Source organism: Nyctereutes procyonoides, unplaced genomic scaffold (assembly GCF_905146905.1).
Source record: "Nyctereutes procyonoides isolate TBG_1078 unplaced genomic scaffold, NYPRO_anot_genome, whole genome shotgun sequence".
Taxonomy (NCBI): Eukaryota; Metazoa; Chordata; class Mammalia; order Carnivora; family Canidae; genus Nyctereutes; species Nyctereutes procyonoides.
The window spans coordinates 33,618,924-33,757,074 of record NW_026575122.1 but is presented as its reverse complement, the minus strand read 5'-3'; the positions used below and the strand labels follow the sequence as shown (position 1 = coordinate 33,757,074).

The window sequence follows — 138,151 nt, the reverse complement described above, 5'->3', positions numbered from 1 at the left end:
GATGGAACTCCCAATTCGGTGACTATGGCCAATGGAAAGTTCATGACCTTGGTATTAGTACCACCAAGTAAAAGTACCACCAAACCCAGGCTCTTGGAGATACAGGTATGCCATGAACTTTTGTAAATTCCCTATAAAAATCTGGCCTTGCACAAGATTTCCAATATCAACTATCAGAATTTGTGCTACCAATGAGCCTTGGTTTTGTGGGCCAGGCCTGCCTGCACGGATGAGCATCCTGTGGCGTGGATTAGTTTCCTTGACATTGCTCAGGGGATTAGGACACCAGTCATAATGCTACCAGCCACAACTTTTAAAAAACAAACTTGGGAATAAAAGTCACAAGAGGAAATGAGGACCATTTGGAAATTTGAGAACCCACACGTCCTCTGGGGTTTTTTTTGTTTTCTTCTTCTTTTTTGTTTTTTTTTTTTTCCAGGAAAAAATTCAAAGTTTCAACCTGTTCTAATGCTAGCCCATCTGGCTGCTTTATTAGTGACAACAGCAGCATCTTCTAAGGCTCTCGTCTGAGGCAGTACTTTCCAAAAAAATTACAGAAAGAACTTTCGGATTTGATGTACCATATTTTGTATTTTTTTTCTTTGAAAAAAAAAATAAATCCCAACTGGAGAGCATTCTAGAGAGATGCTCTAAATTTCTATGTGCATAGAAATATTCAGTGAGTCATGCCTAGTGTTGTAGGTCTATTCCGGTGCGTGGGGTTTCCAGAACAATTACATAAGTGTTAGCATAGCCAGGAACTTTTGACATTTGTGGCAGCTTAATGGAGTTCTTTTCATCATTGAAAATATCCTAATTGTTGTTTCCTTAAATTTGAAATGCATAAAACTGGTGAAGCAGTATAAATTGATTTTGAGGCATTTCTATGAAATGTGCTTTGTTGGCAAAGAGACTGAAGAAAATTTATTTGGAATGAAATACAGGTGATCAAGCTGTAACAAATACAATAATCTTATCATCCAGCAGAAATTGCTGTAGAGCATAAATTGTACCTGAGACATTGTTCTTTCCTTTCTCCCATCCATCAAGATTTCCTTTATAATCTGACTGTCCACAGCATTTTCTTTACTTAGACAGCATTAAATATGAGATTTGAAAATGCTGGATTTCCGAAGGCTACTAGAACACACCAATACCTTGCTTTTATTTTTTCAGAAGATTGCCCAGGAAATAATGGGATATTTCAAGTACCACTTAGGTTTGTGAAAACGTTAGTTGCCTTTTTTTTGTTTGTTTGTTTGAAGACACTCAAGTTCCAAGGTATCTTCCAAAAAGAGGAACTAGAGAAAGATCCAACTAGAGCTATGATCGACTCATCTTTTCCATCTCAAAAGTGTGCCTCCCCAAATCCAGGGCTTGGGCTTTCTAGAGAGGGGAAAGTCCTTAGTTCTTGCAGATGTTGTGTGTCTTGCACAACTTCCCTACTGGCTTATTTTCATGCAGATAAGAGGTTGTAGTTATGGGTGTCACTATTTATTGATTCAAAAGACTGGTACAAAGGACAGGCAGGCAGAGAGGGCACTGACTCACAAAGGTTGCCCTCTCCTTGTCCCTTTGGAAGGGACAGGACAGTCCATCGGGTCCAACTCTGCACACCCAACTGCTGTTGGATTCTTCCCACACGACCACAAGCACTTGAAAACCCTTCCTCTGTAGCAAAGCCTGTAAGCGCAGAGCAGCCTGGGAATCCCCATAGGTGAGGCCGTGTGAACTGCGTGGGCTGTGGTTGCATAGGTGAGAATGTAAATGGGACCACAAATGTAGTAAGTATGCCTGTGACATATAGTCATCAGTAGAGCTTGCTTGTTGGTGTTGGACTACTATGTGCCACCCAGGATTGTTTCTAAGAATCTACTGAACATGTGCCCCTGGGGCTCAAGAGATAAGATGGAAAGAGGAATTTGGTGTCCTTGCTAAGATTTCTAGATAATGGGGAGGATTTTTTTTTTTAGGAGAAAATTATATTCAGCCCAGGGCTGGGAGGGTATAGTGGGAAGAAGACAGCCTTCTTGAGTAAGAAAATGCTGCCAAAACCAAGGCCAGCTCAGATTATACCCTCTAGACCTACAGAAAAGAGGTGAGGGGAGCTGTCCTACTCTGTTTCACTGAAAAACTCCTCATCCTACTCTTCATATTCCTGGCTTTCCACATCCGGTAGTCACCAAGCCCAAGGAGCCTGATCTCCTCTGAGTCAGGAATCCATCTTCCCCTTCTCCATTTCTCCAGCCACTGAGCTCAATCTCTTACCATCTTTAACCTGAATTACTGCAGTAGCCTCCTAACTGGTCCTCCTGATTTCCATCTCCTCCTAACAACCCGTATCTCATCAAGGGAATCTTTCATTGTTTAATAATGGGAATTTATTGAGAGTGTTTCTGTCAACCCTCAGGATTGACCAGAAGGCTCAGAAATTGATAGAATCTGGTGGGAGGTGGGGTGGGGGGTGGTGGTGACGCGATAGGTTTAATTGCTCTTCAACAGTGTTGTAGTGCCCTGCCCCCAAATGAATGATCTTCCATCATTTCTGGGGAATTATTTTCTAGCTTTCTATCCTCTTTTCAAGATTTTGATTCTAAAACATGAACATTTGTTCCAAGTTGGTCAGGTGGCTACTTGTTGGTGAGTAGAGGGTTCAGGGCACGTAGATTTAACAGTCTCATTGCACTCTCCAGTGGGGGGTTAGGGGAAGAGGCAATCCTTCAAAAGGAAATAAAAATGGAGTAGATAATGGATGTTCAAAAATCAGCATGTGTCCACAATATGCCGACTATCGAAGCGGCACCCAAGTGCAATGGAAATACATCTATTATCCTTTTGTTACCTTATAAGTTAACATGATATAAGCTTGTTAACTTATATCTCTCTTCCCTGATAGACACTGAAGTCATTGAAGGAAGAGCCATGTCTTATTCATCTTTGTGTGCCTGGCCTTTCACAGATGCACACAATAAATATTGATTGTATGAACGAATGAATCAATGTCCACTTAAATGAAAGCTTTGTTTGGTCTATTCTACAAGCTTCTGGAGTTACTCCATGGTCCCCCAGCTTTCAGTGATCCTTCTTCCTGACCTAACCTGCTCAGCTCAGAACTCGGGAGTACTCAGTCCATTCACCCCCTGGGTGCTCCCAAAGGGGGAGAGAAAGAACCAAGAGACTCTATGTCAAATATGTCAAAAATAGGATTCTTTCTAACTCCTATTCATCCATCTTTTTTGTCACTATGTGGTCTTCAAGAACTCCTAGTATACATTTGTTTCTGAGCTGCTTAGTAATTCTTGATGAGCTGATATCTAACTATCTTATTTGACATAATAAAATGAACGGAAAGAATTTATTTATGTATTTACTTATTTTTAAGAATGTGTTTTAAAATCAAACATATGTAGGTTCCAATATGAACCTACTAATCACTAGCTTTGTGATCCTGGATACTTTTTTTTTTTTAACTGCTCTGGATCTTGGGTTACACATATGTTCACCGAAGATACTACAAGTGTAAATGAAATGATATATGCAAAAACACTTGTCAAAATGCTTGTCGCGTGACAGGTGTTCACTGAACATCAGCTCCATTCTGCCCTGGTGGCTTACAGTGACAGAGGCATGAGAGAAATTTGCAGTGCTACAGTAGGTAATTTGAACTGAAAGGAAAAAGACAAGCAGAGTGAACATAATGATTTGCTCTAACATGAATCAAACTCGATCAGCTTTTCACTGAACTATATAAAACATACCAAAGTTTTTAAAAATGTTAAGGGCGCCTGGGTGGCTCAGTCCGTTGAGTGTCTGGCTCTTGGTTTTGGCTCAAGGAACGATTTCATGGGTTGTGGGGTTGAGTCCCATGTTGGGCTCTCTCTGTGCTCAGCGTGGAGCCTGCTTCAGATTCTCTCTACTTCTCCCTCCCACTCACTCTCACTCTCTCTCTCAAATAAACAAATTAAATATATATATTTTTTAATGTTAAGTGCATTTAAGGGAGAAACAAGCCCATCTATATGTCTAAAACAGCAATGGAATTAGCTATTCCCCAACTAGAACTTGCACAGGCATAAATAACATTGGAAGAGATTTCTGCTCTAGTGTGTGTGTGTGGGGGGGTGTTTTGTTCCACTCCAGGATGTATGTGATGAAGCCCTGGGTGCCTTATGAGTTGCTAGCTACTATCAGCAGAGAAATCACCTATATGGAAACCCCAAGACAGAAGAGATCAAAGATTGGAGAGCCAGCAAACATTCAAATGAACACATTGTCTGGGGAGTGGGGGCAGGGGGACTCTGCTCAATAACTTTCCCACTCCTCTGGCACTTTTGGTTTATCTCATTTTGGGGGTTTATCTCAACAACAAAAGAACAAGTTAAATTATGTGTGGACTAATTAATTATATGATGTAATAAAAATTATAGTGAGGTCAGTGCTGGAAAAAGGAACTAAACGTTGACCATGACTGTATTTTTGTTTTCTCTTCTCATTTAAGAAATCACAAAAAGCTCAAGGTACGGCAGTAGGAATACAAGTTGAATTTCTCTCAAATTAAATTAAAAAAAAAAGTGTTGACCTGAGGAGAAATAAAATCAACTCGGCAGCTCAAAAGGAGGGCATGATATACCCACTTCTGTTTCCAATTTCACTCCTCTTGCCACTTGTCTTTTTCTCCAAAATTCTAAGCTGCTCACACATCGCAGATTATTCCTGAGGAGGAGCGTATGCTATCCTGGTGTGGCAATGCCTAGTGTGCTAATTCATGGTTTGGAGGAGAGAGAAGATAGGAGGTAGAGCTGGAAGACAGTGAGCTAAAAATAGCATGAGCCACCTCCACACCTCTCCCTGTAGAACTGCACCACTTCTTCCCCCACCAGAGGGGAGCCATGGGTGCCACAGTGCCCGAAGACCAAGAGGCTTGATTTTTCTTTGGAGAACTACTTTTCCCTGATAGGAGAAATGACTGTCAATCTTGGGGCCTCCCCTTGACCGACCTTGCCAAGAGGAGGATGAATACATGATTGAAAGTAGGTCTATCAAGATGCTCTTGATCTGGAATTTTGATGTCAAGAGAAATGACACACAAACTCACAATGGTCCCAAATCATTTACTCTGGTCGCAACGGTCAAAGAAAACGGCATTATTCCTAACACCTCAATTCCTAGAGCTTCTCTTACACTTTTAGGAAGCAGATCCTCAGCTTCTCCTGTTCTGTGAGCTACTCTATATCCTTCTTAAAAGTTCATTTGTTTGTTTAGGATATCAAGCCTTAGCTTCTGTTATTTCTATCACAGAATTCAGACTAACATAGCTTCTCGGATGCTCTAGGCTCCAATATGCAATGCTAAAGGTCAAAATTCGGGAGGTGGGGTGAGGGGAGTCACTTGGGGTCAACCATTTACTAAGGCACCAAGTTCAATTTTTCTCAAGCCATTCAAATCCCAAATGTTGGCTTTCGGACAATCCTCACAGGCCTGGGAAGGCTAAGGAGCCCCATTCCCAGGATTAATCTGGTTGAAGTCACCAGATTCTCTAATTCTGCCAATGTAATTCCAATAAGCCCCACAGATTCTAGAAAAAAGGTCAGTGGTTCTGGTCTAGCTGGGTGCGTTTAAATCAGTCTTGTGAGAGGCAGAGCCAAAGTTGCATGGTAATTATATAACCGATTATGATGGAAAAGCAGCCACTGCAGTTAGGTCAATGGGCATTTTAAAAAAAATCACTGCGTGGGAACCTTTTCAAACCACAGCCCTCCATTAGGAGCCGACTTTTCCCAGCAGATCCTCACTCCTTCATTCAGGCAGCAATTTTAGTCAGCTGGAACCACGGTTTCTGCGCGACGGCAACTGGAAAAGAGACCGTGCTTCACTTTGCTACAAGCAACATCTCCTGGCAATGGCATTTAGTGTCCCTAAGACGTGACATTCTTTTGAAGTTATTTTCAGTTTTGGTTTGCAAAGTATCCTAAATTAGCAATAAGCAGCCTTCTCCTCCGTGGAGTCTAGGGAGGGAGGGGGAAGAGGTGCAAAGGAGAGGAGTCTTCCGAAATATTTCCCAGAGGCCTCCTCAATCTGTTGAAATTTCTGCCTTTTAAATTTTGTTTGGGATGCCTGGGGGGCTCAGTGGTTGAGTGGTTTCGGCTGCGGGTGTGATCCCAGTCCCAGGATCGAGTCCCACATCGGGCTCCCTGCAGGGAGCCTGCTTCTCCCTTGGCCTGTGTCTCTGCCTCTCTCTCTCTCTCTCTCTCTCTCTCTCTCTCTCTCATGAATAAATAAATAAAATCTTGAAAAACGAACAAACAAGATTTAAAATTTGCTTATGTCTGTTGCAGGTGCCACTCCAGCATCCAGCGTCTCGATGCATCCTTTCAGTCAACATTTGTGGAGTATTTATTAAGTGCCAAGCACTCTAGTCTGTGCCAGGCCCTGGTAAACGAGGCCAGCAGGGGGCTCACCCTTGAGGAGCTTCTAATTCGAGGGTGGGAGAGTGAAACAAATGCAATTTCAGATCTGCTTGGGGCCTGGGCAGCCCTGGGTCTAAGCAGGGGGTTAAGGGGAGTCTGACATCCTGACTGTCCCGGTAGAAATGGTCAAATGTGGAGGAGCCATGAGGTAGACAAACACTTCAGACCAGAAAAGATCAAACCAGGAAACTGTTGACTTCAAATCAGTCCAGAGGAAGGAAATCTTTCAGGGGGGGTCTTACTCCCAATGACATATTTCTGTATTTCTTTGCTTTGCCCATTTGGAATCTTTTAGCAAGTGCCTTGCATTTGTGGAATGCCCTGTGATTTTGCAGAGCCCTTGCATTTGGTCCTGAGAGGTGCACATATTACCCTGATTTCACAGATGAGAAGACTCACACGGCTTTCCCAGTGTTCCCAGCTAGCTTAAGTGTGACTGCAGCTGAGCTTTCCCCCTTCCTGGCCCGCATCACTTCCACCCCCTTCCTGGTCCTCACTTCTCTTCCACCTGTCTTGTCGCCATCTGTTTCATCTGGCACAAAGTCCTCTGCTACTGTGGGTTTGGTCGGGATCAGCCGTGATATTTTGATTGGGACCCAGAACATTTCCCCCAATGGGCACACACTCCTGGAAAGTACATACCCCCATAATTAGCCACCACCATTGGCCGCAGATTATTATTTCTAAACCTTTCTCTTCCTGGCTCAGAGACAATCGAGGAGAAGAACCACATTGCCAGGGGGGGATTGGCTTTTCCAGCAGGGATGGTCATGCCAAGCCATCCAGAGTGGACACTACAAACTTAATTTCTGTTTTGCACCAAACACTGGGAGCTGCACACTGATGCCATATTAATCATAGCAACCTTTCCTCGGAATTTATAACAGTAAGAGTCTTGGCCTTCCTCCGTGACCCATTTGCCTGATTCATCCATCCCCATAAAAATTGATGACTTTAATGAGAGTAGGATAGAAACCACACACGGATCAACCTTTGTTATAGCAACACGGCCACTACCGTGTTCGCTTCGGCAGCACATATAATGATAGTTTGACCTCTACTAATGAAAGGTAACGTTCATCTGACACATATTGTAAGTCAGGGCCTAGGCTGAGTGTCTCAGGTAATTCTCTCCTCTAATCGTTCTCCCAACCTGTTCGAGTAGGAATTATTATCAAAATCAACTCAAAATAATTTGATAATCAATTATTATCAAAACAATTTTACAGATGAGGAAATTGAGGCTTCGAAGGTTAACTGTGCACTCAACAACACAAAGCCATGTCAGGGTGGAGCCGGTGTCTGAAGCCAGGGCTCTCTGATGGTGGAACCCTCTTTCCTAATCACTGTTCTAATTAGAGGCACAGATTATTAGAGTCGGAGCATCAGCCAATTCCCTATTTGAGGCACAAGGCAACAGAGGCCCCAGTGGATGAAGGGTCCGCTAAAAGTCAAACAATCGGCCTTCCCCAACTGGACGAGACTTTGCTTCCACCTGGTCTCCCCCAACTAACAGAAAAGCCAGAATGAGGCTTCGGTATTTACCTCTCCACTTACAGAGGAATATCTTTTGAGAGTGTGAGTTGAGTCCATGCCATGTAGAGTCCTGACAAACTTATACTCAAGAATCTAATGATGAGGTTACTTACTCAACTATAAGACACATTTCTAAACAATTGTGACCTAGCCATTTTCCTACAGGAGGCTCTGACCCCACCTGGATGTGTTCTGAGAAGAGCAAGCCTGAAGAATGATTAGCTGTTTCATAAGAGTATATTTTTCTAGCTGTCAAGGGGAGTCATCTTTGAAAAACTCATAAGCAGAAAGTTAATAAGCTGGTGGTGATAATGCAGATTTTATTACTTTTGTTGTTTGGGCTCTCTTTTTTCTTTTCTTTTCTTTCTTTTTTTATTTTAAGAGCTCAGTAACCACACTGTGATGTTCACAATCCATTAGCTCTAAAAGGAACATTTTTAGTTCCCAGAAAACTCATTTTACCTCCCAAATCTGAACCTGTAAACACAAAAGCTCTTTGTCTTATAAAAAGGCTTAGTATTAGCGGTTTCCACAAGATTAGCCCCATTGATCTGAAGCAACTGCACTTCTACAAAAATGTAGGACATTATCAATTTTAACCATTTGTCCAGGAAGCTCCACGTAGACTAATGTTATTTATCCAGCTGGCTATCCTGACGAGGACGGAGAAGATCAAAGCAGCTGGCGATTGTGTAACATCTAAGATCTGTCCTGATCATCAGTCAAGCCCAGAGCACATGGGCCCGATTACAGACGCCCTCTTACACATCCGTTTAGGATGCTGATAAGGGGAAGGCGGGGCTCTCTGCAATGGCCATGGTCCACTTCAGGGAGGCCTAGGATCTCTTTTCAGGTCATTCTGCACTTCTGCTTAGTTTCCACATGCTGAGCACACAGAAAGCACGAGAGGAAAACACTGACATGCAATTTGCAGCAACGGGCCCCTTGGGATTGTTTTTAAAAAAGCACATAAAAAGAGGTGTGGAAGGAGGCCTGCGGAACTGTGTGTGCCCCCGCTGGCTGGGCCTGCCTCAGCCCTCTCTGGGGAGGGAGCATGAGCTACCACAGTCCCCCTCCTCACTCTCTCCCTAATGGCAGGAAGGCAGCCAAGAGCCCAGGAAGAGGCACTCATGGAGCTGGGGGGCGGGTAACAGGGGGTCACCCACAGTCCCTGTGCTTTCGGTGAAAGCATGAGGCTGGGGATGGGAGGACCCAAGCAGAAGGAGGGAAAGCACAAGATGGCTCGGCAAGAGGGGAGAAATGGAAAGGGTGGAAGACTAAATCACTGAAAATAAGCATGACATCCATGCAAAAGCCACAGGAGGCATTTTACCTGAGAAGCAAGCAAAGGAGAAAACCGTAAGGAGGACAGTGTCAAAGTGACAGGCAGGGCCGGGAGCCCCCAGGCTTTGTCCCCAGGGCTGCTGGCTGGGAGGGCCCATTCCAGCCAGGCCCCAACCGCTCCCCGAAGGACACTGGCCTCACCTGGAAAGGAGCTTGCTTGCAGGAAGGGAAGTGGGAAGGGACTGCAGAGCACCTGCTGGGTCACCCCTTCCATTTCCAAGTTTGAAAGCTTCTCAGAGACCTTTAAAGGTTGTACCGAATCAGGGCTAAATCCCTAAAAAGATGATCACGTCCTTATGCAACACGAATGACAAGTGAATCCGCCAGCACCATCCCTCCAAGGTAGTGGCCCTGGGCTCCTCGGGGCAGCCCCACCATCTGGAAATGTTTCCAAGGATGAGGAGGCAGGAAACGTGGAAGTGCGGTTGGTTGCTAACGTCCTCTAGGGAGTGGGGTCCTGGAGGCTAAGCAGCCCGGGGCCCCAGCAGGTGTTCTTTATGGACAGTGCTCACTCGCTCTCAGTTCAGCAAAACTCTTCGTACGTGGCATCCTGACTACAATCTATATTTAGGACAGCTGTTTTTCCTTAGGAACTCCAAATGTCTGCAAAAGGAGCTTGCATAAGCCGTGCCACCAGGGACTGGGACTGAATGAAACATGGGTTCATTTGGAGAGAGATGGGCAATCTGATTTTGCACCGGTTTGGTCGTTTTAGAAAACATCCAAGTCCAGTTTCGGTTCAGGCTGGCTAGCCACATGACTTATTTTCCTTAGATGTCAATGTTCATAGCGAGAAGTCATGCACCCTTGATATGACGAGAAGGCCACTCTACCTCTGGAGGCGTCCTCCCCCAAACCCATAACCCTTGTCAAACCACGACAAAGACATCAGATAAACCCCATGAAAAGCATCCTTTAAATCACCGAAGCAGTAATCCTCAAACTGTCAAGGTCATCAAAAACAAAGTCTGAGAGACTGTTACGGTCTGGGGAAGCCAAAAGACACACAACAACTGAGGCAATGCGGTGTCCTGGATGGAATCCCGGAACAGAAAAGGACATTAGGTAGAAACTGAGGTCATCTGAATAAACTATGGGTTTTAGTAAATAATGGTGTATCATTTTCGGTTCCACAGCTATGACAAATGCGCGATGCTGATGCAAGATATTAACGGTAGGGGAAACCAGGTATGGAGTATATGGGAACTCGCTGTACCATCTTCACAGTGTTTCTATAATTCTAAAATTAAATGTGCATTGAAAATAAATGTTAATGGGATGCCCAGGTAGCTCAGCGGTTGGGTGTCTGCCTTCGGCCCAGGGTGTGATCCTGGGGTTCCAGGATTGCGTCCTGCATGGAGCCTGCTTCTCCCTCTGCCTGTCTCTGTCTCTCTCTCTGTGTCTCTCATGAATTAAATAAATAAATAAATAAATAAATGTTAAAAGTTAGTTTAGCTCATAGTCCTGCAAAACCCATCATGTGAGTCCATTTCAGGTTTCCACTTATGGTTGGCTTCCACTCCTATTCTCAGTGTCCCGTTATTAATGATATTTGACCAAGAGGGAAGTTGAAATAAAAAGACTGAATGCAAGGTGAGGGTTCATGTGGTTAAGGAGAAATTTCTCTTCTAGAACTCCTCTCTTTGCTTGTCCACTCAAGCACTTGGCGTATGGGCCTCACCAATACTTCCTGCAAGGATGCTGGGTTATCAAGGAGTGTCAGGTGATCCCATTTTAAGGGTCTGTGTCTTTTATCTGGATATTTGGGCATCCTAAGGAATGATTTTATAATGGGAGAATTTCCAAAACAAGAAGCCCTTGGTTTGTTTTCTCCTTGGTTAAGGAGAAAGAATGGCTCCATTGGCCGTCAAGCCCTTTCTACTCATCGGGCAGCCACTGCTCAAATGACACGATGTCAGCCATTCAGAATTAAGGCAGTGGCCATAAATCCTGATACCTAAGGTCATGATCTCCTGGAGTCTCTCAGGGATAACGTGACTTCTCATCTTGCTCTGTGCCCTACAGTCAGTGTGGGAGTGAGTCTGAGTCCTGGAGTCCGTGACAGCAGGGGACTGGGGTCAGCCCTGCAGAGACAACCTGTACCTTGCTTTTTGGTCTTTAATAGCCAGAGATGTTGCCGCCAGCCAATGAACCAATTTCTGCAACCGCTAACCGTGAGGCTATGACAGACTTTGGACTCATAACATCCTGAGTTCAAGTCCCCATTTTCCACTTCCTTCATGGGCTGTGTGGCCCAGGTCAGGCTACTTCACCTCACCAACCTTCTGGTTTCTCATCAGGACCCAGACTGGTCATTATCCTGCTTTGGAGGATTGCTGTGAGGAATTAGCCACATGGAGTGTTCGAGAACCCCTTGCCCAAAGGTTGGGACACAAAAGGTGCTGAACAAATGTGCTTTTCCCTCCCCTTTGGCTTCCTTTCTCCTCAGCCAGGACAGTGGGGACAGACACAGCCTGGACAGCTCAGCCCCTTCCGCAAATGGTGCTCTCTGTTCTCACCAGATTAGCATTTCTAATAGGATCAGGAATTTTGCTAATTCGTTGATCATTAATCCTAAGGTGTGCCAATAATCTCTTCTGATTTGTGCAGAGCCAAGCAAATGCTTGCTTAAGGGTGTACATTTCTTTATTATTATTTTGTTGTTCTTCAGTTGGGAATGTTCCATTTTGTCCCACCAGAGATTGTCTGGGAGGCTCTCTTGTTGGACAACGAACGTCACTTGAATCCGGGAGCTATGCAAAGTACACACACACAAAAAGAGTTGTTCAAACCAAGACAGGGGCTGCCTGCTAACCGGACGTTTGACGTGGCTGCAAACAATGTCACTGTTTTCTGTAGAACTGTGGGAACAGATAAGCAAGAAGCGTGGTGGCTAGAAGGGTGAGTGTGGTGGGGAAAAAGAAGCAAAACAATATATATATATTTAAGGTAAGTTAACACAATCCAATATAATAAAACAAGGTGAAATAATAAAATAAAATACAAGTGGCCAGGCGGGGTGAACGAGAATCGAACCCTGAATGCAGAGACAATCCAAAGGTGCAAAGGCTGGAGAGAGCCCTGATCTGAAACCCTGACTGGGGCTCAGAAGGGGGAAGCTCTCCCAACACACAGGCCACTTGTATTTCTGAATGAGTCTGAGTCTATTAGGCTGGATCTGTACTCTACTCTCCCGTCTTGCCCTTGACCCTGTACCATGAATTCCCCTCCTTTTAGCAGAAAGGGCGAGAGGAATCACGAGCTTCCCCAGGGTGGCAGCAGTCTGCTTGGCAACCAATCAATGTTGGGCCTCATATGGGGTACCTCATTGTAGAATAACAGGTTCGTTGAAGAAGGTGAGCAAAACATAGGATTAATGAATGAGAATCCTGCTTTGGATGGTGACTTGGATAAAGAGTTTTAAATTTTAACTTTGTTTTTAAGTCTGTCTGTCATAATTTCAAATAAGAAAATTATGTAATTGCAAGTAGGTTCGCTTCTATTCAACACAGAGGTTTAAAGCCACGTGTCCAAACCTGTCTCAGTAAAGAGAGGATGTTTACTAAAGTCTCTCTTGTAAACATACCAAGTAACTGGGTACAGAGCCAGGCACTGTTTGTATTATACATTAACCTTAAGGCAACGTATCTTTTGTAATTTACTCAAAGGCCATGGATTTGGGTCAGGTGCATATTCCATATATAAATAATAACCTTGGTAGGGTTTGCCCTGCCTCCACATTCTTCACAGTACACACAGTAAAACTGCGTTTCTCTCAGGAAAGTTTATCCCTGCCTAACCTGTACTCCAATTCAGTGGTTCTCAAGTGTGGTCATTGGATCAGAAGCATCGGCATGACCTGGGGAATTGTTAGAGACACAACACTCAAGATCTGAATGAAACTATGGGTGTGGGACCTAGAAATCTGTTTTAATAAGTCCTTCAGAGGATTCCCATGTACATGAAGTTTGAGAACCACTGCCCTAACTACCATAGCCTGTGACAGTTCCAGGCCTTGAGAATCTCCAGTATCTCAAAACGACCTGCTATATCAGAGTACCTAACCTTAACCATCTGGTGCCTATTCTCCAATGTAAATATTCCAAAAAGTATTTTATTTTGCCATTAAGTATTAATTTCAGTGTTCTATACCTATCGATTATAAGCCTATATAGATCTATAGGTATCTATACTTAGAGATATTAATTTCAATATTCTATATCTAGAAACCACTAGGCTAAAACTTTGAACCGTTCAAAAGGAAACCATCTGCAAAGCAAGACTCTGAACATACTTGGTTTTCCCCTTTTAGTGCCTTTGAATACTTCTTTAAAAAATAATTTGTCTGGAGGTGCCTGAGTCGCTCTGTTGGTTAAGCATCTGACTCGATTTCAACACAGGCCTTGGTCTCAGGGTCGTAAGTTCAAGCCCCATACTGGGTGTGGATCTTACTTAAAAAAAAAAAAAGGCCTATTCCTTAAGCTTTACTTTATAAGGACAGAGAGAAAGTCTTCCTTATCTTTGTATACCTTGTACAGGAACCAATACATAATTGGTGTTCAATAAGTGTTTGCCAACTGAATGAATTAAATGCTAGATGACTACTTTATGGGGGAAAAAAAAAAGGTCCCCTTCACCGTAAATGTGTTTCTGACAAGCCGGGTGTATCAGTGTATGGTTCCACTGGGGCCTTGTCTTTTCTGTAGCGTGGTCCACTGCACCCTACAGTGTACATCTAGCTGATAAAGGAAGCGCCTGTCTCCCTGTAAGCCCAACCAGCGTCAAACAACCAGACTCTCATTGTTGCTATTTTTCACAGTTTGCGTTGTAACAGGACAGTGACAGCTACCAGGTAAGCCATCATGTAGACCAAACATGATTTTGAGGGATTCTACAGAGACATTGATAAATTTGACCCAAGTGGGTCTTCTGAACCCCGGGAGAGGGGGTGACATGGATGTTAATGGTTTTACTTCCAAGTGCCCTTGCTGTAATATTTTATTTTTTTTAAGATTTTATTTATTCATGAGAGACACAGAGAGAGAAGCAGAGACACAGGCAGAGGGAGAAGCAGGCTCCTCGGAGGGAGCCCAATGTGGGACTCAATCCCCAGACCCGGATCACGCCCTGAGCTAAAGGCAGATGCTCAACCACTGAGCCACCCACGTGTCTCCCTTGCTGTATATTTTAGAAAACTTTTTTAATCAAACAGGTATAGATGTTTATGGTGAAAGATTTTGGCAGTGAGGACCAGCTAAATAAACAAGCATCACCCATTATCTCATTAACCGATGACAAGGTTGCTGTTTTCTTTTAAAACTATACTTACAAAAAATAAAAACAAAAAAAATAAAGCTATGTTGACGTGCTTAATATAAAACTTTAATTTGAAAAATGTGAAAAGGTAGAAAAAAATGTCGATAATCATTCAACCTTAACTACTATCAGAATTTTGGGATTTTTTTGGGGGTACTTTTTCCATCTCTACGAATAATATTCCTTCTTTAACAGGGTTGCATAGATACCCCCTGTATACAAACTGAATGTACAGTTGAGTACCGGGACGTTTTACCTGACATTGTCACAAGTTTTTCAGGGTTACAAGGTTTCTCTCCAGCAATCTTTATTTCTAAAGTCACCCTGATATCACAGACTAGTTGTACTGTTGCTTATATATTTAACAATTCCCCTATAGCTTGAAGATAGTTTCCAGATTTTGTTGTTAAAAATATCATTATATATATATATATCATTATATATATATATATATATATATATATATAAAGTTAACATCCTGCAAACACTATGATTTTGTTACCTCAGTTGTTTCTCTTTACATAACAGACATTTCCTGGGTGCCCCGTATGTGCAGGGTGCTGAGATACCAGAATGAAGAAGATACAGGCTCTGAATTCGGGAGCTTGTAGTGGAGGCAGGATAGAGTAGAGACAGATGCTTGTAGGACATATTTTATTTAGTTCACCTTGAGAAGTACAATAACAGAAGGAAGCACCAAGTTCTATGAACTAATGCATAAAAGTCATTCGCATGGTACCCAGTACATAGCAGCAAATGTTCAACAACAAAATGACAACAAGGATGATGATTACACCATCACGTTGCTCGTAGAACCATTTAAAGCTGGTTTCCATGATTCACATTCATAGAAAAATGAATAAAAATCAAGACAGCAGGGGATACCTGGGTGGCTCAGCGGTTGAGCATCTGCCTTTAGCCCAGGGTCCCGGGATCGAGTCCCAAGTCGGGCTCCCTGCATAGAGCCTGCTTCTCCCTCTGCCTGTGTCTCTGCCTCTCTGTGTCTCTCATGAGTAAATAAATACAATCTTAAAAAAGAAAAAAACTTAAAAAAGAAAAATCAAGACAGCAGCAACAAGTGCTCCTGGAATTCTAAAAATCAATGCTAACTCATATATGCCCAGGCTATGCTGGTAAATAGCAAAAGCTATCAAATTCCTTCTTCTTTATTATTTTTTTTAAGATTGTATTTATTTATTCATGAGAGACACGCAGAGAGAGACAGAGACACAGGCAGAGGAAGAAGCAGGCTCCCTGCGGGGAGCCTGACGCTGGACTGGATCCTAGGTCTCCAGGATCACGCCCTGGGCCAAAGGCAGGTGCTCAACCGCTGAGCCACCCAGGTGCCCCCATCAAATCCCTTCTAGGGAATTCCAGGGTGGCTCAGCGGTTGAGCGCCTGCCTTCAGCCCAGGGTGTGATCCTGGGGTCCAGGGATCGAGTCCCACGTCGGGCTCCTGGCATGGAGCCTGCTTCTCCCTCTGCCTGTGTCTCTGCCTCTATCTCTCTGTGTGTGTGTGTGTGTGTGTGTGTGTGTCTTTCATGAATAAATAAATAAAATCTTTAAAAAAAATTCCTCCTAGTTGCTAAAACAAAGGTCCTCATGGAACAGAAGCTCCTTCCTTAGTAATGTTCTAATACTATGATGTCATCCTAGCTTGAATGCTGTCACGTGGGATGACTTTGCTCTTCCGAACATGACACGGGTCAGACAGAGCTATTTGCAGAGACGAGGTCAATTTAGCTGTACTTTTCTTTCTTTAATACAAATATTATGTATGTTATACATTCTACATATAATATATACCTATAAATTTAACATATGCAATATATATATATTACACATAATACACATAAAATAAAACTTGAGCGAATCGGGGCGGATATGAGAACTCTAAAATTTTCCATAGGTAAGAGCTTTTGCACTTCACTCCCGATTCCCGTCATTTCCTCTAGCAGCCAGGTCTGCAGACCTGAACAATGGTTAATGTTTAAAAAGGTACAGCATGTTCTGCTTCACAGCCCTGCTCATTTCCTCTTCCTGAGGGTGCCGTTGTGATCGCAGGACGCCAGCCAGGCTTTCGTGACACGACTGCACGAGACGTGATGCTCGAGCCGTGGTGAATGTGAGATCAAGGTTGCCTGGAGATAGAGGCCGAGTAGCCTTCGTGAAAAACTTGGATGGGCTCGACCTCTGCGGGGCGGGCAGAGGCTTAGGGTAGGACAGGGAAGCAGGCCGCAGCCCCCCTGAATTATGCATCAGGATTTCCGACAGGAAATGAAGGAAATGCTGCATTAGACTGGAAGCACAGTGGGATTTAAAGAAGCCGAATACAGACTGTCGGTGGGCATCTGATCGGGGCGATGCTGGCAGGGCCCAGCCCCTCTTCTGTGGCAGCAGAGCGGATTACACGGGGTGCGCCTCAAATCCAGGCTGCACAGTGCTTTCAGGTCCTCCCACCATCCTCCTCTGTCGTGCATTGATCCTCTTCTCCCTAACGCCCCGGCCAAGGTTCCCTGAGAGGAGCAGGTGCAGCTACGGACGTTTCCCATTAATGATCCGCTCTCTTCCTACCCATCCAGTTAGTTCCACCCCCTTACTCAACACCCAACTCCTCTGAGAGGCGTTCCCTGATGACCCCGACCCTCTTCCCTGTCATCGCTAACCCTTGGCAGGGGTTTGTCCCCTGATTTGCTCTCTCGTGATTGCGGGGTGTTTAATATGCTGGGCAGGCAGGAGCCTCTCTGCCCAGCAAGGCCCTGGAGGAGGTCACAGCTCAAACGCCGAGGGTGCAAAGGGCAGAGGTGGGGACAGGCACGAGGAATACAAGGACATGCATCTCTGGGGTGTCAGGAGGTTTCCCGGAAGGGCTGGGGTGAGTGGAAATCTTGCAGATGCAGGGAGATGAGCCGAGGCACAGCGGTTTGTGCGGGGGTAGCAGGTCCGGGGCAGGCATGGCAGGAGGGCCCGAGTGCCGCCTTGTGCTTGGCTGTATTTGGAATCTTCCACTTGCTGATGAGAAGTTCTCTGAATTTGGGTTCTTTTCATGCAATTGAATGATGAGCTCTCCTAGGGACCATAGTGTCTACTTATTTCACCTTCTTCCCCAGTGGGGCTGCTCTTGGGCCTGGGGTTCACCGAAACTCCAAAGAGTGTTTCTGAAGAGTGTGTTCCAGTGTCGTGGGCCACACCGCTGGGTCACCGGTCACCCTCTGCACACCCACCAGCTCTAACAAGACCGTGTGGCCATGGGAAGGTGCACCGTGCTCTCCCCTGCACCCCGAGACTTGACTCAAAGCAAGTACTGTGCTGCGTAAAAGGAGGAACCATCCAAACCCCTCACCCCACGGTCCTCATTCAATACCGGCTTCCTGCTATTTCATGTTCTTAGCCTTTGTGATGATGGTTTGCATTTTATATTCCAAACCTCTGCCTCAGTAATTCTATCACCATCTCATGCATGGGGTAATCAAAAAAAAAAAAAAAAATCCACTGAGCAAGTAGGGAAAAGAAGTTTTAATCATCTACAGAAACAAAGTAATCATTTTTGTTTGCTTGTTCCAAAGATTTTATTTATTTCTTTGACAGTGAGACAGAAAGCACAAGCAGGGGGAACAGCAGAGGGAGAAGGAAAAGCAGGCTCCCCACAGGGAGGGGACCCCGGGACCATGACCTGAGCCAAAGGCAGATGCTTAACCGACTGAGCCACCCGGGCACCCCAAAGTAATCATTTTTTAAAAAGTAAGATCCTGGGGATCCCTGGGTGGCTCAGCAGTTTGACGCCTGCCTTTGGCCCAGGGCGTGATCCTGGGGTCCTGGGATCGATTCCCACTTCGGGTTCCCTGCATGGAGCCTGCTTCTCCCTCTGCCTGTGTCTCTGCCTCTCTAGCTCTGTGTCTCTCATGAGTAAATAAATAACATCTTTTAAAAAATAATAAAATAAAATAAAAGTAGGATCCTAGGGACTCTCTGCTCAGTGGGGAGTCTGCTTCTCCTGCCCTTCACTCTACTCATTCTCTTTCTTTCTCAAATAAATAAATAAAATCTTAAAAACAAAAAAAAGCACAATCTCAAAAGCCCCCCTTTTATTGATAGGGTTGCTAGCTACCTCAAAAATTGCAAATGTTGGGTGATCACTGTTGTCTCTTGATCCATGTGATTTTTTTTTAAGATTTTATATATTTATTCATGAGAGACACACACACAGAGATAGAGAGAGGCAGAGACACAGGCAGAGGGAGGAGCAGGCTCCATGCAGGGAGCCCGACGTGGGACTCGATTCCGGGTCCACCCGGGCTGCCCGAATCCATGTGATTTTATTTAAAGTGAGAAACACTTAGCAGGCGAACAGGCCAGTATCTGACAGACCTTCGCGGGCTCCGTGGAGTCCCTCTGCTTCCCAGTGGCCGGCTGGATGGCGCACGCTGGGGTCGAGGCCTGAGCTGGGCCTGTTGCCTCTGCCTCCCATTCGCCCTCTGGGGAGAATGACCTCCACATTCCAAGACTGCAAAAATTGCCTTTGTTCATGGATGGTTAAATCCTAACGCCTTTCCCACTGCCTGGGGTCAAGGGTGGAGGAGGGGGAGAAGTAGAATTAACAACAACAGGGCAGAGTCATTAAAAAAAAAAAAAAAAAAGGGAATGGGGGTGGAGTGGAGAGGGCAAGAGAGAGAAAGCACCAAACAAGTTTTACAGGCTCTGCGGCTCCAAAGCTGTCATTTCAAGGTTAGGGCTTGAGGATGGCAGAGGAGGCCGCTTTCCAGCCCAGCACTCCTTAGTGGAAACAGCCAGGCGCTAGCTTGGCCCTGGAAGGAAGAAAGAAAAACCCTGCATCTTGTAGCCAGGTGGGGAATTTTAGCCACAGAATCGAGAACTTTTGAGATGACCTAATAATACTTGGAAACCTTTGTTTCTGATGGCTGGCTGGCAAGGCCCAAGTCCTCTTTGGTGCGAAAATCACCCTAATGGCCTGTTTTACATTCCCCAGCCAGCCTTTCCGACCACAGGTGACCTTCTAACAAGAAGACACTTGGCCAGTGAGATGGTTTCAGCAAAGCCACGTGCCCACCCAAGGCCTGGTCGTGAGGGGAGAAAGGTATTTCTTTATCTGGGGAAACTTCTCCATTCCCAGGTCAAGGAATTCCTTTCAAACGAATCCGAACTTGTCTGTGAACACTCCTGGCGAGCAAATGATGCCTCCTGAACAGCTTTTGCTCTCCCCGCAGCGTCCTGATTAGAATTTGAGAGATGTTAGCTCCCAACTCAGCGCGAGAGAGTCCTGAAGACCACAGGAGATGAGATTTTCAAGTACTCCCCAGGACAAGATGATTGGCTTCTTCCTTTTCTCCTACCTTTCTGACTCCCAATGCTCCTACGTCTTGGCAGTGGATGACATAACAGACTCGGGGCACTTCTTTGCTCAGGTCTTCTCTTCTAGAAGGCTCTGAACACTCACTGGGGGCCTGCATGGTAAAGAGCCAGGGGTGCTGGCGGCCGTGCGGTTCTGCACCCCCTATGAGCTGCTTCACTCTTGGGTGACGTTTCCTCCCTCTCAAGGACCTATCAAGGTTGGTGGTGATGAGGAAAACCAAGGCAAGTGAAATGTAGATAACATTAGATGTCCTTACAGCTTGCAGGCTGCTGCTGAGTCCCCGAGATGGGCAGAGTGGGAATTCCTCAAGGGACTCACAGCTGCCTCAGTGTCCTTGCTTCGCTAGGGACTAAAGGTAACCTTAGCCTGCTGCTAGCCAGACCACCAGGATCCGGGAAGTCTTCTTGAACGTATAAAAATCCCTTTAGAGGGACACCTGGGTGGCTCAGTGATTGAGCATCTGCCTGTGGCTCAGGTTATGAATCTGGGGCCCTGAGATAGAGTTCCACATGGGCTCCCCACATGAGAAGCCTGTGTCTCCCTCTGTCTATATCTCTGCCTCTCTCTCTCTCTCTCATGAATAAATAAAAATAAAATATTAAAAAAATCCCTTTAGAGACTTTCTTCATCCGCACCCCCCCCCATCCCCAAATATATAATCAGTCCCTCGGCACTATCACAGCGCAGGGCTTTCTGCCCACGAGTCCTAGTCCCATGCTATAATAAAAGCCCTTTTTGCACCTTAAAACGTCTTAAGAATTCTTTCTTGATTGTGGTGCTCAACGGCCCTGCATCAGTGGCAAGGCAATAAAATGCTTTTCTATACTTCTTCCCCACACTTAAAGGCAACAGGCCAACAGGAATGGAACAAAAAGGAGAAAAGTATTTCTTACCATAGGTTGATTTATTCAGATGGCAATGCCTCTATTTCCCAACCGGGACAACATAGCCAGAGAAATTAGCCTCTCAATGGCTCTCTAAGTCCACTCCCAGTAAAACTGTAAGTTCAAAGCAATCATCAGGCCAAAAGGGCATTTTACAGATAACTCTGAAGATTTGCTCTCTAATCTTTTGCAAAAGACCAGCACCCTTGCAGCTGCCCTCTTGATACTGTCAACCAGGCAGGAGGGACTGTCTGGGGACACTTGGACTTCTCCAGACGGGTGACTCCTAGAGGCAGATAGACAAGGACATTCGAGATTGTCACATCTTTCATTTCACAGATGAGTAAGCTGAAGCCAGAGTTGTTTCACCCAAGATCATAGGGCTTGTTAGATGTTGAGTTAGGTGGAAAAAAAAATAAAATCAAACAAAAACCCAAACCCATGGCCAGTAGTTTCTGGCCCGATTCATTTTATTCAAAAAAGGTTGATTATATGCTTACCATGTGCTTAATAGGTTGGGGATACAGAGGAGCATGATGCGATCCTTCTACTCAGGGAGCATGCAGTGTAAGAGGGGCTGAGGGACAAGAGGAACAAGTTATACAGCAACGGATGGAGGGATGGATGTAAAGGGGAGCCAGGCGAGACGAGTGAGGCACTCCACTGGCACTCAAAATTGGCAGGACACCAAAACATCAGTAACTGAGACAAAGAATATTTTCTTCCTAAAGACAACATCATTCCGACTAACTCTTCCCCTTGGTTCGGCAAGGCACCCTTGCTGCTCCTCTCTTTATTTAACACGTGAATATTTTGTTCATTATGCATTGTTTTTGCATTCATTTTGGTTGTTTAAAATATTACATTAAAATATTCTTTATTTTGGGATCCCTGGGTGGCGCAGCGGTTTGGCGCCTGCTTTTGGCCCAGGGCGCGATCCTGGAGACCCGGGATCGAATCCTACGTCGGGCTCCTGGTGCATGGAGCCTGCTTCTCCCTCTGCCTGTGTCTCTGCTCTCTCTCTCTCTCTCTCTCTCTCTCTCTCTCTCTGTGACTATCATAAAAAAAAGAAATTAAAAAAAATAAAATAAAATATTCTTTATTTTGATGACCAAGTTGCTCTGGTGTTCTGCTCTAAACTTTTGCAACTTGGGCAAGAACCTCACTCTAGCCTCCAAGGGGATCTAACAGAGCCCAAGTGAGGATGGGAGGAAGAGGAGGATCCTTTATGGGAGTTTCAATAGAGGTACAAGGTTTTCACATTCTGCTTCCTGGAGACCTACAGGTTCAAGAAGAGCCGCATCAGGGGAGAGGTAGGACATTGTCAGCCAGAGCGGCTCAGCCTTGACCTGTTGTGTTTGCTAACATTTGGTGTAAGGGCTTGTCGAATTCCTAATTTGGTAGAAAGGGATGCTCAGGTCTAAAACACTGAAAGGTTCTTATAGCAATGAGAAGGATTAGGTTCAAATCTATAAGACCATTACATACATCACAGGGCCCGAGTTAGAGGCAAACGGATGGAGTAAACAGGTGGAGCAGGGAAGGCATGGGGCCCCAGGGAGAGACTGAACGGGTGCCGCTGACTGAGCCACCCGAGATGATGGTTTCAGAGCGCAACTCTTTGCTCTCTCCCAACTCCTCCCACAGTGCCCTGGTAGCTGACTCATTTGACAGACGTGTCTGCTCATTTCACTGGATCACGTAGTTTGCATCCCCTTAGCGGCCCACCAAAGAGAGGGTCGAAAAGAATAATTTTTCAAAGTTGGTGATCACAAAAGAAAGTCCGCTTTCCTTAGACAAATGCTGAGTAGATGATGGGGAGTAGGGGAAGGGTAGAGCCAGAGAAAGACAACATCTTAGAAACAGTTCCTAAAACTGAATTAAGTAAGTGCAATCCGGGCAGATTTGGTGGGGGGGGGGGGGCGGACCACATTATCCAACTCCGGGGGGCGACTTCTCAGTGTAGTCCATGTAAATGGCACCCTCTGGAGTCATGCGATGTACAATCACTTGACCGCATGGGGAAGCTATCGTTTATGACGGTTGCCTAAATATCCACTAGGAAATAATAGGTTTTGTCCACATTTGGCTAATTCACGCATCCTAATCCAATCATCCTACTTTAAACCATCAGGCTCTTTCAATTTTAGATTCTCAAATTCTGAAATTTTCTCTAGCCAGACTGCTCGACTTCCATTCTCTTGGATCCCTATAATTATTAGGGAAGAAGGAAGTGTGTGTGTACAGCAACAAGTGATTAAGGTGACAGGGGAATCTGAGAAGCCACAGAAAGTTGTCAGCTAAGAAAGTTTTCAAGATGAGAGTCAAACCAATTATATTGGTTGGATTATATACACACCGAATCTGATAATATCAAGTTTTGAAGGAGGAGATGTAAAAATGGACCCTCATAAACTCCCAGCAAGACTGGGATTTCTTAAAGGTTATGTGGGGCTATGTGTTTAAAATCTAAATTATATGCATGCCAATAATTTTAAAGCAGGTTTTAAAACTATGTCCACAGTGATCCCACCAAAAATACATATGAATATAGGAAAAAAGAATGAGAATTTACATGAATTTAAATGATGGATAGTGTGGTTATGGGTGATTTTTTTCTTCACCAGCTTTATTGAGATATACTTGATCTAAAGCATTATATAAATTTAAGGTGTACAACCTGTTGATTTGCAAAATGATACATATGTATAATGAGATATATATATTGCAAAATGATTACCTCTAGAACTTGAACTAACACTATCATATTATATAATTACCATTTTTGGGGGGCAGTGAGAGCATTCAAGATCTATCCTCTTAGCAACTTTCAAGTATATACTATAGTATTATTAGCTATAATCACCATACTGTCCCTCAGATCCCCAGAACTTATAACTGGAAGCTTGTACCCTTTTATTTTAAAAAAGGATTTTATTCATCTATTCATGAGGCACAGAAAGAAGCAGAGACACAGGCAGAGGGAGAAGCAGGCTCTCTGCAGGGAGTCCCATATGGGACTCGATCCCAGGACCCTGGGATCACGACCTGAGCCAAAGACAGATGTTCAACCACTGAGCCACCCAGGTGCCCAGGAAGCTTGCACCCTTTGACCAACATCTCCCCATTTCTCCCACCCACTAGCTCCTGGTAACTACCCTCTACTCCCTCTTCAATCAGCATTCTTATTTTTTTATCATTATTTTTTAAAGATTTTATTTATTTGAGAGAGAAAGAGAGAGCACGAGCAGGGGGAGAGACAGAGAGAGAGGAAGAAGCAGGCTCCCCGCTGAGCTGGGAGCCCAACACGGGCTTGATTCCAGGACCCTGAGATCATGACCTGAGCGGAAGGCAGACACTTACCAGCCTGAGCCACCCAGGTGCCCCTGTCGGCATGTTTAGATTCCTCTTATAACTGACCTCATAGTATCTGTCTTTCTCCGTCTTATTTCGCTTAACATAATATCCTCAAGATCTATACCTGTTGTGAAAAATGGCAGGATTTTCTTCCTTCTCATAGCTGAATAATATACTATTTTGAATTTATGGATGTTTCCCCCTCTCCCAATTCTCTTATTTTACTTTTTTATCTCCTTTCTGAAAAACATACTCACTCAACAAACATTTCTTGAGCACCTGTCACATGCTGGGGGTTGTTCCAAGGACCAGAGATACAGCGACCAATCTCCTGGTGCTTAGATTCTAATGGGGGGTGGGGTGGAGATCTAGGCAACAAAGGAAATACATAGAATATGTAGTGATATGAAGAAAAATAGAGAAGCCTATCAGGAGTACGAGGGAGGGGGTGACTTATGAATAATAAGTGTCAAGAAAAGGGCAGCCCAGGTGGCTCAGTGGTTTAGCACCACCTTCAACCCAGGGCCTGATCCTGGCGACCTGGGGTCGAGTCCCACATCAGGCTCCCTGCATGGAGCTTGCTTCTCCCTCTGCCTGTGTCTCTGCCTCTCTCTTTCTGTGTCTCTCAAGAATAAATAAACAAAATCTTAAAAAAAAAATGTGTCAAGAAAAGCCACAGAGAAAGGCGATCTTTATGTAAAGACGGAAAGCAAGTGATAGAGGAAGGCCTCCAGTGTCCTTGGAGAATGGTTTTGTGCAGAAGGAAGGACACTGCAGAGGCCCGAGTGGGAGGAGAGTGAGCAAGAGGGGCAAGGGGACTGATTATGTGAGATTCAAAGGTCTTTCCAAAAAGTTTGCTTCCACTCTGAGCTTGGAAAGCCATTGTCTGATTCTGAGCAGAAGACTTCTAGAGCCTGGCACATTCCTCCTCAGTGGTCCCACTCTGGCGACATAGGGCATCAGGGGCAGGAACAAGAAGACCGGTTGGGAGGCTATTTCAATAATCCCAGCAAGACGTCCTGGTGGCTCGGATCAGAGTGATGGTGACACGGGACTGGATGTATTGTGACAGCGTGCCTGACAGGATGTGTTGCACGTTTGGAAGGGTGGCATGAGGGATAAAGAGAGGCCAAAGAAGCCTCTGAGTTTTCCGGCCTAGTCAGAGTGGCCGTTGACTGAGGTATAGGGACATCTGTGGTGGAAGGAGCAGATTGGGAAGACTGGAGCTTCAGCTTTGGACATGTTCTATTTGCAATGTTAAGGGGTGGTGGGATTTGGAGTTCAGGGGGGGAGGTAGGAGGAGGAGCCTGGGACTGGAGCTACATTTGTTTGTGAGTTTGTCAACATGTCTACATCAAGGCCACGAGCCTGGAGATCCCCAAAGGGCTGAGTTTAAACAGTGAAAAGGTACCCAAACCCTGCCTCCTGGGAGGCCAGTTCTTCTGCAAGAGAAGGGAGGGCAGGGCTTACAGCCTTATTGCAAAGTGGGTAGATACTGTGGTGAGAGGAGTCGAGATGGTCTAGTTGCATCTATTTGTCACTGAAATAGGAAGCAAGTTATTGAGAAGATAAACAGATATTAGTTAAGGACAAGGAATTCAAGAAAAAGAGAAAACTGAAATATGCATGAACTTTCATTTGACGGCATCACTTCCAGGAATTTTTGTTAAGAAAACCATCAAGTAGGGCGTCTGGCTGGCTCGGTCAGCGGAGTATGCAACTCTCGATCTTGGGGATGTGAGTTCAAGCCCTGGGTTGGGTGTAGAGATTTCTTTAAAAAAACAAAAAAGGAAGAAAGAAAATGATCAAGGAACTTTGCCATAATACTCTTTGGCAGGGCTATTTGCAGTAGTAAGAAGTTAGAAACCCTCTAAGAGACTCACAATAGCAGATTGGTCATGTTTAACCAATTAATTAATTAGCGCAGCCTTTCAAAGGTGTACATTCCTATCAAAAGCTATTGACCATTTATTTAGAGGAAAAGGAAAGTTTCCATGTTTGTAAAAAAATACTAATTCGCATCTATATAATCTGTTTAAAATTGATGATCCTTGCCAGATTGGATTATGGATTGCTGATTCCTTTTTGTTGACTGTATTTTCTGATTTTTCTATAATAAACAGAGTGAAAAATTTGTAATGAGAAAGCAAAGTGCTCCGTATTTCCGTGCTATGTGGCACCATTATTTTATTTTTTTAAAGATTTTATTTATTTATTTATTCATGAGAGACACACAGAGAGAGAGGCAGAGACAAGGCAGGAGGAGAAGCAGGCTCCACGCAGGGAGCCTGATGTGGGACTCGATCCCAGGTCTCCAGGATCAGGCCCTGGGCTGAAGGCAACGCTAAACCACTGAGCCACCCGGGCTGCCCTATGTGGCACTTTTAGTTTGTGACTCTCATGATGTCCTGCAGCCTAAGCCTCCTATGAGCTTTCATAAAGGTAAAGCAAACCCTGGTAATGCCACCAGCTGGTGACATTCTTACCTACAATCCCCATTAGCTATCCATTACCACTAAAACTACTGAAACTAAAAATAATGTGATATTTTTATCTATATGATAATTTATTTTTAAATCTTTAGGGGCACCTGGGTGGCTGAGCGTCTCCCTTGGGCTCAGGTTGTGATCCCAGGGTCCTGGGATCGAGTCCCACATCGGGCTCCCTACAGGCAGCCTGCTTCTCCCTCTGCCTATGTCTCTGCCTCTCTCTGTGTGTCTCTCATGAATAAATACATAAAATCTTAAAAAAAAAAACTTTTGTCTAAATCATTTGTGTGTGGGGGCATTAACTCAAGTCAATGCAAGGGACCATTAATTAGATGTGAAGAATCTGAATCTAAATCAACATCTTATGGTTGGTTACTTAGCATAGAGAGTATACTTACGTGAATCAACACTCAAGGGTAGTTAATGAACATAAGAATGTTAAAAACAATGTTTATAGTGAAATTGTGAGTCAGGAGCGTTGAGACAGGACCCAAAGGCCTTGCACGAGCCACCACTCATGGACTCTGCAGCCCATGCCCATTCAAATCTGGGTCTCTTAGCCCTGGGTCCCTCCACTCCTTGGAGGACCCTCTTGCCTGATCTAACCCAAATGTCACCTGTGCAGTCCTCCTGTGGGTACCAGCAAGTCGACCTCAGGTAAGATGCTTCTCTGGGAAGATGCTGGTGGACATATAGAGCCACAGTGCGGGAGCTGCCCAAGCCACGAGTGCGCGTGCCTGCCTGGTAGTTACCTAAAACATGTGCATATGTTGCTTTTTTGTTTTTTAAATAAACTCAGTGCCCAACATGGGGCTTACACGCATGACCCCGAGATCAAGAGTCGCACGCTTTACCAACTGAGCTATGTATCATGACACACCAACTGGGTTGGATCAAATCATGCCTACTGGCCTGTTAGAAGAAACTGCAATTTACCAGGAAGAACCTTGTAAGCTCTGGTGACCAGATTGATTGGAGTCATTTGCTACAAATAAAAACAATTACATAAATATATAAATATTTATAAATATTTATAAATATAAAAATATTTATATATATACACACACATATATATGCCATTTTCTCAGTAGTATATAAGGTGGATATAAAAGCATATTTAGAGAATTTTCCTACTTTTGTGATCTGTTTACATAATTTAAGTTTCAAAAGGGCGCTGCCAGTGACACAGCTTCAAGACAACCCTCGCCATCCCTCTTTTAACCAGCTTGCTGCCCCAGACTCCTGCTCCATAGGGATTCTGGTGCTGCCCCCGCCCCCACAGGGGAGGCTGGGTGCTCTTTAGAAGGCCATCTGCCTTCTTTCCACAATGTGCCACTTACCTTTGAAACAGCTGCTCCAGAATTCAAATTTCCAGCCCCGAGTTGGCATTACTCTCATCCATTTGTAACTTATGTACTATTAATGTTTGGATTATACTGGATAAATTTGCAGGTTAAAATTGATTCATGCAAATGGATGACTGAGTAAGCAATAAAAACATGACCTAGAATAATCTCATGGTTTGATATGGCAAAAACATGTTTTATAATCTGTTTAACAGCAAACTTGATACTTCCTGAATGTGTCAACCATAACACACCCTTTTTTGTTAGCAGGGAGAAAAAGGAAAACTATATTTCTCTTTTCATTCACCATCAAGGAAATTATTAAACAAGAAAAGCTGGTTGTCCTCAGTAGGGCACTTTCTTATGCTTTTCTTTTCTTCCTGTTTTCTTTTTTCATCTTCTTGTGCAGGGCTGGAGCAAAGACAACTCTCATACCTAGAATGGTGCTTTTCCCCAAAAAAGATTGTATTTTATTTATTTATTCGAGAGAGAGAGAGCATGAGCAGGGGGAGGGGGAGAAGGAAACTGGGAAACAGACTCCCCACTGAGCCTGACATGGTCCCAGGACCTGAGCCCAAGGCAGACACTTCACCAACTGAGCCACCCAGGTGCCCCTGGAATAGTGGCATTTAACCTCGCTTATTATTTTAAATATACCTGCCTAATTCTGACCAGAGATCAAAATGAGCATTGTCAATAATGGGACAGGTTGACATGATGTGTCCTTCGGTATGACACACGCAGGGGAACAGCACCACTTCCATGATATTCCTGGCAAAATGCCTATGTCATCAGAAAGAAATCCATCATATGAACCCAAACAAAGGGAGAGTCTACAAAAAAAAAAAAAGTGGTGTGAAATCTTGAAGAACATTGAAGTCATGAAAGATAAAGACTAAAGAATACTAGAGAGACATCAAAGGTAAATATGACACATAATCCTGGATCAGATCCAGAAACAGAAGGAAAAAAATTTTTTTCCATACTTATCAGAATAATAGGTGAAATTTGAATGGGGTAGGTGATTACATGGTGATACTGTATGTCAACTTCCTTCTTTTGATTGCTGAACTGTGGTTATGCAGGGAAATGTCCTTGTCTTCTAGTAAATACACATTGACATTTCTAATGGGACTGAGGCATCGTGTCTGCAACTTTTGTTTTGGGAAAATAGATGGTGGGGAGATGATAGATGGTAGATAGAAGATGGATGGATAGATATAGAAAGAATGATGGATACATCAATGATAATTAAGCAAAAATGGCAAAACGTTAGCACTTGGAAAACCTGGATTAAAAAAGTATATGGCTTCGGGGGGCCTGGCTGGCTCGGCTGGTGGAGCATGTGACTCTTGATCTTAGGGTTGTGCATTTGAGCCCTACGTTGGGTGTAGAAATTCCTCAAAAATAAAATCTCTCCCCCCCCCAAAAAAAAAGTATATGGCTTCATAGTCTTCTTTCAACTTTTGAAATGATTTCAAATTAAAAAGTAAAAAGAAAAAGAAATACTAAGGAGTATTAGAAAGCAAGAGTCATTAGGTTACTTCCCATTATTACTCTTAAAATGAGAATGTTCACTGTCCCCATAAAACAAATGGCAAATATCTCTATGCTATTGTATATAAGATATAGAGACAATGTATCCCTGTCTACCGTCTACCTTGTGCAGGTGTGTGTGTGTATAATTTGCCTGGGCTCCTGCAGACCCGCTGAATCGGAGCTCGGGGTGCTCCCAGAAGGCCCAGGGGTGATGGCGGCTCACAGCCAGCATGGCACATCAGCACCCCTTCAGCAAGTCTTGTCAGTTCCAGGAACCCTGAGGTAGGTGTGGGAAGGAGGAGATCCTGCTTCCTGTCTTCTCTTGCTCCCCCTTTCACTCAGTAAGGTGCAAACCCCCCGAGTGGATGACTCAGCACAGCTTCCCAACCTGTGTTCCTCAAAATCCTAACGTGTTCTATGAAAACAAAACCCCCCAAGAAATCCATCTGGTCTTTGGCTTAAAGAAGTCTATGTGATGCTTCCTGTACTAGCTCCTTCCTGGGCATATACTTATTATAAATAGGTGTGGTGTCTTTTAAGTCACAGTTGACAAACTTCCTAGACATTTATAGTATGTATTCGTTTTTTTTTTTGTTTTTTTTTGTTTTTTTTGTTTTTTTAATTCATGAAAGACAGAGAGAGACACACAGAGAGAGGCAGAGACCCAGGCAGAGGGAGAAGCAGGCTCCATGCAGGGAGCCCAAGGCGGGACTCGATTCCGGGTTTCCAGGGTCACGCCCCGGGCCAAAGGCAGGCGCCCAACCGCTGAGCCCCCCGGGGATCCCCAATATGCATTAGTTCATCAGTGTTTGACAAGTGATTGCATTTTGTATAATTTGATATTTTGCAAACATTTCTTGGCCACGGAGGGCTTCTCCCTCCCATGTGACATGGGTCACATAACGTCCGGGGACACTTGGGCTTCTCCCGGGTCACCCCTTCCCCAAGGGTGTGCGAACCATTCCGGAGGCTGAAGGGAACCACCTCAAGGTAGCCACAGGCTGTGGCCCTGCTCGGGCTGCCCCTGGCCCACCCCCAGGTCCCGGGCCATCAGCCGGGGCTCACCTTGGGGCTGGCAGGGTCCCCCTCCTGCCCGGGGCCACACAGAGGGGCGGCGGATCGGAATATGCTTGGGGGGTGGGGGGCCTCAGAATGCTCTGCACCAGGTGGGATTTAAGCCGCAGAGAACGGCGGGCGCTGTGCCTGTGACTCGGGTAAACCTCCCGGGCTCCCCGCTTCTCGGGCAGCCCTGAACCCCAGCTTAGGCTGTCTCGGGGCGGCCAGGGTCAGGAGACCCAGGCCCAAGGCGACGCCCAGGGCGCTGTCGTCCCCCCACTTCCTTCCTCCTGCCTCCCCCCTGACCCAGAAACGCTGTCCCCAAGGAAGGGGCCAAGAAACCACTGGCAATCCCTGGGGCAAGGGCCTCCCACAGCTGCCCCCCTTGCCCTTCATCATCAGCCCCTCCTGGGATACATTACTATGGGATGAGCTCTGTGTGTGTGTGTGTGTGTGTGTGTGTCTGATACACACACACACACACACACACTTTTATTTTATTGTATTTTTAAAGATTTTTATTTATGAGAGAGCGAGTGAGAGCAGAAGCAGGTGGAGGGGCAGAGCGAGAGGGAGACTCCCGTCCAGGACCCTGGGATCATGACCTGAGCCCAAGGCAGACTCAACCCCCTGAGCCACCCAGGCGCCCCCGCCCCCCCACTTTCGATGTGAGATCTTCCACACCTCACTTCAAACTAGTGACAAGAGGGGAGGATCCCAGGCTTCCTCCTCACCGTCAAATGCTTGCTCCTCTCCTAAACCAACCCTAGCGGTGAACTGAGCAGGATGTTTTTAGGGTCACTCTGGGGGACAAGCGACCCTGTGCAGCCTGCAGTCTGTCAAACATCTGCCTCAGGGAAGAGTCAGAGCCGGATCCTCAGAGTCGCTTGAGGCTCAAAATTCTTGAAGGCCGCCTCAGATCTGTGAGACCCCCCCAGAGTTCCTTCCGCATTCACCAGGTCAGCAGAGGTAAACCACAGGATCAGGAAATCTCAGGGTAGGAGACGATCCTCAAGGTGCTCTTCTTTATTTCTAAGGCACAAATCCCCCGCCAAGTGGTAATCTAGCTTTCTCTAAGACGTCGCCAGGAAGGAGCTCCTCTCTATTTCTCGAGGAAGTGCATTTTGCTTTCAGATAGCACTGACAGTGTTCCTCAGGTCTGGTTTAGCTCTACCTTTCTGTAGTTTCTAGCTCCTTCTACCTTCTGAAATACTTTTTTAAATGCCCAGTGTTGGGGCACCCGGGCGACTCAGTGGTTGGGTGTCGGCCTTTGGCTCAGGTCGTGATCCCGGGGTCCTGGGATCAGGTCCCGCATCAGGCTCCCCACAGGGGCCTGCTTCTCCTTCTTCCCTATGTCTCTGCCTGTCTGTGTCTCTCATGAATAAATAAATTCTTTTTTTTTTAAAATAAATTCTTAAAATATAAAATCTTTTATATTTTAATCGATCAGCAACATGAAGCCTAAGGATTGTTAGAACCAAACCTGTTCTTAAATAAAATCTTAAAAAATAATAATAAATGCCCAGTGTTCCTATGTGGCAAGCTTATACCTGGAGCCTGCCATTTCCTATAACGGAGTCTCACGCTTGGGCAGGTGGGCCTGCCGTGTCCACCACTCCCAGCCAAGGGAAGCAACACGCTTCCTTGTACCTAAGTGGCCATGTTCCGTGTGGGCGATCATCCTGAGCGACCTATGGGCCGATCCCTGGCCTATGGGAAGCCCCAAGTAAGTGGCTCCCTAGGGATGGTGATGATTTAATTCATCAATGGAGTTGTTTCTCTCAAGCATTTGGACTAGAAAAACGGGGAGAGATCAATCAAATGGTAACATCAGCAAAGCAGCGACAAAACAAAAATAGCCAGGACATGTTAGTGACGAAGCCCCAGAATCGGAGTTCTGTTGCTGGGGGTCTGGTATGACAGGTTACCTGGAACTGTGATGGGCTCTATCAGCACGGCTCGTATCCTGCACCGGATCTAAGGTCTAGGCTCAGTTAGGCCTGGCCAGACCACAATTCCTCTCTTTCCCGACAAACGTGACTGTGACTCTTCCCGGGTTGCCATAATGCCCGCATTGTAATTGAGATTCTTCATTTTCACATAGTGTTTTCTAAAATTTCTGCATAACCTAAAATAAACTAAATGAATCTCTAAGCCTTGAACCCACAGAATTTAAGAGTTCTCACATCTTCTAAGTCTTCTCTGCTTCAAGATAAAAATCTCCAGACATTTAAGCCATTGTTATGAAATGGCTTCCAATTTCTCCTGGTTCTTGGCCTCTCTCTATCCCATCTCTCCTCCCTAAATTTCTTAGACGCCACCCCCCCTCACCTCTAATAGCCAGCATCATAAATGAAGCAGATCAAATGGTAACCCATCCTAAGCGGCCCTGTGTGTCTCTAGCATGAGCAGAATGTTTGTATGGAATCAAATGTGCGCTTCTTTCCATTTTGGGGATGATCAGTGGAAAGACTTCCCTATGTGATCGATCAGCAACATGAAACCTAAGGATTATTAGAACCAAACCTGTGAACTGAATTAAAATGGATGATTATGGGCATGCTTTTAAAGGGAATATGGTGTGGAGCCTTCTAGTCATCTCCTGACTAGGCCCTCTCATTGGATGAGATGATCAAAAGTATCGGCTCTCATTTCAATTTACTTAGGTAGTATTAGGAAAGGATGTGAAAAAGAATCTGAACTCCAGATAATGTGTTTAAATTGATTATCTGAAAGAAAATGTAAAGGTTCTTATGTGTACCTGCTTTTTTGGCTGCCCGTAATAGAAAACCTAATGATTACATACACCATAGACCATTGTTTACTGGGGTATCTAAAACTGAGTCTGGGGTTCTGTTCCTAATACCCCACCCCTGAGGTTAGAATCTATAATTCTGCCTCCAGAATTTTGCTTAACATTTTTTTTAAGATTTTATTTATTCATGAGAGACAGAGAGAGGCAGAGACACAGGCAGAGGGAGAAGCAGGGTCCCTGCGGGGAGCCCCATGGGGGATTTGATTCCAGGACCTCAGGATCACGCCCTGAGCTGAAGGCAGATGCTCAACTGCTGAGCCACCCAGGTGCCTCTTGCTTAACATTTTCACATAATTATGTTAAAGACTGAAAGTCCTGAAAGTCTTGATCCACTTGAAGACGTCCCCTTCCATCTCATTAGTCAGGGCAGAGGCACTTGGCCAATCTGAGCTGTAATGGAAGCAAGGAAGTGAGTATTTGGCAAAGGGAAGTGGGCTTGTCATGACCAGGCCATGCATCTTCTTCAATGTGCTTAGGATGCTTTAAAATAGAATTTTGAAAATAAATAAATAAATAAATAATAAATAAAAAAAATAGAATTTTGTTTTGTTATAGAAGCTAATATATAATTATTAAAGAAAGTCTGGAAAATAGAAGAAATTTCCTAAGGCCCCTTTGATTCTGCTCTCATCCTATTGTACAGAGTATGATTTTCCTTTTTTTTTTCCACATAACATACGATTATTTTAGAGTTTGATGGTTTTTGAAATATATTGACTGTCTTGAAATAAAATATAAAGTGAAGGAGGCAGCACAGAACGTGGCAAAAGGGCTGACTCAGGAGTGGAGGGGCTGGGCTGTGGCCTGGGTCCCCGCACCCATTTAGCACCGCTGCATGCCCATTTCCTCAGGATGAAGAGCTCTGCTTCCTTAGTTCTATCATTTCCGAGTCTGCAAGCTCGTGAGAGCTGGGCCTTTAGACACACAAGCCGCCCTGTTCAGACACTGACTCCACGGGGCAGCAGAAAACCGGCAGACAGGTGAGCTCGAAGGTGCTGCCAGGGGACACTGGATGCCCCGTATTTATAATAACATAACACACAGCACAGAATAAAGGACACGAATACAGTGCCAGGTCTTCCTGTTTCCGATCAGAACCCAGAAACCTGGATTTTCACGAGCCATTGTTTCATCTTTAAGTGTCAGCACCTACTTGGAAATACCACAGACGAGGAACAAAACGCGTGTGCCCAGCGCCAGTTGGGACTCCAGCTGACCCGGCAGCCAACTTGAGCAACACCAGGGAAAAGGGTGTATTTGGGGGTTGTGAGGAGCTGCGTTTAAACACTTGGCTCTACAGCAACTGGATTATTACATAAGCCTAAAACATCAAATGCTTGTGCTGCCGGTGAATAAATACAGTCTGGCCCATAGGATGTTATGGGCCCCGGTTTCTTACATTGGCCCCATAGGACTTCCCACTGCTGATTCCCAGCCCCCTGAGCTTACAGATGCTCTCTTGAATATCCACTGCATTGGGAACAAAGAGTCAGGACCCTCTTTGGCCACAACTCCTTTTATGTGTATTTTTCACGATCCCACCTGGTCCAAAACCACATCCTGCGTCTCTGGCCTGACTCACGCAGTTTCGGGAGAAATTAGAAAGGAGGACGCTGAAAGTCTCAGACAGGTGTTCCCTGGTGTAAAAACTGCCACCTCAAGCAGCCTGTTCTCCTTTCGCCCCTCACATTGGGCCTTTAATCTCTCCCTTTCAGAGGAAGAAGGAATGAGCAACATCACAGGGACCGGGAGGCCCGGCACTTGTCAATTCTGGCTCTCACTCCCTGAAAGCAGTGCAGAAAGAGGATTTAACGACTTTGAACTTTTTATGTGATTTTTTTTTTTTTTTTGCCTTTGACACAGTTATTAAGTGAGTTCTGAAAAAGCAACAAACCTACAAGAACGTCGGGTTTCTAAATGATTCATCTTCTCAGAGACCTTGATATTCAATCCAGGTGTAGGAATAAACAGTACAGCCCTTGGGGTCTATCCGTGGGGCCTGGAAAGGCTTCAGTGAAATTCTATAGCAAAAAGCCCAGGCGCTTCCCCTGACTTTCTCTTTGTTCTACTACTAACTTTTTATCTCTGAAAAGCAAAGGGATTTCCTTCGGGGATTAAGCAGAGGAAACAACCTAAGGTGGCGATAGTGTTTCATTAGAATTATGAGACGCAAAGGTATCCTGGAGTCGACCTACCAGCCAAGAAGCCCTTTACCCTAGTCTTGGACCTCCTCCCTCTGACCCAGCAGAGAGCTCTTGGTTCCTGCCATGGGAGTTTCTCGCTGTCCTTTCTCTGGGCCACAGGAAGATCTTGGGCACACACAGAGGTGTCTCATTCCAAAGTGATGACCTGCTGCTTTTTTTTTCCCTTTGTATTTTTTGAAAGTTTATTTTTTGTTGTTGTTTTCACAGGTATTCTTTCGTTAACACAAAAATCATTTTGTGATAGATATTTAAAAATCATCAGGGCCATTCTCCTCCTGTCAGGCCATGGTTTTGAGTCACTAAAAGGAAGAAAGGTTAGAACGAAGCAGATGATTAATTTTCTTGATACATCTGTACAAAGAATGTGAGGAAAGAGAAATCCTTGTAAAAATACTCTTCGGCTCACAGAAGGCCAGTCTCCTGCTCTTCAAGTTTGTCCTAGCCACTCTTTTTATGCCAAACCAGGGGTCTAGAAGGATTAGAGTACGACAGTGGAGAAAAGGATCTGTGTCAAAGCAGCTACACTAATGCCAGCCTGACATCCCCACCTCCCGCCAATGCGAGGCTACATAAAAAGTACACACATACTGCCACTCCAGAGCCATGAAAAAAATCTTGAAATCAACAATTACATAACTCACGTATCTATTACATTTGTTTCCCCCAATTTCCCCACTCCGATTAGTTGCTGACATTTACTTTACAAATGTTCATGGTAACCCAAATGGCCACATTCTAAGTTAGCCATCGTTTTATTAATTACTTTTGAACTAAAACAAGTTTTCTTCTCCTTTAGGTTAATGGGTAGCTTTAAAATTTTCAAAGAGCCAACTATTTTCCACATTTTTTATTTGAACTTTGTTATGTTTTCCTTTCAACTGTTATGACCACTTCGTACATTTTTAGGAAGATACTTGACTCATACTTTCATTGTTTCGGTGGTATCCCATCAAATCTGATAGATTGCATTTCTAGTTGCATTTAAAAATATGCTTCACTACATTTTGGGGTTTCTTCACTTGGCCCAAATATTAGTGAGGAGTGTAAGTTTTCATTTTCATTTTCGTATTTTACTGCGTGATTGGGCATTTTATCTTGTTAGTTTTAATTTTACGATTTGCTCTCTGGATATACGGAATATAGTATGGCAACTTACCATGTAATCCAGAACATGAAAAAATACACTTAGACAAAAAAGAAAATTTGCTTATATCTCCATGTAGTTCTTTGTAGCTATGCTAAGTCTGCTTTATTCGTTTTGTGTAATACTATATCATGGATTAATACAATTCTGCTTCTGAGCTGTTGATATTCTCAATTATTTGTGTTGCATTTCTGCCAATTTTTTCCCCTCATGTACTTTTTGCTTTAGAGGTTTAGAAATTTTAGATGAGTGAGCTAGTTCTCCTACTGCTTTCTTTTGTTGTGAAATCTACTTTATTTATGAGAAGAATCTCAAAGCAGAGCCTTTATTTTTATTAGGAACATGTTTGAGATTTGGCCCAAATCACACCCTCTTCACCCCCCATTAACCTCTGCCTTTTGGCAAGCTGCTGATCTATTTCCTAGTAAGCCCACGCTGCCATTGTGTTACCTGACCGAGAGTCACAGTTGGGGCTTAGGGAGGACAACCCGGCAATCACACCGTGTTCCTAGATTCGATGTACATTCATAAATCCTCTGGTGCATGAAGTCTAAAACCACATGACTTGCTACGGCAAAAATACTGAATAAGCCACAGTGGAATATGAATGTATTGAAGATATAATTCCACTCACATATCTATTACAGACCCATCCACACACGTCTTAGTGAATTTGCCCATGAGTTGAACATGACTGTCAATGACCTCCAAATGCTGGAATCATTTCTTTCTCTCGGCAGCCAAGTATTTCTACCCAGGGACAGAGGGCTTATCTTTCAATCCTCTTAGATGCACAGAATTCATCTTGGGAACAACAGACCACGTTTGCCCCTCATGTGAATGAAATGCTAAGTGAGGATCTGGATCGCTTTGTCTTTAAAGAAAAGGCAGCAAGCAAATGATGCTTGTTCTCCAAATGTCAAAGGGCGAGCGAGGATAGTATGAGTTCCGGGTAAGTCTTTGTCTGACTGGCACTTAACTCGGTTCACATGTTCACATTCCAGGCCCGTCTCCCACTTCTCATTTCTGCTCAGCCTCTATTTAGGATAATTATGGCATTTGTATTCTCAGGCTGAATTCCTCTGAAGTTGCTCAGAGGATGGCTTTTGGCCTGAACCTTGAGGTTTCCTGTGTATGGAACGCTAGTTTCTTTTCCTTATTTATTCTTTGTGTTGTGCTTTTAATTAAAAAAAAATACTAATTTTGGATTAAATATCGTGCATTCATTCATGGCCACTTACTACCTGTATCCTTCCCACAGTTATAGTTGAAATCATATTATTTGGAAATGCAGGCCAGGGAAACAAAATGATTAATAAATAGCAGTAATATCTACCATTTGTTGCGCATTTAGCTCTGTGACAGCTCCTGTGCTAATCATTTCACAAACATAATTCAATTATTATTTTCACTTTTTAGAGGTAAGGCAACTAAGCTTTGGGAGGATCTTTCCTAAAGGTCACAATGCTAAAAAGAACAAAGCCGGAATGTGCACCCAGGTCTTTCCAGCTTCAAAGACTGCATGTGGGACGCCTGGGGGGTGGGGAGCTCAGGCGGTTCAGTGTCTGCCTTCAGCTCAGGTCATGATCCTGGGGTTCTGAGATCAAACCCCATATCAGGCTCCCTGCTCAGGGGGGAGTCTGCTTCTCCCTCTCCCTCTGACTCCTCACCACCACCACCCCCAACTCCACCACTCATATTCTTTCTAAATCTCTTTCTCTCTCTCTCAAATCTTTTTTTTTTAAAGTCTTAAAAAAGAAGAAAAAAAAAAGACTGTGCATGTAACTAGTGAGTTTACAACAAACAGCAAGTCAGAGCAATGCCCACTCTGCCCCGAACATCGAGCCTCTAAATTTTTACCTATGCTATTTCTTCCAGTCCGCTTGGCCTCCTTTTAACTGACAGCTGGCAGTGGATTGAAAACCAAATGTTTTTAAGACACTTGAATAAATGAAAATGCTCATTTGCTCAACAAGTAGCTGCTGAGCTCCTATGAATAAGGCGATGTGTTTGGCGGGGAAATCGAAAGATGACAGCACTGGCCTTTTGAGAAGGTAGAGCCACAGGGGAAGAAGTAGAATTGCAACTGTGTCGCGTTGGACCAGAGACATGCAGGGAATGAATCAAAGTGAGGGATTTCATCCTGGCAGTCAGGGAGGGCACCTCTGAAAAGGCAACCTGCAGGGGTGCCGGGCTGGCTCAGTCTGTGACTCTTGATCGTGGAGTCATGGGTTCAAGCCCCGTGTTGGGTGTAGAGATTGCTTAAGAATAAAATCTTAAAAAAAAAAAGAGTCTTTGAGAGGCAACCTGTGAGCAGGGCTGGAATGTTATGAGGACTGGGGAGAGAGAGTTGCAGGCGGAGGGAATGGCAAACACAAAAGCCCTCAGGCGGGAGCTGTTTTGCTTTTTCAAAGGAAGGCAAAGAGTCCAGTATGGCCAGGGGGCCGTGAGGGAGGGTGACCCAAGGCGGAGGGGAGAGGAGGCCCACAGGAGGGGTAGGGTTCACATTACTACTGTCAAGGCTTGAGCTTTTATGCTGCTGAGAAGGATGGGAAGCCCTGGAAAGTTCTGAGCAGAAGACGCACACGTGTAAGCTTGCTTTTCAGTGACCGCTCTGGCCAACGATGCAAGGCCAGCAGGCAGGCCAGCTAGCTGGGGGGGCACTTGTGGTCATCCGGATAAGGACAATGGTGGCCTGGGCCCAGGGAGGTAGGTGGCAGAGGCAGTGAGAGGGGATAGGCGTTTCCTCCGTCCGGACCACCTCTGCTGAAGGAATGGAGGGATGGGAGGCGTGGGAGAAAGGTCTTCAGCCTGGGCACCTGCCAGGACACCATACAGTCTGTGATGCCTGTAAAAATACGGGGGACACCATGTTGTAAGGAGTGGCTTAGCCCTGGCACCGGTTTCCAGAGTGTAGGCCGTGGGCCAACAAGCACCTACAGCACCTGCGACCTTGCTAGAGACGCAGATGATGGGGCCCCGCCTGCCTGGGGGGCCCGCGGTCAGGGAATAGGGCCCAGGAAACTCTGACAAATGCTCCAGGACAAGGCTAGTGCGCAGGGGACTGCGCTGGAGAAGAGGTTTAGTGTTTCAAGGTTTTAACCACTTAAAAAGAACAACTTTCTTAAAGGTAAAATTTTGCCTTTATTGTTTGAAGCTTGAGACATTGTAAACAAAAATCAGTATGACATTTCATTTCTTAGTCTTTTGAATGAGGCTATAAAAATACAATGCCACTTAGTCTTTATAAACTCTTGAAAACGTCTAGAAGTTCACACCTAGTAGGATACAAAAAGGCACTTAAAACACACAATGAGGTGATTTTTAAAAAAACACAAGACCACTGTATAGATATGATTGAAATTGCTTGGGAAAAATTTATAAATACAGACTCCCACATAAATAGGACTTGACTTTTTCTTCTTTTTTCAAAACATGGATGGCATTTCCCCATTTTACCTACAGACAGCATAAATGTGAACTGCCCTCTCCCACCTTCTTTGTTCTTGATTTAGGTTAACAGAAAAACAAGCTAACATTAATTTGTTTTTCTTCAATTTAATCTCTTATTTATTTATTATTATTATTTTTTAGGTAAAACAAAATTCTTAAGTTGTAACCAACCATCCTTATCATTTTTTGGAATGCTAGACTCATTTCCATTTTTGTTTCAAATCACAATTCATTTTCATTTTAAAAAAACAGGAAGACAATGATGTGACTATTATAGGTACTTATTACTCAGCCACCAAAATCACCCTAAGCAACAACATTTCCGAAGCACGTGGACATACGTGTATGTGTGTGTGTGTAAATATCATGGTTGCGTCATTCAAGCATCAGAGCATACTGAAATCCCACTAGCGCCCTTTTGTAACCTGGGGTCATAAGTCTGGACACAACCCAAATCAGTAAGTGCACTCATCCACGAGAGGAAAGACGTGCACTCTACGCATCTCTAGCTCTTCATTTTCTTTCAGGCTGGGCAAAGGATAAGCCATGTACACCATAAATTAAGTAAAAACCCACTGCCCTGTGTCACATATGTGTGTTGTTAATTAAAATAAGTGTATTCTTGCTGTGGAAATTCTGTGCTTTGGGAATTTTATAAGATCATCATAACAGGGCATTGTTAAGAAAGAATAAAAAAAAAATTTTTTTTGAGCTGACATTAACATGAGTCAGGCTACTAACTTGGTCCCTGCATACAGGATGCTGTTTTAGGGGTAACAGCATTACTTCACCCCAAGGGCGTTTTTCATGAAAGAAATACATCCATTGCTTTAAGGAATTGCCTGAATGTGATCAGTTGAAAATAATTTAACAATGAAATTCAGAGATTTGCTTCCTTTCCTGGCAGGATTTGGTCTATAAACAAAAACTGGCATTTACAATAATATGGGAGAAAATATAGAGCCAGGTGAATACTTACCACTTTATTACTGCAATTGTAAACGGTAATGATTTGAATTCTCCTTGACATTGATTTGTGTGTTTAAATTAGTCATTAATCATGCCTTTTCTGTCTTTTGTTCTGTTGCTCACCCTTTTAAGAAATGCCATGATAATGAGTACATGGTTGTGTTGCATGAAGCATCGTGTCCTACCTTCCTGAGCATATGTGCGTGTGTTCATTTAACATGCCTCTGCTCACACTTTTCTGGTTAACTTTTCTGTTGGATAATGTTGAATAGCCTTTGCTGATTTTCAAGGCAGTCTTTCAGCTTATCCTCTGTCAATGTCAGTCGCTGCTCCAAGATTGAAACAGTCTGCAAAAGGAGGACAAAATAATCAATGCCTGGTGACCTGATGGTGAGGACAATGATGGTCATCTCTGCATAGGAGATCCTTTTAGGAATGGGAACGTCCACCCCTCTGCCAGGAAGGGACTCAAAAATTAGCCCCAGAACTTGTCCTGCTTCTGGGCCCTACAATTGGCCAAAGGTACTATCAGGAAATGTGGGGAGAAGATAAAAACTGATGCCTTTGGTGAGAAAACAGTAAAAAACGAGGCCTCTGTAGACAATTCTTGTCTGATCTCCTGAAGCACCAACATCAGGGAAGAGGCCACAGGAAGCATTCAATGAGTCCTGCACGCTACACAGCAGTGTGGGGAGTGGGGAGGGTTGGAATGCCACATGGCCAGCCCAGGTATTACTTATATGTCATCATTGATCACTGTCACAATCAATCCATGGTGCACCCTATCTATACCAGCTGGACACCTAGTTTACTTCAAAAATATAATGACCGGCATCGGTTCTCAAACCTTGAAGATAATCACAGCACCTCACAGGGATGTTAGAAAGACTGAATGAAGTAATGCACGTAAAACACTTTATATGAGTGCCCAGCACACAGGACTTGATGAATCTTAGCTCTTCTAACTCCTTTGGCTAATAAATGAGCATGTAATCACACACACACACACACACACACACACACACACACACACGAGTACTACTTTAAATCTGACAAATCTGATTTTTTTGTGATGTTGACCACTTCATCTTTGATCTCTTAGATTTCTTTTAAACTTTTTATTATAGAATAAAATGGATTCAGGAAGCTGCACAAAACACATGTCCCTGAATGAATCCTGAAGAGAAAAATCCCTTTATAACTGGCATCCAAGGTCAAGAACTAGAACTGTGCCAGCACCCCTAGACTTCTTTCCAAGGGCCTCTCAGAATCCCTACTCCTGCCCTCCCCTGACAATCGCCACTATCCCACCATTAGAGTAATCGCTCTCTTGAATTTCTTTATGGTTTTATCTTCCAAGTGTACATTCTTAGAGACCATAATTTTGTCTCGTCCATTTTCAAAGTTTGATATGTCATTTAAAGTTCCTTTTACTTTATAGCTTCTTATCCTCTCTTTCTTAGCAGTTTGTTGACAGGCTCAGGCCATTTAGAGTAGAGTTTGTCTGTATTGCTTTCACTAGACTGAATTGTAAGAACAGCATGCTAAGGGGGCAGGTCAGTCTGTTCTGGTCTCTTCTTTTCTATAAATTGGCAGCTGGATTCAAAGGCTTGATATGACTCAGATTAGATCTGTAAGACTATAACTCTACTAAGACCTATAGTTAAGACTACAGGTAGTGGTCTATTTCACTAGAAGGCATGTTAATAACGTTTGATCATTTCTTTTCTCTTGACGTTGGATAACCAAGCAGTTGAGGAAAGTGTCTCTTATTTATAAATTATCCCAACTAATAAGTTTTTTAAATGATGGAATTAGAATACCATCATTTATAGTCCTCAAGAATGAGTAGATAAGCTTGGTTATCCAGGGGTGGAATTCATAGAGGAAAGGCAAGATAAATGCTTCGTTATTTTAGTCCACAAGTTTCAAGATAATAAACTGATTCCCTATGGCCCTCTGAAGGTAAACAATTTTTAAAATACTATTATTTAATTGCTTTTGCTTTCATATTCCATACTATAGATTTTGACTAATTAAAAATTATGTTGATAATATTTTCTACTATTTCTCAGTTAGCTTTATGGGCGAAGCATTTTGCCATATACATGTATTATCACAATTCCACATGCTAAGGCTGTTGGTATGTATATTATCAACACCTTTAAGACTGGGTAACTCAATTTATCTACCATATAAAATGTAATTTTATTTCTGATTATAGTTCAGTGCAAATAAGTTATAAACACTGCAACTGAGTCAAGAGATGTTCAGTCATCTGGAATTAAAGTGAATCAGAACATGTTTTACTTGCTATTTGCCCACAGAGGCACTGTTTCTATTTTGCAAGTGTGTTGTGCTTGCTTTAACCTCTTCAATTATAAAAGAAAGCCAGTTTTTAAAAATTAAAAATAAAAAATCTTAGAGACATTTAGTAAATCTTAAACTACTCATTCAACCTTGAATCAGGTAAGAAGGAAATATGGGTCATGAGGCTGAATAGAGAATGGAAAGATTCACTCGGGAGAGGCTCTAAGAAGGACCTGACATTGAATTTGATAGTGTATGTGAAGAAGTCATGGCGCTATGGGAAATAAGTCAACCAAAGCCAACTTTGGCATGAGGCCAAAAGGGAAGCTGCCTTTAAAGGGAAGGCACATCTGATAAATACAGAGACGGTCACCCCTAGCACAATACTGCAAAGTGAAAGTTAGTGATTTTACTATGATTTTAATTAAATAAATCCTGTGATGACTCTAAGTTCTCACATGACTCTTTTCCACAATCTGTCAGGACCCCAAACCCATATACATCCCCTTGCTTTGAAAGGCCCTGAGATGTCATCTATGGTTTTAGTATTCATTTAATTAGTGGCTCTAAACCTTGGCTGTAAAACAGAATCATATGGGGTGCTTAAAAAGACAAATGACCGGGCCTTACCCCAGACCAATGGCAATGGATCTTCTGGAGATGAGAATTGGCCATCTGTGTCTGTATGTTTTATAACCAGGTGATTATAATGTACAGCCAGTCTTGAGAACAGAATGAGATGATTTCTATATAAGAGCTATTTCAACTTGAAATAAGTACTCTAGAAAAGTAACTAACATCTCTCTAGCTCACATTATAGCCTCTCTGTATAACTTGTAACAGGGTCTGCTCTGGCAAATATTGGCAACCTCATTCTATAGATCAGAGGAACAATAAGACTTCTTCAGGGAAAACACTGAATCAGCAGAGCTGGAGGAGAAACCTTTGATGTATCCATTTCAATGCAACACTTCCCTTAAATGACATCTATATCTACTGACCAACAGTTGGAAGACCTTTGGTATATAAAAATCCACAGTATGCCTTCTTTGCGAAGGTAAAATGGTATCAAAGGACGAGGTAACATTCTAAAACAGGTATGCAAAACCATCACCTCCAGAAGAGCACGACATCCACATAACACAGCTTTAGAAAGAGGAAGGTATATCCTGGATGGTGAGAATATTTTCATTGTGAAGAACTATACACATTGTCAAAATTTTATACTAACCAAATGTGTTAATCATTTCTCTCATGGCCCTAAAGATTTCTTTGATAGTGTCCTAATCTGAACACGAGACATCAAAAATCTTCGGGTAAAACATTACTGAGCAGAATCAGAGACATCTATAGCATGGAGTACCACTGCTATCATTCTTAGTCTCCACTGTTCCTTCTGGCCTCCAGATGGCAGGTAGGGCACAATGGCAGGTGCGCACGTGTGCATGAGTGCGTGTCAATGCACACATGCATATGTACACATGGGCTCTGACCTTACCTGTGCGAGATCTTCTGATGGCAGCTCAGCTGAGCATGCCCTGCTGTACTGATTGCCACCCTGAGCTCTGCTAGTTCTGCAACCTGCTGTAGCCAGGACTATTCTGTATAACTTACCCCTAAGTACAAAGCATGCTAGCCCACCTGTGTCAAAACATTGAGTTGTTCCATAATGTGCTCTAAAGCGTCAGTCACAGCGAGTGGGATGCTTCTTTGGCTCTCAGAAGGGAGGTCACTCATGTCTTCTGTTTTCTTTTTCAAGGCCGCTGGTGAACAATCCGGTGACAATAAAGAAGGGTTCAAGAAATATCTGCTGATCTCTTCACCCTTGTCTGGTAAGGTCCTAACAGTGGTATCCGTTGTCTTTGACATCATGGAAAAGATAGGAAGAGTTATATTTTCTAAGATTTAACATGATATATATATATATATATATATATATATATATATATATATATATTTTTTTTTTTTTAAATATTCTTCTTCTAAATACCCAGCTTTTATTTAATTGTTTATCTTCAACTCCAGTATTATAGAAATTACAATTACAGGGAGAAAACAAAACTAATAATGAACAGAGAAAATACACCATTTTCCTTGATTTTTAAAATGAAATACGCTCTGTATGTATCTGAGAGATGAGGCATCCTACCACTAAAAGAACTGGTAGAGGTAGTATAATTTTAATTAAAAACAAATACCACATCAAGATGACCATTATTTTTTTTTAAAATGGTAAATAACAAGTGTTGGTGAGGATGCAGAAAAACTGGAACTCTCATGCATTGCTGGTAGGAATATAAAATGGTGCAGCTGCTGTAGAAAACAGTTTGGCTGTTCCACAAAAAGTTAAATGCAGAATTACCGTATGATCTAGCAATTCCACTGCCAAGTACATGCCCAAAAGAACTGAGAGCAGGGACTTGAACAGATACTGTTATCAGCAGCTTTATTGCCAATAGCCAAAGGTGGAAACAACACAAATATCCACAAACAGATAAATGTAGAAACAAAACGTGGTACGTACATACAATTGAGTATTGTATATACAAAAATGACTGGAATTTTGATGCTACAACATGATGAACTCTGAAAATACTATGCTAAGTAAAATAAGCCAGACTCAAAGGAAAATAGCATATGAGCCTACTAATATAAGGTATGTTGAACAGGCAAATTCACAGAGACAGACACAGTAGAGGTCACTATGGGCTGGAGGGAAGGGGAAGGTGGAGTTATTGTCTGAAGGGTACAGAGTTTCTGTTTGGAATGATGAAAAAAGTTCTCAAAATAGATAGTGGTGATCATTACACAACACTTGGACTACTTCTTGCCAGTAAACTGTACACTTAAGAGTGGTTAAAATGGCTAACTTTTATGTTGTGTAAGCTTTATCACAAAAAAATAAAAATCAAAAAACCCCTCCAAACATATGGCAATGGACAATCTGAAAATAAAATTTAAAAAACAACTCCATTTATAATAGCACCAAAAAGAATGAAATACTTAGGATAAATTTAACAAAAGTGCAAGGCTTGTGCATTGAAAACTGTAGACATCACTAAAAGAAATTAAAGAAGATCTAAATAAATGACAAGGCATCCATGCCCATGTTCATGGACCAGAAGAGCTAATACTTTTAAGATGGTAATACTCCCCAAACTGATAATGTACAGATTCAATACGATTCCTATCAATATCCTAGCTACCTTGTTTGCAAAAATTGACAAACTTAAAATTCATAAGGAAATGCAAGGAACCCAGAACAACCAAAATAACACTGAAGAATAAACTTAGAGGATTCGTACTTCCCAATTTCAAAATTCAGTACAAAAGTACAGTAGTCAAGACAGTATGGCAATGGGTATAAAGACAAACATGGCTCAATGTAACAGAACTGAGAGTCTAGAAATAAGCCCTTTGACTTCTGCCCAACTGGTTTTTGACAAGGTTGCCAAGATAATTTAATGGGGGAAAGAACAGTGTTTTCCACAACTGGTGCTGGAAAAACTAGATGTCTAAACCCAAAAGTATGGATTTGAATCCTTACCTCTCACACCATATACAAAATTACTTCAATATGGATCATAGACTTGAATATAAGAACTACAATTATAAAATTCTTAAAATACACAAGTAAATTTCCCTGGCTTTCAATTAGACAGAGGATTCTTAGATACAACACCAAAAGCACAAATGACTAAATGAATAAATAAATTGGACTTTATCAAAATTAAAAACTTTTGTGCTTAAAATGATACCAACAAGAAACTGAAAGAAAAAAAAACCCCACAGAATGGAAGAAAACATCTGCAAATCATATATTTGATGAGAGTTGTTGAAGAATGTATAAAGAACATGTAACTCCTATAATTCAAATATAAAAAGAAAAATACCTCAAAAAATGGTCAAAGGATCTATCTGAATGAATGTGTCTCCAAAGATACACAAAATGAACAATAAGCTCATAACAAGATGCTCAACATCATTAGCCATCTGGGAAATGCAAATCAAAGCCACAATGAGATATCACTTCATACCTACTAGGATGAATAAAATAAAAAAGACAGAATATAACAAATGTTGGAGAAGATACAAAGAAATCAGAACCCTCATATATTTGCTACTGAGATCGTTTAATGGTGCAGACACTTTGAAAGAGTTTTGGTAGTTCCTTAAAAATGTTAAAACACAGAATTACCAAAAGACCTAGCAATTCCACTCCTTGCTATATGCCAAAGAAAAATGAAAACATATATCCACACAGACTTGTACATGAATGTCGTGGAAGTATTATCCATAATAACCAAGACAATGATAACAATCCATATGCATCCAAATGTGGTGATAATGAATGGATTAACAAAATGTGTATCTCTACAGTGAATATTATTTACTCACCAAAGGAATGGAGTACAGAACATGCTAGCATGTGGATGAGTCTTGAAAACATTAGGTTAAATTAAAGAAGCTGTAGGATACATTGTATGTACAATCATACATTATATGATTCCATGTATATGAAATGGTCAGAATAAATAAATACATGAAGACAGACTGAGATGAGTGGGTTGCCAGGAGGAGACAAGAAGAGGGGAGAGATTGGTAATGGTATGAGGGTGATGAAAATGTTCTAAAATTCTGGGGTGCCTGGCTGGCTCAGTTGGTACAGCATGTGACTCTTGATCTCAGGGTCATGAGTTTAAGCCCCATATTGGGCAGACGTGGAGACTATGGGGAAGAAAGGAAGAGAGGGAGGGAAGGAGGGAGAGAGGAAAGAAATGGAGGAAGAAAGTGTTCTAAAATTCTTTTTGGAGTGGTGAAATACTTTAAAATTAGATAGTGGTGATGGTTATACAACTTTGTGAATATACTGAAAACAATTACATTATAAACTTTAAAAGGGTGAATTTTATAGTATGTGAATTGTATCTTAATAAACCTATTATGAAAACAAAAATACAAATATACACATCAGAAAGTTAAAATATTTTTTTTAAAGATTTTATTTATTCATTCATGAGAAACACACAGAAGGAGGCAGAGAGAGAAACAGATTATCCTCGGGGAGTCCAACATGGAACTCAATCCTGGGACCCCAGGATCATGCCCTGAGCCAAAGGCAGATGCTCAACCACTGAGCCACCTGGGAGTCCCAGTTTTTAAAAAATTTTAATCAATTTTACATTGCTGATTATCATGTGAGAGTTCCTGAGAGAGGTTACCTCAAACGTGGGAAGTATACTGATGATGATGATGGTGGTGGTGGTGGTGGTGGTGATGACAATTAGCATACAGAGCTTACTATGTACTTGGCACTATTCCAAGTACTTTACACTTATTAACTGATTTAATCTTCATAATAATTTCATCAGGTAGGTTCTGCTAATATTCCCATTTTACAAATGACGAAACAGAGACTCAGGGAGATTGAATAACTTGAGCAGACCACAGGAAAGATGTATGAACCACACCCACAACCAATCATACATCTTAGAGATGCTGAAGTATTCCAGGTACTGTAACTTTGGGATCAAGGCCACTTTCTTTATGAGGCTCCCAACCATTTTTGTTTTTTTTTTCCGCTCCCAACCATTTTTGTAGGAAGATGAAAACTTCCAAGTTTCCCTCTGTCCTAATCTTACAAATTCACCATTTGTTGAAAATAATAAAAACGAACTCAAAATCCACCAATCACAATTCGTTTGTTTTGAAAGGATGTATAATGCACATTTTCATACTCCTACCCAGCTAAGTGTATCTGCTCAAAGTCTCTCTGTTCACTCAGCACATACTCAGGGGGCCTTGCTCCGTGCTAGGCACCCTTCCAGGCCGTGAGAACCCAGCAGTGGGCAGCGCTCTCCTGAAGCTTTCATTCTGGACCCTTCAGAATGAAAAGTTTGGTAACTTTTCTACTTTTCATCCTCAGAAATTTATGAACTTATATTTTGCTTGATTGTCTAGCAGGCTACATTTATCTTCAAAACCCATCCTGGTCACTGAGTTTTGTTTAGGGCCAGCAACAAATAAATTACTATGATATGACATGTGGAGGTAATGGAAAAAAGCAAAGGGTAATGGCAGAGAAAGGGGGAAGTATGAAGTCTCCATCCCACATCCCACAACATAAGCCAACAGATGTATCTCTCTGTTTCTCAGAGGTATTGGAACCTAGAAATTAGATTATTTCTCACCAACCAACCCTGACTTTGCATCCTGTTTGGGGAAGTTTTAACACACTCACTCATTAAATTTAAAAAAAAAAATTGAAAAGGGAAAAAATACATTTGAGATTCTGGGCTATCCGAAGTCCCTCAAACGAGGCTGCTGTCCATGCTGCTCCCAATCACCTAGGCCCTCTACTACCTCAAAGCTGTTACTACTCATTTCCTGGGTAAATGCTTACTGAGCACCTATATCATACCAAGTATTTACTGATGTTAAATGGGAGTATGGTGCAAGTCTTGCTCTTGAAGATTCTGTTGTGGTGAGAGAATTAAGACAGAGCAAGGCCTAGAACCCCCGCAGCACCTGGCACATCACTGGCATTGAAGAATGACAAAGAAACACGAGCAGACAAGTGACTGTAAGACTGCAAACAAGAACAAATGCTTTGGTGCTCCATAAAAGGAAGAAATCACACCATGTTCCCTTAGTGTCTACTTTTATTGCTGACAGTTGAAGTACAGTGAGGTAAAGGATTCATTCATTGATTGAGTCAGCAAACGAAGGCCTCCTATGCTGGGCATTAAAGCTATGGCAAAGAGCAAGAGGGATGCGGTCCTTTCCTTCATGGAGCTTATAGTTCTCTGAAAAACCATTCATCCAAAAAGATGGCAGGACAATCGTTACCCCTAAGTTTTCCTCGGATAGGTCCACAGTTGCCACCTCTAAGATGAGAAGTGGATCCTCACCAAGTGCGTGAATAAATCTGAGCGGCTGAGAAACCCTTACCTCTGCAGATTAAAAGGCTTGACTCTTCCTTTGAATGTACAAAATAAGAGAGAGTAGATTGATGCAGACAACTCTGATATGTCCTGAGAACTAGATACAAAGCCTCTGACATTCTGCGGGCCACTGACTCTTAACAGACTGTTCAGATGCCATGGTAAAATTAATGCATAATTTTTCATTTGTCACTTACATTAGAGAATGAATTTCTTAGATACATTAATAGAAAATGAAAATCGTGGCATTTGCAAGCAAATTTTTATCAGGAAGTGAACCATTCAAAAATGTAATCAAGGTTCACACATTTAAACTATTACTATTTATATCATTAACAATGGAACATTCAAGATACTGTGCTGCTCTGTTACACACTGAAGTTCATGCATTATATTTATTTCCTTCCTCCTTTCCTTCTTTCCTCTTCCTTCTCCCCTCTCACCGTCTCCCAATCCGGGCGAGGCAGCCAGAACTAATCACTGGGCCCCTTCACTCTTGTAAGCCATCAGGTCTGCCATCAGTAGAGCACTGTCACCATCATTTCTTGTTATATCTGTGTTTACAGGGATCCCTGGGTGGCGCAGCAGTTTAGCGCCTGCCTTTGGCCCGGGGCGCGATCCTGGAGACCAGGGATCGAGTCCCACGTCGGGCTCCCGGTGCATGGAGCCTGCTTCTCCCTCTGCCTGTGTCTCTGCCTCTCTCTCTCTCTCTCTCTCTCTCTCTCTCTCTCTCTGTGTGTGTGACTATCATAAAAAAAAATTTAAAAATATCTGTGTTTACATGTCTATATCCCAAGTAGTTAATGAGAGAGAGTATCTTGAGGGCAGAAGCCATAACTTCAACATCTTTTTTTCTCAGGTGTCTAGCATAGTGCATGCGATACTGATAAGGTTCGCCAGTTGTTGAGTTGAATTCATGGATCTGATTACTGAATTCACTGTCCTGTATCAGTTGAGCCATCAACAAAATATAAATGTTAATAATTTGATAGTATTTAGAGAGAAGTAAAAAAACCAAAGTTAAGCCAATACCATTCTCTACTGAAAATTACTATCTGAAATGCCCCCTCAGAGTCACAATGAGGGAGCAATTGAAGTATTTATGACATAACTGCAAATTTGCAAATCACTTTTTGATTTTCACTCCCCCACCCCAGCATATCTGATGGTTTCTGATGGCCTAGCATAAAGACCTTCTCAAAAGTAGGCATTTCACGTGTAAAGATAATCAATGATTTGGACTCCAGATATATCTTTAATAAATGGGTTAAAATAAATCAGTTTTGGCTTATAACTAATATTTTTAGTTTTGGTTTAATTCTGTAAGTAGAAAACCGAACAGACAAAAGGCAGAAAGTCTATCCAGAAGTGGTTTTGGCCTCTCCAGCTAAAAGGTGAGTTTCCCATCGCTGAAAATTCTAAAATAGATTTGGGATGGTCACTTGTTGGGGATCTTATGAAAAATATACAAACATGAGGTCAGGAAATTCAACTGAATGCCCTTCAAAGTCCTTTCCATTCCAGATATTCTGAGATTTTTAAATCGCAACACACACACACAGTCACTTATAAAATGCCTGCTTGAAATAGACTAAGATAACAAAAAGTATCTTTTGCCTGTATAAAAATAAAGGTAAATATTATTTTTCAAATAATATTTGAAATTAGTGAATTATTTATTTCCAAAAATCTCTATATGAGATCTAAAATAATGAAGACATAACACTCATACATTTTTTTTTTCATACGGCATTTTTTTATTTAGCATTTACATGTCAGAAAACTTCTAAATGGCACTTACAGAAGTGTCTTAGTTTCCCACTGTTGCTGTAACAAATTGTAAGTTTAGTCGCTTAAACAACACAGTCATTATCTTAAAGCTCAGGAGGTCAGAAGTCCAAGATAGGTTTTACAGGGCTAAAACCAAGGTGCCGGCAGGGCTCTAAGGGAGGGTCTCTGGTTCCTTGCCTTTTACAGCATCTAGTGGCGCCTGCCTTCCTTGGCTCATGACCCCATCACTTTAATCTCTGCTTCCATTGCCCTATCTCCTTCTCTAATTCCCACGTCTCCCTCCTTCCCTTACAGGGACTCTAGTGATTATATTGCGCCCACGCCGATAATCCAGAATAATCTCCCTGACACAAGAACCTTAACTTTATCACATTTGCAAAGTCCTTTTTGCCATGTAAGAAAACACATTCACACAGTCTGGGAATGGGGACATGGACATCTTTAAAGGACCCGCATGCTGCCTACTGTAAGCAATGAATAAACAAAAGAGATTCTGTTGACACAAAGTTATACTCAAGTGGGTGAAACAGGAAAATAAATATACAGATAGGTGATGTAATAATGTCAGGTAATGACAAATAAAGCTGGGTAACGTGCTATATTATAATACAGTTTCATTGATGATGTATTTTTTTTTTAATGGGAAAGGTAGATAACTTCCAAAGGGAAAAGTCATGAATGCCATTGGAAGTATATGATTCTAGATTTCTGTGGATAAGTTGTGGAGAGTTATTTAAAAAAGAAAAAAAATATATATATATATTTACCAGTTTTTACGAAGGATATGAAGGGACAGTCAGATGAAGAGATACACAGAGCAAGGTCTGGAAAAGTCCCAAGTACAGGAACTTCTGTTACCTTGAAGTTGGGGCCCTCGGCATGTAAATATTATACACATGGGTCTATGATCACTCAAGGAGAATCAAACAAAAAAAGGGAGAATTGCAAAGACTTCAAAAAGCAGGAAGAGAAGGAGCAGGAAAAATGACTAGTGGCCCATGAGGTGGGGAAAGGGTAGTGGCCCAGAAGCGAAGTGACAGAAGAGTTTCAAGGAGGAGGAAGGAGGTGAGGACCAGGACCAAGTGCTGTAGAAAGGCTGATTTAGACGAATCACTGGGGTTTTGACATCAGTGGAATGGTGGGGCCAAAAATTTAATTGGAAGTGGACTCAGAAGAGTGGAAAATGAAGAAATGGAGATCGAAGAGAGCCAACTCCTTTGGGGAGTTCTGCTTTAAAGCGGAGCAGAGCAATGAGACAGGAGCTGGACAGGGATGAGGGGTCAGATGGTTTTCCTTTTTAAAAATGCTAAATACATTGTAAATGTATGCTGATGGAAAAGATCTAGTAGGAAGAGAGCACGGATGCCCTAAGACAGTGAGGTGATGACTATTCAGTAAATGGGTTGGCTAGGCAGTACTGAGTGCCCTGGAACTCTGCATAAAGACATTTCAAGTGCAATCAGTCAGCATGGTTGTTGGCATATAGGAGGCAAAGAAATGGATTTAACCAGGTTGAAATCTCGTGGGAGATACAACAGAGGGGAGGAAGGCACGTGGGCATGGCGGTAATAATGGACTACAGAATCTAAGGTAAAACAGAGGGACTGAGACACAGGAGGCAGGCAGTGAATAGGCAGGAGGCTCAGCAGATTGGAGACCCTTCTGGGGTTGATGAATTATCAAAAGTGGAGGACTGGAGGAAGTGGTGGCCCAAGAGCAGGAGGCTTTACACTGGGCTTACCATCAGCATAAATGATTCAGTCACTGACTTCATCTGAGAATCCCGACACAGAGTATGGCTGCCTTTGAGAAGTGACTCAGAGTGCTGCTCTATCTTTAGCTCTTTCCTTGAGATCAAAATCCTGTGTTAACCAAGGAGTGGATGTACCAATCAGGAAAACACAAAAGGAGCTATAGGCTCACCCATGCAGGGTTGTCACAGGACCACACCAAAAGGTTCATTCTCAATTTCTAAAGTGATTAGGAAGAAAATCCTGAAGAAGAAAAACACACTTATTTTGTACATCTGCCCAGTGTCTTGTGTATCTTTGTGCAAATATACCCCACCTGCTCAAGTCTTACTGATTTAAAAGTATCTCTTGGATAAAACCAGAGAATGCCATGTGAAATTTGCATCTCCCAAACTACACTGGCTGAGCTGAGAAAGACTTCTGGTTTGTCCCTTGGGAGAAATCATACATCTTTTCTCAAAGAAAGAACCTTCGGGCTTTAGGGGTAAGGTTTTACGGAGGGCTTTGATTTTTGTTCTTCAAACCAAATTGGAAATTTCATTTTTGTCAGAAGATTTGAAAAACATACCCCTATGCAGTTATCAGCTCTAACATCTGAATGCTTAATTCAGTCCCTTGGAAAAGGCAGCTGCTGCAACAAATCGACTGTCTTTGTCTTTAATCTTTATTCTCATCTCTAGAGAAGCTTATTAATTTTGAAGGCACGAACATGTAGGATACAAGTAGGACAAATAAAATCTGTACAAAAATTTCCTTCTGTGTTTCACTTCTCACATGATTAGGCAAACACAAACTATGACACTTTGCTCTTTTTTCAAAAAAGCTGCATGCGTGTGTGTATCTAAATTTTGACGCAGGTAATAGCTTATATTATACAATGATGTATTTCTTAAAGATCTTTTATATGCAAGTAAGTATTACATCTTGGAAAAAATGGAAGTTTGACGTGGAAAGCCATATTTGGTTTAGTTTCACCCACATGTCTCAAAAGAGCCATCTGTTCACCTTTCAGAAAGCTGCCCCCTTCTCTGTGTGCACAACAGCAAGCAAGGGAAATGAATACGTGAGTGAATAAGAAATGCAACCTCACTGCAATACTAATGTTTTTCAATGAATCAGTGATCCTTCTTTTTTTTTAATCTAATAACTGTTTAAGTTGCAACTATGCTTTAAACCTTTCAATCAAAAAGTATAAAGAATAAAGCAACCCTTTCTCCTACCTTAAGATATAAAATATACCCTTTTCTGATCTTCTTTCCTTTCCCTCTTAAAAGATACCATCATCCTGAATATGGTATATGGTATCTATCATTCCAATTCACATCGCCTCGCTCTTATCACATCTGTATCATATCACATTTTTTGCATGTATTAGAACTGCACATAAAATGGTATTGTACTGTATCCTTGCAGTACTTTTTGCTAATCAACATTTTTAGATTTGTCTATGGTGACGCAGCTAAGTCTAGTTCACTTCTTTGCACTGCCAAATAGTATTCCATTGACCATTCTACAATTTATATATTCTCTCTACTATTAACTTGCTTTAAATACTACAATGAGCAGTCTTATAAATGTCTCCTGCATACAGATGTGAGAGTTTCTCCAGAACGGAAAAGTTAAGTCAAAGTTTTACCAGATATTATCCAAAATATTGTTCAGATATTGTCCAAACTTACTCTTAAATGAGAAGGCAATCTCCCCTTTTTCTACAAAATCAAAAATACTTTATTGTACATTTCCATGATTACTGGTAACTTAAACATATTTTATGTGTTTTTTATCATTCTTCTGTAAATTGCCTGTTTAAATCCTTTATCCATTTTTTAATTGGTCTACCTCTTTTTTTTCTAATTTATATTTAACAGTTCTTTATATATTCTGGATACCAATATTTTGATATATATATATATATATATATATATATATATATATATATATTTACTACGTCTCCTACTCTGTGGTTTGTCTTCATTTCTACTTTATGGGATTTCCTTTATTCATACAAGCTTTTGTTTTTATTTTATGTTTAAGTTTTTGTTTTAAATGTAGTCAAATTGATCAAAGTTTCCGTTGTCATTTGTGCATTTCGTATTTTGTTTCAGCAATCCTTCCCCTACCTGGAGTGTATAAATATATTGTTTTCTTTTAGAGGTTCTGAAGTATTTTCACATTTAAGCCTTTAACTCTCCTGGTATTGATTTTGTTTATAGCTAAAAGTAAGAAAATAATTATATATTTTTTTCAATTAGCTGGTTGTCCCAGCAACGTTTATCGAACAGTCTATTCAGGGACTAATCCATTTTCAAGGGTCTGCAAAGCCAGGCCTTTCATATACCAACCATCTAATCTGTGTGGGTCTGGGTATGCACTCCCCATCGTGGACTCTGTCTCTCCCTGTAACAAACACCACATTTAGAGCTTAATGAATCTCTAAACCTTATATTTCTTCAAAAGTGTCCTGTTCCAAAAATAGGCTATTTTTGGCCCTTTCTTTTCCATATGAGCTTTAAAATCACCTTTTTTTAGGTTTCATTAAAAATCTTACTGGGATGTTTATTGGAATTTCCTAGAATTTGTAGATTTAGTCAGGAAAAAAACTAGCATCCTTATGACATTGAGCCAGCCTGCCCACAAACATGGAATATTTTATCAATTTCACATTATCCTTACATGAAGACCTTATACTCTGTATTTTCTGTATCATTTCGATTTTATTATATGTGCCTCAAAAGCAAACACATTGCCACCATGTTAGTATCATGATCATTATTCAGACAGAGCCCAACTTATGATGTTTCAAGTTACATTTTTTTCAACTTTATGATGGTGCAAAAGCAATACACATTCAGTAGAAATCATACTTCCAATATTAAATTTTGATCTTTTCCTGAGCTAGCAATATGCATGGGGGATGATACTCTCTGGTGATTCTGAGCAGTGGCAGTGAGCCGCAGCTCCCAGTCAGCCACATGATCTCAAGGGTAAAGAACTGATATACTTTCAATCATTCTATCTTACTTTTAGCGCAGTATTCCATAATTCACATGAGATACTCAACAGTCTGTAATAAAATCGGATTTGTATTTGATGATTTTGCCTGACTGTAGGCTTAAATGTGCTAAGGGCAGGCAAGGTAGACAGGGCTAAGCCATGATGTTTGATAGGTTAGATGTATTAAATGCAGTTTATTGGGAGGTAACCTTGTTGTATGTCGAGGAAGTGCTGTACATAGAAAGCCAACCATATAAACAGGTCAAAGTATAACCTCAAATAACTCTCCTCAGTATTTTTGTAAAACATAAAGTTTTCCTAGAATCAGGGACATTACTTAGAATATATTTTTGAAAAATTATTTTCTGAGGTTGCTTATTCTCGCAGATAACTAATGCCATTTCTTAGCCTTTCCTACAGGCCTTGTTTTCTGTTCCTAAAAACTCTTCAAATGCCAGATTCAAAAGAAGTGAGCTGTGTGTTAAAAATCATAAGATAATTCTTTTAAATTGTACACACAAAGTAAATCATGCTTTACTCAATTGAATGCGACTTTAGCTCCCTGAGTGTACTTGTTTCAGTGCTATGAAGACGCAATTTTAAAAGAAGGATTTGTCTAATCATTCAACAAAGCTACATTCAGAAAACTGGCAAGCTTTACAGAACATCTTTCAAAGAGCAAATATTGTATTTATTTATTGTTCTATTCATCATGTAGTATAATGTGAATATTATAGTACAATTAATAACTGTGATTGTAACAGTAATATATATTCACAGCTGTGTATGAGAACCAACCCTTCTATTTATTATTCATTAAATCATTCAAAAAACAGAGAATGAAAGCTTTCTATGAGAATTCAGTATACACAGTGTACATTGTATTAGTTGACTTTAATTTGCATTTGCTAAATAATACAGTCTTTCCTTATATTCCCCAAATAGATGAAATTTGCCCCTCACCTAAATCTCTATAAAAATTCAATTTTGCTTCTTAAGGCAATTATCAATGTTTTCTTGCATTTTTGCTATTTCTGACATCATATAATTTTCTGTGCTCTCATATAATACGGTGGCTATATGAATGGGACATCAAGTCACATAGATCCTTAACCTTCTGTCTTTTGTGTATTAACCTTGTGACAAATTACTTGACCTGCCTAGGCCTTAGTTTCTTCATTTATAAAATGAAAATAATATTGAGCTACATTATAAGGTCATTGTTAGAATGTATAGAGTCTATACTTTGTATTCACTTATCTATCCTCAATAACATATTATGTTCTCCCCTAACTCTTCTAAAATCTAATTTTGCAAGTTTCTAGAAGGGCAGAAGCCACAGCTTCCTTTCCTTCACACAGTTGACAACTTGCTGAGTAACTCCTATGTGTAAGGCATATGGTTCAAAATAATCCCTTTATAATTACATAAAGTAATTAATAAAATTTGTTGAATTAAAGATATATCTCTATGCAATATACTCCAAGTTTTCCTTTTTCTTTTTTTTTTCACCTCTTTATATGTCTGTTTTCTCAAATTAGATAACAAACCATATAAGGGCAGGTGGCAGTTCACCAAATAAAAGAATTAACTATAATAAATAAATGCTAACTGATAGTAAATAAATAAGTATATACTGAATATACATTTAAAATGAAAATCACTGACAAATGTAAAATAAAACATAATTTTAATGTAATTAATTAAAATTTAATGTAACTTAAATTTAATGTAATTAAAACGTAATATTAATTTACATTTGAGATGTAATTAAACACACACACATACACACACAAGGTTTCCATTTTCAGGCAGCTGCTTGAAAAATCTATATAATATTTTTAAAAGACATTTAGTAGATAAAGAATCCAACATCCACTAAAAAATACTGGTCTCATCATTTTTAGGGATACAAAATTGTTTCCTAATAATAATGCAGGAAGTCAGTCTAACATCAAGAATTTAAATCTATGAATCTCATCTAAAATATTTCATCTCTTGATGAAGATTATATAACTGGACATAGTAGAAAATTACGGCATAAAGCTTCCAGGAAGAATAGCTTATAAGTAGAATATCAATAACAGATATTTCATTATAAATAGCTGAAAATAAGACACTCTGATTAACAATTTACTATTTGACAGAGATCCAATATTTTCCTTTCCTACATTTTTATGTATAAAAAGCTGTGGGTGTTTCTCCCTTTCTTCTTTAGCTGGTGGAAGAAACCCAGAAACTAAAGACAATAAAAACAATGACTGCATTTATAGAGAGATTTTTCTTTTATTTTTAACCAATTACCATGGGGAAAAATGGTTCAGGAGAAATAACTTACAAATATTGCCATAAAACTCATTTTCTACCCAGGGATGCCACTGAGCAAGCGTTGTTAAGGTCTCCCCTCCCACCACCATCAGGTCTAAGTCAGAGTTCCCCAGGGTTCCAACAGTTGTAGAAGCTCTTCATCGGAGATTTGAGCTTTGAAACAACCAATGAGAGTGAGGAACCATTCTGAACAACCTGGGGAATGCTCTCAGACTTTCTAGTAACGAGAGATCCAAACACCAAGCAATGCTGAGACTTTGGGTTTGTCACATATGCAACTGTAGACAAGGTGGATGCAGCCATGACGCCAAGGCCACAAAAGGTGGATGGAAGAGTTGAGGAACCAAAGACAGCTGTCTCAAGAGAAGATTCTCAAAAACATGGTGCCCACCTAACTGTGAAAAGGATTTTTGTTGGTGGCATTAAGGAAGACACTGAAGAATATCGCCTAAGGGATTATTTTGAACCATATGGGAAAACTGAAGTGAATGACATCATGACCGACAAAGGCAGTAGCAAGAAGACAGGCTTTGCATTAACATTTGATGACCATGACTCCGTACACAAGACTGGCATTCAGAAATCCCACACTGTGAATGGTCAAAACTGCAAAGTAAGAAAAGCCCTAGCTAGGAAGAGATGGCCAGTGCTTCATCCAGCCAAAGAGGCCGAAGTGGTTCTGAAAACTTTGGTGGTGGTCATGGAGGTGGTTTTGGTGGGAATGACAACTCTGGTCATGTAGGAAACTTCTCTGGGTCAGGTGGTTTTTGGGGCAGTCAAGGTGGTGGTGGAGGTGATGGTGGCAGTGGGGACGGCTATAAGGGTTTGTTTGGTATCTCACCAAAATGTTCTATGTTGCAGACCAAACTCTCCTTATGTCAGGGGGATGGGAGCATTGCATCCTTAGCCATTGTCACAAAATACATGGAATAGTAATTTAAAATGTAAAGTTGTAACATACATATGTTTAAACAAACGCAAAGCGAAAAGCTGTGAAATGTCTCGTGTCTTTTGTTCTCCGTATTTATGCAGCTGATTTATCAGTCTGTTACTGAGGTGTGGGTTCAATGATTTGTCTCCAGCCACTTTGCATCTGTAATCCACCAAGATTCTGGGAGCTGCCACCTCAGTCTCTTTTCTGTATTATCAGTTTGGTTTCAATAAACTATCTAGTAACAACAAAAAAAAAAGTAATGATGGAAGCAATTTTGGAGGTGGCAGGAGCTACAGGGATTTAGGCATCTACAACAATCAATCTTTAAAATCTGGACCCATGAAAGGAGGAAATTCTGGAGGCAGAAGCTCTGGCTCCTAGGGTGGTGGAGGTCAATACTTTGCCAAACCACGAAACTAAGGTGGTTATGGTGGTTCCAGGAGCAGCCGTAGCTATGGGCAGTGGCAGGAGGTTTAAATTACTGCCAGGAAACAAAGCTCAGTAGGATAGGAGAGCCAGAGAAGTGACAGGGAAGCCACCAGCTACAACAGACTTGTGAACTCAGCCAAGCACAGTGGTGTCAGGGCCTTCCTACTACAGGGAAACGTCTTCGACAATACTCATGTGAATGGGCAAAATTTCATGATTAATTAATTGTATAATAGGTTATTTCAGTTTCTGTTCTGTGGAAGATGGAAAGCATCCCAAGAAAGGGTTTTAATGTAGTTTATTTTTTGCATTCATGCTGCCAATTGCTAAATGTAATAGTCTGATCACAGAGTTGAAAAAAAATGTGTCTTTTTAAAAATGTGCTGTGTAAAGTTAGTCTACTCTGAAGCCATCTTGGAAAAGTACCTGGACAGTGTGAAGTTAGAATTCCTTCAAGGTGATACCAGGTTCCATCTGAAAATGTATTTACAACTTGCCTGGGCACAGAAGCCACAGTCTCCAGAAACCCTCGTGTAGTTGGAACTGACAGTTAATGTGCTGCGGTCTGGAGTTCGTGGTTAAAAGAACTTTATTTGGTTATCTGGCTATTAATATGATTGCTGGCACATCCTATGCAATATATCTAAACGGAATTACAGTATCAGATAAAATTAGAGATGGGACTGAAGCTTGTGCATCATCCGCTACTACTGTGTGCAATTAATAAATAATTTAATATCCTCTTGGGGAAAAAAACAAACAAACACTATCACAAAATTCAAACATACTTTTCACAGATGGCATGAGTCAAAGAGAATACGAACTAGATTCTCTAACTTTGTCCAAGAGTGGTTAGCGATCATGATAATTTATGTGCACACATGGGTGCGCGCGCGCGCACACACACAGAGGGAGGGGAAGGCAGTTCTTAAAAGGGAAGCTGTGCCACCACTAAAATGTGTCCAATATTTCCTGCCATCAAACATAACCAGTTTCATGTGCTTCATATTTCAGTTCCGGTATTTACCAGATATGCAGCATTTCTCAAACAATCTAACGATCCGTCCTGATGAATGGGACAGGATCATGCTGATCCTCGGTTCATCGTGATGGCTATAGTACTTACTACGGAGGCAGCCAGGGAACATGTGTGCAACCTGACAGCTGGATCCATCAGGTAAAGATGCTCCAGCCTCCATCTGCTCTACCCAAGCTCCGTGTCCTATCTTGGTAAACGATCTACTCGGTGGATCCAGATTCCACATCAGTCAGCTCGTCTCCATTCCCGAAGTTACTGCTCTTGATCAAGCACTCCCCATCTTGTGTCTGGATTGCCACTGTAAACCCCACGCCTCCCACCTCACTTCCCTCTCACGTCCCTCCTTTGTCACATTTTCAGAGTTCCTCTTCTGAAATTCAAATCTGCTCATCACTCCCCTGCTTCAAATCCTTCACTGGTCCTCCTGAAATTCTCCAGGTGAATTCAAACACCTTCAAATAGCATTCAAGGTCATTCACATCCACTTTCATTCCTGCCCCATCTCTTGCTATCCCTTCAACTCCGGCCAAGGCTGCAGCCAGTCGGGAGTGCCCACAGGATTCTGAACTCGCCATGCCCTCTCCAGGCTTCTTGCCTATGCAGGTACTGAGCTCTGTCCTTGCCCCCCAGATAATCAGGCAAATTCTTAAAGAATCTGTTTGGGTTATCAACCCGCCTAGAAGGTTATTCCTGATTAACTTTTTGTCCCCCACATTCTTCTTCCAGTCTGCACACACATATGTGTACACACACACACACACACACACACACACACACACACATTCCTTATTTGGCCATTCTGTTCACATCCTCCCATAGCAACTTAGGCATATATCTCTATTTTTGGACTTAGCTCTTCATCTGTACGTTCTCACTGCTTGCTTGGTGCATAACAATGTTCCACAAATGTACTGAATGAAAGAAAGAATGATCTATTCAAGCCGCCTCTTTTGCTCACCCTTCTCCCCATACTCACCGCTCAACTCACTTCATACTGGCTTGCACCTGTATTGTTCCATCAAAAAAGCCCTCCCGATGGTAACCAAAAATCTGCCAAATTCATCAAACGTTTTTCAATCCTCTTGGCTTTCAGCTACGCTGATATACCCATGCCCTGGAAACGCTCCTCTCTTGGCTGCCGGGACACTACCTACTCGCACCCATCCCCGGGCTCCTCTTTGCAGTTCCTAGGGCATACCAAGCTCTACGACACACCAGTTCCTTCCATCTGGGACACTCCAGACCTGCTAACCCTCTCACCTCAACTCCTGCTGAAGCTTTAGATAAGCATTTCTAAAACTCCAATGTATGTCTTATTCAAATGCAGAGTCTAATTCAGTAGATTGAGGATGGGACTGGAGAATCTGCATTTCTAATAAGGTCCCAGGTGATGCTCCAGCATACTATTCATGGACCACATTTAGAATAGCAAGGTTTTATATCTCAGTTCAAATGTCTTTCCAGGAGAACCTTCTCTGATTCCACCTTACCCACACACCTAATGCAGTCAAATGCCCCCAGTTCATACTCTCACTGTACCATGTAACTCTCCACAAGAGCTTTTGCTCAGATTTATAACCTACCTGCATCCTTCTCCCCAGCCCTCATTTCCCACCTAAGACCTGGTACATTCCTTTTTGAGAACTGAATGAACAATATCTGTTGAGTCCAGATCATGTCCCTCCATGATCCTAACGCAAGGTTCACCACCCTGAGTTTGGCTCCTACAGAAATCCAGCTTGTCTGTGGTTAGTTCTCTGAGGAATTTTCTATTCCTCCCCAAGATTCATTCATCTGGGGTCCGCCGAGCTATGGCCAGAGAGCAAATGATTCCATACTCCAGATTCTCTTGTGTCTGGCATGTAAGAAATGGAGTTTAAAAACTAAATTTGGGATTCCTGGGTGGCTCAGCAGTTGAGTGTCTGCTTTCGGCTCAGCATGATCCCGGGGTCCTGGGATCGAGTCCCACATCGGGCTCCCTGCATGAAGCCTGCTTCTCTCTCTGCCTGTGTCTCTGCCTCTCTCTCTCTTTGTGTGTGTCTCTCATGAATAAATAAATAAAATCTTTAAAAAAGTAAAAATAAAACTAAGTTCTACTTGTTGTGGCCAGATCCAAATCTCCTACCCTGGTGTGAGAAATATTTTGGCACCAGGAGGGAATGAGGTGGGAGGAAAAGACAAAAACTTTAAGTACATTCTAATTTTTTTTTTTTGGCTTATAAATCATTGCCTAGCTTCTCATAAAATCTGTGTTTAGAGGAAAAATTTTTTGACTATAAAATACTATAGGAAAAATTATATAAGTTAATGGCTGGATACAATAGCTAGAATATTTACATGAAGTAAGTGGTGAAGGGGAATATAATGGAAGAGCTTAATTGCGTAAGACACATGACTGGCAGCAGCAACACCACTTTTGCCAGGAGAACTGCCTAGAAGGAGTGCCAGGCAAAAACTAAAAATAAACAAAAGAGAGTTTGAGATATAAACTCCATGATTGTCATTTCCTTTGACTAATAAATACACAAAAATAGTCACAGCACATAGTAGCATAAATAAAAAGATAATTAACAACTTGATTGAAATATTATTAATATATCTTAGAGAAAATTATTGCTCTCTAAATAAAAAGTCTTAAGTGTACTTAAGGGAGGAATCATTTATTTTGAAATTAAAACAATTTTTTTCCTCAATTCTATTTGGTATAAACCTATTAGTATACTCAATCTGAAAAATGGTGATGTATTTTTTAAAATAATAATCGTATTTGTGTGAAATTGTTCATGTCATTTAATTGTATACCAGAAAGTAACTGTTTTTCCTAGAGGTAGAGAGAAAAGGATAGGACCCTCTTATACATTAGTGCCCAAAATGTAAATAGCCATAGTTTTACGCATTCATAATTCACAGAACACTTATGGATATAAATCAATTCTTGAAAAAGAAAGAATAATTTTTAAGATAGCATTAACATCTTGAATTTTTCGGTAATTCCACTGTGTACAGAATAATACAGAAAGTACGCAGAATTTTCTAAAAGTACAAATCTGGGAGAGCACATTGCTTAGTCAAATTTTTCAAACTTTCAACCAATTTTCCAAAGCACACAATTGTCTTCACTTTATCTTAATAATGCATTTCCAATTCTGCTTCACATAAGAAATTATTTTAGTTATTTATCATCCCCAAATTTCATTAAGTTATTAATTATTATCCTCCAAATGCATATTTCAGAATTCAGAATGACATTCCTCAGTATGGTAATTTGCCTGATGCTAGTGGTCATTTAGAATTAATTCATTTTACATAATACTAATTTTAGAGAATGGACAAAGTAGGGTGCAGATCTATTTTACTGAACCTGAAGCTTCAAAAGGATGTTGTCCAAGTGAACTAGGAAATGTCTGCAAGTCCCTACTTATGGGGAAAAGATAGAACACGGTAACACAGTTTTGTTACATAATGGCTCTCAAAGAAGAGCTACCTATGGGGCCTGGGAAGCAGTGACCATGGAAGGACTGGATCCCTTCGAACTGCAAGTCCTTGGGATCTGAGAAGTAATAACGGTAAGAGAAAAGAAAGGTTGGAAGAGACTATCTGGATTCTGCAAATAGGTGTGGAGTTGCAAAAGTGCCTCAGATCAATAGAAAGAAACAAACAAAATAGGAGTTTGAATATGTTTTTCAGCCTTGCCCACAAGATTTCCAGCCCAGCAAACTAAGGATATTAACCAAGAAAACATAGCTCTGTTTAAAAATAAGTCATGAAAAAATGTTCCACATCACTTGTCATCAGGGAAACACAAATCAAAACCACGAGATGCCACTTTACACTGCTGAGAATGGCTAAAATTAACAAGACAGGAAACAGCAAATGTTGGTGAGGATGTGGGGACCCTCTTCCACTGTTGGTGGGAATGGAAGCTGGTGCAGCACGCTGGAAACTGTGGATGTTCCTTAACAAGTTAAAAATAGAGCTACCCTATGACCCAGCAATTGCACTACTGGGTATTTACCCTAAAGATACCGATGTAGTGAAACCAAGGGGCACCTGCACCCCAGTGTTCACAGCAGCAATGTCCATGATAGGAAACTGTGGAAGGAGCCACGATGTCCTTTAACAGATGAATGAATAAAGAAGATGTGTCTACACATACAATGGAATATTACTCAGCCATTAGAAAATACGAATACCCACCATTTGTTTCGACGTGGATGGAACTGGAGGGTATTATGCTGAGTGAAATAAGTCAATCGGAGAAAGACAATTATATAGTTTCACTCCTATGTGGAATATAAGGAATAGTGCAAGGGACTATAAGGCAAGGAGGGGAAACTGGGGAAAATTAGAGAGGGAGACAAACCATGAGACTCTTAAATCTAGGAAACAAAACTTAGAGTTGCTGAAGGGGAGATCGGTGGGGGGATGGGGTAACGGGGTGACAGATGTTAAGGAGCGCACATCATGGGATGAGCACTGGGCATTATACTTGTGTTAGCAAACTGAATGTAAACTAAAAATTTTAAATTTAAAAAACAAATAAAAATCAATGTCAGTGGAAAATAGGATTCATTTATAAAGATCATACATAACCGAATCTGATGGAAATGGAAGTTATCTTCTATTCTACAAAAGAAGTAAACCTGCACGCACCAGAACTGATGGCAATAACACCACCAAAGAAAACTTATGCACTTGCAATTCTTGCCACAAAGAATATCCTTCCTTTAAAAACAATGAACAAACACAAATCAAAAATCAGTAGTAGGATGACGTTGGGGAGCGGTAAAAGAAAAGTCACCAAAAAGCCCTGTCAAGAAGGTAAAGTCATTATATTATTATGAAAGTTTTAAAGATACGATAGCTCAAATAACTATTCTTACCAGGAAGCTATATTCACACAACTAGGCTTGAACAGCCCATGATGAGCACACCATATGGCACTCCTCCTGGATAATCAATAAGAGACAGTGTGTCTTAAACACAATTCTTTTTGGTGAGGACTCTAATACTAAGTTAAGGATTTGTGCTTGTTAAAGTCTGGTATATGCCGAGGATTTAAGTACTTGGCAAGTAGAAATAGGCAAAGCAGGCTGCAGAACCAATTCCTTAATAATATTGACACTAGGGCCTCTTTCTCCATATGCTCCCAACCAAGAACTGAGGTCCTCAAAACTTGTCCCCTCTTTCTCCTCAAACAGATTCTCATTAGGCTTTTTTGGCTACTGTATTACACGATGGTAAAGAAATTTACTTAGGATAATAAGCCATGTTGATAATAAGGAAGCTAAAACTAGGATTCAGAATAAGTCATGTGGTGTGGGTAGTTTAACTATTTGGGGAGTTGTAGAATGCAAGGGGTCAGAATTTGAGCTCTGAACTTAGTCCCATCTGGGTCCTAGCTCCCCTCTATCACTTCACAGTTGGTGTGACTTTGGGCAAGTTACTTAACCTCTTTTTTCTTTTCTTTTCTTTTTTTTTAAGATTTATTTATTTATTTGAGGGAGAGAGAGCATGCATGAATGTGTGATGGGGTTGGGTGGGGGGAGGCAGAGGAAGAGAGAGAGAGAGAATCTCAAGCAGACTCCCTGCTGGGCAAAGAGCCCAACTTAGGGCTTGGTCTCAAGATGCTAAGATCATGAACTGAGCCAGGGACACCTGAGTGACTCAGCAGTTGAGCGTCTGCCTTTGGCTCAGGGTGTGATCCTGGAGTCCCAGGATCGAGTCCCACATCAGGCTTCCTGTATGTAGCCTGCTTCTCCCTCTGCCTGTGTCTCTGCCAGTCTCTTTCTCTCTTTCTGTCTCTCAAGAATAATTTAAATTCTTTTTTTTTTTTTTTTTTTTTAAAAAAGGGCAATCCTGGTGGCCCAACGGTTTAGCACCACCTTCAGCCTAGGGTGAGATCCTGGAGACCTGGGATCGAGTTCCACGTCGGGGTCCCTGTATGGAGTCTGCTTCTCCCTCTGCCTGTGTCTCTGCCTCTGCCTCTCTCTCTCTCTCTCTCTGTGTCTGTCATGAATAAATAAAATCTTAAAAAAAAAAAAATAACTAAACCAAAATCAAGACTCGGATGCTTAACTAAGACACCCAGGCACTCCTGGGCAAATTACCTTAACCTCTTTAGAGCAAATTAGTAGGGAAAGTCTATGTGCATCCTTAGTAAGGAGACAAAATGCTTAGTTGAACATAGAAAAGGTGGCTGTTTTCGTGGAAACCACACACATATAAGGAGAATGCTCCTAAACTTCCTTCAGTGAAACTTTAAAACACGTGTCTATAATACTATATTCCTAGATGAGCAAATACAAGATGCTAAAGTTGGCAATCCTCCTCAAATTATTTTAGAAATAGAATGCAACTCCCATTGACATTCCAAAAGGATGTTTTTAGAGAACGGACAAAATAATTCTAAAGTTCATATGGATAAATAATAGGCCAGAATATCAAAGAAACATGTGATGGAAAAACTTGTGCCCTGTATTTTCATGAAATATTTTGAAGTTACAATAATTAAAAAGCTATGAAAATAGATCAAGAACAAATAGATCAATAAGACAGAAGACAAAGTCCCCAAACAGACACAAGTACATAAGGATTTAGTTTTAGGAAGGTTCAAATCAGCGAGGAAAGAAACAATACAAACGGAAGATAACTTTGTTAACTAGAAATATGTACCTTATAACCAAAATTAATTCATCTAGAATTTCAGATTTAATTGTCAAAAATAAAACCTTAAGGAGCACCTGGGTGGCTCAGTAGGTTCAGTGTCTGACTCTTGGTTTCAGCTGAAGTCAGTATCTCATGGTCCTGGGATAGAGCCTAGAACATCAGGCTCCCAGCTCAGTGGGGAGCCTGCCTGCCCCTCTCTTCCCTTGTCTCTCAAATAAATAATTTTTTTTAAAACTTAAAAAAAAATAAAACCTTAAGAAGAGTAGCTAGAGATATATTTGGGGAATAGGGAAGGACTTTCTTTGTATAAATTCCAAAGAAATCATAAAATTAAAATAATGATATATTTCAAGAAGTTAATGCAACTGAGCCCATCAAAAATCAGAAAGAGGAAATAACAAAACTTTGTAGCACATGGCAAAGAGGGGCAAATCTATTAATTAAAATGACTTTAAGGATCAATTTTCAAATGAATGAAACAATAGAAAAATGGGCAAAATACAAAAATAGGCAATTCTGAAAAATACATATGAATAGAAATCATGAAAACAAGTCAAAGCACACAGGTCACTGTTCTTACCACACACACACAAAAGGTAACTATGGGAGATAATAGATATGTCAATTATTTTGACTGTGGTAGTCATTTCACAATGTGTTCGTATATCGAAATATCACATTGTACACCTTAAATATATCCAATTTTTATCTGTCAAAAATAAACATTTTTAAAAAGCTCACAAGTCACTAAAAATAAAAATTAACATCTCTTGCTTATTACAGTTTTAAAGGTTTTTTTAAAATTAAACAATTAATAATTAAATAAGCATAACACCTAACAAATGTTTTAAAATGTAGGAAATGGGCACTTTCATATAGTACTAGTGGGAACCCAAATTCATACATTCTAGAGTGAATTTGCTTTATAGCTTTTTTTTTAAGTTCCTATCTTTTAATTCAGTAATTCCTCGTATAGAATATGTTTCTTGGTTCCAAATCCACCCTCCAAAACTCTGTTTTGTGATGCTGAGATTGGGCCTCTGCACACTACAGCTTTCTCTCGCCAGTGGGTTCCCTGATGGGCTCTGACAAAAGGAGCCATGATGTGGAGGCTGGAGGTCAGTGGCAACAGAAGAGCAATCAACTCCTGTTTGATTGCTGCTCCAGTCAGCTTCTTCCCAGCAACAGCCTTGACCCCACAGAGACATTAGCACCAGGTGGCCAGCGCCCCTCAGAAGTCTGGGTTCAGTTCTGCAGGCTCTGTCAACAACAGCAACCTCTTCCTGGGAGACTATATTTTAAATGTTAACAACAGTTGTCTCCTGGTAATTTTTTGTTTCTTGTGTTTTCTCTATTTTTCATTCTTGATATAATTAGGAAAGTTACTGCTCTAAGAACATAAGGCATTCATACTACATAGTGGTTAAAAGCATTCTTTCTAAAGCTAGATAGAGTTCAAAATCCAGCCTTGGATGACCTTGGGTAAATTTCAAATGCCCAGGTTAGCATACAATACATACAGGATGCTCAGAAAGAATTTCACTGAATGGATACACATACTTGTTTCCCTTGACAAAATCAGAATCATATTGCTTATAATATCCTTATTTCACTTACTAAAAAGATAAACAAAAATCATATTTAAAAATTTTACAAAACAAAAATCATACTTTCCTATAAAGACATATAAGTGATTTTTAACATTCACTTTGAAATAATTTCAAACCTTTATAAAAGTTGCACGAATAATGAAAAGGACTCTCATATACCCTTCATGTAGATTTATGTGTTGATGTTTTGCCATAACTTCAATATCATTACCTAATTTTTTTTCTGAATCTTTTGAGAGAAGCTATAAGAACTATGCCCCTTTACCTCAATTACTATTGTGGGTATTTCCTAAGGACAAGACCATTCTCCCATATAACCACAGTACTATTATCAAAATCAGGAAACTTAGCATTGATACTATCATATCTAATATTCAGCCCATATTACATTTTTGCCAATTGTTTTAATCACGTCCCATATAGCAATTTTCCCACTGGCCCATGAACAAAGCTGGAATTACACACACTGCATTTAGTTGTTGTTAAATATGGTATGGCTATATGATATTCCATCCATGGATATACTATACTTCTATTTAACCAATACTCTCTTAAAAGATATTTGATTTATGTTCATCTTTTTGTTATAAATAATGCTGAAATGAACATTCTTGAATAGAAGTCTTGGTCAGTACATCTTACTTTATAAAAGATGATTTAGGACATTTAGAATGATCATTCAGGATCCAACAGGTAGACAGAAACCATAACAGTTATCTTAACAGAGAGAATTTAATATAGGGAGCTGGTTAAATAGGTTTGGAAGTGTGTAAAGGCTAAAAAGGACCATGGAGGTAAGAAGAAACAGTAAATGCATGAAACAACTACCTCTCTAGGGCTGGAGGAACAAAGAAAATATGTTGGATTATTGGACACTAGGCACTTTGAGGCCCCTAGCTGACTTGAGATGGTTTGTTCATAGGAGAGAAAGGAATGTTCATTAAAAAGACATTCTGAAAAGGAAGAGGAAATGCCTGGCATTCTTTCTCCATCTCCCCTTCAACTTAGAACAAACAAGTTAACTTGTGTGTGCTTTAGTAAAATAATCCAAACAAACACATGAAAAGTAAAAGAATTTTGCCACCATAAGCACTGAAACTCAGCAAAATTCTGTAGTGATTGGGAAGGCAATTTAAAATGTACATGTAATATACAAACTGGGCTTTGTAGTGGCCATCGTTATGCAAAAAGAAAATGCTAGAGGAATTAGTTTTTTTTTTAATTTTTATTTATTTATGATAGTCACGCACAGAGAGAGAGAGAGAGAAAGAAAGAGGCAAAGACACAGGCAGAGAGAGAAGCAGGCTCCATGCACCGGGAACCCGACGTGGGACTCCATCCCGGGGTCTCCAGGATCGCGCCCCGGGCCAAAGTCAGGCGCCAAACCGCTGCACCACCCAGGGATCCCAGGAATTAGTTTTTTTTAAAAAAGTTATATTAAAGCATTCTTCAACTGTGAAAATCCATTTAAGGGGCACCTGGGTGACTCAGTGATTGAGCATCTGCCTTTGGTTCAGGGCGTGATCCCAGCATCAGAATCCCACATGGGGCTCCTCACAGGGAGCCTGCTTCTCCCTCTGCCTGTGTCTCTGCCTCTCTCTCATGAATAAATGAATAAAATCTTTTAAAAAATCCATTTGAAATGTACATGAGAGGGGTTGGTTGGTTGGTTGAAAGCAACAGAGTTTTAGCTATGCATGGGAATGCATGATTGTGCGCACAGCTTGTTACCTTCTATGATGCCTACCTCAGAATGTAAAAGAAAGGAAATTGAAAGACACAGACGAAACTAGACAAGGGTCAGCACTGGGCCTTAACAGCCAGTTCACTCAAATTATCAAGGTTTTAATCTCTCTGAAGCCCTACCATATTGTACAATTCCTGATTTCATGAAGTACAAATGACTGAAAATTCATATTAGTAGACTTGTTGACTACCTTCCCCAAATAACTGTCAAGTGGCTAAACAAAGAGAAGGGCAAAGCCAACTAGCTTTACTGTGTATGCAGCACTGAATAACTCAAAACCAGATAGGTAGACATGGACAGAACAGCTGAAAGCAGAGTTCACAATTCTCCATGAAACTGACAGAGCCACACGTGGTATTTAGCTCCACAGTGAACCATCCTCTGGGTCAGCAGCAGGAAGCTCATTAGGGGCTGACAGTCCAAGAGACAGGCACTTTTCAGAGTGCTACCGTAGTAATTTCCTGTGTGAAGAGCTCACTGCTGTTCTTGCATTCCTCAGGGTGCATTTCTTCTCATCTCAGAGGATGTTGCTCTTCCACAGGAAGAGGAAGGAACCAGTTGTTACTGGATGTGTGGGCGGAGAGAGCTGTTGGGCATTTTCAGCATGCCTCTGTCTCAGCTGTGGGAAATGGAGGTGCAGCTGAGATTCCCAGGCCCGGGGCCCTGGGCAGTACTGCAGCAGTTAGGAGACACAGCTTCGAAAGACAGTGTATCTCAGGAAGTTGGAAGGCAGAAATAATACCTGGAACATCAACACCTCCAGTTCCCAGAAATGTGCTAATTTTCTAAAGGAAATTCTACAAAGAACTCTGTTGGGCTCCCAAATAGCATGTTTTATAAAATCTTTTTGTAGAGAGTCTCCTTTTTTCTTGTCTACATTTCATGAAGAAGCGTTTGAGTCCTAAATCATTCTTGTTGAAATTTAATTAGTATGACTTTTTTTTTGGTAAAAGGAAACACTCATTAATGTAAGCTTTCTTTCTCTGTAAACTTGAAACCAGGAATGAAGCTCAAACTAGTATTTTTTCAGTATGGCTAAATCAAACACTTGGAACTTTTGATCATTATGATTTTTATTAAGAAGTACATTTTAGTTGAAGGAAAAAAAAGAAAGCCTCTAACCTACACTATTAATCTCTTTTTATAGTTGAACTATCTCAGTAAATTTTACAGATTACCAGATCTATGTCTTAAAAAAAAAAAAAAAAGGAAGGAAGAAGTCATGTTCCTTTAACAGACTAAGAAGTTTTAGTTGGATTTTTTTCTTTTTACAATCCAAAAACACATTTTTTTTTTTAAAGGTCAGCTACCACATGCACAACTGTTGGTAGTTTTTATAACATATGGGTCATGATATACTTTAAAAGCAAAGATACAACTAATTTGGAAATAGTCTCTTTCCATCTCTCATATTTTCTCTATCTCTAAGATAATTTGTATTTGAGAAAAAAAAGTGGTGTTTTTTTCTAAATGGTAAAAGATCTATGAAAACATTTTTCTTCATTACTCCTGTTGATTATCATGTATGTCTCCTTTTCGAAATGTCTTTGACAATTTAATTTCTTCATTTCTTACAATTTCGAAGGACAGTGTTTTAAAATTATTTCTCAACCTTGATGAGAATTCTTTTATTCCTAACGAAGCATATTGGAGTTATATTTAACTTTTTGAGTTCTGGATATAAAAAAATTACTGTATCCTACTTGCTATGTTCACTATTGTTTGAAATGAAGGCTAAAAGTCTTTTAATAAAAGGAGGACAAAGTGTGGAAGGTGCCAGCTAGTGAGTCCGGATACAGATTCTACAAACATCCATGTTCATTTCCTTTCAAATTTTTAGAGCAAGATAAAGGAGAAAGATACCGCAGGGCCACTGAACCAATATCTAAAGATACCATTAAATTGTCTGTTTCCTAAAGCTTAGTAAGCAGCAACAAAGTTACAAACATATCTAGTTTCAGAAATCTATGTACCAAATTTATACATCAAAAGCCACCTTATAAAATATTGCAAAGTTTAAAAACTTAAAAAAGAAGATCCCCTGCCTCCAAATTTAGAGGCGGTTTATTTGTAAATCCAGCAATTGTTAGCATACAGGAAAAGTAGTGAAAGCAGGAGGTTTGTGCAACCTGATTTTTACTTATTTTCCTGAAAACATAAATGGGGAGTCTGAGGATGATAAATTGCATATTACCGTTTTACACTTTTAAAGTCATAAACTTTAGTTTTGAGATATTAGGATTGCATACACCATGTTCTTTTGAGTAAGTCTTTCCAAATCTTTGCTTACATAAGCAGTTAGGAACTGGAATAACTCTGAACTAGTTATGCAACATTGTTTAGTAACCAGGACAAACTGTTGCCACAACATCCATGGAAATACTCTCTTTGCATCTGCAAGTCTACTCTTTGTACGTCCATATATTTTATGAATGCATTGATATTTTTCAGAGAGCATATACCATAGGAGTGTCTCCATGAATGCATGTAACATTTTTCTTCCTAAAAATATGCAGAAGCAAAAATCTTCCCAACCAGGAAACCAGCGCACTTCGCTGAAAACCACAAATCTAAATCACATCGAGGAGGGAGGAGTGTGTTTTACCATGGCGCGTCCCAAAGTCATGGCAACAGCTAGAGTATCACTTGCACTGATTCAATTGATAGGATCACTTTCCTGAGCCTAGAAAAGGATGTGGTAAAACCACAGTTCTTTTTCTCTCAGCAACTCCTCTGGCAAAATGATGCAGCCCCAGGAGATAATCTGGCTACCCTGAGGGTTAGTCAAGGCTACACCTTACTGTCCCTGGGGAAAGGAGACAGGGAATCCCACAGCTGACATCCAACCTGTCAGGAAATCCTCTTGGCTCTGCCTTCAAAATACATCCAGAGTCAGATCACTTACACCACCTCCTCTGCTACCACTGTGGGTCAAGGAACACTGGCCTCCCATCTGGCTATTCGTAATTGGCCAGTCTCCTTGCTTCTCTCCACCACCACCCCCAGACCCATTCTCAACACAACAGTAGCCACAGGAAGCCTATTAAAAAACCTAAGTCAGGGATCCCTGGGTGGCGCAGCGGTTTGGCGCCTGCCTTTGGCCCAGGGCGCGATCCTGGAGACCCGGGATCGAATCCCACATCGGGCTCCCGGTGCATGGAGCCTGCTTCTCCCTCTGCCTGTGTCTCTGCCTCTCTCTCTCTCTCTGTGACTATCGTAAATAAATAAATAAAAAACCTTTAAAAAAAAAAAAAACCTAAGTCAAACAAGTCCCACCTCTGCAGGAAACCCTCTGGTGGCTCCTAGCTCCCCCTCAATCTGCCCTTCCAGCACTGCTCCTGGAATGCCTTCACAGATATCCACAGGGCTTGTTCCCTTCACTCCCGACATGTCACCTCTTGTCATGGACATACTACCTACAGCACACCCTTCCTCCTCCCGTCTGCCTTCAGTGCTTTTTATACCTTTGAATTTTGGGGGCCTATATATGCTATGCTCTACCATACAACACAGTCTATCTTTTAGTCTGTGAATTGCCTGTCTTCCCCACTAGAATGTAGAAAACAGGCTTTTCTGGGGAAGGTATTTTTGTTTTGTTAGCTTTTTCTAAAGACTAGTTATTCAATAAGCATGGATTGAGAGACATTTATGATGTAGTAGGTATGCTCCTGGCATTCTATCACAACTGCTACCCATTGAATCAAGCAACCTAAAGATCCCAAACCAGACTGATGCACTTTTATTACTGTAGTATGTATTTTCAATGGTTTCTGAGACATCTACTTACACTTTGCTTTCCCCAACTCGAATGTCCCTATCGAAATCCTACCCAACTCTGGTCAGGTCAAGAACTGGTCAAAAGTTTCCTTCTAGAGAAGTTCTCTAGTTTCCTCCAGCCCATTAATGATCTTTTCTGAGTACTTCCACCAATAACCTTTCGTGACAATCATATACAGTTGGCATCTACTCTACTGAAATCGCCACTTATTTCTTATACTCTTATTTCTATTGGGCTAGGTTGTAGGTTTCTTGAAGTCAGGTAGGCAGCTTGACAGCGCACTGAGCATCTCATGTAATGTTTTCATGCCCCATACTTTTAAATATTTTGACTGATGGAGCAAAAAAAGACTGTAAACCCTTGATTTTTTTTTCTGTAATATAATAGCAAATTCTCATTTTATTGTAAAGAATGAATTTGACTTGAAATACTGTCCCCAATTCTAAAGAAAGGCACCCACATTATGTTCATATTCTACACAGTTTGCTGAATGAAGATGAGAACTTTTTTTCTATTTTGTTCTCAGAGAAGAATCCAGTCTGAATTAATCAGAGGAAGACCAGCAAGATTATCAATTTCATTTTATTTATTTGGAGGACAAATAATAGCAAATAATAGTAAAATTAATATATCAAAACTTAGGAATATAGTTTAGCTAGAATAAAATATTTTAATAATCCTAGAGTATTATTTTTTTATTTTTTTAGGTTTTATTTATTTATTCATGAGAGAGACAGAGATACAGGCAGAGGGAGAAGCAGACTCCATGCAGGGAGCCCGATGTGGGACTTGATCCTGGGTCTCCAGGATCACGCCCTGGGCTGCAGGCGGCCCTAAACCACTGCACCACTGGAGCTGCCCAATCCTAGAGTATTTTAAATAAACTGTATTTATAGTCAGTATTGTTTTTAAAAAAAGACTTTATGTTAGGATATAGAAGAGAAATTCCTATCTTGCCTGCCTTTTGCAGGGGAGAGGTGAGAATGGGGGACGGTCTGGAAATCTCAAATAGCCGCATCACATGTCAGCACTAATGCTAAATGCTGTTGTACAACTTTCATGACAAAATCTTGGGTCTAGTTCTAACTGAATAAATGAAAATCTTAAAAGACTCAACGGACTCTTAGAAGACCCTCAGAAAACCAGTATATAACAAGTAACAATGTAATTGGAATAAAGATTTAGGAATTTGAGATCAAAATTTTATTTTATTTTATTTATTTGAGATCAAAATTTTAAAACTATGTCTATTTGACAGCCAGTATATTCCTTTACAAACTGCACTCCCCATTCTGTTTTTTGTTTGTTTGTTTGTTTACAACAAAGGTTTAAAAATGCAGATTGGTAACAGCTTATTTTGATCCCAAAGTATTGTTATCAGATGTCCTGCCTACCATTAGAGGCACAGGTGAAGCCACAAAGATACCAACTTAACATTGTATGCCATAATTTGTAGTAAGAAAGCATCAGAGCCTGGGTATCAGTACTCTCAGATTTATAAATCATTCTGAATGTAATATTAAATCAAATCAAAGCAGAAATAGAAGCCAACTGTTTTCCTGTACCATAACAAACCTGGCTTTTATCTTACTAGGAAATTTCAAATGAAGGCTTAAAGAATAATCTTTTTTATGTCCTATCTTGATGAAATGAATTCTAAGGAAAATTTCTTCCCGTCTTCTTTGAAAACCAAACAAATCCTCCAAATAGAGTAACCACTACAACAAAAACCAAAACCACCTTTAAACACTGTTTTACGGCTTCCAGTATTTCTCTGGGTTTTAAAATTATAATCATACACAAATTTCTTACCACAAATACTTAATGCAGTTGTGCTTCATGCCAGAGTAGAAACAAATCTCCTTTTTAATTATGCCTGATTTGTTGTGCAGAAGCAAAAGAAAAGCAGCCAATGTCTAGAGACTACAAATTAAGAATTACTTACCAGTAGATTAATGAGAAGATGAACATTTAAAGTGATTTCACTTTGGTTTTCTTTTTTCTTTTTTAAGATCTTATTTATTTATTTGACAGAGAGACAGGGATTGAGTAAGCACAAGCAGGGGGAGCAGCAGAGGGAGAGGGAGAAGCAGGCTCCCTGCTGATCAGGGAGCCTGATGCGGGGCTTGATCCAAGGACCCTAGATCACGACCTGAGCCAAAGGCAGATGCCTGACTGGCGGAGCTACCCAGGTGTTCCTCACTTTAGTTTTCTAACCAATTCCCTATCAATAAGCTTAAAGGAAGATATACATATATTGAAATTTTAAAGGAAAAAATTTCAGAGATCTTTTTTAATAAAAAGATGCTTTAGGAGCATATATTTATGTCTTCAGAGACTGTCCTAGGAAAATAAATAAAATCAGGAGCCATTATACCTTGCCTGGAGGCAACTAGCTATCTTCCAGATTGTAAAAGAATCTACCTAGATGGGACTTCATTAGCCTAATCCAAAACTGATTAATAGCAAATATGTTTTTGTTTTCCTGTGTTCTTGTTTGTTTTCTTTTTATGAAGCATCAAGCACACAACTCAAGCATACAACAGTAGAGAGTCTTCTTCAAAATCCTTATATACTGGGCTTTCTCATCACGGGAAATCACTGACATTGGCCCATTTTTGCCTACAAAATGGCAATTTTATATAATCCAACCTAATATTATCCCTTATGTCCATAATATTTGTACTCTTCGGTATTATTAAAGGTTTTGTAGCATAGCTGCAAACTTGTCATGTGTTTGTCATATAGAATTGCCCTCTCAAAGTTCCACATACATTGTAGTTCCGGAGTTAGGGTCCTATACCATGAACCAGTTGACTTTGGCACCTTTGGATTACCACCCAGGGATAGATACTCTGCTATCACTTGTTAGGTGGTAATTATGCCACTTCCATAGCATACTGTAAAAAATACCTGGATTCTTCATGTCATGAGGCCTTGCAAAAGCTTGAAAGTTACCATCAGGGAAAGTGAGTCCCAAAGTGTAGACCAAAAACTTTTGATGATCTAGGCCAGGAATACCCAAAAGTTGTAGACTAACAACTCATAAGAAGGCATCACATTCTCAAAAACCACCTCTCTTTTGCTCCTCTTATTACAGAGGCAAAAATCCAACTCATTAGAATTTATAAGTTTCAACAGCATGCCTTTTGGGTAAGTCACTGAACATAAATGTACTGACTACCTATTATAAGCCACCAATCACCAACCAATTAGATGTCCAGTTAATTTTTAACATCATAAGTAAGCCATTAATGCAGAAGTGCTAAGAGGCATATTTTATAAACATGAATACTATAAGGGACAAGACCATTGACCTGCTTGAGGTTCTAGTTGTCACCACCAATTACTGGACTTATTTCCCTTTGACAATCAGCCTGCTGGTTACCAGCCCCACCAGCCCTGGGTGATTGCTGAAACGTCTCATGAGCGATCTAGGTCTTCTCTGCCTGAGATTAACAGTGAAAGAACCCTTTAATAAGTATATTTCTTTCTGGTACAGGATAGATTCAACATGGACTAGTCCCTCTACAGAATTCCTCTACAAAAAAATACTGTTCTTGAGATCTGCTGGAAAGGGTGTAATGTCATAATGTCAAGCATTTTTGTTTTCTTTCTTGGCCACACATTAATAAGTTCTCCAAAATATTTAACTACACTGACACCATCACAGTAGTGTGACCAAAGACCATGCACGCCATTCCTCCCATTCATTCTTATGACCAGTTTTGCACTGACTAGCAGGATTTGATGACAGCAATGATCTGTCTTGCAAAGGCTAACAGACTCAAATTGAAATCTTTGACTTTACACTGAGTAAATAAATTACAGACATATGGTTTTATAAACAAAATTGCAAGTGCTAGAAATACTTAATCTCTGGATAATCCATCAAGAGGGATAAATGAAGGGAAATGATTACTTTTTTTAATAGCTTCACTGGAGAAAACACCAGAAGTGAGTTTAGCATCTCTGAAAGGCAATTAACAGTGAAGAAAATCTGTTCTGCGACAACACAGTGAAATGTCACCTGGATGGTACATTTAGTAGGGAACGCTACAGTAGGGATGTAGACGAAGCTTAAGGTCATCAAAGGAACAGTTTTTCTGAAAATCGGTGCTGCTCCCCCTCGTGGCTATTTAGACACCCTGTAAGTATGACTTTATGTATGAGGTTTTTTAATGCTAAAATGTTAGGCTAGTTGGCCCACTTTTTATCTCCTCTCCCACACATTTTTTTAAGGAAAATTTATTTTGCCAAGTAATCAGATGCCACTTAAATGTCAAAGAAAACTTACTGTGGTAGAATCAAAAGACAGGATGTCCACAACAGGGGGAGAAGCAGTCTGCAAATCGATTACCTCAAGCTTTGGATTAATCTGTGTATATATATAAGAAAGGTTAACATTAGTTTTTTCTACCATAAGAAATGGGATGCTATTTGTAACAACCTAGAGGGTATTTTCTAATATATTCTAAAGCTAAAGGATATCCCTTCTTGGCCTTTTAAGATCATGTGTACTAAAGCTAAAATATATTCCTATATTCATTAACATGGATGCAAAAATTTTAAACATAATATTAGCCTATTAAATCTATCAACGTATAAGAAAAGATTGTTATGACCAAGTTGAATTTATCCCAGGATTAAAAAGTTATTTTTTCATTAGAAAATCAATATAATTCACCTCTATGAAGGGATTTTTAAAATAAAATAAAATGACCCACCTCAAAAGATGCAGAAAAAGTCCTAGCCAGTTCATTAAAACAAGAAAAGGAAATAAAAAATATTAAGATGTAAGAATTGGAACAGAAGAAAGAAAACTGTCATTCATATGTAATTATCTATGGAGAAATTCAAGAGAATCCACTGCTAAATCATTAGAACCAATAAGAGAATTCACAAGATCCAAAATTCACACACAAAATCAAATGCATGTCTGTACTTCAACACACAGAAAATGTAAATTTTTAAAAGACATCATTTGCAGGGCACCTGGCTGGCTCAGTCAGTAGAGTATGTGACTCTTGATCTTGGGATGGTGAGTTCAAGCCCCACACTGGGTGTAGAGCTTACTTTAAAAACAATAATAAATTAAAAAAAAAAAGAATAAAAAGACGTCATTTATAGTACATTAAAATTTAAATACATCAGAATAAACATACAAAGATGTGTAAGACCTTATGGGAAAAATAATAAAATTAATGTGAAAGGTATTTTAAAAGACTTAGCTAGATAGAAAGCTATACCATAAACAGCTTAGAAACAGTGTCCTATATACATGGGAAATAAATACAAAAGAAAAATAGCACAACAAATCAATAGAGAAAGGATGATCATAGTTGAGAAAACTGGCTCACTATGACATGCCAAAGTGGACAGCAGATAAATTATAAAACCTAAATATTATGTTAAAACTAGCAAGGTATAGACTATAAGGTAAACACAAAGAATACCCTTGTGACATGCGGTCAAGAAGGACATCTTAAAAGAGCCACAAAAGCAAAAACCATAAGGCAAAAAAATAACAACACTGCACTTTAAAAAACCTGATGCATTTGATTACATCAAAACTAGAATATTTGTTTAACAATGGACACCACAAAGTTAATAATCAGATCATGGAAAAGGAGATAGATTATAATGTCTAAAACTGAAAAAGTAGGTTTCCTTACACACCTACAAATCAATGTGAAAGACAGTGATCCTAAGAAAGAAAACTTATCTAAGAGAAAACCTAACAGTTGACCAGCATATAGAAAGATTTTCAAAAGCATTAGTAATTAGACCAGATTAAAGCAAAATATTAGACTCCAAAAATGAGAAAGCTCAATAATGCCAGCCTTGTTTGTTTATTATAGCAGCACTGTTTATAATGGTAAAAAACAACAACAAAAACACAACCCCAAATCCCTTCATGTTTATCAACAGTAGAAAAAACACATAAGTCCTGGTAATTACTACTCTGGCACATTCACTAGAATCCTATACAGCAGTGAAAATAAATGAAATACAACTATGTACAATATATGGTTGTGCAAATTCAGAATCCATACATGTGACTCTCAGGATTTTAATTTTTTAAGATTTTATTTTATTTATATGAGAGAGAGAGAGAGCGCGCGCGCACATGGGGGGGGGAGGGACAGAGAGAGAGGGAGGAGCAGAGTCCTCACTGAGTGGGAAGTCCGATGTGGGGCTCAATCCCAAGACCCTGAGGTCATGACCTGAGCAGAAGGCAGATGCTTACCTGACTGAGCCACCCAGGTGCCCCACAGGATTTTACTTTTAAGTGAAAAAGCAGTTTATAGAGAAATACAATGAGTATGATTTCTTTTGTATAAAGCTTATAACCATCTAAAACTACATGATATCTAATTATAGATTAAAACACATATATAAGAAAGAAAGCAAGCAAGGGAATAATTAGCTAGGTTGGCAATTACTTCTGATGGAGGTTACTTCAGAATTCAAGATCAAAGAAAAAAATTAAAAATCACATAATCATCAAATACTTACTAAAGATTGTGAATATAAATTAGTTAATAAAGGGCAACAAAGACAGAACTTTGTATCAAATGTATGGTACCAGCAATGAGTATGCAAGAACCTCAAAGAAGAAAGTGTTGATTGGGCACTTAGAAAATATGTGGAGGGAGTGAGGCTTCCAGTTAGGTTCTTTGCTAGCTAACCTCCAAGAATATTAACAGCACTCCGTCCTTATTAAAGGGAAGAACCGTGTCGTAACTACACTCATCTTGAAACAGAGCGGGACTCTATTGAGGGACTGAGTTCTCTCCATCACTGAACCAGGATATATCACTGAGGCCTCTGCGCAGGAGAGAAGCCTCACATGCACCATCCCATCCTGAGGCTCTGTGTTCCCACCTCACTGAGGAGTCCAGAGTTTGACTGTATCAAATGTATGGTACCAGCAATGAGTATGCAAGAACCTCAAAGAAAGTGTTTCCCATGGAGGAAACATAGGAAAGGCTTAATTAAGATGGATCCTTGAAAAATAGATTTAGAAAACAAAACCAGAGACAGAGATGAGGTGAAGAGCATTCCTGAGCACAGAGACAGAATGCCCACAGGATACTTTTGCATAGGGTAGTAGTGAGAGAGGCAAGGGGCCTGGCAAGGGGCAAATTGTGCAGGCTGAAGGAATTTGGAAAGGCACCGAAGAGCTGGAGCCTGCAATGTGCTTAAGCAAGATGAATCTGACAGAGGCATGCAGAGAACCAAGGATAAAGTCAGGGAACAGCGAGAACCCCACTGCAACAGTCCGGGACCGAGCTGATAAGGGCAGAGCCTGTGAGGAGAGCAGAATGATTCTAAGAGCACTTGTCATGTTTGATGGGTACAGCTAGAGTTCTGGAAACATTAAGAGGTTTTTATAATTATCCAGCCACTTGTGTGTAGAGGTGTGTGCCCAGGAGTGCCCATGCCCCAGAAAAGGGGTTAGCAGGATGAGTATGAGGGCCTCTCGGCTCAGCCTGCCAGCACCTTTGTTTCTTCCTGGCTGCTCCAGACAGCAGAAAACACAGCCTCCTCTTAGCAGCTGAGTCCCGGCTGGAGGCCAAGATAAGAAGCCTGACCATGAATCACTTTGCTTCCAATCTTAGCCTAGCTGCCCAGAGATTGCTTGTAGACTTTCATTCTCATTTATCTGCTGCCACCTAGTGTAGACATAAAATCATTTCTCTAGGAAAAATACAATCGGGTTTTACCATCTGAAATTGGAACTTCTCAAAAAAATCTAAATCCCGTGGAAACAGCATCTCTCACAGAGAATCCGTAAGCTTCTATGAGTTGGAAAACTCTTAATGTAACTAATAAGTTGCTGCCACATATGTTAAATGGAGCAGGACAGTCTTACTGGTAACACTTTACAGTCTTCTCCAAAAGAAAATATGTGTAGGGAGTGATGCTTCCAGTTAGGTTCTTTGCTAGCTAACCTCCAGGAATATTAACAGCACTCCATCCTTAATAAAGGGAAGAACCGTGTCGTAACTACACTCATCTTGAAACAGAGCGGGACTCTACTGAGGGACTGAGTTCTCTCCATCACTGAACCAGGATATATCACTGAGGCCTCTGTGCAGGAGAGAAGCCTCACATGCACCATCCCATCCTGGGGCTCTGTGTACCCCTCACTGAGGAGTCCGTGAGCACAAAGACTGCTACTAACAAATTCTGAAGGGCAAGGAATACACCTGTTTTGTTCTTTGTTGCATACTCTAAAGCTAATACAATGTCCTCCTGCTCATAGATACTTACTGCCTATTAACAGATTAAAATTCAATTTTGATTATTTTGAAGCATTACATAAAAATGGTTAAAAGCACAAAATGGAACCAGAGTGCCTGCACTGAAATTCTAGCACTGCCACTTACTAACTTTAAGTTTTAACTTACATGTGCCTCAATTCCTCAAGGAATAAAAATAGTACTTCATTGAGTTTCTAAGGAACATTTAATGACAATTTATATAAGCTAATTAGAATAACTTGGTCTGTAATGTTATTATTATTATTACTGGTATTATTATATAATCTCTGAAGAACACTTATTGAGCTCCGAAACAATATGAATATATGCCATAGCTAGAAATAAAATACAAGATTTGTAGAGAAGTACATATTACATTTACATATGAAATTACCCTTTTAGAATGAATGTTTAGTTTTATCTGGAGGTGCAATTCAGCCCATGCCAGTCTGAAGAAGATAAAGACAGCATGAATTAATCATGTGCCATAACACAGCATGGTCAGAGTTAAGATACCTTGTTTTAAAACTGGACTTCTTTCCCACTAAAAAAAGAAAGAAGCTGTTCTCACATTTTTAATTAAGATGGAGTACCTAGGGGACACCTGGCTGGCTCAGTCAGTAGAACGTGCAACTCTTGATCTCAGGGTTGTAGGTTTGAGCCCCACGTTGGGTATAGAGATTACTTAATATTTTTTTTAAAAAGATGGAGTGCCTAGGCCAGAAGTGCTACAAAGGATCTGCAGTTAGATCAGTGGAAAGGACACAGGAGGGATCTATTTCACACAGCTGGAGCTAGGATTGGATACTTCACACCTTCTTTCATGTGGCCTCCTCTCATCTGTTCTAAAAAGCAATCTGTTATCACTCTCTCTATCCATGTAAGAATTAGTAATTTACATATTTATTCAGCTGGAACCCAAGGTCTGAGACTGCAGGTTCCCCACCTTCAAACAAACAAAGCACCTAACACTGGCATATAGGTAGTTTTTTGCAAAAGGCCAAACAATTTCACCCAAAAGATTGAGATTATGCCACTCAAATGAACCTCACAGAAAATACAATATATGAATATATATATATGAATATATATATATGAATAATAGAAATACAATGTTGCTTCAAACTCAGAAATGTAATACTCGTGGTTAGGATAAAAAAGGTTAGGGAAATCAACTAGATCATTATACTATTAATCATGAATTCAGACCTCAAAAAAATTTTCTTTCTAATTTTCAAATATTTCCAAAGTAGCTTATCGTATATAAATTGACCTTGCCTGAACCTTTGAAAAAAAATTAATCCACCAAACATAGTAGTTCAAAGTAAAATGTACTAATCTTAACTGGACATAGCAGTAGTACAACTTCTATTCTCATTCATCCTCTTTCATTCTAAGTAATACCTTCAAATTACTAGTCTTTTGGTTCTATGAGGGGTGCTTGGACATTAACCTGTAGCCTTTAAAATTTTTTGATATTTAACATTTACTTCTAATATTAAAGAAGTCCTCTGTCTAGAAAACTTTACACCCTTGCTTGACTATAAGAGCTTTCAAGAAAAAAGGGGGGGAAAAGGCAAACAGCTGTTCATATGCAGCATCCTACCACTTCATTTCTCTGGCATTTTAACATTACATGATCTGAAGATGTTTTAACAAATACATGTCATACTGGGTACTTAATTTAAGCAACTGTGAGTGCTTTACAGGTAATTTAAACCAGCCACACAGAGGCTGACATTCTTAAGGCCACAAACACAATTCCATCATAATGCTCAACATTCTGTATAATATAACTGAACTCTGATTCTAGGATGAAAAGTTGGATTTTAATAGATTTTTCAAGTGTACCTGAGAAAATCATGGTTGAGAGTGACTTTGCATGGCCTAGGTCATCTAGACCTACCAAACAAAGCAACCTAGCTGTTTTTACTGCTTTCTGGCTGCTCTGTCAGAGCAGAGCTTCTCGGACAACTTGTTGACATTTTAAAGAAAGTCTAGCACTCTTAAGTGGGCTGGGGATGACAGTTAATCACACAGAAAAAGGCTTAGGTCTCTAATACGGGGGTAGTGTGGTGTCATGGAAATATCACTGAATTAGGAGTCAGGGGACCTGGGATGAGCCTGCAGCTCTACCCCACCACCACTCTGGAAAGGTGGCTGAGTGGATGACAGGGCAGCAGCAACACTGATGATCAAGCCCAGCCAAACCACAGAAATGCTAGAATAAAAATACACCACGAGTCAATAAAACCAGCTGGGGTAAAACAAGAAAAGGGAACTCAAATTAAAATATATTTCGCTCCCTGCATGGAGCCTGCTTCTCCTTCTGCCTGTGTCTCTGCCTCTCTCCTTCTCTCTCTGTGTCTCTCGTGAATAAATAAATAAAATCTTTAAAAAAAATAAAAATAAAATATATTTCATGTATACATTATACGTGATCAGAGGAATCCACAAATACATCTATCATTGCAGACACCGAAACAAAAATGTGATGAGCCACAAATTACATTATTTCTTTCAAAGAAATTTTTAAAAAGATACATTAATCATGTTGATACAATAACAGCACAAAGAAGCAATAAGGCACATGGTAAATACTTTGTTTAAAAGAACTAGAAAGATGGTCAGAGGATGGGAGGGACAAAAATTAAAAGTAAGAATTGAAAATAAACACCACCAAGAAAAAACTAGGACAGCAATCCCCAAATCAGGTTAGACTAAACAAAATCTAGAAAATACCCCAAAAAACTTTAAAAAGTTTTAAAAACTTAAATGCGCGCGCGCGTGCGCGCGCGCGCACACACACACACACACACACACACACACACACACACACATTGTGGCTAACAGAATCCAAAATCAAAGACCTGATTGGGTGGAGACAGAGGGACGGTGGAAGGGGGTACGGATCCACCACATAACCCTGTGGGTGACTGAACTGCCACTCAGGAGTAAGTGCTAAGAACTCAAAACAGCTACTCCAAAATCAAAGCAAGGTTCTGTCAATGATGGAAAAACAATTCAGATAAATAGGTAATAGTGATTTCCAGTATCAGCTCTTGGGAGAGAAAAGGGCTTAAGAAGAATCATGCAAAATGGAAAGAAAACAAACACCAGCCAAGTATCCAGCAAAGATGAATTCTGCCTTTGAACAGAGTAGAACATTTAAATCCATAGGACCTAAGAGAACTTGTCAACGAAAACCTATGGCTAAATAGATAATTATATATTTGAAAATCTGTAGGCAATGTAGGAAAATAGTAAAATGGTCTCAATTACTAGGTTTAATGCCTAAATCTCTTCTTTTTTACTGTCCATGAAACTTTTTTTTTTTTTTTTGGTCATAAAAAAGGCTTTAAGATACCCATTCTAGGAACTGTTAACAAAAATTCTTCCCTTCAGTCCTGTTCTTGTGACAGCCATCACAGGTGCTCCCTAAACACATCAAGAATACGAAGTCATTCAGGCTTCATGATTACCACAGGCCTAAGGTTTGATTTCTCATTTCTATTATCACTGACACAATATTTAACCTTTATTTCTAGGCCTTTAAGCAGCGAACCTGAAAGGCTTCAGCAGAATTACCCACTGTCATTATTTATAGTCTTATTGTATTAGTGAAAATTGTCTCCCAAAGTGCTATTGTTTTAAGACATAACTAGGTTTTCCATAATAAAGTATAATTTTAAGCATCTAGTTGACCAATTGCCCCAAAATGTACATTTACAAACAGTAGGATGTCTATGCCACAGTACTCACTTCAACAGTCTCAATTTTCCCTTCATGGGGATGTGGTGTTCTTGGGTATATGTCGACAAGATGTGGTGATGAATCAAAATGTAACCTTTTGAGATTTCTTTTAATCATGTCTTTACAATTCAAATAATCAAAATTAGTCCTCCATAATAAGACCTATAAAAAATTAGTAAGTGGGCACTTAATTGACTTGCATGTAAAAGCAACAAAACTGACTTTTTAAAAAAAAACCAGTATACATAATGATTGTTCTTCACAATAGTAGTCAGGAAGGCTAGATGTATATTTCAACACCAGCGCTACTACTTCCCAATACTACATTTTTTAAGGGTGAGAGGGAGAGATTTAACACTTTGAGTTGCCTTCATGTCCAATTGAAAATTCATACTAAGAAAGTAACTCATTACTTTAAAATCCTCTCTTACCTTTTCAAAGTTCAAAATCATGTTCTTGGCTTGGCAGCCCACCTCATTCAGTACACCTACCTGTGAATGACTTTTGGTCATTTCCCAAAAAAAAATGCATATTGCTACATTAACAATTTATATTTACCATCCTCCAGGAGCTTAACATTTGAAAAACAAGACCTAGAGATAAAAGACGAGGCAACAGTTCAAATGGAAGTGCCACATCAACACTGGGAATTCAGTAAATTACATGTGTAACTGAGCACTGAGAGGAGCACAAGAAATAATTGCTGTTTGAGGTCCAGAAAGTACCAGAACTGGCATTGTTTCAGCTATGAGACAGCAGACTTCTTGGCATTAAATTAAAATATAAATTCATTGATAATCATCTTAACACATACAAACTAGCTGGTTGTTAAGAATCTTAGCCGAGGTCTCGGAATCCTTCACCTTCACCAAATCAAGGAAGGAGCTGAAAGATTTACAAACCTGTGTGTCTGCACCTCCTGAGCTAAACAGCTCTCCACCTTTTGAAAATGAGACAGTAAAGACAGGTCCCTAAGAAATAAAGGGAGACAAAAAAGGAAAAAAAGCACTTGGTATTGTTTTCTCATGGCCAGGAAGACTGTATAAATTTTTCATCCTAATCTATGTAGACTATTTATGCAGTAAGTCTGATAAAACGTATCCAGTCACTGCCAACTAATGTAGGCAGAGTAAAGATGATCAAAGAACCAACTCAATTTTATTAAAACACATATAAATGATACTAGATTTAAAAAGCAATACTAATAAAAATATGGATATACACTCTCTTTTCATTTGAAGAAAAGCTTGTTACATGTGTCAGTTAAATGTCTGCTAAGATTTTCTGGTTTTGGACTCTTTATTCAACAAATTACTAGCAGAAACTGAATAACAAGTCTATAAGGTGATATGAATAAAGACTATTTCCTGACCACAACAGGCTTCACTGGGCTCTTTCCCCTCATGTGGGCAACACTGAGTCACTGCAAGTTTTGCCAGCAGGACACAGATAGGAGGAGAATTGTGATTGTGGAACACTGAGATCACCATTGTAAGAATGATGAATTAGAGCAAGAATTAATGGTTGGAGCCAGTTAAGAAATTACTGCAATTATCCAGGTGAGAGGTAGTGAGAACCTGAAATTAAGCAATGACTCTGGAGTTGGACAAGTCACAAGATGCATAGCCTCTAGGTCAATTTTTCAGTCAAGGTAAGAGTAATTCTTTCTCATCTCAAAAGTATTAGTATATTGTTTGTTACTAACGTCCTTAATCTGTATAAGAAAAATCTGGGGGGACAACCATACATCTTTACTCTACTGTGAAAAATTCCATCTTTGTGTGCACTGTTTTTCTCCTGAAATATTGTCTTTTTCTCCTATTATTCTGTATTATTATTATTATTCTGTATTAGTCCATGGATATTTTAATCCTTGATCACTTTTATTGGTTGTTTACTCAGGATAAATCCATGGATACATATATATCTGAGCTGGGTAGTGTCTATTTCTGCTTCCCTCTAACACAGCTGCAGAACAAATGATAAAGCAAAGCAGGAAGCCAGGCAGGATATATGAAGGCAAAAAGAATCCCTTCTCCCATAGACCACAAAGCCTATTCTATTTCTGGAGATAAACAGCTTATACTTGGTTAAAAGGAAGTACCTAGTACATCTTTAAAAAAGAGGATGCAGGATGCATTCTAAAAAAAATTTAGAGAAGTTTGAATATTTACCCAGAAAGGAAGAATAGTCTATATACTTACAAGTTTTTATTTAGCGTGTTATTTGCTGGTGTGTGTGTGTGTGTGTGTGTGTGTGTGTGTGTGATTGAACAGGTTCCATAAATAGTAAGCCTCTTCCTCACTGGGTTCTAAGTCAACTGAAAATCAATGCATAGGCATGTCATCTTTCTTACTGTTAAAGGCTTGTAAAGAGAACATGTGGCTTTATCTGTGGGCAAATGGGCTGAAGAACTGAATCCCAAAATGAGTCAGATTTGAATACCCCATCACAGGCAAGACAGGACAAGGGCAGGCATGCCCACAAGAAATATCAGAGAAAAACACTGGCGGCAGTCTCCTAACAGAAGGCACTCTACTTGTTGACTTTCTCCTTCTAAACTCACCAATCAGATTAGTGAAAAGGAGTGAGTGAGAGGGTGTGAGAGGCTCAGTGTCAGAGCCCTGGGGCAGCCTCCACATAAGCAGAAGGATCACAAGGAAGGACACTGGACACTGCTTATCCATCATCATCTGACCAGTCAAACCTACCCTACATGCTGAGGAAGACAGCAGTGAAAGATTAATTTAATGGCCGTTGAAAGATACACATTGATTTTGACAAGAACTACAATAAAATAATATTTCTAAGAGTTGCTTCCAGAGGATAAAAACAAAGCCCTGAAAGCAAACATCTGTATGCGTGTATGTGCGTGTGTGTGTGCGTGTGTGTGTGATAGTGGCATTGTGTGCTACACCTGGGAGGACAACAATAAAGACACATAATAAAATGGATCAACACTTTAAAAATATATATTATTTAAAAAGCACAAATCTTAGTGTTAATACCGTATGTCCTTGAAGTGTATATATGAGCCTTCCTTCTAAGAGATCGAGAATCTTAAGTGTGCCATCTGAAGAAGCAGTGATGATGTAGTTGCCCGAAGGATGGAATGAGACACAATTAACTCCACCACTGTGAACTGATTCATAGAAGATAAAAGCAAAAAGTTCAGAGAACAATTTTTAATTCTAAAGATGTCCCTTTGCCCTATTAGCATTATTAGGTTGGAAACAATCCGTTAAAGGCAATGTCTCCGCAACACCAAAATTCCATACAGTTCACTAAAACAAGTAAGTATCTTGCCATCAAACAGCTTAAACTTCCAGCTAATGAGACAGAGTAGCTAAAAGTCGAAGTGTGGGCAGCCCGGGTGGCTCAGCGGTTTAGCGCCACCTTCAGCCCAGGGTGTGATCCTGGAAACCTGGGATAGAGTCCCATGTCGGGCTCCCTGCATGGAGCCTGCTTCTCCCACTGCCTGTGTCTCTGCCCCTCTCTCTCTGTCTCTCATGAATAAATAAATAAAATCTCAAAAAAAAAAAAAAGTCCAAGTGTGTCCTGGAAAGATGAGCTTATTAACCACATAACTATAAACTCTTCAGATCCATAACCAATATAATATAGCCAATAGCTGACCGCCGCCAGCTCACACAAGGTATACGACCTAGCCAGAAATAGGAATCTCATAATCAGCTAATGGGGCTTGAGGCTCAGGGGTGAAGGGCCTACAGGTCTATCTGCAGACGTGCACAGTCTCTCCCAGCTTCTCCAACAGTTCATTCCTGGACACGATCCGTCCAACAGGAGGCAGTACAACACAGCCATCGGAAGGTTGTTCTTTCACATGCTTTGAAAACAGAAAACCCTACTCTAGTTCTATCCATTATTGTAGCACGGGACTTACCCTCAAGCCTCAATCTCCTCATCTTTAAAATGGGAAGTAATAATAATTACTTCCCAGAGCTGTTGTAAGGATTCTGCATGGTGTCTGCTACTGGTAAGTATTATACTTCTTTTAAAAAGGAAATGTGGATTTTAATGTAAATCCAATACAAACCAAGAAATCAATTCATTTCTCTTCTGGTTTCAATACATAGCAACAGTAGGATGCTGTTCTCCACCAATTATAACACCTATTTGTGCTCACAGAACTCCTGATTCAGAATTCAGAGTCAATTTCTATCCCTGATCTCTCTTATTATGCAGAGAGCCAATCTGTGGACATCTCACTGTAACTTATTTTTTAACAGCCCTGGCATCATTTTCAAGGTTCCTCCTCCTCCCTCTCTACTCTGACACCCATCCCAGCTTCTCAGACTACACTGTTGATTGAATTAACTGGTCTCCAGTCAATTCAAAGGCAGCCCCTGACTCTCTTTAAGAGGGCCGTACCACACTGAGAAGCACGGTCTGTGGGTTTAAGAGGTTCCTGGAGGAGGCCAGGCATCAACTGGATTTTGTTGTCATGGAAATTGTTACCTTGATAATGCTGGAGCAATTTGTTTACTCTTATATCCCAGATTTTTACCGTATGATCAGAACCTGCTGACGCTATGCATGTACCATTAGGGTTAAAATCCACAAAATTTGCAAACCTAGGAGGAAAGGATTAAGATAGTCTTAGATTCTGATTTTCTTCCCTTCATTTCTTTATTTGAATTTTAATAAAGAAATATCTGCTTAGCAAACTACCCCATACAAATGCACAGAGAGAAAGAACTTACCCTACAGAATCTGAGAAGTTATTAACACACTGCTTATTTGTGGTATCCCAAATTTTAATAGTTTTATCTTCACTACACGATACAATTAGCCTCCCATCAGGCGAAAATCTGGAAAGCACAAGAAAGAAAACTGTCTTTGTGAAAGGCTTCTAACAATCACACACACTCCCTACACCCACACACATACATACACACACGCGCACATCAGAGACCCTAGTTACCACACCATGGCCACAAAGTCATATTCTACAGCCATCTAACTAAAAATAAGCATGACAAATGACAATGACAGACCATATCAAAATATACTATATAGACCAACCAGCTTTCTTTTTTCCTTTTATTACTTGATTTAAATGACTTAGTTTTATGGCAGTTGTTTTAGGTCTTCAACTCTGCATTCCTTCTAAGCCAAGTACCTTGTTTTTTTTTTTTTAATTATTCTTTATCTCTTTCTTCTATTTTTGTCATTTTCCAGTATTATCCGTATAACCTATGAGAGCCTTTACTACTCATCCCACTAACCCTGTACTGAAGCTTTTTGGAAGAAACAGATTGACATGTTGAGGATGAAAATTAAACAATACTACCACCAAAAAAAAAAAAAAAAATCGACTCCCCAAGCCTGTAACTTCCTGGACTTCAGGAGGCTGGAAATCTCCAGTCGATAGCTCACTTACACAGAATTGAAGGTACTGATTCATGGATACATCTATCTTCCACATGTCTCATTAAAAAAACAAATGAGACAATTCTCAGACATCTCATCTACTGTTTTTATGCACTCTCTTGCTTTAAGAACCTTTCTACGGTTCATTTTTTTCCCCTAAGTGATAGGGGAAAAACAGAAAAACATAAGACCAAGAAAAAAGCCCAAAAAATTTTAGACTATTAGGAAACTATGAACAGTATTTTTATTATTAATACTTTAGCAATAACAAAAACCAAAAAACACTTAGCTCATAGGCAGATTATGTTTCAATTTTCTTTGTACTTTTCCTCTATGCCCAGATGACTATAAAGGTCATCGATTAAGGGTATGGGTTATAATTGAAGGGGTTTTTTGTTTTATTTTGTTGTTTCCCTTCTCTCCTACTCTCTCCTCTCTCCCTGTTTTGTTTTGTTTTTGTTTTTAATTCATGAGAGGCAGAGACCTAGGCAAAGGGAGAAGCAGGCTCCATGCAGGAAGCCCGATGTGGGCCTTGATCCGGAGACTCCAGGACCACATCCTGGGCTGAAGACAGGTGCTCAACTGCTGAGCCACCCTGGGCGTCCCCTCCCTCCCTGTTCTTAAGGCTGACCTAAAAATAATTCTTCCTGACAGAAACTTTTAATCTGTCATTTAGACTTGCCATGTAAAAAAAGGGTGCACAGAAGCATAATTAAGTTCTATGTGAGGTACTTTTTTAAAAATTCCAGAAAGTAATCTTCCATGCTGGGTAGTTCAGTTTGATTTCATAATAACACAATTTTTTATTAATGTTTTCCTACAGAAAATATGTGAGGAAGATCCACATATGAAGGACAGTATTATAGAAATGCTTCAAATAGATAATATGCATTTTACACAGATCCTGGGGAAGGAAAACCTACTCAGTATCCTCACGAAAAAATTTTGCATAATAATGCAACTAATACAAGGATTCAAATTGCTTCTTAACAAGTTATCTTTTAGAAATCACTTAATGTGAATATTTTAAAAAGTATTTCTAAGAGATTACTTGATTTTTATATTTTAAGAAAGCAATGATGAAAGAATGGTTAATAAAACAGAATGCCCAGATTGAAAACAAAGCCTAATAATATTCACCCTTTGACGTTACTGGTCAAATACCAACACCTCCATTATTGTCATTACCCTGCCTACATTTACTGAGTACATATATCTTAGAATAGTTCCTAATACATTACCTATAGCAACTCACTTAATCCTCCAGATAATCCTATAAAACAGGTGCTACTGGTAGCCTCAATCTACCGGTGAATGTACCCAGCCACATTAAGGATCAGTAAACTGCCAGAGTCACACAGCCAGGAAGATTTGAACCAGACAGTCTGGCTCCACAGCCAAACCTCTTAGCCATTCTGCTTAAGTACCTGACAGAAAAGACACTTTCTTCAACTGGCTAAATGATTTAGAGCACAGTTCAGTGTGGCTTCTGGGTAACCACAGCAAATCCTAGAATGAAGGGAAACCATGTGGTAAGTGTTCTCAGGAGGCTATGTGACTGGGCTCTGACAGGCTAGCCGCTGGACTAGGCTTTAATAAAAACCTATCTGTGTTGCCATACGCTGTCAGTGTCCTTGGGGAGTTTATGGGGTAGATATTCATTCATTCATTCAAATATTTACTGTGCACCTGCCAAGACCTCAGTCAGCACTAGGCATCGTCCTGGGTAATGGAGATAGAGTGGTGAATGAGACTGGTAAGATTCCTGCCTACATGAGGTTTTCATTCTAGAAAGGGCACACAGATAATATCATTTTAGATAGTGCTAAGAGTCTGTCACAGAAAAGTGCCAATTCGTCAGAAACTAGTGAATAAGGAAAAGGAGGCAGCTTGGCTGGCTAGAAATTCATCCTGAGCAGGAGGAGCTAGAGGTCGGGAGAATTTCCGGTGCTAATCAGATGAAGGGGATGAGAATGGTAGGTAAGTAGAGAGTGAAGGAGGTGCTTGAGAAGAACCTGGTGCAGGGCGGGGGCTCTACTCCCAGCTCAACACAACCAAAGGCGCGCTCAGGCTTAAGGCTGTTTCCCTCCCCTGGAAATAGGTGAGCACCAATAAAACAGGCTTCTCTTGGTCCTGACTTTGGACAGGAAAGAATCGTCCTTTCCTATGTCAGGGCTTACACGTCTAACTGGGTTATTACTTTTAAGAATGTTAAGAGGATATAACATTTCTGCTGAGACATCAACAGATTTCTATCTAATTCAGCACCACGTAACTACCTTTTAAAACCTCTAGAGAAAAAAAATGATAAATAATAAATAAATAAAATAAAACCTCTAGAGAGGGGCGCCTGGGTGTCTCAGTCAGTTAAGTATCTGCCTTTGGTTTGGGTTGTGATCTCAGTGTCCTGGGATCAAGCCCTGCATCGGGCTCCCTGTTGAATGGGGAGTCTGCTTCTCCCTCTCCCTTTGCCCCTCCCCCAGCTTGTGCCCTCTCTCTCTCTCTCTCTCTCTAATAAATAAAATCTTTTTTAAAAAATTAAAAAAAATACAACTTCTAGAGAGTGTGTCACTGAGATGGACATCGTATTAGTCAATAGTGACTAATGGATTAGCACACATGAACTGTGTGTAAGGTATCCAGGAAATTAACTCAGCTACTATTCAATGTCTTAAACATACTGATACTCATTTGAGACAATCAGGAAATTAGTGAACTTCTTTCTAGAACAAACGGTTCACAAGTCCCTGAGAATAGCCCAATTGTATAACAGGATTTCTTTAACTTGTAATCTATGGAGTTTCTGAAACTGCATGTAAGATTGTATTATTATATGCACAGCCAGAGAGTTATCCCCTCGTTAGAGAACCAAAGGGGTCCATGAGCCATGAGAAGTTTCAAAATGCTTTCATAAGAATTCAAAATTTTCCTTTGGAAATTTATTATCATGGGAATGAATATTGTATAAAAAGACAATTCCAGGGATCCCTGGGTGGCACAGCGGTTTGGCGCCTGCCTTTGGCCCAGGGCGCGATCCTGGAGACCCGGGATTGAATCCCACGTCGGGCTCCCGGTGCATGGAGCCTGCTTCTCCCTCTGCCTATGTCTCTGCCTCTCTCTGTGTGTGTGTGTGTGTGTGTGTGTGACTATCATAAATAAAATTAATTAATTAATTAAATTAATTAATTAAAAAAAGACAATTCCAGCCCTCAAGGGTCTGACACCAAACAGAGTAGGTCTGTTCCATATTCCTTAAGAAACAAATCATTAGTAATTGGTACTCTGAAGCCAGCAGCTATTCAATAGGACGGGGAAGCAGTAAAAATAAGTGGAAATAGCACTGCCCAGTCAGTACACGGTCCTGAATTCTAGGGCCAATTCTGCAACTGCCCAGCTATGTAACCTTATAAAATTCAAAACCACACCGGCCACCGTTTTCTATTTGTATAATGAAGGAGTTTGGATTGAATTCAGACCTAAACTTTCACAGACTCATTTAAAAAAAAAAAATACACTGGCAGTCTCAGAGTTTGCTTTGGTGGGATTTTGTGTTTGCATACTGAAGGTGAAGTTCAAGGCAATAAACACAACATTTATGTTTTTTTTTTTTTTAAGTGCTGGTCAGCATCAGAAGGGAATCCATCTGTTAACGGCAGTAACAGGATTCATTCCTACAGCCGCTGAGAGACAAAAAGCAGATGAAAGAGATATAAAAAGATTTAACTATGCCATGAAACATACTAATTATTTTTTGGGTCATTTACCATTTATATGCCCAGACTTCTCTCCTGGGATCTCCACCCACAAGTACGACTGCCTACTGGGCGTCTCCTCTTGGATATCCTGCAGGCACCTCCAACTCTAAACTTGTCCAATTCTGAACTCATCGTCTTTTCTCCCCAAACTGCTCCTTATCCAGTGTTCCTTTTCTCAGTACTTTCTCACAGGCCAGAAACCTAGGAGTCACGCTTCTGCCTCTTTCCCCTTCACCCCCCCCCCCCCCCACACACACTCCAATCCATTATCAGGCTCTGTCTTTTCAAACCATTAAGGGAACTAATGTCTTCCCTTCTCTACAGGCAATAAAAGTGATCTTTAAACATTAAATCAAATTTCTCTGATTAAAACATTTTGATGATTTTGCATTTCCCCTGGGAAAAAGCCTGGCATCCTTACCACTACTTGCCAGGTCCTCCAGAGTCAGCCCTCCTGTCTCTGCATCACCCTACTTACTCTTCCTGGGACACACGCCTTTCCTCTCAGGTCCTTGCTCCTGCCTCAGGAAGTTTCCTCCGTGCTATTCCCTGTGCCTCAAATGCTGCCGCCTCTTTATCTAGTTTAAAATACTTAAAAGGATTTTACTCATCCAGCAAGTCTCCACTCAGTGTCACTTCCACAGGAAGTCTTCCGGGCCACCCCCACCCCCAGGTTAGTTCCTCAATGTGTATTCTTAGAGCAGCTCATCTTCACACTTAGGTCACACCAAGCATTCTGTTCACTTCTCCAAAAGATGTAAGCTCCAAGAAGACAGAAACCACATCTGTCTCATTTACTGTTGCACCCCCAGACACAGTATATGGCACTGAGTAGGCCTTTAGTAAATACTTAAGGTAGTAAAAAAAAATTTTAAAGAGAATTGGGGGCAGCCCGGGTGGCTCAGCAGTTTAGCGCTGCCTTAGCCCAGGGCGTGATCCTGTAGACCCAGGATCGAGTTCCACGTCGGGCTCCCTGCATGGAGCCTGCTTCTCCCTCTGCCTGTGTCTCTGCCTCTCTCTGTTTCTCAAATAAATAAATAAAATGTTAAAAAAAAAAAAAGAGAGAGAGAGAATTGGGCCCAGTTTAATATTATAGCCAATGAAAGCTGATGTCTTTACAATTTGGGGGTGCCTGAGTGGCTCAGGTCATGATCCCAGGGTCCTGGGATGGAGCCACACATCGGGCTCCTTGCTCAGGGGAGAGCCTGCTTCTTCCTCTCTCTCTGCCTGCTGCTCTGCCTACTGGTGCTCGCTCTCTGTCAAATAAAAAAAAAAATAAAATGTTAAAAAAATTTTTTGCAATTTGTTGTGCAGTGTGAATATATCTAATGACACTTAACTGTATACTTTAAAAGGTTAAAATGGTAAGCTCTATCTTACCACTATAAAGAAAAATCTCTGCAATTCAGATGGTCAAAGATCACTTGTAACACCACCACCAACTGAAAATTAAAGGTACATTTTTCCCCCTAAAAATTAATACTGGAAAAGCAATAATGTTGGAAAAGTTGTCTCAATAGGCTGTACTTATTTTTGATGGAGGATACCACAAAAAAGCATGTTATCCTAGAGTATACATTATTTTTAAGAACACAGGGCTATAATTTTACCTATTAAAAAATTCTTTGCCACTGGAAAGAGATAATATTTTCTCACCTACACATATATTTCAAATGATAAATGTTTTCTTCATTACTCATTAAAGAAAAATCAGATGTTAAAAAATGGGAAATATAGTAAGCAAAAAAAAAGTCCAGTCTCATCACTCAAAATCACACTTAACATTGCATGTATGATAGCTACTTTACCTATTATACTGTAATCATGAGTTCTGAAATTTGCCCTCCCTCCCTCACATAAACATTTTCATGTCATTACTTGCCTATAGACCTCTTTAAATGGCTACATGATCGTCTAAATTTACTTAACTAGCTTTCTTCATTTGGAAAATTGGTTCTTTCCAATTTATCACCATTATAAATTATACTGAAAGCAGTATCTTTGAACACAAAGCTTTTTCTTTTGCACACAAAAGAGTATGTACTTAGAATATATTTCTAACTGTGAAGTCACTGCAACAAAGACACCTGATATATTTTGCAAATTCATTTTCTAAAAAGACTACTAATCTATGTTTAAAAGCATGAATATATTTCCCAATAGAGAGTATATCTTGAAAATATTTCTGTGGATTAAAATGTACGATCATAAACAACGGCTACCCCAAAGAACATAGTTAGCTAGTCATCACTTCTTACATGAATAGACACCATCTCTATGCCACATAGAGTAAGACTAGGTAGGCTCCAAGGACAAACTTATGATAAGTACTAAGCAGACAGACACAGAATTTTAATTATTAAAGTCCATGCCATACTTTTAAAATTCAAATATTAAAGGGAAAAACAATTGCTCTGCTGATCCTCTATACTCATCTAAAAAAACTGCCTATGTATTAGAAGGAAGAGTAGTATCACTTGGACAATTTTTTTTTTAAGATTTTATTTATTTATTCATGAAAGACAGAGAGAGAGGCAGAGACACAGGCAGAGGGAGAAGCAGCTCCATGCAGGGAGCCCGACGTGGGACTCGATCCTGGGTCCCCAGGATCACGCCCTGAGCCGAAGGCAGGCGCCAAACCACTGAGCCATCCAGGATCCCCACTTGAACAAATTTTAATGTTTTAGTTGTTTAATTCATCTGAAAATTTTGTAAATGTATGGTAGGCAATAAAGATCCCACTTTATATTCTTTTAAACAAAAATCGAATTATCTTGACTATATATTAGTCTATCCACTTCCTCACTGATTGGAAATACCATCTATCATAATCATACATGCAACTGCTTTTAGACTTTCTATGACTTATCTTCCTAATACTATACTATTATCACCATATTTTAACTTCTATAATTTTATACTGTGTTCTGACAGCTGGTTGGACAAGTTTCTTCTCAATTTTTTCCTTGTCATTTTTTTCTTGGCTATTCTTGCACATATAACTCATCCATATGAATTCTGAAATTGGCTTGGTAGGCTCCACTAAATTCCTTTGGCAGAACTTCTAGACAGAGGGAGTAATGGTTATCAGACTTACTCTCCTACTATAAACAATCATACAACTGGGGAAAATATATGAAGTAACTGTTTTTAGGCCCTGGAGAAGAGACAGCACAGGGTTGTGAATCTTGAGAGATAGATCATATGTGATGAGCACCAAATCTATCCCAGATTTATACCTAGGAGCATTTTCCAAACCACAGCTTAAGGATGTGGAGCCCAAAGAGACAGTAGCAGTCCAACTGGGCAGATGAAACAGAAATCAGAATTCAGAACTGGCCCTACAGGGCTGGAATTTTGAAGGCAGGATGTGAGTGAGAGAGGAGCTATGAAGAGCAGAAACCCCTCCAAAAAAACATGCCTCCAAGCCCCCTTGAGTCTGGTCAAATACAAAGTTGCTTATGCTCTGGGCAGCAAGGCTCAGCAGAAAACAACCAAGAGCTGGAGATGAAGAAGTGAACAAAGATGCCAGAGGTTACACAGTACTGAGAGGTGTTCAAGTTCTTCTCAGACTTTGCCAAACACTTCAGGCATTTGTTTGAGGCCCTAGAAAGGCCACTAGTACTACAGCACAAATGTAAAGACTACTCTGGTTCCACCTTAAAGTAGCTTAAGTCCAAGCCTGAAGAGAATCTAGCTGAGCCAGCAGAAAGTTAAGTGCTTACCAGAAGAAAACTAAACATTTTTCTTTTAGAGATGATAGAGTAATCCATATTCTCAAATACTTCGCAATGTTTAGGCCCACAATTAAAAAAAAAAAATCACAAGACATACAAAGAAGCAGAGAATCTAGACCCAGATGGGACAAAGATGTTAGAATTAGCAGACAAAAACTTTAAAACAATTAATATAAATATGTTCAGGATTTAAAGGACATGATGGGCATAATGAGCAAACAAATGGGGAATCTCATTAGAGACACTGATAAGCTTACAGTAGATAAGACACTCCGGAAACAAAAATGCCAGGGAAGCTGAAGAAAGGCCAATAGAAACTATGCAAATTTAAGTGCAAAGAGAAAAAAAGTTTGAGAAAATGAGCAAAGCTTCAATAACCATGGGATGATATCCAGATTCAACATATGTGAATTTGGAATCCCAGAAAGAGATGAGAAAGAAATGAGGGCAGAAAAATATATGAAGAATAAACACAATTCTTCCAAATGTGATAAAAATATATCCACATCATCCCATAAGCCGTGAGAAAAATATACAAAACCATACGTAGGCTCATCATGGTCAAATTGCTTAAAAAAAAAAAAAGACAAGACCTAAGAGCAGCAAAGAAAACACAGATACATTACATACAGAGGAATAACAATACAAATGACTACTACCTTCACATAAAAAAACTGCAAAGTAGAAAGTAGTGGGAAGACATCCCCTAAGTGCTAAAAGAAAAATTATCCACTAAATTAGAAATCTACATGTCAGCAAAAATATCCTTTAAAAAGGATAAACAAGAAGAGAGAATTCATCACCAGGAGAAATTCATCACTACAAGAAATAGTACCTGAAGTTTTTTTAGGCTGAAGGGAAACGGTAACAGATGGAAACTTGGATCTACCTACACAAAAGAATAGAGTACTAGAAAAGGTAATTAAGAAGGCAGATGTACAGACCTTTTTGTTTCTTATTTTCTTTAAAAGAAAATGGCTGCTTGATGTTTTGTGGGCTCATAACATACAGAAGTAAAACTGTTAACTGTCAATAGTTGGGTAAATGGAGATAGATTTTTTAAGTTCTCACATTAAAACTTTTTTTTTTTTTAAGATTTTATTTATTTATTCATGAGAGACACAGAGAGAGAGGCAGAGACACAGGAGGAGGGAGAAGCAGGCTCCATGCAGAGAGCCTGACATGGGACTCGATCCTGGGACCCCAGGATCATGCCCTGGGCCGAAGGCAGGTGCTCAACCACTGAGCCACCCAGGCGTCCCTCACATTAAAACTTTTATAAGGATATAGACTATAACCTCTAGAGGTTGCTACTAAATAAAATCCAAGACAAAGAGCAAAGCTAAAAAGCCCAAAGAGGAGATAAAATGGAATACTAAGAAACAATCAATCTGAAAAAAATGGAGGAAAAAGTAAACAAATGAGACAAGTAGAAAACACAGAGTAAGAATGCAGACTTAAACCTAATTATAGGAAGAGTTACATAAATATAAATGGATTATGCTCTCCAATTAAATGGCAGAGATTTTCAGACCCAAATGCTTAGAAACAGTTTCCCTCTGATAGTTAAATACATAAAGCACATTCAATGGATGATAGCAGTTACCTGTAGTAGCAACCCCAAACACTGTGTGCAATTGTGTGAAATGACTTGTGAACACAACCTAAAGGTGACTCCAGTATAATCCACAGGAGAAAAAACTGGAACATGAGGGTAGTTGATAGCTGACATTAACTGACACTTTATATTCATTCACTTGTTTTTAATTTTCACAAAGACTCTATGAGGAAAGTACCCTTTGATACTCATTTTATAGGGGAGCAGACCAAGGCCCAGAGAGATTGAAATCATGTTCCCAGGATCACATGCCAGTGAGCCCATGCTCTTAACCACCCTGTACTGCCTCTCAGCTGAATCTAACCAACTATACTGCTGCACTTGAAAGGTACTAGGTCACCCAAGAGGAGGTGCCCAGCAACCGCAAATGGCAAGACTAGTCAATGTGTCTCCTGCCTGGCCCCGGGGGAGGAAGTACCTGACCAGTTGATCATGCAATTTCCTTGGCAGGTGTGTGCACATGGCAGAGATGGCCCCATCACATGACCCAACCCTGAGGAAGCTATTCATCAAGATATTTTTTCAACAAACTTCCTTGCTTTAGTTCCAGGGCCCATCAACAAAGTCAGCAAAGTAGGAAAGCCCGGACTGAAGCACGCAAATATTCTAGTCCCTTTGAAAGTTAGCATTGTTATCATAAATAAGTAAATTGGCATCTGGGTTATGTTTCGGGCTCTCCTAAGTTTATTAAGCATGACTCAGTGCCCCCAGAACATTCTCATCTCTGAGTAAAAAGTGAAAATAGCACTTCTGGACCTTCACACCTTTGGAATAAAGTCCTAGACTGGGGCGGCCCTGGCAAGGCGAAATTCTCACAGGAAGTTGCACAAACAATGGAGACAGGCTGGGTCTAAGTGGGCCCCCTCAACACTCCTGTTGTCAAACTACAATAGCATGAGCCAAGAAAAAAGATGATAATAAATGCATGAGCAAGAATCTCTAAGCATGTTGTAGGGCATATACATGGAGAGTTGCCAAAGAGATGAGATCCTTATTCATTAAATTTAACCAAATTATTTATCAAAGAACATTTCCCCCAGGGAGGCCTCTGCAGAGTTTCACATGAATCACTCATGCCAGTTAGAAAACAACTGATTAAAAAAGAGAGAGAAAGAAGAAAAAAGAAAACCACTTCAGAACAAGGTACCAGCGAGACAAAGGCATTCCATTGAGACCAGGTGAGCTCAGTATGAAATTATCAATCTGAACAGGGATTGGCCAAAATGGGGAAAGAAAGATAGTGAAGCCCCATAAACATTCTCCATCACAACGAGCATATACAGTCCTCTTATATTTGATATACAAAATCCACAAAAATGACTCTTCCTTGAAAAAGTCCATGAAAACTCCCACCTAAGCTACCTGCACACTTCTCACTGATCCATTCAAGCCATATTTTTGCACAAATCCTCTGAGCCTTCCCCACCCTATACTGACACTGCAGTGCTTCTCACGCTGTATATGACTCCCAACACTCTTCCCTGTTGTTGGGAGATGGCTCACTGGCTCCCTCCCTTCAGTCAAAGTCACCTGAGCAGGGGCACCTGGGTTGGGTGGCTCAGTGGTTGAGCATCTACCTTTGGCTCAGGTCATGATCCCAGGGTCCTGGGATCAAGTCCCACATCAGGTTCCTTGCAGAGGGCTCCTTGCTTCCTCTGCCTATGTCTCTGCCTCTCTTTCTGTGTGTCTCTCATGAATAAATAAATAAAATCTTTAAAACAAACAAACACAAAGTCATCTGAGCAGAGATGCCTTCCCTGAGCTATATGTAAAAGCACACCTTCCAACCCTACTACTCTCTACCTTCTTACCCTATAGTATTTTTTTCAGAGCACAAGCACATATCATTAACATATTTTGTAATTGTCCACCTCCCATGTGTAGAAGGCACTCTACAAGACTGGGAATTTTGTTTTGCTTTCTATGATATCTACAGAATTTAGAACAAGGCCTCTCAAGAGAATACACTATGAATAAAATACTTGTCATTCAAAGTCTAATAGGGAAGAGAATCCTAAGCAGACAGATCTCATCAACAGGATAACGCGGTGGCATAAAGGACTTATAATAAGCTTGGCCTGTGAGAGTCAGAAACATTTCCTGGGGGGAGAGAGGCAGGGCGGGACTGTGAGGGGAGGGTAGATGCAGGGGGCATTCCAGGCAGGGCAGGCAGCATGTGGGAAAGCCACAGAACATAACAGAACATCTCACACAGGAACTCTGTGGAGCTGCAAGGAGGGGATGGTGACAGGGACAAAAGACAAGGCTGTAACAGGAAGGCAGAGCAGCATGCCAAAGCAAGGAGTCACTGACTGGTTCTGACCTGAAGAGCAGTATGAGATTCGCATTTCACAAAGGTCTCCGTGGAGACAGTAGAGCAGTGGTGGTAGGGGTGGGGTGTGGAGAATGAAGGCAAATCTGTAGAGAGGAAGAACATTTAGGAGATTACTGCAAAGGTCTCTGCAAGGGCCCTTGATGCTAAAAGCTAAGACGATGGCACTGGGGATGAATAGAAAGCAGGTGTCTTGAGTGCACATCATTGGATGCAACAATATCTCCCACTTTTCCAAAAAATGTGGCTCCATCCACTATCACATCTTATAGAAAGTACCTCTAAAAAAAAAAAAAAAAGTGAGAGTTTTTGAGGCCCATTTCTCACACAGGCATACATGCAACACACACAAACATATCTAGCAAAACCAGGTAGGACCGTGTCCAGAAATCACACCACGTAATGAGGTAGCTATTCTTTCTTTCTCCACTCATTGCTCTGCTGTCCCCTGAGTCAGCATCTTTGTCAGGTCGGCTCTTTGCCTACAGTGTCCCGCAGCAGCCACAGGCTTAAATAAGCCTACAAGGCGCCTGGCTGGCTCAGCTGGAAGAGTATGTGACTCTTGATCTCAGTGTTATAAGTTCAAGCCCTATGTGGAGTACAGAGATCACTAAAATAGATAAATAAACTTAAAAAGAAAAAGGTAGAAATCGCAAGGGAAAGGCCTCCAACAAGGCTCACTAACACCCACAGGCAGGAGATGCCCTGTTCGGGAGGGCAAGCCTGAGCTCCACGCTCTGTACCAGCAGAGACTAACATGCAGGGGGCTGCTGGTTGGGGTGGGGGGGCTGGTTCCTCAGGGACAACCCAGGCACCACCACCGGAAAACAGAACAGACGCGGGCGGATGCCGTGGCCTTCTCTTCTGATTCCTTGAGGGGGACATTTGCAGGCGCCCTTCCCTAATTCCTGAGTTCTTCCCCAAGTGATATTGCCCCGCCGGAGGACTGGCCGGCTCCTGGCAGCACTCAGTTCTGAGCACAGTCTTCCTCATGCTCCCGACAGGCCATGTGAGGAGCCTCCTTACTATCCCCTCCCACGGAGGTGGAGAGCCGTACACTACCTTGCCCAGGGGTTGTGATGCAGCCCAGGGAGGCCTACGAGCCCTGGGCCGGCTCACACCAACCCTCTAAAGCAGTCGTGCTGTGGGAGGTAAGACCAATCGGTGGAGAGCTTGGGAACGATGGTGCTTCCTCCTCCCCATTCCAAGCCCTCCAGCGTCTCTGGGTCACCTGGAGGATGAAGTCCACAGTCTTCCTTGTGACATCCATGACCCTGAGCCTTCCACACCTTCTTCCCACACCCCTGCTCCAGCCAATCCGCATCCCACTTTACTTCCTGGGCCTGGCAACAGCTGAATAATTAACGTTCCCAGAGCATAAAACGTTTTCCCCGGCCACAGTGCCTATTCCTGCTGCTCCCGTCTGCGAACGGCTTGCCACCCCTCCTCCCCATGTGGCAAGACACCGCTGCTTCTTCCTCCTCTGCCCATTGCACGGTGCTGGGCCTGAAATGTCCCCCCAGCTTGGCTTTTCCTCACACAGGCCTGGTTCAGTGCCCCACCGCACACTCTCTCATCCCCTTGTGCATCATCTTCCCATAGGACACATTATTTTATAATTATTTTATATCTATTTTCCTTCCATTGAACTATAAAACATAAAAGCTCCTTGAGGCTCCGACTGCAGTTTTCATCTCTCCCTAACACGCAGCACGGATATGTAGTACGCAGCAGCGCTATGCTCATTAAATGAATATTCTCAAGACCAGAATTGTACAGTATTGGCAACCTTTTCAACCTTCATAAGTTCTCCTGCCTTATATTAGCGATACCTTTTCTTTTGCATTTATAATATACATAGATGATTCAGGACCAGGGCAAGGAATAAAACACTCCTAGAATTTACTACAGGAAGAATTTTCTCTTATTTGAACAACTTGAGAGGATTCCTTTTTGTTGTTAGAACATGAAAATATGTGAAATCATCCCATTAATACCTTGGCTGCAGGAAACCCAGGCTAAAGCTGCCAGGTTTGCACTAACCAAGGTTACACGGTTCTAGACAGAATCGTCTCTTCATTCCCCCCATTGTAAGACAGTTATTATAAAGCACCTTAAGTTATTTTGGGAAGGAAATAGAGCCACATAGGACACACTAGATAATTAATGGCTCTCATTCGATGTTTCTGCTTCCTGAAGAAGGTAACAGAAACCAATGTCTTTGCCAAACATGTCTAGAGTCTGTTCCAGTGGGAACTAAATAATGATTCCCAGTCTCCGGCCTAGTCTCCTGTGCCTCTCCGGGTCTGATCCACTGGATCTCCGTTCCCAACATCATTTCATAAATAAATACAAATGATTTGACCGGCCTCTTGGGACCACCACACGTTACCTCCTCAGGTGGGAAAAAATGATCAACTCAAGTTATACAATGTTTTTAAAAATGAAACAAGATTGAAATGTCCAATGATGAGGATGAGGATGATGGCTAAGATTTAACTAGTGATTACTCAGTGGGAAGCATGATTCTAAATACTCCATGTGTATTTACTCATTTAAATACCTTGACAACCTATACAGTGGGTTACTTTTATCATCAGGCTACTGTTACGTACAGGTAAGAAAACTAAGGCACTGAGAAGTTAGGTCACTTTCCAAAAGGCCACACAGCTGCTAAGTGGTGGGGCTGGAATTTTAACCTATATATTTAGGTCCCAGGCCCATGTTCTTGACCACACAGCAAGGTGGCATATATAGAAATAAGACTGAAATGGCCAGAGCCAAAAGTAAGCGAGACCTTTAGAAGAAAAAAGAAACTACTGACTAAAAGTATGACCTTCGGTCTATTTCTTTTATTCCTAGACGCATTACCATAGATTATAATCAACACCTGAACAATAATATCCAACTGAGAGCATGATAAGAGGAGTGTGGGACATAAGGCAACACAGAGCTGGGCTCCCCCTCCCCCTCCAGCGCATCCTAGCTGGGGATGCCGGGCACGTTGTTTCACACAGAATGCACAACGTCTGCTGGTTGCAGGCTTTGCAGACTCTCCCCCAGTGACCATGACTATGCCAGTCCCCTTCTTTTAAGGGCTGTCCTCTCTCTCCACCTCCAGGATGCATGGTTGGTATGGACTCAGCTGGCTGGGATACTGGTCTCAGGGGCCTGGTTCACCTGAGACAACCACAGTATCTCACTGCCTGAGGAAGGGATGGGCACAAGATCCAAGCTGGGAGCTGCCCCTGGTACTTTCCTAACTGGAGGAGGAGAAGTTTTTCCTGTCCAGTTACAAAGCTGTGAGGACTTCAGCCTCAGTTCCAGGGTATTTGAGAAAATAGAGAGGCCATATAGAGGACTAGAGAGAGACTGTGGGCATCGCAGACCCTGGTTCTAGGGGCCCCCGCTCTATTCCAAGGTAACCAAACATCAGTCAATTAGCCACCCTGAGAGAAGAAAAAGAATTTCTCTAGTTTTCTATCACTTTCAACTAGACAGGCTCTCACCTGAACTCTGAAACTCAGTTCCCTCATCTGCAAAATGGGGAAAATAAAACAATAGCCCAACCCTCCCAGGGCAGTTGGGGAAATATCTGAAATACTTTGCCAGCATGTCTGAAGAACAGAAAAGGCTCCATGGCTATTAGCTCTTGTACCAAGAGCCTACTGCCAAAGACTGTGGAGTCATTCTCAGTTCCTCTCTGTCACATCCAATACATGACACTAAATTCTGTTGGTCCCTCATACTACATCTATCATCCAACCACTTCTCGAAATCTCCACTGCTACCACCCTGGTCCCAGTAAGGATGTGAACTACTACCCATAACCTCCTAACAACGCCCCCTCCCCCTGCTTCTGCCCTGACTCTGACAGCCTGTTCTCCACACAGCAGTCAGAGCAATCCCATTCAGGTGTCGGTCAGAGATGAACACGCTCCAGGGGCATCTCATCTCCCTGAGAGTAGATGGCAACTCCTGCCCATCTGGCTGCAGCCTCCCTCTAGGCTCTCCTCCTTCCCCACACTCTGCTCCACACTAGCCTTCTTGCTTGTGCTCCAACAGTCACCAGGTTCCCGCCCCAGGGCTTTTGTGCTGGTTTTCCCTAATCCAGGGCATTCCTTTCCTACATAGATTCAAGCCTTGACCCTTCTCCTCCATTAGGTCTCCTCTCGTGAAGCAGTCTTGAACACCCTGTTTAAAACTGCAGCCCCCTCCTCCCCAGCCAATCCAGGTCTTTTTCTCCATAGCACTTACCAACATCTGACCTAATTTATCTATTCCCCTACCTGTGTATTGTCTATCTCCTCTTTCTAGAATGTAGGCTTTATGACAAGGGGTTTTGACTGTTTTGTTTCCTAGTCTTCCCAGCACATAGCAGACACACAATAAATATTTGCTATATGAATGAATGAATGAATGAATGAATTTGTCCTCAATCCCCTTTTCTGGGGGATGGAGGGTGGGTAAACGTGGACTATAACAGGAAAAAAAATAGGAAATCTTAACTCGAAATTTCACTTACTTGGCACAGCGTACCCAATGTGTATGTCGGTACAAGGAATATAAGAAGCGCTGGCGATACATATTCCATACTTTGATGGATTTGTCTTCAGAGGCTGTAGCTAGAAACTGGCCGTCAGCTGAAAAGTCTACACTTCGAACTGGAGCTGTATGAGCTTTAAATTCAGAGGATTTCCCTCTCCTGGAAAGAAATAGTTTAATACTTATAACACTTGATTTAATTATAATCAATATCTAATCAGTATACAGACTTTGAAACATGTAAAAGTTTAACTCTTATAAAAAAATTAACAAAAGTATGAAAAGTTTCTTCATCAACACTCTTTAAAAAGCTGGTTTTATTAATTAAAGTCACAACTGAAACCTAACAAGAAAGACCCTTGGTCTGGGTGCATTACACCCAGAAATGCACTTGCTGTTTTTGTTTTAATTGGAAGCTAGAGAATAATATTTTGAACAAATCTCAACTGTGAATTTTAAGCTCCTGCTGTTCCTCTAGAAATAGCAATAAATACTCTAAAGGGCCTGCAACCTAGAAAAGCTAACATAGATTAAATTAATAGCTCCAAGAGAGTGCTTTCAAACTGGGGTCACGCGGAACCTGTGTGGACGGGCTGTCTGGGCTGAGAGGGAAGAGATGCCCCTCGTGGCATTTTCCCCTTGACAGAATGTAGGTCTAGGTGATCTGACCTTGGGGTTTCTGCTCCCAATGAGAACTAAGACCCCCCGGGGTGCATCGAAGGCCTTGCTCAGCCCAGGCCCAATCTTAACACTCACAAGCAAAACATATTCCAGTTCTCAACACTTTGAAATTTCAGATGCTGCTTTTTTTTTTTTCCTTGACTAGAGTGAAAGAGAATAGGAAAAGAAAAGATGGAAAAAATAATATGTGGCACTTAAGGAGAAATGTTAAAATAGGGGCAGGCTAGCAGATACACTGGAGTTGGAAGGTGGCATTTGGGACATACTACTTTGTGTCAGCATTCCAAAGTCCCCAAGACACTCTCTGAAGTGAGTGTCTTAGGGAGACACTTTCCTTCCCATCAGGAAGTCATCTTTATATGCAACTGTTTGAAAAACATCGGGAAACAGAGTTTGCAGAGCCTGGAAGGCCTTCTCAACTGCTCCGCTTCTCCCACAAACAGACTGAGTGATAGTGATACTGCTATCCCTTCCCAAATACCCTTTCGATAGCTCTTCTTTCTATGCCAGCTGTGCTTACGTTAAGGGAGACACAGCCTCCATATCGCTCACCAAGATTATTGCAAAAGCTTCTTACCTGGTCTCCCTGCTCTAATCTCTTACCCCCCTCCAGTCACCTACATACTCTGCTTATTATCTTGCTGAAAGTGTCATTCTCAGCACGTAAATCTCAGCATGGACGTGTCGCTGGCTGCCCTCCAAGGAGAAGTAGAATGCTCAGGCTCTCCGGCAAGGCATCCTGCCGGTACACTGAACCTTGGACTCAGAACAGTCGCAGAGCTTCAAATACACCTCTGGCTTTGCACTTACTGCTTTTTCTCAGCCTGGATTGCTTCCTCTGCCCCAACCCCCCTTGACCAATCCAGGCAGGCTTAATTGCTCCCTATCTGCTGCATCTACTTGCTTATTACATAATACAGTACTTAAAAAAAAAAAAGACCTATTCTCTTCTATCAAGCCATGAGTTTTTTGGAGGACAGGAATGATGATTTATTCATCCCTCTAAGACCAGAGTCTAGCACAATATCAGGCATATGAAAAGAGCTCAATACATTTTGTTGAATTCCACTGGGAAGAGTCACTACTCAAAGCTCTCAGATCCATCCTGGCTTATCCCTCCAGCGGTCTGTAGAAGGTAAAACTGACTTTGTCCTATGTTTCCATCACCTGATACATGATCACATACTAGGAAAAATGAAAATATTAAAGAAAATGGGAAGGAACATTCAGTGACGTTTTGCCAGAAAGTTCTATGAGTGGCAGTGAGGAGTATAGTTTGGCCTGAATTCAAGAATACAGTGTAGAGAAAATAAAGGAAAGAATGGCATCTGCTGTGACCGGGGAGCCAGGAGACAGTCCGAATCATCACAATCTGCCCTGCTCTTGAGTTCTACACTCCACTCTCCAGCAGGCTACCCTGCTTGCCTTCTTTCTAAAGGGCCCGCCTCTTGGTGACCCCTGGATCCGGTCTCAACAGGAAGCATGCAAGAAACCATAAAAGGAGTGCCCTGTGTTTGTTATGCTGCCATTTAACTGGTTTGTACTTCCCCCACCTTGTCTTGACATTTGCTCTCTGCCTCCCACACATTTACCTACCTGTCTGCCCAAGTTCTCTTGATGGCCCACTGTGAAGAACTCCAGGCCAGAACTGCCTCAATGCTTGTTCCTACTATTCTTCCTTAGCCTGCCAGTCACCTGGTGTGAGTGATGTTTGTGAATACGACCACCTATCACTTCTCTTACCCCCTGTTCATGCTTGCCCCTCCCACAGGAGGTGGAATCAATCAATCTCTCCTGTTCAATCTGGGCTGTGACTTACTTTGACCAATAGAATGAGGGAGAAGTGACACAGAAGTGTCAGACCCAGCCTTTCAAAGGTCTAGTGGCTTTCATTTTTACTATCCTAGAACACAGTTGCCATGCTCTAAGGAAGTCGTTATCCTGGTGCAGAGAGGGCATACAGAGGGCCAGGGTGCCCCAGCCAATAGCCAGCAGCAGGCCCCAGGCATATGAGTAAGGTGCTGGACCTCTAGCTCAATGAAGCTGCATGAGTAAGAGCCAACATTAAATGGGGTAAAAGAACCATCCAGACAACCCACACAATTATGGGAAAGGACAATTATTGTACTAAGTTTTGAGGATGGTTATGCAGCAATAACTGATCTATCAGTTTCCAAACCACTGCTATGATCCATGATTTCCCTGGCCCCACAATGATATGATTTGGAAAGTGGACCAAGAGATAGCTACACAAACCTAACTGTTACACTTAGATTAACGCATACAAATTAACAATTTGGTGTGCTTTTAGCACATCTACCCTTGTATAGTTTGTTCACTGAGAATTCCTTGAACTGGTAATGGGAGACTGAAGCTGTGTTATGCTGAAGACGGTAGTACCACTAATCCTAATTCCCCCAAATTAAAGATTTTAGAACAGCTTCCCTTCTGGACCCCAAACCAGTCTCCCTCTTTCCCATTTCCACTCTACGTTGCCACCCACAATGGCATTATAACATGTCACTTCTTTTCAGTCATTTTTGCTGCCATCAGGGTAATGTTCAGATTTCTCAGCATGGAGTTTCCCTTGGGTGGTGGCAGAAAAAAAAGAAGGGCCTCCTGGCACGGAAATTCCCTGTGAACTTTCATTTGGGAGTGCCTGAGACTGTTTAGTCATATACCACAAATGAAATACTGCCATAATAGAGCCAAGGAAAACGCTCAAATTCTTATTCTCTGAGGTATTTAGGAAGGGGAAATGATATGATCTGTGGGATTTGTTCTAAAAATACTCTAGCTTAAAAAAAAAAGAGATAGAAAGGGAAGAGAGCAGAGGATGGGTGAAACAACTAATAACTACTGATACCAATAGCTGCTGGATGTGGTGGAGGAGTAAAGGGGGGAGGGACTGCTGTGCTATTTGTTCTATCTTCATGTGTGTTTGAAAACATATAACTGAGAATTCCATTAAAAAAAAGAGTTCAAAAGCTTTTTAAAAAATCATGGGTTAATAATTGCTTAAAACAGATAAGCTATCACGTCTGGGATTTAAAAAGCCTCCTATAGAGAGGTTTGTTGTAACAGGATTGGACCTTACACAAATGCAATGATTTACACATTTGTCAGAAACTTTCTTTAGCAAGAAAACTCTGGAGCCCAATAATGAATGACATGCACCAAAGAATAGTTCTGGTACAGGATTAATAGAGATCCAAAGGCCCCCAACAGATCCACAAATGGGCAATAGTAGAATAAACTATAAAATTTCAGTTATATATGTCCGTGTGTATCTCTCTGGGGAGACAATCTGAAGTTTACCATAGATTTATAAAGAGATTGATAACCATCCCCCTGCCAAAAACAAAACAAAATTTTAACCCCCCCCAAAAAAATCAAGCATATTTCCATAGTTAGAAATAGGTTTCAAATAGAAGAGATAATTATGAGTTAAAGATAAAGAAAAAGTGGTATGAAATAGTTTGCTAGCTTTCGGAAAAGGGCAACACATCCTGCATGTGACTCAGACTAGGTATGGGAGTTCAGGCATTCCCGAGAAATGGAGGAGCAGCCAGGCTCGTTTTCTTTCACATTCGTACGTCCACAGCATAGCAGGTATTTCTTTGTTGCTCTTACTTATCAGGAATCCAGAGTCTAACAGTTCTGTCTCGTGAAGCTGATGCCAATAAGTTTCCAAGTGGAGAAAACTGCACGCTGGTTACAACATCCTTGTGACCCACGTATCTGAAAGCTCTGGCTTGTGGCTTGCAATTCCATAGCATGAGAAACGTATCCCAAGAAGCCGTAGCTATTAGGAAAGAGAAGAACAAACCACTGATTGTTGAAATGCAAATGTAGGCATGTCTCATTACAATGGGGCAGCATATCTAGTAACAAGATGTCCAGGTACCAGAGGACTGGACATTGTAGGGCTGACCAGGTAGTGGAAAAATATTTTTAAAGTAACCCAAAGCCACATCATTAATGTGTGAGCTTGGCTGCATCCTATGCTACCACAAGTCAGGATCACTGGCCCCTGCCATTGGGTTGGAGCTCAGTGACAATTTACTAGAAGGTGGCGGAACAGTGTAACACAGTCCACGGGACTAGGAGAAATTTGTCTCTAACTCTCAGGCTGCCTGGGAAAGTTACTTAACCTCGTTGTCACAAAGAGTGAATGCTTTTCCTGAGAGGGTCGGATGAGATGATTTTTGAAAACTGTTGATGTGGAGATAATTTCACACTTAAGAGGAAACATAAGAATAGTATAAAGAAGATTAATATACCCTTTGCCAGATCTGCCTGTTGTTAATATTTTGGTTTATAATTTACTCTTCTGTTCACTTTTGCTCACTCTTTCCATATGCTTGCAAGCTCGCACACACAACACACAACACACAACACACAGACACACACACACACACACACACAATTTTTCTTTCCTGAACCATTGGATGTAAATACACCATCATGGCACCTTTATTCCTAAATACTTCGTTGTGTTTTCCTAAGAATAAGGATATTCTCTCACATGCCTGTGGCAGTATCGACCTCAGGAAAGTTATTATTGACAATACTTTAATCTACCAACTGTTTTCCAATTCTACTAATTGACCCAGTAATGTCTTTTATAGCTCAATAAGGTGATCTTGATAGTCTCTTTCTGCTCTCTTATGACATTCTACAATTAATAAAAGAATTGTGTATGTCAGACATTAGCCTAAGGCTTTAAGGAAATAAAAACAAGTGCAATCAATGGTGGAAATAAATGCTTCAAAGAATGAACGAATGAACGAGTGAAAGATCTAACTCTTGCCCCCAAACCAAATTTTATTTTAATTTTTTTTTCCAAACCAAATTTTATATGTGCATGGAGCCCAAATTATCTCAATAACAGGAATCAACAGGTCAATGAGATTCACTACCTAGGTTGTAGAATTCCTAGAAAAAATTGCAACTTTATAAACTTGAAATACAACTAGTATTGCTGTTAGAAGAGAATATAAAGTCACTGAAAACCTTCTAATTTCTTTAGCCATAGATAAAATTCACCTGGACTTAGCCTATGCACGTTCTATGCAAGTTCTATATAAAATAGTTAAAGTGAGTTTTGAAGTTTCAAGCTATAATGCTGTCTACTACTCCTTTTTAAAAACATACAAAAAGTTGATGTTCTACCACAATTCATAATATTATTAAATATTTATATTAAAGTCTAAATTTTCAGGAGCTAATGTAGACAAAATGGGGAAAACCATGAATTATCATACGCATTACAACTTAGGACCCTATTTGAGTTCTAAAGTATTATGCTGCAAATAAGATCTACACAAAGAATTAAGACACAATCCCTTACCTCAAGGAATCACAACAGCATAGGGGAGACAGTTCATTAATAAATCATACATGTTCAGACGACTTTTATAAATTATCCTATTTTCTGTACGTCCCACTCCTCTTCATCTGTTGTGCCCCTCCCCACTGGCAAGCACAATTTGTTCTTTGTATTTATCGGTCTGTTTCTTCATTTTTTGTTTGTTCATTTTGTTTTTTAGATTCCCTATATAAATGAAATCATATGGTATTTGTCTTTACCTGACTTATTTTACTTAGCATAATACCTTTGAGGTCCATCCATGTTGTCACAAATGGCAAGACTTCATTCTTTCATATGGCTGAGTAATATTCCAGTGTGCATGTGCGTGTGTGTATCACATCTTTACTCATCTATCAATGGACACTTGGGTTGCTTCCATTTCTTGGCTATTGTAGATAATGCTGCAGTAAACGTAGGGGTATGTGTATCATTTTAAATTAGTGTTTTTATTTTCTTTGGGTAAATACCTAGTAATGGAATTACTGGATCAGATACTTCTAATTTTTTTTGAGAAAGCTCCATATGGTTTTTCATAGTAGCTGCACAATTTATGATCCCATCAACAGTGCATGAGGGCTCCTCTTTCTTCACATCCTTGCCAATACTTATGTCTTGTCTTTTTTTATTCTAGCCATTCTGACTAGGTTTAAGGTGGTATCTTGTTGTGGTTTTGATTTCTGCTTTCATAATTAGTGATGTTGAGCATCTTTCCATATGTCTGTTGGCCATCTGTATGTTTTCTTTGGAAAAAAGTGTCTATTCAGCTCCTCTTTTAATCAGATTATTTGTTTTTTGGGTGTTGAGTTGCATAAATTCTTTATATATTTTGGATATTAATCCCTTGTCAGATTTATCATTTGCAGATATCGTCTCCCATTCACTAAGTTGCCTTTTTGTTTTGTTGGTGGTTTCCTTCATTGTGCAAGAGCTTTTTATTTTGGTGTAGTCCCAATAGTTTATTTTTGCTTTTGTTTCCCTTGGTTAAGGAGACGTATCGAGAGAAACATTACTAAAGCTGATGTCCGACATTACCGTCGATGTTTTCTTTTAGGAATTTCATGGTTTTAGGTCTTACATTTAGGTCTTTAACTCATTTTTTTTTTTTACTGAACTTGAATTTTTATTCCAAATGACTGTAATGGCTGGAAAGACAACAGAGAAAACTGAAAATGATTTGTTGAACTGGCAATTAGAAATGGTTGATTTCAGGAGAGCAAACAGTACAATGACAGCCTGGCACTCAGATAACAGTTCTAACTAAGAAAGCTTGAAAATAACCAATGTCCTTTTATTTTATTTTTTAAAATTTATTTATGATAGTTACACACACAGAGAGAGAGAGAGAGAGAGAGGCAGAGACATAGGCAGAGGGAGAAGCAGGCTCCATGCACTGGGAGCCCGATGTGGGATTCGATCCTGGGTCTCCAGGATCGCGCCCTGGGCCAAAGGCAGGCGCCAAACTGCTGCGCCACCCAGGGATCCCCCAATGTCCTTTTAATACACAATCTGGAGGTGCAGCATTTACAGTAAATAACATAAAAAGAAAGGAGGAAAGAAAAAAAGGGACAAATCCACAAAATCCCAAGCCTCAGAAATTAACATTCATTTAAGAACACACAGTGGTGAAGGTTTTGGGTAGCACAATTTTCACAGTTCTTAAAATGGAAGTCTTCAAAATTACTTCTTCAAAATTCAAAAGCTAAAAACAATGAAGAGAGAACAGTTACACTGGCGTAAAAGAGCTGCTACCTGTCACAAAGATGATAATTAGTCCTGCTTCCAAATACAGTGAGAGCTGATGAACCTGACAACAAAACAGAGAGGCTGCCTGGCATGCACTGACATCATCGTGAAACAGTTCATTGATAAGATCACACACGTTCAGAGGACTTTCATATATTCTTCCTTCATAGTGTTATGTGGTTAGTGATCCTGAGAAAAAGGCTTTTAAAAAATACATTATTTATTTTAGAGAGGTTGTATGCGCATGCGAGTGGGGCAAGGCAGGGAAAGAGGGAGTAAGAAACTGAAGCAGACTCCACACTGAGCACAGAGCCTCATGTTGGGCTTGGTTTCATGACCCTGAGATCATGACCTGAGCTGAAACCAAAAGCCCAACGCTTAACCCGCTGAGCTACCCAGGTGCCCCTTCCATTTGAGCATGGACTTGAGTGTGTTGAGGGGTGATTTGGGCTGACACATAGAAGAAGAACACTCTCGGGGCAGAAGGAACCCCACAAATGACTGTCCAAGATAACAATGTATTTGAAAGACTGAGGAGCAGCAAGGAGACCAGCATGTCCACAGAGTGAGAACAGTGGGGTAAAAGCTGAGAAGAAAGGAGGTGCCAGGCAGAGCCATGGTAAGAAATGTGTATTTCATGCTAAGTGCAATGGGAAACCTTTAAAGGATTTTGAGCAAGGAGGGGATCTCATGATCTGAGTTAAAATTACCATTCTGACAGTAAGAAAAGGATGGTCTTTACAAAATACGATGTTAGGTCAATTGGATATTCATAAGGGGAAAGAATATATCTTGACTTTTTCGGTTTATACTATATACAAAAATAATTCCATATATGTTATAGATCTAAAAATACAATAGGTAGAGTGACATGCTTTTAGACTAGAACACAGGAGAATACCTGCATGACCACTGGCGTAGGTAATGAACATGACATAAAAATGATTAAATTACTAAAGGAAAAGTAATAATTTGTACTACACTAAAATTAAAAAACTGTGTTCATTGAAAGATACTACCAACTGAGTGAAAAGGCAAGCCAGAGTGAAAGAAGATATTTACAATACATGTATCCTACATTTAACAGATTCTGTAAAGAATCCCACAAAAAATTTTTTTAAAAAGGCAGGAAAATAGGTAAAAGGCTTCAATGGGCACTTCATAAAGGAAGACATCCAAATGGTCAATAAATGTATGAAAAGGTGGTCAATTCAATTGGTCACCAGGAAAATACAAATTAAAACCAGAAGGAAAGAGTTAGCACTAGTGAGATGACAATGAGATAGAATAGAATGACTACAGTGAAAAAGAGAAATGATACCAAACCTTGATGAAGACGTGAACCACGGGAACCCTCATATAATGCTGGTGGTTATAACCATTTTGGAAAATTATTTTGATGTATCTGCTGAAGCTGAATATACACTTACTGTTTGAGCAATTCCACTCAGTGGAACAGAAATTCTTATGTATGTTTAGCAAAAGACCTATAATAATGTTTGTGGCAATATGATCCAAAATAGGCCAAAACTAGAAACCCAATTATCCATCAAAGATGGATACATAAACTGTCTTATATTCATAGTATGTACCTCCTGTGCAATGAAGTTTCATTTAGATGAAGTCCAAGAAGTAGAAAAACTAATCAATGGAGTTAGAAATCAGTATGCAGATTACTGGGGGACAGGGAGGGAGGACAGCGGCTGGAAGGCAGCACGGGTGGGACTGCTGGGGGTACCAGCTCTGGGTGTCAGTTAGATGGGCACATCATGTTGTAAAAATTATTCAAGTTGTCCAACTTGGGTGCGTATCTTGTATTTCAATAAAACATTTAGAAAAAAAACTTAAACTATCACTCTAATTGCTCTGTGCAGAATATACAGGAGGTAGGGAGACAGAACTGAAGAAGGAAATCAATTAGGAGGCTACGACAATTATCCAGTTAGAAGAAAGTCGTGGTTTGGACTAAAGAGGAGGCCATGGCTCTGGGTACACTCTATATTTCTTCCACATTTTTCATCCATACTTCCTTAACCTAATCCCACCAAACTCTCACACCATGATCATAAAAGGTATTTGACTATCGATGTCAGTGTTGTATAAGGTCAATGTGGAATTTGCTTTCATACATTTCTACTGAGCCACACCTTATATAAACATTACCACATAATTTAAAATGTCAAAGCTTGTACCATTCATCATCTAACTGGTCTATTTTGAGATAAAATGTCAACAGCAGGAAGTCAAGAGAAAAGATTAACAAATCTACTCATTTGAAAAACTATTTATATCTTATAACAATAATTCACTGTTTCAAGAAATTTTCATCAGGACAAAGGAAAACATAAAGTCCGTGCTCACTTAGGCCAGTGCTGAGTCTCTGGAGGTAACAAGGAACATACTAATGGAGAACATGTTTGCTTTCCATAATGTCCAAAAGGTCAGTAGTTATTGTGTCACCCTAAGCAGCAATAACTTTAGTCAACCCAAGATCTCTCGCACCTTGATTTAACCAAAACTGAAGTTATTTTAGAGGTTTGCTCCATCAGGAATACTATATCCTGGAAAGAAATGGCATTGCTTCCAATCTTTGAGTCTGTTGTCAAAGTAGCTTAGCTTTTCAATTGGTAATATATGTACGTGATATGGGTATTTACCAAAATCTCCTTCCAGATCTTGGCCACCTGGTTCCACTTCCTTGAGGCAGCCAATGTTAACCATTTCTGGAGTATCCTCTTATGTATGTACTTAAATATATGTCTGTTCACATGTATTTTTTATACAAATGGTAACATGTTATCCCTGCCACTCTGCTTTTTGCTTCTGCATCTTCTTCCCGCCAGCCCACTTAGTATAATATATTGGAGAGCAAGTTTTATCAGAACACAGAACTGTCTTGTAAAACTTTATTTTGATTATTTCAAGCTTACAGAACAGTTACAAAGTAATACAAGAAACTCCTTTATATCCTCTACTTTAGGTTTCACCATCATTGACATTCTTATTTGCTTTTATAGTCTCTCTCCAAACACTCTTATATATGCATTTTTTTCCTAACGATTTGAAAGAAAGTTAGAAACATAATGTCTCTTTACTACCAAATACTTTGGCATGTATTTCCTAAGAACAACGATACTCCACTGACATAGATCATAGTACAGTTAACGAAGTCAGGAAATTAAGTGCTATTTAATATATTCTTAATGCTTATCCACAGTCTATATATAGACCTTGTCAATTATAGCTATTTTCCTCAGTCCATGGTGTAATCCAAGGACATGCACTGTATTAAGTGCCAAGTGTCTTTAGTCTCCTGTAAACTGGAAAGATTTCCTAAGTCATTTTTTGACTTGATATTCTTTATTGACCTTGATATTCTTAAAGACCACAGATCTGTTACTTTCGGAGGTTGTTCATCAATTTTCTTCCTGATGCTCCTCACGATTAGATTCAGGATATGTATTTTTGATAGCAAGTCCACAAGTTTTATTGTGCCCTTATCATCCATATTAGGGTGTATGTGACATCTGTCCCAAATTTGGTGGAGATTTACTTTGATGACTTGGTTTGGGTGGGTTTTGCCTCTTAAAGTTAGTATCATTCCCCTCTGTCATCAGTAAGTTGTTTGTAGGGAGATAATTTAAGACTATTTAAATACCCTATTCCTCAATGAGCTGTCACACAATTTGAACACCCTTAATGTTTTTCTAACCCATCCTTCTTTCCACAATTTACTAATTCATTAGAAATTATATTAATTAATAATTTAACTAATGAATGAATATATAATTTAATTTATTATTATAAGGCAGAACTTTTCCTTTTCTTCTATTTATTAATTTATCAGTATGGACTCAGATTATAATCCATAGCTGTCATTATTTATTATGACCCTCCTCCTATTCCAAATTTGGCTAATAAGAGCTCCTTAAACTGGCCTCCATGCCCTCTAATATGTGTCCGTCGTTCTTGGAGTACTTCTTTCCAGAATCACTTCTAGAACTGTGATTTCTGCTGCCTCTACTTCAGCCAGGACATCACTGTTTCTGCTGTACCTGTTCTGGGGTTCCCCTTGTGTGTTTTCCTTCCTTGCAAGGGATCATTACAATTTTGCACGCTCTGTTGCTTAATGCCTGACTATGGTTGCCTCATATATTTTGTATCATTTTGCAGTTGTTTTCAGGCAGGCAGGCAAGCTGGATTCCCAATTACCCATTTGTGACTGGAGGGGAATATGCCATCTTTTTGATAGTTACATAGTATTCTACTGTAGCTACACCTTAACTTATTTAACCAGTCTACCCCATGTAGGTTGTTTACAATCTTGCCCTTTCACAAATGATACTGTGCTGTACCTGTGTCGTTTCTGATGTAGCAAGTATATCACTGTGATCAATTCCCAAAAGAATTATGAATGGGTCAAAGAGTACATGTTTTTAAACTTACCAAAAAGTCTGTAATCACAATATAGTATTTTTCGCAACTTTGTGCATTTGGATTATATCCCTCTCAGGCCTTTCCGCCCCATATTCAAGAGAGTCCTAATAATTCAGATCACCTTATATACAAATTCTTGAATCTTTCAACTATTTCAGAGGTCCTTCTGATTATGTCCCATTCATACCTGACTATCAGAAATAAACTCAGATTTCCAGTTTGAGGGCATCATGATTTTGTACTTCCTGTTGCATTTCCAGGTTCGTACTGGTCTTTGGGTCATAAAAAGAAACTCGAGGCTGTCTTCTTCAAGGAAAAATAAACAAGGACATCTTCTAAGGAAATCTACAAGAAGGAGTTCTCTATAATTATTTTTAAGAAAAAAAATATGTAATTCCCAAGTATATACATCTATAAACTTAGATAAAAGAAGGCTGCCCAATAAAAAGATAATATTCTAATCTTCACTAGATAAACTTTACTACTTTCAGAATTAGTTTGTGCTATTCAAGTACTGTAATAATAATATAAATAAATGATGGCACTAACTGAACACTCCTCTGCCCTGAATGAGGGAATATTTAATCATGTGTTCCTTCTAGCTGACACTAAGTAATTATCTCACTAGTGTAGTAAGCATGGTCTAAAAGGAATCAGACTCCAAACTAGCCCTATAGAGTTCAGCAAAGTTACTGAACCTTCATCTGTAAAAAGGGATGGAAACACTTCACAGGTTACTGAGTCTTCCCATCCCCTTTCCTCGATCCTTCCCAACCCACCCTGTGAAACCCAAGAGCCCACCACCTTCTAAAAGGCTATCAGGTATAAATCTGCCATACTTTATGTTCTGTTTCTCTCAGCCATGACCAGAAGTAGAAGCCTTGAGCCCCTCTGGTCATCAATCACACGTACTCACTCCCAGAATGCTTGGATGTCCCCCTGGCTGACCCAACACCTATGCTCTCCTTTCCAAAAGTTACCACTGGGCCAGATAAACACCCACTAGATGCTCTCCCTATACCCACCTTCTCCTCCCTGAAAGTCCCTTCTCCTCAACCACTTATCCCTGACTCTGCTTGGGAGCCCCAAGTTCCCTGAAACCCTCTCAAGGGGCAATCATTTTCTCTTTCACATTTCACCTACGTCGGGTCACAATTTTCCTCTCCAACTCCTGATATTAGTAGCTCATTCAATAGATATCTCACCCCTACAACACATTGTAGGCAGGGGCGGGGAAAGTCCTAAGTAACAAAATATGCAAAATCTCTAACCAGGGAGCTTGCATTCAGATGAAGAAGAGGCAAACAAGTCAATAACAGGCAAACATATCATTTTAAATTGTGCTAACAGACATGAAAGATAAGTCAGGAAGTCATAAAGAGAATTTTGTGTGGGGGTGGAATACTTAATTTAGATGAGTTATTAGTAGCATTTTAAGTAGAGGCATCAAGGACAAGAAGGAGCCAGCCAAGCAGAGTGAAAATGAAGAGCAATTCAGACCAAAGGGACAACCAGCGACTCTCCAAAGCTCTTTTCTTCCACACTTCCTCAGCAACTCGTTCAGTGGCCACACCCTGCATCTTGTCATCAGCAGAACCTGAACATTCTCAGATCATGAACTGAAAGTCAGCATCCTGACGACCAGTACTCCTTACGGCAGAGTCAAGTTACTTCTATCTTGGGCAGAACTCCAATCTGTTGACCTATATTCTCCCCTGAGGCTCTCTCATTGTCTTCATTTCTCTCTCCAACTTATAATCACTCTCTTACACATATATTCAACCCCTTGGCCCTCCCTCCTTCCTTCAAATTTCCCCAGCCAAGTCCCAATCACTCTGCCTTTTTTGGGACCATATCTGTACCAGTGAAAAGGGCTAGATCCAACCCCCAAACAGGCTGGAAACACTGTAAATTCAGAACCACTCATTTCACATGGATCTTCTACACTGCCCAGCAGTGCTTAGTTCTGTGACAGTCCCCTCCCCATTCTCCTAATGACACAGAGCCTGATGTGGAACTCGATCTCACGGCCCTGGGATCATGACCTGAACCAAAATCAAGAGTCAGGTGCTTAACTGAGTGAGCCACCCAGCCCCCCACCCCCCCATCCCCTTAATGGCTATCTAGTATCTTCTCCTTTCAATTCAACAATTCTACTCCACCCTGGACCTTGGCTTTCGTGATACTCTACTGTCATGGATTCCTTCTTAGATTCTTTTGCCATTTCTTCTTCTGGTCTAGAGGTTGGAGATCTTTAGGACTCAGACTTGGGCCATTGCCCTCATTGTTCTATGTTCTTCCCAGGTGATCTCAAATATTCCCATTACTGCTAAAAATCAAAAACAAATGGAGGCCAGCCTTGAAAATTCCCTGAGCAGACAAAACCTATTTAGTCATACAAACAATGATTAATTTAGCTTATTTTGTAAAACTAACTTGATCTGGATCATTTCTTGCTTATGTCTCTGGAAATCATAATCAAAACTTGAACTGTTTCCCAAGGTTAACTGCTGACCAATACCCTATCATTTAAGAAAATTCTAATATTACAAGCAATCAGCGTGGAATAAAGTCAGTGCTCTCTTAGTACAAAAGCTGCTTTATAAGGTACCTCTGAGCCTCCTTCCATGTTTTGAGTACTCTCAGTTTGCAAACTGTCTTTATGGTATACACACAACAAACTTTTACTAATTTCTATTTCAGAGATTGCTTGGTTTTACTTATTATTTCTGAATTTTTGACAACTTTAAATACCATCTGTATGCTAACAACTCCCAAATTTCTCTTTCCCAGATTACTGCCCTAATTTGAAGGCCACCATCTTAGTTTGAACCACCGTCATCTCCTGTTGTTGTTACTAAAATAGCTCCTAACTTATTTCTCTACTAATATAGTTCAGTATCCACATAATAGCCACAATGATCTTTTTGAGGTATAAATCAGACCATGCCATTCCCTTACTTAAAATCCTTCAACAACTTTTTATAACTTTCAGAACCAAATTCCTAAAATATGGCCTCTGCCTTAGTTTCCTGTGGCTGCCATAGTAAGTTGCCATAAACTGGGAGGCTCAAAGCAAAGGAAATTTTCTTGTACAGTGCTGAAGACCAGAAGTACAAAATCAAGGTGCTGGCAAGAATCTAAGTTCTAAAGGAGATCCCAGTCCTTGCCTCTTCCAATGTCTGATGCCTCCAGAAGATCTCTGGCTCATGGCTGCATGACTCCAATCCCTGCCTCTGGCTTCACACAGCCTTCTTCTCTTATCTCCTCTGTGTGTCTCTCATAAGAACGTTTGTCATTGGATTCAAGGCTCACCAAGATAATCCAGGATGATCTCTTTTGAAGATATTTAACTTAATTACATCTGGAAAGGACTCCCCCCACACACACACAAGGTCACATTTACAGGTTTCAGGGACATAAACTTATCTTTTAAAGCACCACCATTTGACCTAGTCTAACCTCCCAGACCTTCCCCAAACTGCCTCCGCCTTCCTGTGGAAACTCAATTCCCAAAGCTACAGACTCTATCTCTTCTGGTCTTTTTTTTTTTTTTAAGGAATTTTTTTCTGAAGATTTTTTACATATATAATATATAAAATATACATGTATATATAAACACACACTATATACTTTTTTTTTTCATTTTTCTCCTTATACAATTGATAATCACTCTCCACAACTGTAATCTCTACAGCCATCACAGGGCTTAAACTCACAACCCTGAGATGAAGAGTTGCATGCTCTTCTGAATGAGCCAGCCAGGTGCCTCTGGCCTTCTATTTCCTTGATCAAGGACAAGTTCTTCCCCACCCTTGGTCTTTGCATATGCTATTCTCTCTCTAGTCTTTGCCTAGCTAACTCCTTCTTCAGTCCTTGAGCTAAATTGAACTCCCACAGAGGAGTGTTCCTTGATCCCAAAAACATATGTCACCACTGTTATTCTTCAAAGAACTCTTTCTTTTCTTTACAGTGTGTTCACCTTTTCCTGTTTCCAGTTGTACCTGCACATGATTTGTGTGTTTACTAATTAATATTTGTCTCTCTCATTGGACTGTGAATTCCATCTGAAGAAGCATACGTGTTTTGTTCACTTCTGAATGTATACCCAGGGCATAAAGCAGCATCTGGCACACAGCAGCATTAACTAAATAAAGAAGTACTAAATAAATAGAGTACCTCCCATTTCCCCCTTTGAACAAGATTAGATACATGCAAACAAGAGAGTTAGAATAGTAACCAGAGAGCCAAGGACACCCCCTGGCCTGCAGTAGACAACTCTCCCAGGCCAACCTGAGAAAGTGACTGAGCTTGGCACAAAAGGAAAAGTAGTGTCTGATTATTAGCAAGTTGTAAGGACTTGTCTACTCTTCAGTTCTACACAATTCACAAACTCATTTCACCTTTTATAATAACTCCTACTTCCTGTTCAAAAGGATTGACTGAAGTTTTTCCTTAATTTTAGGAAAAAATTCCAATAAAAACTGATTTCCACTTACAGCTATAATTCAATTTATTACCCAAAGTTGTACAATGAGGGATGCCTGGTGGCTCAGCGGTTGAACATCTGCCTTCAGCTCAGGGTGTGATCCTGAAGTCCCAGGATCGAGTCCCACATCAGGCTCCTTGCATGGAACCTGCTCCTCCCTCTGCCTGTGTCTCTGCCCCCTCCCCCCGTCTCTTATAAATAAATAAATAAAATCTTTTTTAAAAAAAATCAAAGTTGTACAACCATTGTCATTATCTAATTCCAGAACATTCTCATCACATCCCCACCTGCCCACAGAAAAATCCCCATCCTCATTAGCAACAATTCTCTGGTCCTCCCTCCCCCAGCCCCTGGCAAACACTATGTACTGTCTCTATGATTTTCCCAGTCATTTTTTACTTTCATGAAACTGAAACAGAGATAAAATGATTTGCACAGGATTGCCATCACTTAGTAGGAGAGCAAGATTATAACATATGTATTTATAGTAATTTTTTAAACTATATATAAAACAAAAGATCAGTAAAAATAACATTGAGCTCAAGTATGTGGCTGTAAGACATCTGACGTCTTAGCATAGTGATTCCCCACTGCGCACTCGCACTAGGAAGAGAATTCCCAGGCAGCGTGGCAGGCTGTGGAGATGCAGAGGAATAGGGCAGTGGGCAGAATCACTAAGGAGGAGGAGAGATGTGACTGGTGGACAGGAAAGGCACTTGGGATGGGGTGATGCAGAAAGAAGGTTAAGGGAAATGTGAGGCTATGTGCTTTACAGAATAGACATATTTCTTTTTAGCCTAAGGTTTTGAAATTGGTGTTACTGTGCCCAGGTGCTCACTTGTTTCCCCAGTGGGTCCCAGAGCCCTGGGGGATCATTTCTTGTTTGTTTATAAATAGTTAATGCATGCATTAATAGTGCTAACACCACTTCAGAATATTTGGTTAATGACACCTTGCAAAATAATGCAGGAACTTTTACTTTTTAATATTTTGTCCATATTTTCAAACAAGCAAAATAATTACAAACTCAACTCACCTCTGTTACCATCAACAAATGTGCACAATAGAAACAATGACCCCACAGACTAAAATCATTAGAATCCATTTGCAAAAATAATTAGCCACACATTTTATTTTATGTCTTAATCAATATTGCAAAAACCATTAACAAAGGGAGAAAAGAGGATGGAAACTGCTCATCATACAGGAAAAAAAATCCATTGTTCGAAAGAGATTAATCTGAACCCCAACATTTTTTGTGCTCTTTTAAAAATATGATTAAAACAGCAATTTAAAGGGATCATTTGTTTTGGAAAGTATTTATATTCTTAGGCCAAAAGATTACTTTTAGAGTTTGAAAGGGTAAAGATAAAAACAAAATTGGTTCAACGACTGTCAAAATAAAACGAATACAAACACTGACCACAACTTTCCACTCAATTCAAACTAAACCACTTCAGTTGAGCTCAGCTCACTTAATTTTTGTTTAGAGATTTACTCATTCGAAAGAAAGAGAGAGAGAGAGAGAGTGGGGAGGGGCAGAGGGAAGGAGAGGATCTCATGTGGGTGCCCCCCCTTAGCACAGAGCCCACAGATGTGGGGCTCAATCCCATGACTCCAGAGATCATGACCTGAGCTAAAATCAAGAGCCGGGCCCTTAACCAACTGAGCCACCCAGGTGCCCCTCAGCTCACTTAATTTTAAAACTCCCTCTTTTCCAGCTTCATAACTGGACTGAAAGTTGCCCCACATTATTGGTGTTAAAAGTGAAGACATAAAAAGTGTTATAAAGACTGCAAGATTGATTTTAATATGTAATCACAACATTTCAGAGCTGGAAGGGATCTCTGAGATCTAATCCAGCACCCACGTTTTACAGATGAGAAAACTAAAACCCAAACAGAGTCTTTTGGTCAAATGACAGGACCAAAATCATGAAAGGACCACGGCTGAGCTATTCATTCATTCATTGATTCATTCATCATTCATTCATGCACCCACTTTCTGAAAGCTGCCTGAGTGCCCGGCTTGGTGCTGAAAACAGGCTGCAAGGCAGCATTATTCACCAGTGCCCAGGCAGTCTTTCTCCTTGGTTTATGATAAATCCTTCCTCATCAGGAAGAATGACTCGAAGAATCCCACAGCCTTTGTAGCTTGGGGCCCACTTTCAGTTTCACACATTTCAGTAAACACAGTTGGGTTTAACTTCAGAGAGCCAACAACTGTGTTTACTTTAAACAATTAAGCATTAACAAAGGGAAGCACAATGTTGTGAATGAGTCCCTCTCCAGGACATTCATAACTTAAGGAAGTGCAACCAGAAAATGACCCCCACACACAAAAAGAGTTCACAGAGAGAACAGCTTACAAATTCAGAGCAATATGAGGTATCAATACAGATCAGTGAAGTGTAATAGCTCACCGAGTGTGGAATGTAAATATCGCCCCGTTTCATTCAGATGCGGGTGTACTTTTTTCCGAGATGTCTGCATGTTAAAAAGACATCCGAACTCACATTCAAATTAATGCCCTCTTCCAATGAAACATACATCTAAACTTTTTTCCTTAAGATCAACTTTCTTTGATTTCTCGTTGATTAAAGGAAAATTAAAATTAAAGAAATAACACCTAAAATGTAATGTGTTGGCTAAAAGAAATTCAAATCCTATATACAACCAAAACAGCAATAGCTCAAACCACGCCATTTGCGAGTTTTGTTTTTAAAGGGATGGGCAAACAAACTTACTCGTCAACATAAATCATCCTTCATTCTGCTTAGACTTTTACATTCTTTAGTATCAAGTCTGGCGCTTAAATGTTTTGTGTATCTCAATTCACAGTCAACTTCTTTAAGGAGAAGAAACCATACTGACAAAGCTCTTAAATAAAACAACGTATGAGTAAGGCACTTTGAAATATTAAACAGCAGCTCTCTAGGCACCCACTTTCAGTGTTCTATACCAAAATGAAACAGCTTTCACAGAGCTCTCGCAGATGACCAGTGAGTGATTTCTGATAAAATACAATCTTCACTGAGATTCTTTAAAGGCTCTTTGACTTTCTTGAAGCTATGGTCAGCTCAGAAAGAAAGTGCATAATATTATGCTCTTCTATTTCTCAAACTTCCAGATTTGATTTTTATCTAGAGCATCACAAGTTCTCATCTGAACATCAGATCGACCCTCAGGTGTCCGGAAGGCACTAAGACACAGCCCTGAGTGTGGATGAAAAATGGTCCCGTCCTCTCTAAAATGCCAAACAATGTTTGCTGGAACAGGGAACCCGTCTTTTGGACAATTTTGCATCCCTACGTATTTTTTTTGCTCAGGAACCTCTGCACATAACTCTGTCACAGAGTTAAACCTTATCTCTTTGTTTGAAGTATATTCAAAGAATTGATTGCCTCCTTGACCGTGGCATCCAAAGAGCGAAAGGTTGGCACCTGTCGGGTTGTTGTCGGGAGAATTATAATCTAAACACTCAGAAGAGATTCCCATACTGCGAATAGCTCCATGCCAGCCTGGCCTATCCTCTGGGACGTGTAAATTAGGAAATACGTTTTTCAAATACCAGTCAAAGCTCTTGCACTTCAGCCGCTCTCGTAGTAATTTCCTTTCAGAAATATCACCATAAGCTTCTTTCCTCGCTGGAGGGTTTCGGTTGTAGAAATGCTCTTTGTACTCATCCATCCACACTTCCGCTGCCCGGGCAGTATTCTGGAGGAAATTGGGCCGAGCATATGGTGCCCGCTTGGGGAACACATGGCCCACATGGGAACACGGGTGGATCTCCAATTTCCCGCCACACTGCCACACCCTAAAAGATAGCTCAAGGTTTTCACCTCCCCACACTTCCATTCCAGTGTCGTAAGTTCCAAGGTAGTGAAAATATTTCTTGCTGACGGCAAACAGTCCTCCAGCCATGGTGGGCGATCTGATGGGGTCAATTCTCGATTTCCGTCTGTCCCTCTCATGTTTGGGGACAGAGTGCCATTGGAAGGTTAAGCGCCAGTCAAACCCCCCAATCATGGGCTCCCCGGTCTGCATATAAAATTCAAAAGTATTCCAATCGATGGTGTCTATAACAGGACAAACGACTGCTGTTTCGTCTTCACTAATTCTTTCCAAGAGTGGTTCTAACCAGCCAGAGTTACACTCACAGTGACAATCCAGGAAAGTGAGGACGTCCCCAGTGGCGAAAGTGGCCCCAATGAGGCGGGCTCTCACCAGCCCCTCGCGCTTACTTGTTCTAATCAGGCGGACTCTGTCGAGGTCGCTGATGTAAGTTTCGAGCTGCGTCTTCAAATAAGCTCGGTCGCTCAAGTCATCCACCAGGATGATCTCCTTCAAAAGCACTGCCGGAGAGGTCTCTAAGACACTGTGGATGGTGCGGAGCAGGGTCGACCAGGCTTCATTATAGAAAGCGATGATAACGGAGGTGGTGGGGAGGCGCCGGTAGTCGAACGTCTTGGCTTTGCACTCGTACATTCTCTTATCCTCTATGTGGCGGTGCAGGGAAATCCTGTCACTGAGATAGATGTTAATGGCATATCTCTCAATAAGTTCTTCTTGCTGCTTCAATTCACCCTCGCTGAGCTGCAGTTTGCTGGCCTTCCCCCACTCCCCGAGCGCGTGGGAGTCCGCCGGGGGCTTCTCGTACAGCGGTCGGGACAACCCCTCTGCCTTTGGCCGGGGCTCTGCGAGCTGCCTGGGGCCCCGCTCCCGGGCGAGGTCGGCTGCTGGGGAGGCGTGGAAGGTGGAGGCCGAGAGCTCCACCAGGATATAGGCCACGGTCAGAAGCGCCAGCAACAGGCAGCTTTTGCGCGCCCAGGTCCACCTCGCGGCCACCCGGACCCTCATGGCTACGGGCGCGGACGCCGCCGGCAGGGGGGCTGCGGCCCGCGGAGGGAGCTGGGGCTCGGGGCTCGGGGCTCGGGCAGGAGCGAGCCTCGGGGCCGCTGCCGGGGTCACCTGCCGCCGCTCGCCGCTCGGGCCTCGGCGTCCGGCGCAGCCACAACTTCTCTCTCCCCGCTTCCTCCTGCTCCGCTCACAACTTTTCACAAACTCTCCAGCCAACACCCCACCCTCCCCCCGCCCCCCGCCCCCCCCCTCCCGGGGCCCGGGCCGAGGACAAACCCCTCCCCTTCCCACTCACTCCTCCTGGTGGTTAGTCCGCGAAAGTCCTCGGCCCGGCGGGGGCCCGCGGGCGGCGCGGAGGGGACGGGACGGGAGGGGACGGGAGGGGAGGGGACGGGAGGGGACGGGGTAGGGGGTGGAGGGGAGGGGGGGGTCGGGGAGGAGAGGAGGGGGATGGGGAGCGGAGCAGAGAGGAGGAGGTCTGGAGGAGAAGAGAGGAGCGGAGGGGAGGAGGGAGGAGACGGGGTAGGGGAGCGGAGGGGAGGGGAGCGAAGGGGAGGGGAGAGGAGGGGAGCGGAGCGAGAGGAGGGGGTCGGGAGGAGAAGAGAGCAGCGGAGAGGAGCGGAGGGGGTAGGGGAGGGGAGGAGACGGGGGAGGGGAGGGGAGGGGAGGGGAGAGGGTCGGGGAGGACAGGAGAGGGGAGCGAAGGGGGAGGGGAGCGGAGGGGAGCGGAGGGGAGGGGCCGGACCCACGGAGCGCGGGGCCCGCCTCTCCGCCGCGCGGCACCTCCGCCGGGTCCCGGGGCGCCCCGCGGCGCAGCGTGGACCGGTTCGTGGGGCACCTGCCAACTCGCCGGCAACAACAGCGAGACAGACCCGACCAGAACTCACCAAGCTGTTTGCCGCTGGGACTGAAGTCCACGGAGGTGACCGCAGCTTTGTGGCCCTTAAAATACCGCTCCAGGACCGGGTCCTCCTGGAAGGAGAGCGGGCGGGTTTGCGGGCGGGTTTGCGGGCGGGTTTGCGGGCGGGTGCGGCCTCGGAGGCGGCGAGCCCGCGGGACAGGGCCGCCCGGCGCCCGCACGCGCTCCGCCCCCCGGGCCCCCGCGCCCCCCCGGCCCCCCCCGAATGCGCGTTCCCGGGCCCGCTCGCGGCGGAAGCCCGCGGCCCGATTCTGACGCAGGCGCTCCACGGGAAGCCTCGAGAGTTCTGGGGGCCGCGGGGCGGCCGGGGGCCCCGGGGGCGCGGGAGGAGCGCCGGGGACCAGGCCGGGGCTCGGGGCCTGGGGCGCGGGGGCGGGAGACGCGGACACCGGCCTCCGCCTCCCGCCAGGTGCGGGCGCGGCAGCCCCGCCGAGGCGCCCCCAGCCCCTCCTTACCGGGGCGGCGGCCATGGGAGGAGCGGTCGGCGCCGGGCTCCCGCCGGCGGGGGGCCTCGGGGGGAAGGGAGGGGACGGGGCAGGAGGGGGGACCGTGAGGCGCCCGGAACCGTCCGCCCGGAGCGGCGGCGCCTCCCGGTCACTACAACAACGGCGGCCCAGTCAAACCCCGCGCTCCAGGCGTGGCCAGCCGAGCCCCGAAGCGTGCCGGCGCGGGAGGGGGCGGGCCCCCGCCGCGGGGCAGGCGGGACGCCGCGGGGGCAGGTGTGGCCGCGCACGGAAGCCGCGGCTTAGGGACCCCCGCGCTTCGAGCCCGGCACGGGGGGAAGTCGAGCCGGGGCTGGAAACGCGGCGGCTGGGCGGCAGGGTTGGGAGGCTCCTGATCGATGCGCTCGGAGTTCTATTGCATGTTAAAGAGACAGCGCCCGCCGGTTGCAGGAGGTCTGCGCCCGCCCCGGGACGGAGGGAGGGACGGAGGGAGGGAGGGAGGGCGGCTTGGTGGTCGCTGATTCGCGCGCGGGGGCTGAGCCCCCGGAGGACACACTTGTACTCAGGTAGTCGCCACGTGGGGCACGATGAGCGTCGCGATGTGAATCACAGGTGCTGGTGGACGGACGACGCCGTGACAGCCGCGGCCGCAGGGAGCCTCGGGGAGAAGCTCGAGCGGCCGCGAGGGCCCCGGGTCGACCCGATGGCGGCGTCCGCAAGCCGTGGCCTCGGTGACGCCGGTCCGAGATCCCGGGGCCAGAGCCCGCGCTGCGGGGTCCGTCTCCCTCTCTGGCCCTCCCTCAGCGCGGGCGGGGCACCGCGAAACGTACCGAGATACGCGTTACTGGCAGCAAAGGAAACGAGGCGGCGACGGCCCACGCCTGGGAGGGCCGGGGGGGGGGGGGGGCAGGTGTGCCCGCGCCCGCAGACGCACCTGCGGCCAGGCCCTCCGGCCGCGGACTCCGGTCCTCGTCGACACTGTACGTCGCAACCGAAAGCAGCCAGGAGGTGCCTTTAGGTCTCGGTATCGGTTCAAGTCCAAGTTTGTGGACTGGCCGGCGTTGGGCTCCGAGGGCCCAGAGGCGCCTGTTGCGGCCTGTGCGCGGGACGAGCCAGGGCCGCGTCTGCAGAGACCCCGCAGGCGCAGGCGCGTCGGGTCCTCGCCGGGTCCTCGCCGGGTCCTCGCCGGGTGCGAGGACCGTCACTCGAGTCCAGGGACTGCGGTAGCCCGGCTGGCGCATCCCAGCAGCCCATCAACGCGCTGCCGCAGGAATCTAAGCTGTCTTATTCCCAAGCTAGGTTTAACTTAAAAACAAAAAAACACAATACTTAAAAACAGTTTTGCGGTGCTGGTTTGAATGTAAAATGTGGTAGCTTTGTGCACAGCAGTTTGGCACTTCCTCCATAAGTTAACTCCTGGGTTTTGTTTTGTTTTTAAGATTTTATTTATTCATGAGAGACGCAGAGAGAGAGAGAGAGAGAGAGGCAGAGACACAGGCAGAGGGAGAAGCAGGCTCCACGCAGGGAGCCCCACGTGGGACTCGATCCCGGGACTCCAGGATCACACCCTGGGCTGAAGGCAGACGCTCAACCGCTGAGCCACCGGGGATCCCACCTCCTGGGTTTATACAGGAAAGTATTGAAAGCAGAGACTAGGGGATCCCTGGGGGGCTCAGCGGTTGAGTGCCTGCCTTCCACCCAGGGTGTGATCCCAGGGTCCCGGGATCGAGTCCCACATCAGTCTCCCTGCATGAAGCCTATTTCTCCCTCTGCCTGTGTTTCTACCTGTGTGTGTGTGTGTGTGTGTGTGTGTCTCATGAATAAATAAATAAAATCTTTTAAAAAAATAAAAAGAAAGCAGAGACTAGAATAGATGCTTGTGCACCAAAGTTCATAGCAACATTACAACAGTCAAAAAGTAGAAACAATTCACCTGTCCAACAGATGACACTACAAATGTGACAGGTACCTATAAGGACCGTTATTTGGTCATAGGAAGGAATGACATTCCAATGCTACTACAATGTGACTGGAACTTGAAAATAATACGCTAAGTGAATAAGCCAGATACAAAGACACGCACATTGCATGGTCCCATGTATATGGGGTTCCTCAAATAGTTGAATTCAGAGAGACACAAAGTAAAATGGAGGCCACCAGAGGTGTGAGGATAAGGGAGAATGGGGAATTAATTTTTTTTAAAGATTTAATTTATTTATTCATGAGAAACACACAGAGAGTGGCAGAGACACAGGCAGTTGGAGAGGCAGGTTCCCTGCGAGGAGCCTGATGCGGGACTCGATCCCAGGACGCCAGGATCACGCCCTGAGAATGGGGAATTATTGTTTAACGGGAGCAGAGTTTCTGTTTGAGACGGTGACCTTCTGGAAATAGGTACTAGCGGTGGTTGAAAACATTGTGAAAGTTCTTCAGGCCACTGACTTGTACACTGAAGAGTAAAGTGGTAAATTTGATGTGATGTAGATGCAACTTTGATCAAAACTACTAATTCTGGAAACTATGACCAAGACCTCAGGATTTCTCATAGCTGAGAGAGGTCTGATGTTGGGTATAGCAGATTTAGAGAAAGAGAAAAAGATAGGGATGTAGAAACTAGTTCAAAAGAAACAAGAAGTTTTTAAGTACAGGTTTTTCTCTCAGTCTTTTAGTAAAAAAATTTTAGACTTGTAGTTGTCAGAAAATACATGTTCTTAACTTAATAGAAGGAAAATGATCACCCACTGGCCCATCACCTAAAAATTGACTTTTTAAAAAATTAAAGATTGATTGATTGATTGATGACTGATTTGACAGAGAGCACAAGCAGGAGAGCCAGGCAGAGGGAGAGGGAGAAGCAGTCTCCTCTCTGAGCAAGGAGCCAGATGTGGGGCTGGATCCCAGGACCCTGAGATCATGACATGAGCTGAAGCAGACGCTTAATTGACTGAGCCACCCACGCACCCCAGAAACTGACTTCAGAAACTTTTTTCCCTCTACCTGTGGTGTGCTCACTACCTGCAGAGTACTCCTCTAAGTAACTTACAAATTTGACATTTAGTCTTCATAAGGATCTTACCAGAGAGATGCTATTATTACCATGTACATTTCTACATGGGGGAATTGATATGCGGAGGCATGAAGTAACCGGCCCCAGGTACACAGGAAGGGGCACAGCTTTAGATTTCCGCGGGTACCTCCAGACTCCACCGATGCCCTTTGCATGATTGCAGGCCTCTTGTTAAACATGTAAAATTCTGTATCCCAGCCTACCAGTAAATTTTACAAAAAGAAGAATGGAACATCTCTGTTTCCATTCCACTGTTCTCTTAGTAATCCACACTGCTTTTCCACATTTTATTTTATTTTATTTTATTTTATTTTATTTTATTTTATTTGTTATTCCTTGCCTTTGCAAACAGCAAAAGCTCAGAGATAGAATTTTGGGAACATGGCCAAAATTGGGAAATTTTTTTCCCCCTAACTTCAAGCCTGCTTGAATTCATGTAATTCAGGGCACCTGGGTGGCTCAGTGGTTGAGCATTTGCCCTCAGCTCAGGGCGTGATCCGGGGGTCCTGGGATCGAGTCCTGCGTCGGGCTCCCCACAAGGAGCTTGCTTCTCCCTCTGCCTATGTCTCTGCCTCTGTCTCTCTCTCTGTGTGTGTCTCTCATGAATAAATAAATAAAATCTTTTAAAAAAAAAAAAGAATTCATGTAATTCCACTTGCTACAGTAATTTGGAACCACTCCAAACTGCAAATTTATTAGTCTGGAAGAAAGCCACAATATTTCACAATATTTGGAAGTCTACATAAGAAATCTCCAAGATACCGTTGGAGACAAGCTACTAAGTAAGACAGACTGATCCTATAATTAGCTCTCCTCTTTCAGATTCCGCTCAAATTAGAAATCAAGTTTATCCACTTGAGCACCATATACATTTGTTTCTCCCTTAGGAGTCATTCTTCAGTTAGTTCCCTTCAAAGGTTGAAAATTTGGAGATAGCACAAAAGTGCCACCTACTGTTCATATTCCTGTGTGGCACTTGGAGTGAAGCAACTTTGCAGCCTATTCCCAGACCATGTAACTCTTGGATTCCTTTGCTCCAGAGTATAGGAGAGGACACAGAGAGGACGGACGTACCAGGTCTGTTTGAATCACCAAAGTGTTAGCTTTTGTTTTGGTTTGAAGACCATCGGTGATTTATTTCCATCAAAATTCAGTTTCCAAATCCATATGAACTATATCCTCCAATAGGTTTATCTTCCCAATTTTTTTGAAGATTTTGTTTATTCATGAGAGACATGAAAAAAATGACTCTTTTCCAAAGAAGACAGGCCAGCTGTTATATGGAAAAAGGTGTTCCACATCACTAATCATCGAGGAAATGCACATCAGAAGTGCTGTGAACTATCACTTCTCTTCTGTTCAACTGGCTACCATCAAGAAGACAAGAGACAGCATGTGTTGGTGAAGATGTGAAGAAAATGTGTGCTGTTGATGGCAATATAACTGGCACAGCCCCTCTGGAACACAGTACCAAGGTTCCTCAAGACGTTAAAAATAAAAAAAATAAATAAAAAATAAACGTTAAAAATAGAAATACCATGTGCCCCAGTGATCCTACTTCTGGGTATATATCCAAAGGAAATGAAAACAGGAGACTGACAAGGTATCTGCAGTCTCAGGTTCATTGCATCATTATTTACAATAGCCAAGGCATGGAAACAACGTAAGTGTCCATCAAAAGATGAGTGGATGAGCCTGTGCTACGTGATTATATACACAGTGGAGCAGTACTCAGCCCTGGACACAAGAAGACCTTGCCATTTGCAACAATGTGAATGGACTTCCAGGGCTTTCCTCCAGGTGAAATAAGTCAAAGAAAAATACTATGTGATCTCTCATATGCAGAATTTAAAAACATCAAACTCATAGAAACAGAGTAGAATGGTGGTTGCCAAGGGCTGAGCGGTGGGGAAACGTGGGGAGATGTTGCTCAAAGGGTACAAACTTTCAGTTACAGGACTAATAAGATCCAAGGATCCAATGCACAGCATGGTGACTATCCACAATACTGTATTGGATCCTTGAAAGTTGCTCTGAGAGTAGAGCTTTAATGCTCTTACCATAACCACAACAACGACGATGACGACAAAATGATGTGTTTGCAGAAGATATGTTAACTAACCTTACTGTGGTAAACATTTTGCAATATATCCGAATATCAAATCATCCCACCGTACACTGACCAGTGAGCTGGACCTGGGGGATCAGAGGCTCCACGCCCCCTCCCCTTGGAACGTTCTGCTTGCCTTTCCTGTCTAACAGCCTGGAGATGGTGATGTGATGTTGAAAACACCTGCACAGAATACGTACATACGTAACCAAACCCAGTGAGGGCCTCTTTCTAAGCTTTTAAGATTTGGAGGACGTATCCTGGGACCCATTGATCTTACTGCCACCTAAGACAGGCCTCTTCTGTAAGTTCCCTTTGCTGTTATTAAAATTGCCACCCACCACCTACCTGCCTCTTTGTTTAGTGTCTCGCTGCTCCCTGCACATAGGGGCCAGTTTCAGCTTACACTGCAAGACCCCCCTGGCGGTTGTAAACCTCCATCTACCTTACAAGAGCTCAGACAGTAGCCTGAAAACGTTCATTCATTGCCTTTAAACAAGCGAGAGCCACCCACGTTAGAATTGAGCAACTCAGGGGTAAAGCAGGTGTTACTAGCTGCTGCCTGGCAGATAGTGCTCGATGAGAGTTAGATTCTTATCCCTCTGTGTCCTGACACTTTTAAGGTTTGAATGAATACCTTCCATCAGAGAAGGGAGGCAGGACAAACAGCAGCCCCGTGATAGCTTAGTTTCCCCAGCCCCACAGACTCAGTCTGGGTCTCTTGGAGCCCGGGGATACAGGGAGAGAAGTAGAAGAAACAGTGTCACGTCATGGTCGAGTCTGGTGAGACGTTTGGCACAAGCTATACTGCTTGGGTAGCCAGGAGACTAAGGGGAAACCAGAGTGACAAAGGAGGAGGCTCCCACCCGGGTCTGCGTAGACCACAGCATGACCCTGGCACAGTGAAGACCGCGGGAGCCTTACTTTGCTGGGTTGTTGTGAATTATTTAACTCAACTGGATAATTTCAATCAGTAGTTCTTCACAAGGACATCCTCCTCATCCCCCCATC

General features: G+C 41.6%; 2 protein-coding genes across 5 annotated transcripts; both read right to left on the bottom strand.

The window, feature by feature from the left end:
- Nucleotides 1–39,994: 39,994 nt before the first annotated feature.
- On the bottom strand, nt 39,995–137,829 carry POC1B (POC1 centriolar protein B). 4 transcript variants are annotated; one of them, XM_055336649.1, is made up of 12 exons: nt 132,794–137,824; nt 131,489–131,573; nt 113,333–113,504; nt 108,999–109,178; nt 92,362–92,469; nt 92,117–92,232; nt 90,646–90,779; nt 88,540–88,608; nt 87,647–87,799; nt 79,912–79,992; nt 45,242–45,460; nt 39,995–41,637 (listed from the first exon to the last, which is right to left on the bottom strand). In XM_055336649.1, exons 1-12 carry the CDS (start codon nt 133,202–133,204, stop codon nt 41,533–41,535), a joined length of 1,833 nt encoding a protein of 610 aa, XP_055192624.1. In that variant the 5' UTR covers nt 133,205–137,824; the 3' UTR covers nt 39,995–41,532. The 4 variants fall into 4 exon arrangements, with proteins under 4 accessions (XP_055192624.1, XP_055192626.1, XP_055192625.1 ...); XM_055336651.1 differs by lacking the exon at nt 132,794–137,824 and adding an exon at nt 131,976–132,079; XM_055336650.1 differs by lacking the exon at nt 79,912–79,992 and having other exon boundaries at nt 132,794–137,829.
- On the bottom strand, nt 126,707–130,807 carry GALNT4 (polypeptide N-acetylgalactosaminyltransferase 4). Its single transcript, XM_055336653.1, has one exon. It carries the CDS (start codon nt 130,599–130,601, stop codon nt 128,853–128,855), a length of 1,749 nt encoding a protein of 582 aa, XP_055192628.1. The 5' UTR covers nt 130,602–130,807; the 3' UTR covers nt 126,707–128,852.
- Nucleotides 137,830–138,151: the final 322 nt, after the last annotated feature.

Coding starts and splice junctions, on each gene's coding strand:
- GALNT4 (XM_055336653.1), bottom strand. CDS start 130,601: ATGAGGGTCCGGGTGGCCGCGAGGTGGACCTGGGCGCGCAAAAGCTGC.
- POC1B (XM_055336649.1), bottom strand. CDS start 133,204: ATGCGCCAGCCGGGCTACCGCAGTCCCTGGACTCGAGTGACGGTCCTC. Junction 109,179..113,332: donor AGACTCTGGATTCCTGATAA/GTAAGAGCAACA, acceptor ATTTCTTTCCAG/GAGAGGGAAATCCTCTGAAT. Junction 88,609..90,645: donor ATACACTTCAAGGACATACG/GTATTAACACTA, acceptor TTTATTTCTTAG/GGACCTGTCTTTACTGTCTC.